This window comes from Brassica napus, chromosome A1, assembly GCF_020379485.1.
Source record: "Brassica napus cultivar Da-Ae chromosome A1, Da-Ae, whole genome shotgun sequence".
Classification (NCBI taxonomy): Eukaryota; Viridiplantae; Streptophyta; class Magnoliopsida; order Brassicales; family Brassicaceae; genus Brassica; species Brassica napus.
Window position 1 is genome coordinate 21,939,188 of NC_063434.1, and position 142,921 is coordinate 22,082,108.

At 33.0% G+C, this 142,921-nt stretch overlaps 10 protein-coding genes, 1 long non-coding RNA gene and 4 pseudogenes across 12 annotated transcripts; 6 read left to right on the top strand and 9 right to left on the bottom strand.

Annotated features, from left to right (window-relative positions):
• Positions 1-3,748: 3,748 nt before the first annotated feature.
• On the top strand, positions 3,749-6,221 carry LOC125576873. The gene is made up of 3 exons (XM_048737374.1): positions 3,749-4,723; positions 4,813-5,685; positions 5,757-6,221. Exons 1-3 carry the CDS (start codon positions 3,749-3,751, stop codon positions 6,219-6,221), a joined length of 2,313 nt encoding a protein of 770 aa, XP_048593331.1.
• A 460-nt stretch (positions 6,222-6,681) lies between these two features.
• On the bottom strand, positions 6,682-11,017 carry LOC125576888. Its single transcript, XM_048737420.1, has 7 exons — positions 10,762-11,017; positions 8,839-9,701; positions 8,506-8,769; positions 8,109-8,408; positions 7,557-8,035; positions 7,379-7,487; positions 6,682-7,311 (listed from the first exon to the last, which is right to left on the bottom strand). The coding sequence occupies exons 1-7, from the start codon at positions 11,015-11,017 to the stop codon at positions 6,682-6,684; spliced, it is 2,901 nt and encodes a 966-aa protein (XP_048593377.1).
• A 2,990-nt stretch (positions 11,018-14,007) lies between these two features.
• LOC106453438 (putative E3 ubiquitin-protein ligase XBAT35) lies at positions 14,008-16,701 on the bottom strand. The gene is made up of 10 exons (XM_048736886.1): positions 16,447-16,701; positions 16,251-16,365; positions 16,082-16,162; positions 15,828-15,916; positions 15,646-15,737; positions 15,419-15,500; positions 15,227-15,329; positions 15,087-15,137; positions 14,861-14,946; positions 14,008-14,769 (listed from the first exon to the last, which is right to left on the bottom strand). The coding sequence occupies exons 1-10, from the start codon at positions 16,546-16,548 to the stop codon at positions 14,239-14,241; spliced, it is 1,332 nt and encodes a 443-aa protein (XP_048592843.1). The 5' UTR covers positions 16,549-16,701; the 3' UTR covers positions 14,008-14,238.
• Positions 16,702-17,070: 369 nt separating this feature from the next.
• On the top strand, positions 17,071-18,648 carry LOC106378583 (annotated as a pseudogene).
• Positions 18,648-21,595, top strand: LOC106378591 (annotated as a pseudogene).
• A 676-nt stretch (positions 21,596-22,271) lies between these two features.
• On the bottom strand, positions 22,272-27,338 carry LOC106364588 (PH, RCC1 and FYVE domains-containing protein 1). Its single transcript, XM_022703675.2, has 9 exons — positions 26,539-27,338; positions 26,238-26,324; positions 26,071-26,160; positions 25,918-26,004; positions 25,732-25,830; positions 23,528-25,552; positions 23,312-23,458; positions 22,823-23,235; positions 22,272-22,751 (listed from the first exon to the last, which is right to left on the bottom strand). The coding sequence occupies exons 1-9, from the start codon at positions 26,584-26,586 to the stop codon at positions 22,508-22,510; spliced, it is 3,240 nt and encodes a 1,079-aa protein (XP_022559396.2). The 5' UTR covers positions 26,587-27,338; the 3' UTR covers positions 22,272-22,507.
• A 10,073-nt stretch (positions 27,339-37,411) lies between these two features.
• On the bottom strand, positions 37,412-40,257 carry LOC106453449 (pre-mRNA-splicing factor SLU7-like). Of its 2 annotated transcripts, XM_048736902.1 has the most exons (10): positions 40,097-40,257; positions 39,698-39,861; positions 39,488-39,600; positions 39,000-39,416; positions 38,795-38,930; positions 38,411-38,716; positions 38,094-38,313; positions 37,898-38,001; positions 37,750-37,818; positions 37,412-37,641 (listed from the first exon to the last, which is right to left on the bottom strand). In XM_048736902.1, exons 1-10 carry the CDS (start codon positions 40,110-40,112, stop codon positions 37,564-37,566), a joined length of 1,623 nt encoding a protein of 540 aa, XP_048592859.1. In that variant the 5' UTR covers positions 40,113-40,257; the 3' UTR covers positions 37,412-37,563. The 2 variants fall into 2 exon arrangements, with proteins under 2 accessions (XP_048592859.1, XP_048592854.1); XM_048736897.1 differs by lacking the exon at positions 40,097-40,257 and having other exon boundaries at positions 39,698-39,904.
• A 6,303-nt stretch (positions 40,258-46,560) lies between these two features.
• On the bottom strand, positions 46,561-48,184 carry LOC125576559 (transcription factor MYB15-like). The gene is made up of 3 exons (XM_048736909.1): positions 47,777-48,184; positions 47,466-47,595; positions 46,561-47,276 (listed from the first exon to the last, which is right to left on the bottom strand). Exons 1-3 carry the CDS (start codon positions 47,907-47,909, stop codon positions 46,694-46,696), a joined length of 846 nt encoding a protein of 281 aa, XP_048592866.1. The 5' UTR covers positions 47,910-48,184; the 3' UTR covers positions 46,561-46,693.
• Positions 48,185-69,593: 21,409 nt separating this feature from the next.
• Positions 69,594-71,641, bottom strand: LOC125576941. Its single transcript, XM_048737504.1, has 8 exons — positions 71,425-71,641; positions 71,131-71,245; positions 70,937-71,061; positions 70,628-70,709; positions 70,444-70,555; positions 70,211-70,368; positions 70,023-70,143; positions 69,594-69,929 (listed from the first exon to the last, which is right to left on the bottom strand). The coding sequence occupies exons 1-8, from the start codon at positions 71,639-71,641 to the stop codon at positions 69,594-69,596; spliced, it is 1,266 nt and encodes a 421-aa protein (XP_048593461.1).
• A 3,634-nt stretch (positions 71,642-75,275) lies between these two features.
• LOC111199361 lies at positions 75,276-76,596 on the bottom strand. Its single transcript, XM_048737544.1, has 2 exons — positions 75,438-76,596; positions 75,276-75,355 (listed from the first exon to the last, which is right to left on the bottom strand). The coding sequence occupies exons 1-2, from the start codon at positions 76,594-76,596 to the stop codon at positions 75,276-75,278; spliced, it is 1,239 nt and encodes a 412-aa protein (XP_048593501.1).
• A 15,062-nt stretch (positions 76,597-91,658) lies between these two features.
• On the bottom strand, positions 91,659-92,523 carry LOC106378600 (ethylene-responsive transcription factor 1B). Its single transcript, XM_013818708.3, has one exon. It carries the CDS (start codon positions 92,417-92,419, stop codon positions 91,787-91,789), a length of 633 nt encoding a protein of 210 aa, XP_013674162.2. The 5' UTR covers positions 92,420-92,523; the 3' UTR covers positions 91,659-91,786.
• Positions 92,524-92,993: 470 nt separating this feature from the next.
• On the top strand, positions 92,994-93,102 carry LOC125579432 (annotated as a pseudogene).
• Positions 93,103-113,358: 20,256 nt separating this feature from the next.
• On the top strand, positions 113,359-115,473 carry LOC125576561. Its single transcript, XR_007314996.1, has 4 exons — positions 113,359-113,851; positions 114,053-114,109; positions 114,343-114,582; positions 114,974-115,473. It is a non-coding gene; the product is annotated as an uncharacterized LOC125576561 (long non-coding RNA).
• A 9,160-nt stretch (positions 115,474-124,633) lies between these two features.
• Positions 124,634-126,715, top strand: LOC106378606 (ethylene-responsive transcription factor ERF098). The gene has a single exon (XM_048736923.1). It carries the CDS (start codon positions 125,372-125,374, stop codon positions 125,786-125,788), a length of 417 nt encoding a protein of 138 aa, XP_048592880.1. The 5' UTR covers positions 124,634-125,371; the 3' UTR covers positions 125,789-126,715.
• Positions 126,716-131,291: 4,576 nt separating this feature from the next.
• LOC106364596 lies at positions 131,292-131,998 on the bottom strand (annotated as a pseudogene).
• Between the last annotated feature and the right edge of the window lie 10,923 nt (positions 131,999-142,921).

The window sequence follows — 142,921 nt, forward strand, 5'->3', positions numbered from 1 at the left end:
TCATGGGGAAACAAATCTTAAATTTTATTTTCGAGGACATATGGAATGAGATCACTCTTCGAGAGATATCTAATGCAATATGATAGTTTTTGTGAAAAAATAGATCGTCGACCTAACAAACTTAAAAACTATCAATTAAACTATTAGTAAGTTGTTATAATAATTAAAACAACATTTATCGTTTGAGATTATAAAATATACACATGCACAAATCACAAATGTTAAACATAAATAATCGAACTTCAACAATTAATTATTTATTCTAGTTGATGTAAATTTTGAATCAAACTTCACACAACCACACTAATCTCTAGAAAATCCATATGATCTTTCTGATTAAAATGCTTTCATCGAGAAAACAAGAGGGGAGTAATAGAGATCTATATTGAGTTGGATTCAGATTGACCTAAATTCACATGGAAATCATCACAACTATAGCATTGACTCATTGGAAATTTAGCGACCATCACTCTCGTGGTTGTATGCTGAATGTACTAGAAAGTTACCAAATTATTATGTAAGTTAATTCATAAATCTAAATGCATATTAGACATGATGTTATTAATTGATCATCAATGTAGCTTTGAAAACCTAAATCAGAATGTGGTTTAGACTATATGATTTTTAAACTGAACATTATATGAAAATAGGGATAAATGCAAGACTTTTGTGTTGTGCTATGTTTTAAAAAAACGTGTGCATTGAGCCATTGGCTCTCCAAGTTTTGTTCTTTTAAAATGGATTTTCTCTTTTCAACTGGCGAATATATAATTTGTTTCGTTTATCACCCAACGAATAAGAGTTTACAAAGAATGATACAACGCCACTTCCTTGTACTTTCGACTGGATAAGAAAGAACCGACCTATGTTACTACGTAAATGAGCGGGAACGTAGGAGGCATGCCCTACTCTTCTCTTAGTCATTCTAAGGATCATTTTTGACACGTTAGTTAGTTTACAAGCATATTATGCTCTTATCTTTGGTAGCTAAATACTACAACTATAGACAAATACAGTAGTTTACAGTTAAAGTGAGAAGATGGAATCAAATCTACAGATCTAGTGATCAACACTATAGATTATTGATTTAGAGGAGACTAGGGTAGGCAGAGAGAATATAGTGACGATAATATATTTGGTTCTTGGCGTGAGTGGACAACACCTGGAATGAAAAGTCGAGATGACCCCTTAAAGAAGTTAGCAGCAAGGGGTAACTTGTGGCAGAGGTACGAATCTGGATGGGGACAGAGAGGCATAAAGAGGAGCAGTGAAGTGTGTTTGAATTGTTACTTAATAAAGAAGGATAAAGGTAGAGTCAATCAATCGATCTCACTGTTCATTTCATGTCATAGTGGACCATGTGAAATTTTTCAGTTGGTTTTTCATTTTTGGCTCTTTTCTCTCTTATTGAAAATTTAAGCCTATATGAACAAAGCTATTGTCAGTGGAAAAGAAAGGTGAAATAAGAAGTTATAAACAACGAAAAATGATGGTTACCTACATATAAACCATTTTTTTTGGGGAAATATATATAAACCATATATAAATATATATAGCATATATAAACCATATATATATACTGTATATTGGTTTTAGTGGTGCAAATTAATTTATATAATCTTTTGTTTATAATAACGGAGAGATTTCAAACCAAAATCCCTTTTCAAGATATGTAAAAGTTATGTATGCTGATAGTTGGTCATTGTTAATCAATGATTATAATGAACATCTATCACTAAAATCAAAATGGCCAATTATCATGTTGGAATGATCACAGTGCGGTAAAAGTATATCATTTTGACTGTTATGAGTTACAAAATATAGTAATAAGAACATGGTTTTTCACAAAATTTCTCAAAAATATAATACTATATTAACAAAATAATATTTTGAGATATCTTTAATAAAATATAAATATTTTGTATATATATATTTGAAAGATTTAATTCGAGGAACCATATTTCTAACTAAAGATGTTCTAATGATATTGGAAGTCGGAAAGTGGAGTTCTCAATTTTTTTTGTATTGTCATATTTTACTGCTTTTAAAATATTTTGGGGACTGTTGAAGTGTTGATCACTTTTTTGTTAATGTTTTACCAGACAAACACATCAAATAATTTTTCAATTCGGCTTTAGACTTTTAGTAGATTTTTCTAGGAATAATTTTTAATTTTTTTTCTCAAAAATTAGAGCAACTAAAATGTATTAAATGCAGATGTTAATATCCTTTGTGCCTCAGCTACACCAATATTCAACCAAACAATTTCACTATTGTTAGTTTGACTTTTACCAACCTTTTAAAATGAAGTGTATTTGTAATTAGCCTTGTAGTTGAAGCTATTACTGGCAAATGGCAATGACATGATGCTTCTCATTATGCTACATTTGGTGGGGGGATAATTATCTCATAGCCTTACAACTTTTATTCTAATCTCCCTACCTAAAAGCAGTAAAAATATTCCAGTAGATTTGTATGTAAAACTATTTTTATTGAGTAAATATACGTACGTACTTGCGATGGAGCAAGAAGGCACATAGATTGCGAGTAATTAACGGAAACGTTCTCTGCACACAAACAGTTTCCATGACCATCATGTTTCCGTACAATAATTAATTTTTCCTGTTCTTACTTTTTGGAACCAATCCCCGATTCATTACCAATTAAGGGTGGGCAATTCGATTTAAATTCAGATTCGGTTTAGTTTATTTGGGTCTAAGAAAATTTTAATTAAAGTCAACCGAAATTAATTTAATTTGTCTTGTGTTTGGTTTATGTTTGATTCGGTTTAGTTGGTTAAGTTCGTGTTTGTTTAGTTCTCAAGTTGATTTTTTTAGTTTTGTTTTAATTGGGTAAAAATTTATAAAAGCATATAGCAAATCTCATTTAACACTAAATCATTATTTTCTTCATATTTAAGCGTAAATCGAAACATTATAACAAAAATATAGAAGATGTAATCCAATAATTTTATATTATTATTTTTTGGGAAGTTTACTAAAATGACACAAATTAGTTATGTTATTACTAGAATGACTCATATTTTTTGAAATTTATTAAAATATTTTTTTGGTCGAAATTGCCCATACACATAGTTATAACAAAAAAAAAAATATTACCCGAATGCCCTTATTATTTAATCGACGGCCGATTTGTTTTCAAAAAAATAAATCTATCGACCAATAAGTCTATTTATAAAATCTGTGTAGAAAAAAAAAACTACTATTAAAGTGGTGGCAGATTTTTTAGAAAACGTCAGATTTGTTCACACGGCAGATTTAATTGTCAGATTTGATTAAAAAACAGATTTTTAAGAATATGTCTATCGAATATGGTAGTAGATTATTTCTAAATGGTAGATTTATAAAATCAACTTATTTTTTTCTGGGTAGATTTACTTTTTGTGATCGACTTATTTTCTTAAGGCAGATTTATATAGCCGATTTAAGATTGTTGACAGACTTTTTTTTTATGAAGTGGCAGACTTTTTCTTTACGTGATAGCAGACTTTTTGTTTATGTTGTGGCAGATTTATTAATGAAAATCTGGGTTTATGTACAACAATTTTAATTTCGACCCGGTTTACTAATAATTCCGAATCTGGTTTAGTTTTTAGGTTAATTAAACTTAGAATTAGGGAAATTTTGTACTTGTCGTCATCTCTTTCATCCCTCTTCTCTTCCTTTTCAAGTTGTTTCTTTTCATTCTATTTTAAACACTTGTTGCAATCCTTATTGGTTGGAGAAACATGGATCACATCATTCTGGTCTGTGGAAAGTGGAAATTTGAAAGAAAAAAATGGTTATTTGAAGTGGATAATGATCAAGGTAGTAAATTACTTGCAGCTAACGAGGAAACTAGATATGAAGATTTTGTGAAAACCATATATGAGGATTATGAAGTTGATTTCGCAGAACACGAGTTGGAGCTAACGTACGTTTTGCCAAAACCTAAACTGGTCAAGGAAAACCTCGATACCCCTCCTGTGAAAGTAAGAAACGATAGGCAATTTCATGGATTTTTGTGTCTTCACAAAGTCGAAAACGTTAGACTCTGTGTAGAGTTTAAACTGAAGAAAAAAGAGGTTGAAGAAGCTAGCAAAGAACCAGAAGAATTCCTGCAAAAAAATGACCCATTGTTGGCAGAGGATGAAGATTCAGATGAAGACAATGATCGATTTGATTACTGCGACGATTCTGATGGAGCAACGTCTGATGACGAAAACTTTACCTCATATGGGTTTCCGCCAGACCAAGTACAAGAGAGTCAGGGATCTCCTACAAAGATGAGTTCAGCGACAGTCCTAAAGACACCAAAAGGAGATTGTACGCATAATAGGTTCGACTTGAGCTCTTTCAAACTGGAAGTGGGGCAGAGTTTGGATTCAAAAGATGCATTGGCTACACGTCTGAAGATCTGTTCAGTCGTCCACAAATTCGATTTTGATGTGGATAAATCTACCCCTACGCTGTGGTTTGTAAAATGTTGGGTAAAAGGATGTACGTGGAAGCTTAGAGCTACACCAGTAGGTGAATCTTCAAGGTTCACAATCCGAGTATATGTAGATGAACATTCCTGCTCAGTAACAGAGCGTTCGTCTCGTTCTCGACAAGCTACTCCTGAAATTCTTGGCCTCTTGTACAAAGACTATATTGGTGGGGTTGATCGAACTATTTTGCCACGTCATGTTGAGAGTGCTATGAACATGAGCTTCGGAATCAAGGTTTGTTGACTACGCTTTTTACATTGAATCTAATGTCTTATCTGACCTTACTTGTTTTTGACCTTGGTGCTGTTTATTGTATATCGCAGATGGATTACTGGAAATCTCATCGTACACTTATAGTTGCTAGAGATCTCGTAATGGGTTCATCGGAGAATGGATATAAGGAGTTACCTTCTTACCTGCACAAGATTAGAATGGCAAATCCTGGGACCTTAGCTCGACTGGAAGTTGATGCAAACAATAGATTTAAGTACTTATTCCTTGCATTCAGCGCTAGCATTACTGGCTTCCCATTTATGAGAAAGGTTGTGGTGGTTGATGGTACTTTCTTGCAAGGAAAATACAAAGGAACGCTTCTCATTGCAACATCACAGGATGGTAATTTTCAGATATTTCCGATAGCATTTGCTGTGGTTGACACAGAGAATGATGAATCATGGACATGGTTCTTCCGTCAACTCAGCCGTGTGATACCCGATGATGAAGGATTGGCATTAATTTCTGACAGGCACAAGTCAATAAGGAAGGCAATTTCAGTGGTCTATCCGTTGGCTAGCACGGGAATTTGCACGTACCACTTATATAAGAACATCTTATTACGGTACAGAGGACGTGATCTGTTTGGTTTGGTCAAAAAAGCTGCGTACTCTTTTAGGTTAGCTGACTTTGAAGCAAGCTTCGAGACGATTAAAGGGTTAAATCCAGATTTACATGCATATTTGGAACGTGCTGATGTGTGTAAGTGGGCTCGAGCGCATTTTAGAGGTGATAGATATAACATCCTTACAAGTAACATAGCTGAATCCATAAACAGAGCTTTGTCAGATGTGAGAAGCTTGCCAATTGTTCGCCTTTTAGAGTCTATCCGATTAATGATGACACGTTGGTTTGCAACAAGAAAACATGATGCTGACTTGATGAAAACTTCTCTGACTCGTGGTGTGGAGAAGTTGTTGGAGGTAATATATGTATAATCAATTTTTTTATTTCGGTAGACTGGTTTCTAATAACAATACTTTACCATTTTCAGGGCCGTATACCTATTGCTAATCTATTAAAGGTTCAAGCTATCGACATTCATCAGTCACAAGTGATGGGAGTCTCATCTTTACATGTTGTAAACCTTACAGAAAAAACATGTTCTTGCCGTAGATTTGATTTGGAGAAGCTACCATGTGCTCATGCTATAGCTGCTGCGGAAGCTAGAAAGATATCACGTATATCACTTTGTCACAAGTACTATCGGACGCAGTACCTTTACAATGCATATTTCACTCCTGTTATGCCCAATGCAGCTGATGTTCCAATTCCAGAAGAAGTTGCAAAGAGGATCTGTTTGCCGCCTGATGTCCGCCAACCACCGGGAAGACCCAAAAAATCAAGACATAAATCTATTTTGCAGAAAGTTGCAGACAAGAAGCGGCCAAGGAAGGAACACACATGTAGAATTTGTAACCATGTGGGACACAATTCTACAACATGTCCTCTTAAGTGATGAGTATTCTATTTAGTTTCTTGGTATACTCTTTTGGTGTTTCATTACTATTTAGTTCATTTCCTATTAAGATTTTTTTTTAAATATATCAGAACTATTTAACCATGGTCTAGATCTTTAAGAATCCTGCGTGCGAAAGTTGAACTGAAGAAGCATAGTAAGAGGACGAATCCAAAGCATTTGCCTTGGTGTCCCTTTGCCATTTTATTTTCTAGAAAATAAGTTGATTATGCTTTACATTCCCGAGTAAAGAACCACCTCATGGTTTTATAGTATATTAGATTTTACTTTAAACAAAACACATCCTCATAAACGCAAAGCCAAAAACCAAACAAGTTATAAATCCGCTAAAGCCAAAAACCATCAAGTTATACATCCGCTAAAGCCAAAAACCATCAAGTTATACATCCGTCTAAAACCAAAAAAACATCAAGTTACATCTCTAAAGCTAGAAACCAAACTATTCGGCTGTCTTAGTCACCTCCTCATAAATATCTCCTGCCAACTTCAAGCGCAATTGTGTTATAATCTGATCATTCAAGCCATCAAAGTTACGTCCAAGAGCTAGACATTCAATGTACATCAAAGAGTACACACCGCAATCTCCCGGGTTCTCATTTTGGGGGATCTTCTTGTGCCTAATATAACCGAACTGCTTTCCACTTTTCGTTCTCGTTTTAGCAGGCACCATCTTGTTAAGCAATGCTGGTATCATTCTCATGAAAGGCCGGCATGCCTCTTTCATCTCCTTATCACTCACATGTGTGCAAACACTATCATAGACATGAATTTTCCCCTTAAGCAGCTCGATGCGTAGAGCAACCCAGTGATCTCCATTAACATGGTGGCAGAGGAAAAGATCGTCGACGTCTGCAATCCACTTATTACCTGTGACAAAATCAGCCGGGTGTTCTCCATTAAAAGCCTTGGTGTACATTTCTGACAACTCAGTGTTCTGGTCCCAGCTCTTGTAGTCGTTCACCCATGAGTTCACAAACCAGTGAGACAGAAATGCAATTCGAGAAGAGGAATATGGAGACTGTTCTTGCCTGGACCGTCTGTGAAACATAAGCATTGCTGCTGCAATGTGCTAAGACAAGACACAATTTACAGTCAGCAACCAGCCGTAGAGATTAAAAATCAGAAATTAAACTTACGGAGTCATTCAACCAGCCGTAGTCTTTTGTTGGCCAATCATCCCTAGGTATCAATAACTTCAAGAAAAATCCAGCACTTTCATCTCCAACACCAGGCTCCTTTGCTTCCCTACAAACAAGAAAAATAAATTATTAGACTATCGAAATAAGAAGCAAGGATGTACAAGAGGAAACTTACAAATCAGAGTTGATGAAGTCCAAAACTTTCTGCAGTTTCTCTGCCTCCACCTTAGCTAATGGGTCATAAGGTTCCTTGGAGACTTTCTCACCACTTATAATACGCTTCACTGTTGAATTTCCAACAAACGGCCAAACTTGAGTCTTTGTCAACTGAGGCTTGCGTCTGCGTGTATGCTCCTTCAAATTTGAAGCAAGTGCTTCCAACACCGCCCTACATTTTACACTCTTCTCCCACAGTAGATGATTTTCCAAATCTTTTGAAGATATGGATTCATCATTTAGCTGTGGGATCTCGAAGGCCTTCTCTTGCTTAACTCTTCTTGGTGGAATTCCAGCTTTCTTCCCAGTCTTTATCACCACTTCAGTCGTAAGATTCTGTGTGCTATCCATCGTCTTCTTATCTTTTTTCTCCTTCTTCACAACACAATCAACTGGCAGTCCATCTTGTGAATTGATCTTCTTCTGAACAATCCATGACTGAGAAATAGACGGTGAGAATTAGTATACAATTTTAAAAAAAATTACAAGAACAAATGATAAAGAATTGTACCAAGTCATTGCTACAAGCACCATCTTCCTCATCCTCATACGCTTTGGAGGTGGCGACATCAGGAGCAATGTTCACATCAGCGTTGTTTTTACTATCATTTATTTGTGCCTCCAATTTTGCAATCTGATTCCGTAAGTCAGACTCATATACTCGCACTCTTGCTTCCACCTTAGAGTCAATAGTAGCATCTAATGCTTTAGTAACCTTGTCAGCTACACTATCATCGATGCCTTCCATTTTCGCAGTGAGGATTTTAACCAACTCAGCTAACCCACTTATGGCAACGTTGTGAGCTGCAGCCTTCATATGCATAGGCAAAACAAAACCATGTCATTAACAAAATAAATTAAAAAAAGACATTTTTCTATTACTAACTACAAGAACATTTTGTACATACCATATCAGATGCTTCACTTCCATCAGCAGGTTCTTTGTCTTTTCTTCGCATAGTAGAAGGCCTCTGGTTTGGAACAACAGATGCGGCAACACCATTTTTTCTCTTCTGGCATTTGGTAGTGGGCACTGCATCCCAAAACTTCTCATTTAGCTGACCATTAAGGATGTCTTTTATCATGTTGTCCAGATCAGTATAAATTTTATCATTGTCCCACTTCGGATATATATCCTCCACTGGCTTCATAATCATATGCCTCACACGAACCTGCAAAGTAATATACAAGATTAATAAGACACAAAATTTAAATGGAAGAAATACTACTTGTGTTTATACCTTTGGATATTTTCTCTTTTCTTGGGCACAAAAATCTGAGAAATTTATACGCGTACGAGATCCCTTCCATGACAGAAGAGGAACATCAGCTCCATCAATCCGATTCCCATATATTTCTCCTAAACCAGGGACAGACTCATAAACCCATATTAACAGCACATGAACACAGCCGTGAAGTGTGTAACTCTTCTCTGCTTCATATGTGAGTACTTTAATGGAATCGACAAGGCTGCTAAATCCAATACGGCCCCATGGATATCGCTGGAAAGCTGCAGTGTCCATCACCCTTTTAGCACAATGCAAAGGAATTCTGCTGTTGCTTGAAATGCCAAATATGCCAATGGATAGCAGACACAGCAAACCAATCATCACTCGCTTCTCTCGAGGCCAGTTTCTGCAAATCGGCAATATGGCTTGCAACTCTAGCAATGTAGGTCCATCTGATGTCGGAACGTTCATCTCCAGCCAAAACTCTTGATGGTCAACATCCCAAACGTCATGCTTGTCGAAAGGATCACAATTCAGACCTGTAATCTCTCCAAACTCATACAAAGAGAAACGCAATGGCATAGAATCATCTATCAAAGACCAAATCTCATGACTGCTCTCAATTGCCAATTGATTGGCAAGAAAATGGTGAACAACTTTCGCAGACCAAATATAAGGCAGCTCTTTCAGCTTCACAATAACTCCAATAGCTGATTCCCTCAACTCAGACCAAACATCTTCCCCAAGTTCTTCTCTCACGGTTTGAATGTTGGAGAGATAACAACTATGGTTCATGCTCCTACTCTGAACTGGGGTTTTCCCAACCTCATACAAACGACGAGGATACTTTCTTATATCCGAAGAAGAAACCGTACCTGAAAAATAAAGTACTTAACAAGTTAGTTTCTTGTCTAGAAACATTCTCCGATCAACAGACTGTCATAACCAAACTTTAATAACAGAAAAAAAAAGTCTTGAAATTTCAAAGTGAAAGAATGTTGAAATTGGGATTTAGGGTTTTCGAAATCAAACATCTGAATCAAAAAATATGTTAAAAAAGTGTAATAACTAGTGGTAATTGAATTGATTTAGCACTTACAGTTGAAATTGGGATTCATCTCCTACCCAAATCAAAGCCGATTGCGACTTGAGGAGGAGGTGTCGACCACGGCTGTGAAGGAGGAGTTGTCGACGGCAGTTGTGACAGAGGAGTTGTCGACGGCGGCTGTGGCAGAGGTCTTGACGACGATGGCTGTGACAGAGAACTCAGACGACGGAGAAGTAGATGTCGTCGTGAGAGGAAGAAAGAAAAGGTTTGTTTCTATTTTTCTCTTTTTTTTTTGTCGATATGTTTTACTTTTTTTTTTAGTGGCAATTTTGTAGTTAATCAAATTAGTAATGGGCTTTTAGTACTTTTGCTTATCCCTCATTTTAGTCTAGTAATTTAATTTTAATATGAGTTATTGTAGTAATTTTAAGATGAATGTGAGTTAGTCTAGGTAATTACTCTTTTTAATCTAATATTTTTTTTTATCATCAACTATATAGACTCATATCGACTCTGTAAACCAAACCGGGTGATCTGCATCTATGGGAACGACAAAAGACAATTGGTTTCTAGCACTGCGTGCTAGACTATCCGCCTTTGAGTTTCGCGTCCGTGGTACATAGATTAGCTCTGATCGGGTAAAGCACCTTTCAAGATCTTGATATCTTCCAAATAATTTGCAAAAGCTGGCCACTCCTCTGGTTCCGAAACCATCTTCACCAATTGAGAACAATCTGTTGCAAACGTAACCTGAAATTGACGTAAATTCTGCATACATTCCATTGCCCATAGTAACGCTTCCATCTCCGCATGAAGAGGCGAGACACTAGCCCTAACATTCCTTGCCCCCAACAATCCATCAAAACCTTCCAAAGTACTGAGCCAACCTTGTCCTGAAAAATTATAACCCTCTTTCCACGAGCCATCTGTAAAACACCATCTTCCTGGAATTGACGGTAAGAGCGTGTTTATTTGTGGAGCCATTCTCTGATCCTGTAATACTTGTGCTTCAGCCCACAATGTCGATTCCGTTTCTGCCAATTTAAGCGTATCCATAGGATCCATGTCCAAATTACTAAACACTTTATTATTCCTAGCTTTCCAGATGTACCAAAGTATCCAAGCAAACTGGTGATCCTCCATCTGCGGAAGGACTCTCCAAAATAGATGATCAATATTTGTGAAGAGGGCACTTGTTGGAAAAAAAACTGGATTTGATGGTATCTTCGAGAGAGCCCAAACCTGGAGAGCTGGAGGACATTCAAAAAACACATGATTTATCGATTCCTCATGAGCTCCACATCTTACACAACAAGTATCCCCTTGAATCCCCCTTGCGTGTAAATTCTTTCGCACTGCTATACACCATGTCACTAATTGCCATAGGAAATGTTTCAACTTTGGTGGACACCGTATTTTCCAACAGTAAGCCTTCAAAACATCAACTGTGGGGCCAATCAGTAAAGGTGGTCTTTCTCTATCTGGATAGATCCGTTCTACCTGATATCCTGACTTGACAGAATATTTCCCAGTTTTTGTAAAGTGCCATCCATCTCTATCTATCTGCTGAGTCCTGCTCAAAGGGATGCTTTCTATAAGTTTTGCGTCTTGGGGATCCACCAAAATCTGAATTGCCTCAAAGTTCCAAGTACGCGAGGTAGAGTCAATGAGAGACTCCACGTTAAGGTTCGGATAAAAGTTGTGTTGATTTTTATTAGCTGGTCTCGGGCGAGTGGTTGGGAGCCAAGGATCACTCCATACAGAAATAGAAGGTCCTGATCCCACCCTTTTGATTAGTCCTTTGCTTACCAGAGATCTAGTAGAAATAATACTCCGCCAGCCATAAGACGGAGAATATGAACGAATCGGTTCCAAGGGTGAAGTATTCCCCTATAATACCGACCTTTGAAAACTCGAGAAAATAAAGTGTTAGGCTTTTCAATCAATCGCCATAACTGTTTACCAAGCATCGCCGTATTGAAATCTGTGATGTTCTTAAATCCCAAACCTCCTTCATCCTTTTATACACATACTTTATCCCATGATTTCCAATGCATGCCTCTAATGCTTCCCCCTGGACTCCACCAGAATTGTGAAACTGCACTCATCAGCTTCTTTACAGTTGCCTTTGGTAACCGATAGCAGGACATCGTATGAAGTGGTGAAGCCAACAGGAAGCGTTTGATATTTTCAATAAAATATCAGTTATGGAAGCTGTTTGGGATCTTTGGTCACGTTTTCTCTCCTGGTGTTATGGTTTCTTTGGTTCTTGTTGCATTTTTAATGTTGCTTATTTATATTTGTGAGTTTAAGTATTGGAATAAAAAAGACTTATTTGATTCATACACGTGTCTCTCTTTTTCTCAAGATACTGGAGTTTTTATGGTATTTCATGGAATGGTCACAAAGGATAGAATATACTTGGTTTGGAGACACATGGTATCATCACACCCGTTGTTTCTGGCTCTCCGGAGAAAATAAAATATTAATTTTTAAATGAGAATTTTAAGTTGGAATTGCCGAGGAATGGACAGCAAATGGACTATAAGCTATTTGAGTGAGATACTGCATAAACACAAACCAGATTTTTTTATTTCTAGCAGAAACTAAACAAGAACCAGATTTTGTTCAGAAATTTCAAGCTCACTTTGGATATGATAATCTGGTCACAGTGGATCCATTGGGGAGAAGTGGGGGTTTAGCAATTTTTTATAATAATGAGTTTCAGGTAAAAGTTTTATATTCTAGCAATCGAATGATTGATGTGGAAGCGGAGGTTCTTGGTAAACATGTTTATCTTACTTTTGTATATGGAGATCCAGTTCAAAAGATGCGAGAGCAAGTGTGGGAACGGTTAACTAGGTATGGGCTAGCGCGATCTGAACCATGGTTTATTATTGGTGACCTCAACGAGATTACAGGAAATCATGAAAAATATGGGGGATCTATAAGGAGTGCAGATTCGTTTATTCCTTTTAATAACATGATAAGAAATAGCGGTTTACTCGAATTCCCGGCCCGGGGGAATAAAATGTCGTGGCAATGGAGAAGAGGAAAAGGAAAAGGGGCAGTGACGGTTAGATGCCGTCTAGATCGTGCTTTAGCGAATGAAGAATGACACACTTTATTCCCATGTTCTTTTACAGAGTATCTTGGAATGGTGGCATCTGATCATCGGCCTGTGGTGGCTTATCTTGAGGATAAAGTTACCAAGAGGAAAGGACAATTTCGGTTTGATAAGAGATGGATTGGACAGGCGGGCCTAATGGAATCAATTACATCAGGTTGGATAGACTATAACGAAGGAAGAGTTGAAGGGAGAACACGGAATATAGTGGAGAAAATTAGTAATTGTCGTCATGAAATTGCTAGATGGCGGAAAGATAATTCTCCTTATGGAAAGGAAAAAAATAAACGAACTACAACAAGCTCTTGAGGAGGTACAAACAGATAATACTAGGTCTCATGAGGATATTCTGGAGGTCTCTAGAAAATTACAAAAGGCATATAAGGATGAGGAAGAGTACTGGCACTAGAAAAGCCGGAACATGTGGTATGCATCTGGGGATCTTAATACAAAATTTTATCATGCTTTAAGAAGACAAAGACGGGTTCGCAATAGAATTGTTGGATTACATGATGTGGATGGGAATTGGATTACAGGGGACAATGGTGTGGAAAAAGTGGCAGTAAATTATTTTGAGGATTTATTTAGTACCACTTCTCCATCGAAATTTGATAGTTTTCTTACAGAGGTTACACCGGCCATTAAATCTAATATAAATAATTTTTTCTGGTTTTGATGTTAATATATAAGATTCATATTCCTTTGTTCTATTTTTATTTGTGTTTTTTTTTTCTGTCACTTATAAGTAAAATTTATAAATTATGTTTACTAGTTTAGATTAAATGGTTAAATACTTTAAATACTCATACTATTAATATATTTAGTTAATTTAATTAAAGAAATATTTCGATTTTTGGGGTTTGATTTAAAACCAAACCATTTGGATTAATTATTTTTTTTAACTAAATGGTTTAGACGTATACTGTTGTAGTTTGGTTTGGGTCAATTTGGATTCTGGTCAGTTTAGTTTGGGGTTTTTGCCAATCTACCAATTATTCTAAGAATATTACAATCAACTATAAACTAAAATAGAATATGGCATGAATACTTTTACATTTTTTCATCCAAAACCGTTTATACGACACATAGGTATTGTTTAACAACAACAGAGAAACAGGGTTCTTGATCATAGTTGAGTAATAGAGAAAGAGAGTGTCAACTGTTGGAAAGCTTTAATCTCACAACACAATGAATGAGAGAGATTATCCCATGTGAGTTCATGTAGTACCTGTCTATTTCAGACACGGTACAGTTTAATGATCTGATCGATCTTGGCGCGACAGACCGGACATCCATAGTTCTTGGATTTGATCTCGGTCAAGCAAGACATGCATCCTGCGACATGTCCACACGGGGTGCAAACCGTGTCAGATGGAGCGTCGAGACATATAGAACACTGTCCAGAGATCCCGTCTTCTTTCTTTTCACCCTCTGCTGAAGCTGGTAGAAGATAAGAAGATGGGACATCAACAGGTGTTGAATCGATTGTTGGGTAATGAAATGGACCTTCCTCTGGGGTTTGTACATCATCATCATCTGTCAATGGAGAAACTGATGGTGAAGGTTCATGTACAATAACACTTTCATGGCTATTGAGACCCGAGGTGCTTGCTTTCCCTGAGGAAGGAGGTGGAGGTGGAGGTGGTGGTGTTGTGGAGGAACTTGCTTCATCAATGTAATGGTGATTGGCATTTGGTGTCTCACTCATAGCATGATGAAGTGGCGGCGCAGACGGTGCTGTCTGGAGAAAGTTTGAAGGATGTGTTGTCTGTATATTTAACTCCATTAATGTTTCATTATATAATACAAAGAACGATGAAATGAAACATTAAATTGGCTAGTGTTGTTTTGACAATCACCTGAGGAATTCCTTTACATGCATCACAAAACCACTTAAGTTGTTGTTCGTCACCTTCAATGGATGGAGCGAGTCTAAGACGTGTTTCTGTAATAAAAGAGAAGAAAAGCTTACAAAATATTTTAACGCAAGATCAGATAAAACAGAGTTCTATTTAGTTCATGAAGGTAAAAAGTTTCTGATATGAACTAAGGATGGTTGCTAGCAACTAAACAGTGTAGACTTACGCCTAACTACTTGATGCCTACGTTTTCTTCTCTGCCTCCTGCGTCTTGGAACTATCCACCAGAATAAGTTCAATCATAATCCACCACAAAGCAAGAGGTTCCATGTCAACAACATATAAAAAGCATAGCAAGAAATTTACTTATGGAGTTCTCGACAATAATCACTGAAGTATCAGACTGCTTTGGTTTTGGTTCCTCCAAGTTTGCTTTCCACAACGGCATCACTGCGCGTGGCTGTGCTTCCTGAGATTACATCATTACCACTCAAACACATAGAGAGTAAAATGTCCCGAACTTGTTCTCTTAATTGTTAACAGTAATGATCATTGTACCTGCAAACTAGCATATATAACCAGCTCCAACTTGAAAGGCTTTGAAGGATTTCTTGAACCAGTTGGTACAATGACTACCCATCTGGAAATCATAATCTTTAGATGATTCATAAGTAGCCATGTGCATAATGGAAAACGTTTTCCTCAGAATTCATTTTCTGTGCACACAAGCAGAGTATGACACAGAAAGAAAAGATAGACAAGGGTGAAGTATAGTGGATACTCACACTTTTCTTGAAAGAAGCTGAGGATTAAATAAATCAAGAATGGCAGGGCCGTAAAACTCACGCATCCAACCAGAGAATAAGCAGATGTGACTCTACAGAGAATAAACAAATCCAAAATAGTTAACAATCCACAAAACAATCATATCCATCACTTACAAGTCAGCAACAACAAATGATCATACCTCAATGACACGTACAACATTGCTGAACCCTTTGACTCTAGCGACCTCAAGTGGTGTCTGGCAATCATCATTGAGAACAAGTGGATTTGCTACCAAAGACGGGATTATACCATATGAGATACTCCTTCCGTTTTAGTTCAATTATTGTTTTAGATTTGCGTGCACATATTAAGATAACATTTAATTTGTATATTTTCTAAAAAGAGGGAGTATCAAACTGAAAGTATAAGCTGTAAGAGATAATAAACACATACCACCATGGGAAAGAAGTAACTTAACAATATTCTCAAAACCTCTTTTAGCAGCATGGTGCAGAGGAGTCCCTGCATGGCGAGCTTATAACCAACAAGAGAGAGAGAGAGAGAAACCACATTAGCTATAGGTACTCAACGTTCTTTATGATCCTAACCAGCTCTTAAGTACCTGGACAATAAGCATTGACATTAGCGCCTAACTCGATCAAAGTCTCGGCGACATCATAAAACTCAGAGTTCATGCAAGCCATGATCAAAGGCGTTTTCCCTTCTCTATCCATCCACTACAATCCCAAAATCACACAGATTATGTAAAACCCCTAAATTACGAGCATTTCAATAACAATCAATCAATGGAATTGAACCTCGAGGTCTGCTCCTTCACGATGAAGAGATTGAATCCCTTCAGAGTTACCATAGCTCACTTGCTCAAACAGCAATTCCCCTTTCGATTGCTGTTGCCCCATTTTTCCTTCGCTGAAAGAAAGGAGGAATAATTGATTATATATACAGAGTCCAGAAGAAAAAATATCGTCTTTGGTAGTTGAATCGATCCTGGAATTTTCTCAGGAAACAATAAGAGAAGAAGAAATATATTTAATGAGACCGTTGGGAGAAAGTTAGGTCAGTTCAGAGTTAAGACTTTGTGTAAACGTTTCCACATAGTTTGCTAGATTTTGTTAAATAGTCCCTATCTTATAGATGATTTCAAATTTTTACCCACTAATTATTTTTTGAGAACTTGTTAATCCATTTGTTTTTTGATGCGTGTGTATTTTTGTGTCAAGAAACAAAAGGAATTAGGTCTCTGAGAGGATATAATTAGGGTTGGGTCTTTCTCAGCTCGTACGTTGCTTGGCCTAGCTTGCTAAATTTATTTAATGACAGCCTCTCTGGAGTGGGAAAACTTTCCAGGGGATTTGACAGAGGAGATTCTCTATAGGGTTCCTGCTAAATCTCTGTCATGGTTTTGATCAGCTTGAAAACAATCGCACGCTCTATTAAAATCTTGGAGATTTGCTAGGAAACACTCAGCTTGTACACAAAAGGAGGAGCCTCTGAGTATCATGTTGATTGATTATAAGGTATTCTTAGTAAGGATCAATCTCCATGGACTGCAGCACAACGATGTTTCTCCATCTGTTAAGGTAGCATATCATTTCAACCTTAATGCTTCACCATTCGCTATATATAACGTTGTTCACTGTGAAGGCTTATTGCTATGCACCATAAAGGATAACAAAACTCGTGGTTCGGAATCCATGGTCAGGGGAAACCAAGTGGGCTTGACCTAGAGACATCTACAAATGGGACGACTACTATGCTCTCGGTTACGATAACAAGTTCTCCCGCAAGCAGTACAAAATATTGAGAATGGATCTTCAAGTGATATTACCAATCAAAAATGAGTACGAGATCATATGACTTAACCACTAATTCTTGGAGAGTACTTGGTGTAGTGATTGGTTTTTATCACAATATAGTCGTGGCATCTCTGTGAAGGGAAAATGCTTATTGGTTTGCTACTCAAGCACAGAGTCCACACAGTAATTTCTTACTCAGTTTTGATTTTTCAGCCAAGAGATTTCATAATCTATCTCTGCCTCAGCCTTTTCCATTTAATATATCAGCTTTATCTGTATTTAAAGATGAGCAGCTTTGTCTGTTAGGCAGTTTTTACAATGAAGATACTTTACATGTATGGGTGAAACACTAGTCCTCGATCGGTCATGTCATGGAGCAAGGTCCTAACAGTGAAGGCCAAAAGTGGGATAAATAAGAATAGGTTTAGTTTATTGGCTGACGAGGAGAACAAAGCTGTAATGTACCACAACAAAATATTACACGTTGTAGGAGGAAATAAAGACATGCAAGTGGATCCTCTTGATCGAAGTTCTACAATCAGACCATCTTCTTACCCACATCTTCTGAATTATGTTCCAAGTTTGGCTCAAATAAGAAAAATGTACACTTCTTGGGAGACGCAAAAGGGAAGAGCAAAGCATGTGATTTGTAATGGTCTTTTTTCTTGTTTTAATTATTTAAATATGATCAATATATCTTCCTTGCGTATGTGTTATTGCTAGAGTGATTCTATGATTTGCATGGGCAGAGTTTACAAAGTTACAGTCAATGGATAATGAAAACCTTAGGCCAAGACAACATAACTTGATAGTGAGCATAAGGCTCTATATAACTCGGGATCATCTATTCACTAAGGTCTTTGTATGGAGTTTGGTGTCACAAAATCTATTTTCTTTGTGTTGATTTTGAATCTTATTATAGAGTTCTCCCAAATATTTTACTTTTATCTTTGAGTTTGAGGATGTTGAATGAAAGAATATCATAAAACTGAACGGTCTCTCTTTAAATATTGGTTTGCATTACACAGGATACTATAATCACTTCATGTCATGTCCCATTGTGATATTGCATACTCATTAATCCAAAAACCTGTGTTTTACGTGGCGCCTTTTGCACCAAGGCGCAAGGCACACTAAGGCCACAGTCCTATCCCCGCCATGCACCTCCTAGGCTAGGGTATGGTGGTCCGTAAGGCGCGCCCCATGGACTAAACCAGGTATGAAACCCTACTACCTTAATTAATAACCAATCTTAGACGTCTAAAATACTTAGGAGATTCGGAATCGTAAACGTCTAAATACCTATGAAAACCCTAGCTTCCTCTTTATAAAAGACAAGTTACATAACTTAACAAAAACATAAATTTCAAGGTTTTTTGCTTAAGGTTAGAGTACTCTCTACTCTTTCTAATCCCGTATATGCTTCTTCTTATTATAAATTATTGTGTTGCTTTGTCACAGATTAGAACGCACTGTGGTTGCTTGGTCGGAGTTAACAACACGTGGTTAGTCTATGACTGTCTGTACTTTCTTTTTATATCATTTTTTCTCTTTTTTCTCTTAATTATGTCTTTGCTTTGATCACAGTCGAGCTTTGAATAATTGACGTCTTACTAATATACTTACGGGCTTTTGAATTGAGTGTACTCGTGTATCATCAGTCTTGTTTTTGTCTCATGCTCTTTACGTGTATATTATAGTTTTTGTCTCATGCTCTTTACGTTTATATTATAAGTTTATAACCAACGGTCAATACTATTAACAGTACTCAAATAGTAATTACTTTGTTATGTTTTTCCTTTGATCAGAGTTTCAATGTCTGAGGCTACACGTCCTGGAAGTGATCCAGGAAGAAAATATGGAACCATGTTGAATAACAATTCTAACTCTTGGAAGTGTATCTTCTGTATGAAGGACTTTCATGGTGGGATTTCACGTCTCAAGCAACACTTAAGAGGGTACCATAAGAATGCCAAAGTTTATAAAGTATGTCCACCACATGTGAGAGAGGAGTTAAACAGACACAAGAAGAGGAAGGATGACAAGATAGCGGCTCGTAACATGGTTCTCCAAGTAGAAGAAGAAGGTCTTGACGAGTATGATGAAGACGGCGAGAAGGAAAGTCAGCCGCGATGGTTTGTCCATACTAAGAAGAGGAGAGTTAGAGGTCCATTGGACATGTATGTGACTACTCCTCCGCCTGATATTTTTGCAAGCAAGGAAAGATAGAAAGAGTGTTCTTGGAGCTTGTGACAAAGATTTAAAGGAAACGGTATGTGGAAGTATCACTAGGTGGGTTTTGGATGCTGGTCTTGTGTTCAATGCAGTCAACTGTCCTAGTTTTGGCGAGATGATTAAGTTAGTTAGGGAATATGGAGTATGATTAAAATCACCAACCATGTATGAATTAAGAGTTCCACTGTTTACTAAAGAAGTGCAGAACACTTTGTCCATATTGAGGAGAACAAGAACAAGTGGGCTAGTAAAGGTTGTTCACTTATGTCTGATGGTTGGCATGATTCAGTGGCTAAGAAAGACATTGTCAACTTCCTTGTTAATTCCCCTAAAGGTTCTGTTTTCATGAAGTTGAAAGATGTCTCAGAAGTGGTGAAAGATGCGACATTGTTGTTTAAGATGCTATATGAGATGGTTGAGGAGATTGGAGAAGCTTATGTAGTTCAAGTTATCACAGACAATGCAAAGAGCTACATAAAATCTGATATGTATGATCCGAACCAATATTTTATATTCAATGTTTTTATTTCTTTGTTTTAACACTTTACATTTAAAATTTAGGAAAATTGCTTCAATTTAGCAAAAAGACCTCAATTCTACTGGACTCCATATGCTGCACATTACATTTATCTAATGTTGGAGGACATTGAAGAAATCCCAATATTGAAGAATGCCATGAAAAATGCATGTTCATGAATGGATATATCTACAGCCATGTCTCTCTTGTGAACATGATGAGGAAATTTACCAAGCAAAGGAATCTGCACATACCAAATATAACAAGGTTTGCTACTTCTTGCATAACCATGAATCAGTTTCTCAAACAACAGAAGCCTTTAAGGGATATAGTCAATTCTGCTGAATGGAGTGAGTCTAAATGGCCCAAAGAAGCTGGAGCAAAAAAAGTTAGACAATATCGTATGCAAGCGAGCTTTTGGAGGAATATTCGACATGCTCTAAAGCTCATGACTCCTCTTGTCAAAGTACTTAGGATGGTTGATGGAGAGAAAAAAACCAGCTATGGGATACATTTATGCAGCCATAGACATGGCAAAAGAGACAATCACAAAGGATTTTAAGTGGAATAAAGAGAAATACGAAAAAGCCTTTGAGATCACTGACAAAAGGTGGGAGTGTCAGCTTCACCATCCTTTGCATGCTGCTGGGTATTTCCTAAACCCTTCAATTCATTACAAATATCACGATGATGTACGTTGCGAAGAAGTGGAAGGGGGCTTGTAAAATTGCATTACTAGGTCGGTCTTTTAAATTGTGTTATTGTTTTTCATTAATAGTTTGGTACACAATTTTCAGACGATAATTTTTTATGTGTTGCATTAATAGGTTGGTTCCAGATACATAGACTCAAGACAAGATAATGGCAGAATTACATGCATTCAAGAACTCTACTGGTATCTTCGGCCATGGCATGGCCAGTAGGCAATGAGATATCAAAGCACCAGGTAAAACAAACTTGAATTACTTTTAGATAATTGATCATTTAAATAAATACTAACAATATTTTTATTTTAATATCTGAATGGTGATCTTGTTATGGATCTTCTGCTCCAAATCTCAGAAACTTCGCTGTTAAGATTCTTAGTCTGACTTGTAGTGCTACTGGGTGTGAAAGAAATTGGAGTGTTTTCCAAATTTTAAGTCTTTTTAATCACCTTTATTTTATATAATTTTAGGTGATTTCGTTTTACTTATAAGTTCTGAACTTGATTTGTAACAGCTTGAGAAATCGAATAGCACAACATCGGCTGAACAACATGGTTTTTGTGAAGTACAACTGAGCTCTAAAACGCCAAAGCACCAGAAGTGACAGTGTCACCACAGATCCTATTATTTTGGATGAAATTGATGAAAGCAATGAGTGGTTGATTGGAAGAATGGATGGAGATTCATCTGATAATGACGATCTGGTGTGGGAAGATGATGATTTGCCACGAAATGTTGTGAGTGCTGAAGAACCCAACTATTCTACTAGAGGAGCAACTGGTACAAGTACATCTAAAACAGATAAAGGAAAAGGTGTTGCTAGCTCAAATCAGAAAAAAAAACGTTACGGACCATCTCAAACCGTTATGACATTGGTTGATGAGTAGGATGCGTTGGAAGAGGATTTAGATGAAGATGACCTTGGGTATGAGGATGTTGACTTTGATGATGAAGTTAAGAATGATAGTGCTTACAAAGATGATTTTTAGGTATTGTTTTGAAGTTATTTATTTTGGTTTTCTATATTTGAAACTTTGTTTTGGGTTTTGGCTTTGAATAATTTTGTTTCTGAGTTTTTAATCACGCCTCTGAGTTCTATTGCAACTTTAACTATCTTCAAATAATAAGGCTTGCATTTAAGATTCGTGTCTTGTATGTGAATCAATCATTCCTTACCTAAAGTGTTTTCTTCTCAAATACAAGACATAACAAGACATAACTAATAGCATCTCCAAGTGGTCTACAAGCTTTGTTGTTGTTGTTTGAATGAATTTGAAACAGGAGAAGCTGTTAGAAGAGAAGGGAACAAGGTTGGATAAACGGCTTCCCACTTTGATCATCAAGGCGAGCGCCTTTGTGCACCATGGCGCATGGCTCGAACCGTCTCGCCTTAGAACGCCTTGCGGCATTTAAAATACAACAAAAAACTAATGTAAAAAGAGATAAGGAAGTTTTACAAACTACATAATCTTAAGTATTACATCATATATTCCAAAACTATTCATATATTCGAATAACGCAGTACAATACGTATCAACAATGTTCAGACCTTTTAAGAAAACACGTCAGATTCTTAAGAATAACAATCATAACGTATACATGGCTAGATTTCAGAATCTGGTTCTTCATCATTGCTCTTCTCAGGGACTTCTGGTTCTTCGTCATTGCTCTTTTCAGGGACTGACGGATCCAACGGTGATTCCGATGGTGGTGGAGGAGCAATAGGTGAATCGGAGGCCGTTGGTTTTGGTGATGATGATGATGAATTTGGACTATACCACTTAAGCAACCTATCTTTGTTTTTAGTCCACCACTCTTCTGCTTGATGCTCATCAAATCTCTTTTTACTACAAAACAAATACTTATCAGGCATGGTTTATAACTCCATACATAAAACAATCGTGTTCATGTAAGTTACCTGAATCTAACTCGTCGAAAAATCTTGTTACCATTCATGTCTACCACAAAAGTCACATAAACGCCAGGTTCAAACTGTTCTTTACTTTCCTTTCCCCCTGTTCTTGATGATGATGATGAAGATTCTGTTGGTACTGGCTTTGATGAATTTGACGTTTCGGATATACTTGAGTTCGATGATACTTGTTCATCAACCTTTTGATCTTGTGTGTTTGATGATACTTGTTCATCAACCTTTTGATCTTGTGTATTTCCGGAAGGAGATGTTTCTTGTTGATCAAGTATCGAAGTTGTAAGTATAGATGTTTCAGACACTTCGTTTTTATTTAGATAAGCTTCAGCTTGAGAGTTAATGGACTCAAAAGCTTCACTCTCTGATACTTCAGGTGGTAGTTTATCCTTCAATCCTTTTAACTAATTATAGAAAAATATTATATGGTATGTTGCCAAAAAAAAAAAAAAATCTTTGCATTGAAAAATTGGAGCAAACCTGTTCTGCAACCGACTTTAGGGCTTCTGTAGCTGCTTTATGCTTAGAAGATTGCTTTGCAGCTAATTCGAAAGCTTCTTTAGCTGCTTCTTGAAATTTATGGACCTCTGTTATTTGATTATTGCATTTCTCTTTCAAGTTCTTAACCTAAAAGTTGAAGAAATGATGAGTTAGATTCATTATTATACTATTTGTCACTGACAAGAATAAAGATACCTGACTCTGCAGCTTCGTCATTTCTTGGTTCATAACTTCATTAGTCTTCTTCAAACTATCAATAACGCTCCTCGAAAATCCAGAAGTGCGTGGAGGGCTAGATCTTCTTGCGTATGGCGATGAAGATCTTCCAGGTAAAGGCGATGAGGATCTTGTAGGTGGAGGCGATGACATTGGTCCCACTAGTAGACGCTGTGGAACAGCAGCAGGAGCAATAGGTTTTAGTAGACTTGGGAATGCAATGTCTTTAAGTTGTTGGAGAGATGGAACTTGTGAGTCACGGACATTAGAAGAATTAGGTCTAAATCCAGGCCTTGATGTCTTGACTGATTTTGTATTTCCGGACAAGAGAATTTTAGATGACCTTGTTGTTTCTCTATCTATTCTTACCGAACCATCTATTGACGACCGTCCAGGAGTTGCAACATTGTTCCTGTTTGCATTAGTGATATAACCAGTCTCGGCTGCTTTAAGTTTGTTGTAACAAGCATCGCATACTCGATGTGGCTTCCCTGGAGTTGGAGCCAATGCTGCTTTCAAAGCTTTCTTTGAACTACAAGCATGACAATGGACTAAGCCACAGTTGTAGCAGTTGTGTCTCTTACGTGTGAATCCAAATGCTTGGCGACATCCGGAGCAGATTGACTGATCTGCTCCGGAGACCCATTTATGTATACATATACTAGATGTGAAGTTTGAGCCGCAAGATAAGCTCTTCACATGCCGGTCTTTCAAGGCTTCAACTAATGTTGGTGTTCTTCTATCTTCTGTATCACCGTGTCCTAATCTTCCATTAGCACCTTTCCCCCATGTAAAAACTTCACTTCTAGATGTCAAAACCGCAACATGGTGATCTCCACAAGCGATTTCTTCCACAAATTCTCCCACTAATCGGTCTTGCACCAAACAAGGTACTTTACCATCAGATATTGAGTTACCGAGTTGACCATGTGAACTCCCGCCCATAGTGAAAACATGTCCTGAGGTTGTGAGTGCCACGGTAAATGTATGCCCACAAGCAATTTGATGAAAGTTGTAATCAATAAGTGAAGAGACACACGTGGGTAGCAAGTAAGTCTCTTTGTTCCCATGCCCTAATCTGTTTTTATCCCCATCACCCCAAGTAAACAACTTCCTAGATGACATACTGGTACCGGTCTGGCCCATAACCTCAACAATCGCCGCGGTATGCCAAACGCTACAAGCAACTTTCACAGTTTTCAAACCATTTAACGATTGTACTTCCTTAGGGTTGGAAACGCTTTCTCTGTCTCCATGTCCCAAAACACCAAACGCACCATCACCAAAAGTGAATAGCTTCCCATTTGCAGTTGCTAAAGCAGAATGCCATGTGCCACAAGCAACAGAGAGTACCTGAAGACCTTCTAATGGACCAGAGACTCTTTTTGGTATCCAATGGCTAATATCACTACCATGCCCTAAAAGACCCACATTGTGGATTCCATCTCCCCACGAAAACAAGTCCCCAGAGGTGGATACAACACAAGTGTGATACTCTCCACAAGCAACAAAGTCTATGTTGGTTAAAGCAAGAAACTCAACGAGTTTGGGACGACAAATGTCGACTTGAATACCATGTCCAAGCCTACCTCCAGCTTCTTCTCCCCAAGTAAAGACTTCTCCTTGTCTTGTCACAAGCGCAACGTGCCTTACACCGCAAACAATCTGGTGAACATCAAGAACAACGTTGGATTCCAAGGGTCTTGGAGTTAACACATCTGTTTTCACCGTTTCTTTGCTAACAGTCCCATCTGGTAGTATCCCTTCGCTCCAAACTTCACCCCAAACGTAAACGTCACCTAATGATTCTATATCATCCGGACCAGAACCTCCACTTGAACAACTTGGTGTGCTTGAGACACTAATCCGAAAACCATCAGTACTTGGTCTTAACATGTTTCCACGTTCATATCCTAGATCGATTGATGTTCTACCTCGTGGAATATTGTTTGAGACAATGTCTATTGATTGACGACCAGTGGAGAAGTTGTCACTATCATGTATCTGAAGAAACAAAAGAATTAATTCATATTAAACTTCAATTGTAAGTATAAACCATGTGCAGAACATAGACAAAGGAAGTAATGGCTTAGGACTTCAAATAGGTTTGGTCAGAACTTGAGGGAAAACGTTAGTCTACGACTATATATAAAAAAAGGAGAAAATTAAAAGAACATGCATACCTCAGGGATCTCACTTCTTGCACGTCTATTACGACTTCTTTCAATTATATACTTAAGGGCAGCAAACCAAACCTCTGTCTCAGCTTTGTCTTTACAAATCTGCCCAAAATAAAAATGGTTTTGCTTATTTGAGTTTCAGTGTTATAACCTAAGTTGAAGAGAGCTAAAGTGATATCTTTTACTAACCAAATCAAGTGACCTTTCTTTGTTATTATATAGAAGTGAAAATGATAAGTGATCTTTCTCTGGGCGTAAAAATCTCTTGAAAACAGCCTGTTCATAAGAAGTTGTTAATCCACACATGACATTGCTTTATACGATAATTAGGTTTAAACGCACAGTTCTTTGCCCTGGGACGATTCGAGAAACTTCTGATAACTTTAAGCCTTTTTCTTCTCCATGCGAAAACCAAATCAACGTTTTTTCATCCTATCATCAACATTGTTATAGTTAGCGTAGTCCTGTTTAAAACATTGCATGTATTTTATTTATTTGAAGTAGAGTACCGGAGAAAGCCTGAATGCACGAAACTTAGGTTTCCCTTTTCGACTGTACTTGACTAACTGTGTTCCCTTTTTCAAAATGATAAGTGCCTACAAAAATATTGCATACTTCATGTTAGGTTTACGCACAATCTTGTTATTCCAAATTTTATTCAAGAAAGTCAAGAAAATGATAATTGCATGATTCCAAAAGATAATTCAACTATGTCTTTTTTTTTTTTTTTAATAATTCAACAATGTCTTCGATATAACAGTATCTTTCTGAGGATTATAAGAGAAAAAAATAAAAAGAAGAGAAACAAACTTGGTCAATGTCACGTTCGTGATAGACATAACTAGCAGGATCTGCCATTCCATCTGAGAAACCCGAAAGAAGAACGCCGGATAAACTCAAGAAGTATCAAGTGGTGTAATTCACCTGTCTTCATAGATGCATCTGCCGTTGCTTCCTTTCTCAGCTTGATCCGTTTCAACTCTCATCCAATTCTCTTTAGACCTATTAAAACGTATCCACGCATGAAAATATATTTGAGCAATTTGAGTCTCAAATAATGATATCAGAAACGTCATATGGATTTTGAGGCATTATCGGCATTTTAGGAATGTTTGAAGCTACCATAAAATTAGCCTCAGACTTTGGCGCTCTTCCCTTCTCTCTTACCACGTTTCTTTGTTCTTTTAAATTTAAATGATTTAACAGCCTTAAAATAGGCATTTTAATCAAGGGTTGTTAATGTTACGTGATGTTGTCTGTGAGAAAGAATTTTCTCTTTTAACTGTAAGAGATTAGACCAAGTCAATTAATAAGTACTTTTGCAATATCAAATAAACATAATGACATTGCAAATTGTATGTTATATTGAAATATAAATAGAAAATCATACTCACAATTTGATTTAAGTAAAAAAATTATGCTCCAAGCGAAAAGAATTAACATCATAGAATGTAGTAGTTTGTAATTTGTCGATGCATCATATACTTAAAACGGTAAGTATAATTTGGATTGTCTAGTGACAGATGTAAATTGATCCTTGCTAAGTAAACCCTAAAATCAGTCAACATGATAATCAGAAATTCCATTGATGCACTACTTAGAGTTTACAAAATATTTTATTTATTGTACATATCAATATCCATTCATTGAGAAGCATTACAACATTTTTTGTAGCCACGTGTCATCACTAAAATGATTTTTAGAATTTTTAGAAAAATAGGTCAATCAATCTAAATATATAATAAATTTTTTATTAAACTAGCCATAAATTCATTATTCTTGTACTTTATTATTTCTTTAAATAAAAGTTACGGAATTTCCAAATGTGGTTAAAGTATATATGACAATTAATGATTTTGAATAATAAAGATTTGTTAAAAAATTAGTATATCTTCAATCATATTTTTTTTAATTTTAATCTATTAAAATAAATTAAAAAACAACATTAACCATATAATAAAAATTAGATTTTTATGTATATGTTATCAGCTTTTTTTGATAAAAGCTTTGAACAATCATTGATAACTTAATTTTTTAAAGAATAAAATTAATAAAACTGTTAATCCCATAATGAATCCGTAATTTAAATTTTTTTGATATAAAAGATAAAATGGATCAAAAACATATGAATAGAAAACATCATTTAATAGACATTAATATTAAAAATTATATATTTTAATATCATTTTAATTTAATTATATATCCTATCAAGGAGAAAAAATTACTTTTTGGAGTGATAAAATTTATTTATATGTGTGCACCAATTTATTTTATGTAATGTTACTGACTTTTTAATTATTGAATATATATTTATTATTTCAAAATATGTAAAAAAATATAATATATAAAATAATTTATATATATAATGTTCATTCCGTGCAAGGCGAGGGTCTTAACCTAGTCTAAGATAAAAACTGAACTAATGCGTTAAACAAAACCAGTCTAATTTGGCTTAATAAAAATAAAAATAACTGATGTTATAAAAAAAAGAATAAAATAACTACACTTCAATTTGAAAGAATAGGTCATTCAATATACCCACAAAATATGTAAATGTACTAATCGAGTTTTATACCTAAAATCAAAAGTCTAACTAAAATAAAACATATTATTTTATAGTAATAATATAACTATTTTTATACATATATATTACAGGATACTTTAAAATATATTAATAACTAAAAAAATATTAATTAATTGTTACATTTTATTTATTTTATAAAAAATATATATGCATGAGATTTTAAAAATATTATCGTTGTATTAATTTTTGTAATTTTGAAATCGATCAAACTTTAATTTAATTTTTCTATTTGATTTTCAAAACAATATATATACATATATATATATATATAATGTTATCTATACTATTATTTAAGAAGTGGTTTTGTTGATTTGTCATCTTCTCCACAATTTTAGGTTATTAGGTTTTAGTTGAGTTAATAATTTACTATTAGTTTTTAACAGAGTCATTAATTTATTAATTTAAATAATATAAGTATATCAAACTTTTTAATTTGATATATAATTATTTTTATTTATTTATTTGTCATGTAACCTATGATTTTAGTTAGTTTATTAGTTTTTATCTGAGTCAATAATTTATTAATTTAAATAATATAACTATTCAAACTTTTTTAATTAGATACATATTTATTTTTTTAATTTTGTAACATTGACGAGTTAGGACTAATTCTTATTATTATTTTTTAAAATCATATATTTTACTGGATATTATTAAATCATATTTTTTTTTACTAAATGTGGAACATAACCTATCTTTTTATAGTTTATAGTTTAATAATAGTATAGATAATGTGTAAGTGATATTTATCTTAGTCTATATCGTATTATAATTATAATACTATGTAAATGCTAATGCATAGAACTGTAATACCGATTTATCCATCTTAATATTGTATTATAATAATTTGCCGCCTCTATACTATGATCGTATATATTATCATCATATGTTTGATGGACAAAAAACACAAAACTTCATCTTTAAATAATACAAACACGTTCAAATAATGTTTGTTTGAAAAGGAAGCCCGCTTCACTTGTTCATATTAGAGATATTGAGTCGGCTAAAGATTGCTACAAAATTAAAGTAAAGGTGTTGAAACTTTAGAATCATAAAAAAATTCAAATACTGTTTCAATCGAATAGGTGTTGGTTGATAGCGTGTAAACATAGTCAGTTTCTTTCATTATTGATTCACGCTAATTATATGATTTTGTGTTACTCACTTATTTTGCAATTTAATTACATGGAACTAGGATTCATGCTTGTGTTGATAAATGTTATTTTGATAATTCCCGATATAAGTTATCTCAAGGGGGCTCTTTTATTCTGAGTAATTTCACCTTGTGGTGATGATACCACAAAATATTGAACGAATCCTCTGCCTTTTAAAATAAATTTCTATAGAACAACCAAAATTATATCTATGGTTTTCAAAAAGAGTTGACAAATAATTATTTAAAGGAATTTATGGAATTATTGGGATGTCAATATGAAAAGAGAGTTTTAGTCGGTGAATTTTCTGTATCATTTTGTGTTTTTATTGATTTGTCATATTTATGATCTATTGATTCACCAGTTCATTCTAATGTTTTGTGCTTTAAATATTCTGGTGAAATTGTGAATGTTGGACCTTTAAAAAATATCATTGCAAAAGGAAGATTATCAACTAAATTAGAATTAGTTATTCTTGACGCAATGTAAATTTTATTCAACGTCTATTTAACATAATACTATTTTATTTTTTGATATGACGCTAATCTTATATATTAAAACAGAAGTCACAACCTTGATTCATGTGTGATTTTTTTAAAAATGGACCTAATGGACCTATTCATAGAAATTCATACTATATTTTAATTCAGACTAATAATAAATATAATTTTTAAAATATTTCAATCATAGTATCTTTTGATATCTTTTTATTTTAAATATAAATATATTTATTTTAAAATTCTAACAAATCTGTTTAAGAAGATTTTTACAAGATCTTCATTTTTAAAATTATATTTAAATATTTTTACTAATTTCGAAATTAGTTTAAAATATTATTATGCATTAATATATTCAGTTATATAAAATGAAAAATAAAAAAATCTATAATATTTTAGTTATTATATAATCATAATCAATCATATTAAATTAAAATTATTATATTGAGCTAAATATAATAAAATTGTAAGAAATTTATATATTTATATATTTTATTTTCGTAATTATAAAATATTTATGTTCAAAAATAAAATCTAATATGTTGGTAAGATGGCTTAACATTATCAAACTATATAATACATGTATAAAAATTAACATGTATTTCTTTAAAGTTAATAATATAAAATCTTTGTAACTACTTTAATCATAATATATTTTCATTTTAAATATAATATATATTTATATATTATATTTTAAAAATTCTAATAAATCTGTGTAATATTTAAACAATAACTTAATGTATTTTAAGTTATCATTTAGAAATGAAAATAAATAAATTATATCCTATTTTATCTACTTTTATAGTCATGATCATGTTAAAATATAATTATTATACTAAAATAAATATGATAAAATTATATTCAATTGATAAATTTATAAATTTTATTTTCATAAATATAAACTATTTATTTAAAATATAATATGATGATAGAAAGACTTAAAATTAACAAACTATATAATACATGTCTAAAAATTAACATATCTTACACTTTTATATATACAATAATAAATTATCTAAAATGAATAAGCATAAAAATATTGGTAAAAAGAAATTCAGTTTTGAAATACGGGTCAGAATTTAGCATAAATTAAATACAAAATATTTTTTAAATATATTTTCTCATGAATTTATTAATTTGCTTAATAACTAAATGCAAATACAATAAGATAAATATATAATAAGAAGCGGCAAATACATAAGGTTTAAACAATTAATTAATTATAACATGTAAATTATAAAATTATTGTATTTGAAATAATTATATAAATATTTAAGTATATGATTAACATTAAAAATATATACCACTTATGTTCTAAAACAATAATTTATGTATAGAAAAGTGAAAACAAACATCCGTGCGGTTGCACGGATCAAAATCTAGTTTGTTTTTAATGTTTAATGATACATTCAGCATGCACACTGGGTCAGTGTATGCAAAGAAAGTATCAGATTTATTTAAATTGGTCCTACCGGTGATATGTATTTTTGAATTTTATCAAAGTTCTCTACATATTTCTACGTGGCCAATAACATGTACCACTAAATTAAAGACTTTTCCTTCTTATTATTTACATCGAGAGTGTAGTTTCGATTAAGCAAGACACAGAACACACTTTAATAAGAATTTGCTCTCTTATTAATCAATCTCAAAGCCTTAGAAAATCACTCAAAACTAAAGCACACCAAAACTCACGTTGTATCACAAGTTGATACCTCCATATATATAAGAGATTAAAGTCCTAAACTCACAACTCATATGATATTTAGATAACTCCTAAATATCAGGACTTTCCTATTTTCCCTAATCCATATCTCGGTAGGAATTATCTCTAAGTATTTCAAGCTGATCCAACATTCTCCCCCTTAAGCTTGAAATCATCTTTCAACACATCTTCTACTCCTATGAGCTCCCTCATTTCTTTGAACTTCAATTTTCCCAAGGCTTTAGTTAGTATATCAGCCCTTTGCTTGGTCCCGGCTATATGATGCACTTCAATCAACTCATTGTCCACACACTCACGGATAAAATGGTAACGTCGGTGAATATGTTTGCTGCGGCCGTGAAACACAGGGTTCCTTGACAATGCTATAGCTGACTTGTTGTCTATCATGATCGAGACCCTTTCACACTCTGTTCCTTGTATCTCCCCCAATAGCTCTTGAAGCCAGATAGCCTGTTTAGCTGCATCTGTCGCTGCCATGAACTCAGCTTCACAAGACGATAAGGCCACTGTCTCCTGCTTATGAGAGCTCCAAGTAATGGGACATTCTGCATAATAGAATACATGTCCTGATGTACTCCGGCCATCATCTTCATCCACATTATGGCTACTGTCGCTATATCCTTCAACTCTTCCATCTTTAGATCGCTTGAAGCTCAAACCAAAAGAACGCGTTCCTTGCAAGTAACGTAGGATCACCTTCAAAGCCGCCTCGTGTGATACCTTAGGAGACTGCATATACCGACTAAGAACACCAACAGCATAAGAAAGATCTGGTCGAGTGTGCAGCAAGTATCTCAAGCACCCTATATTTCTCCTGTACTCTTTCTCATCAACACTTCTCTCTTCCTCTGCTTTAGATAGCTTCAAGTTAGAATCCATCGGTATGTGCACTGCATTACAGTCCTTCATGCCTGTCTCTGCAAGTATCTTCATCGCATATCTTTCTTGTCGCAAGGTGATCCCATCTGAATTCTGTGCCACTTCAATTCCGAGGTAATATGTGAGCTTGCCCAAGTCGCTCATCTCAAAGTTCTTTGCCATCCCCATCTTAAACTCTAGTATTTGATCAAGGCTCGATCCTGTAATCAAGAGATCATCCACATACACCGCTACTAAGAGAGTATTGTCATTACCTTGCTTTCGATACAAGGCCGGTTCCTTTGAGCACCGCGAGAAGCCTAAGCCTCCAAGAACATTGTTTAGTTTTTCATTCCAAGCACGCGGAGCTTGTCGAAGACCATAGAGCGCCTTGTTTAGCTTATATACTTTGTTTTCCTGTCCTTTAACCACATACCCTTGCGGTTGACACACAAACACTTCTTCCTTTAGATCACCGTGTAGGAATGCTGTCTTGACATCTAAATGATGAATCTGCCAACCCTTTGATGCTGCCAAAGCAATGATAAACCGCACTGTCTCAATTCTTGCCACTGGTGCGAAGACTTCGTCGAAGTCAATGCCGTGTCTCTGTATATAGCCCTTCGCGACTAACCTTGCTTTGAACTTATTTATACTCCCATCTGCATTCCGTTTGACCTTGAACACCCATTTAAGGCCTATGGCTTTTGCTCCGTATGGTAAGTTAACCAGTTCCCAAGTTTTGTTTTTGATTATAGAGGCGATCTCATCATCACAAGCATCACACCACACTTTCTTTTCTTTGGCTTCTTCATAGTCCCAAGGCTCATCGTTAATACTCAAAAGAAGTCGCTCACCATCAAGTTCAGCTAGGAGAATATAATCATCAAGATAAGCTGGTGCTCTCTTCAAACGTTCAGATCGTCTCAGTATACTAACGTCATCATCATCCTCCATGTTATCTATCTCAGCTTCGACGTTTGGAGCATCTGTAGCCTGATCTGCCATATTGATGGTATTGGTATTTCTATCTCCTGTGCTTTCATTATCATCATCTCTATCGATTCCTCTGTTTCCAAAGGTTCCAAGCGTCACATTGAAGGATCCTCTGTTTTCTGATGCAATGTTCTTCCAGTTCCACATTTTGTTTTCATCAAAAATAACATCTCTGCTGACGATTATCCTGCGAGTAGTGGGATCATACATTCTATATGCTTTTGATCCCGGTTCAGTGCCTAGGTGAACAAGCATACGTGATCGATTCTCCAGTTTCTTTAGATGTGGTGTGTCTACTTTAGCATAGCCTATACATCCAAATATGCGTACGTGTGAGACATTAGGTTTCTTCTTTTTCAAAGCCTCATATGGAGTCTTGAACTCCAGTACACGAGTGGCCACTCTGTTGATGATATACGTAGAATGTCTCACTGCTTCTCCCCATAGGTAATTAGGACACTCCATCCCTTTCAATATACTCCTTGTCATTCCCATCAGAGTTCTGTTACGTCTCTCCACGACTCCGTTCTGCTGCGGCGAGTAAGGAGCCGTAAAGTGCCTGGTAATGCCAGTAGCTTCGCAGAAGGCTGTGAACTCCGATGAAGTGAACTCTCCACCACGATCAGTTCTGAGCGTTTTGATGCTTGCTCCTGTCTCCTTTTCAACAATGGCTTTAAAGTCTTTGAACTTCTTGAATGCTTCTCCCTTCTCACTAATCAAAATAGACCACATGTATCGGGAGCAATCATCTATAAGCACAAATATATACCTTCTTCTGGATGGAGTTTGAGGAGAGATAGGTCCACACAAATCACCATGTACTAGATCCAGTACTCTTTCTGCTCGGTATGTAGTTGCCTGCGGGAATGAGTGCCTTGCTTGCTTACCAAGCAAGCATGAAGAGCAGGTCTCTCTTTCAACTTCGATCTTAGGTATACCAGTCACCAACTCATTTTTGATCATCTTAGCCATCGAATCTCTCCCTATGTGACCTAGGCGCGCATGCCAACGAGTTGAATCACTCAAAGTAGTAGCTTGGAGGCATATTGGATCAACAATGTTAATAAGGACCTTATATAGCCGATTCCTTGATCTGTTTGCCTTTGTTATAAGTCTTCCATCCTTGTCTCGCAAGATAAGATAATCATCTTTCATCACAACTTCGCAACCAGATTCAGTAGCTTGTCCGAGGCTAATAATATTACTCTTCAACTTTGGTATATAGTAAACGTCAGCTATGATTCTCTTTGCTCCATCTTTGCTACAGAAGAGAATAGACCCTTTTCCTTTGATGTCAATGCGTGAGTCGTCTCCAAAGCGTACCTTTCCTGTTATTGACTCATTGATCATCTTAAAGTAGCTCCTGTTCCCAGTCATACGGTTACTGGCCCCATTATCCAAATACCAAACATTCTCAGCGTTTGTCTCAAAATCTTGTGGATTGACGTTTTTCTCATTCAAATACACAACCTCATTCATCATTAGTTCTTCAGCTTCAGTCGTATCATCCTCCTTTTCTTTACTTTCTGTGGCCTCTTGGAGCTTCAATAAGCGATCAGGGCATGTAGATGCATAGTGTCCATTCTTATCGCACCTAAAACATGTAATTTTGGACAAGTCAACCTCACCGTAATATCGATCATTGTATCTGTCATTGTACCGTCCACCATATCGTCCTCTTCCTCTGCCTCTGTTATAGTATCTTCCTCCACGCCCCCTACCTCGATAAGATCCGTTGGAGTCGTGGTTTGAGACAGAGCGAGAGTCAGAGTTTGCATACATGAGCTTTTGATTATCTTGTGGCTCATCATCCTCCAGAGCAACACGTTCCTCGAACGCTTTGATGCGTCCTACTATCTCTTCAAAGCTTGTAGACTTTAGGTCAAGGACCTGTTCAAGCGAGGCCACAATATGAATGTACTTGCTGCGAGGAAGGCTGGAGAGAAACTTCTTCACCAACTTAGTTTCTTCAATGCTCTCTCCTAGAGCAGTTGATTTAGACGAGATTTCTGATATCCTTCCCGCTAGATCATCAACCTTTTCTTCATCTTTCATTCGTAGCCTATCAAACTCAGCCATAAGAGTTTGCAGACGAGCCTCACGTACTCTGTCTGCCCCAACATGCCTTGACTTTATCGCTTCCCAAACCTTCTTAGCCGTGTCCAATTCTCCTACCTGTAGTATGAGTGTCTCAGGTATGGATTGGAAGAGCAATGCAATCGCCATGTTGTTTTTTTCAGCATCAGTAGATTCTTCTTCTTCTATAATCTCCCATACGTTATGCAGTTTGAGCAGGACTTTGATCCTTATTGCCCATACTGTATAGTTAGCAGAGTTTAACATCGGACAACTAAACGTAGACGGCTTGCCGTCTTTCGGTTTCACCACGATCGTAGACAAGTCTCCCATAGTTTATATCTTTGCCTGGATCGAATTCTGGTTCGCTCTGATACCAAATGTAGTTTCGATTAAGCAAGACACAGAACACACTTTAATAAGAATTTGCTCTCTTATTAATCAATCTCAAAGCCTTAGAAAATCACTCAAAACTAAAGCACACCAAAACTCACGTTGTATCACAAGTTGATACCTCCATATATATAAGAGATTAAAGTCCTAAACTCACAACTCATATGATATTTAGATAACTCCTAAATATCAGGACTTTCCTATTTTCCCTAATCCATATCTCGGTAGGAATTATCTCTAAGTATTTCAAGCTGATCCAACAGAGAGATGAGTATGCTTGCACTTGAACCACTGGAAATAAATCCTGGATTTTTTGAAAAAAATCTAGCATTTACCTCATATTCAAAACACTATATAAACAAAAAAAACTCTAAAACTGCTACATTCGAGCCAAAAATGTTAAAATTAGATCTTTACTATCAAAAAGAAATTCTCTAAAATTGGGATTCAATTTTTAGATAGTAGAATCATGTATAAACAAGAAGAAAAAGATTTCTACACAATAAATAACTGAGATTTGGTAAAAAGACCGAAAGTACAAAAAAAATGATATTTATATCTAATTAAATAAATTAGCATAAATAGTAAAATTAATTTTAGAAAAAAATATTAAGTGTATATATATTAGCTCACACAAGGTGCGAGCCTACCCTAGTACATTATATTACTAAAATATATTTACATATCTGAGAAAACAACCAATCTAAATGCAAATCACAAGATTAATCAAAATTTTAATTTTTTAGAAAAAAAATATTATAGTTTATTTGGATAAATTAATACAATCTAATATACCAAAATGATACTCAGTTATATAAATCATAAAAGAATTTAAAACTGAAATTAAACTATTAATTAGTTATTATGATATTTTTAATTATAAATATTTATATCCATACATGAGCATGAGAAAATCACATAAGTAGTATGATCTAATTTCGCATAACAGATGTACCAAACCTAAAACATATTGACGTCCCAAACATGTCCTCTTACCATTCGACCACGAGATTTCAGACTAGTGTAATATTTTGTTATTATATTTTTGTGCTATCTACAGAATTTGCCTTTAAATCATCTGTCAAATATTTTAATAATTGCTATCTAAAAATAGCTAAAAGTATTAATCTATTTCAACATGAACAATTGACCCTTATAGAATATAATCAAGATTTTAAATAATAAGTGGTATGTACGAAAAAATTACGTTCTATTGAATTTTAATATATTTGTGAAAATAATTCATAACCATTGTAATTTGGTCTTTGGAAATACCATACATGAGACCAAAGTTGAAAATGAAAGATTTACAAATAGAAAAACTTAAATCTGATACAAAAGTTCATAAAAAGAACAACCAAAATAGAGTTCATTGTTGGATTTGAGCCAAACTTGGAAATAGTGAAGAAGTGGGTGAAATCCGGTTGTTGAAACTGCACCATGATGAACAACATGTTGTATGTGTTTATTTTCTCCCACAATGGGAAACAGTATCTAATTAATATTGCAAACAAAAATATGAAACAAAGTTCTGTTAACAAAGCCACTACTCTAGTGCAGAAGATTCTTCATGGGATCATCCTCGTGTATTCTTTTCATTCGGTAAGCTTCCATCTCCTCAGGTGTAACCTGAAATTTATAAACACGCGTTTCATTAAACAAAAGAACTCGATCAAAAGATATATATAGTCTATCTCTATAAACTATAATCATCTATACTGCTACATATGCGCGTACCTGGTCATTCCATTGGACATTGTATTTACGTTTCCTTTCATCTTTCTCCTCTTTCTTCCTCTCATCCTCCTGTGCAAAACCAATGACATTAGCAACATGAATGACAGAATATTCCTAGCTAGACTTAGAACGGACCAAGTTTTTATACCTTCTTTAAAGCTTCCGCAAGTTTTTCACGGTCAAGGACAAGATCTTCTGGTGTATCACTTCCCCAAGTCACAAATCTTTTCTCCTCTACTGGACCTGACCTATCTGCAAGTCACAATCATAAATAAGATATATATATATATATACATAGGAAAAAAAAACTTTAGAAAGTAATAATAGAAGATGCTGTTCTAAACCATTAGAAGCTGCAGCATGTCTTTCGACATTGGTTCTAATTAGATCTGCAGCTTCCTCAGCCGCCTCTATCCCCGCAACACCAGTGCAATAGCTGTTTTTGATTGTTTGCTGACAACATTTGTAACCCCACTGTTGATCTTTCCACCACGACCCCCACACACTTGTGTGGTTGTTTATGTAAACATCTTCTTCATATTTGCTCTTGGGTACCGACAATTCCTGTAACACAGACAATCAAAAACAAAAAAAGGTGCATTAAACAGAAACATATATAAACCAAAAACTAAAGATCAAAAATCTTGGTTCATAATATTACCATTCCTTTAATAACTCTTCCACATCGGTCATATTCAACTTCTCTCTCGCTTTGTCCAAATAAAAGCTCCTTAGGGATCTCTTCCACAGATGCAGCAGCATTTCCATACTTCTCCATGATTGTTTCTTGGATCTTTTTCTTCAGTTTCTCTTTCGCCTCTTTGTATTTCTTGAAAAGCAGCTCGGCTTGAGAAGGAGCAGCTTGCATGATGACCTCTTCCTGGCCTTTCTCAGATAATTGCAACGCGTGAATATTAAGCTTCTTGAATTCTAGAGCTTCTCCACTCATTCTGTATTGATTGTCTCCCTGAAGCATTTCAAGATCCATTAATAAGGATCATCAATGTAAGTAACTTCAAAGTTAATACTCTACAAAGGTACTTACCGCATAGAACTTCTCGTTTGGATCAGCGTTTGGAAGGGGATCTTCACGCATAGACCGTGTCTTGGGATCATAATAAGCAGAGTTGACATCAAGATTCAAAAGATATTTTGCAGTGTCTTCACGTATGCGCAAGTTCCTGAGGAAAGAACATATCAATCAAAACATTGCCAAGATCACAACCAAGAATCAATGGATATCAACCAACCTAACAGTTCCTGTGCTCCCGCCACCAGTAGTACGAACACGTTTCTCCACCTTAGAAAAATCCATTTGCTTGCTCTCATCAGCTTTGGCTTCATCATGTTTCAGAGCATCTTCTTCTTCTTCATCAGCGTCACTAGACTCTTCTTCATCAATCTTCTTGTTACGTTTCTTTTCCAGCTTCTTTAACTGCTGCTCTTTTAAGAAGTTTCTTCTTGCTTCATCTCTAGCCTCATACCTCTTGATCACCTCCGCATATTTAGCGGTATCATAACCGTTCCATCTATCCCTTTTCCCGTCGTAATCAAGGTCGAATGTCTCAATCTTTTCATCAGGAGCTATGTTCTTATTTGTCCACTTTGCTCCTATCTTTCTTGGCCTCTCTGTGCACAACTTTGTCTTATGCGTCATAGCCCCACAGCTGTAACAAACCCATGAGTGACAGAACTCAAAACAGAGAAAAAGGAAGAGTATTCTTGTAGGCTTACTTACTTCTCACAAGCTCCTTTCCTGTACTTATCTGCCTGGAACGTTTTGGCTCCTCTATCGTACCACGACTTTGTATAGTTTGGATCAACTTTCCATTTCCTTTGATGTTTCAAGCTCTGAGGGAACCAAAAAAAAAGTAATGTTAGCATTCAAGCCAACAGACAATTCAAGAAATGGTGTAAGAAGACAGTTATTAGGAACATAAGACTTTACAGGCTTGTCTGCATTGAGGTACCAAGGAGCAGAAGACATGTATTGAGGAATGTGAGGGTTAATCTCTTTTCCTTCCTCATCCATCTCTGCTGGAGCTAGCCCTGCTTTACGCGCTTCTTCCAATTCTTGCTGCTTACGGTGCTCTTCTCTAGACTTAAACCCAACTGCAATCACATACATTCCAACAAACATCCATTTCCTTTACTCAAATATCTACTGGTTCACATATGTACCAAAAAGCATTTCAATCTATATACAAGACAGTCTCAAATACTTCGAAACAAAACCAAGAAGAGACATCACATATTCCCATCATGACAAGAGCCGAAACTGATGGAAGCTATGAAACCTTAACACGAAACTACGAAAGTGAAAGTTAGTATCCATGTTGATACTAACCTGATGCAGTAGCCATGTTGAGGTGTCTAATAGTATGAGTTTACTAGTTCCCAAGAAAACACAAGAAACTGATCAAGAGACTGCTTAATTGCTCGAACTTCGAAATGGTGGATGATGATGAAGCGGAATGTTTTTGTTTGGTTTTTATTTGTCAGCGAAGTACATGTTTCTAGATACTTCTTGTAGTTTCGGAAAGGAGAAAAAAAGTAACGGTGAATACAGACACGTTAACAGTTCCGTTTGTTCGGTTTACTTAAATGCTTAAAGCAGCATGGACGATTCTGGAGACGCGTGGAATGTAATGAAATACAGACGGCGTTAACAATTCCGTTAATTCGTACCAAACATCCCGTTGAATTGGATACTCCACTCTAGGTGTGGGCATATTAACCGTTAAAAAGAACTCGAACGGGTTTAAGATTCAACCAGTTCGGATATCCGTACCCGATTGGTTATATCTGATACCCAAATCAATTATTCAAAGTATCCGAATAATATATATATATATATATATATCTTTTATTTTCATTCATCTTTCTGTCTTCTCTTTCAGGGTAATTACTCGAAGTATCCGATTACATGTATGAATCACTATACCTTGTGATCTTGATTTATGTTTGATTACAAGTAGGATTTGCGATTTGTTTTCTCTTTGCTTTTTACAGGCATGAGCTCAAACATTTATGATTATCCCGGTTTGATTTCTGTTTGATTTTGGTGTTTCTTTAATTTTGATTTATGAATAGATGGATTCTTTACCATTTTCTATTCAAAATAATACAAATAAAAATTACACGAAGGAAAAGAATACATGCTCATGTTCCTCAACGTAATAATAAATCAGAAAGATCATAAATCTTATATTAAGTTGTTCAATCTTTTAACTTCAACAATATTGTTTCTGGTCTCACAGGGGTCAAATCAAGGATACATAGATTTTTTTTTTGTTTATTTGTTACACAGTTCGGTTATACCCGAAATAACCCGAACCTTAAGAACCCGAACCCGAACCTTAAAAATCCGAACTCGATCCAAAGTATAAAATAACCCGAACGGGTTATGTACCTCTCTATCCGAAAACCTAAAAATCCGAAGTACCCGTTCCGAACGCCCATGCCTAGTCCACTCCAACAGTCACTAATTTGATTAAACTTATAATTTAAGATTTGATAGTTTCGATAAAAATATGTTACTTCTGTTTAAGCCTAAGCATTTCGGATTTCGGTTCAGTTCGATTTGGGTATTTCGTGTATTGGATTGGTCAGATAGGGGGTTATATGATTTATTTACTACTTGACATATTTTCGGTTTGGTTCGGTTCACATAGTTTCGTGTTTGGTTCGGTTAGGATAGTAAAACTAGGAACCAGAAAATACCTGAAAAAAATTCGGTTATCATTTGGTTCCGGTTCGGGTAGTTCGGGTAGTTTGGATAGTTCGGGTAAAATATTGGTTATTTAAAGTAAAATATTAAAATAATTAGGATGATTTTGATAGAAAATTTGGATATTTCAGATTACTTTGTATATTTCTGATAATACTATCCGGATAGTTTTGGATATTTTTGGGTAGTTCGAATACTTTATAATAATTTAGTTATTTTAAAATATTTTTGGTACTATTAATAGATTTTTAAATTATAAATATATATTTAGCTATGTTATATGTATATATAATTAATATTCTTATATATTCGGATACCAGTTCGGTTCTCGGTTCGGTTCGGTTATTTCGGATATAGAAATATATGAACCGTTCGGATATTTGAAGGTCTTGGTCTGGTTTCAGTTTCGGGTATTTCAGTTCCGGTTCGTTCTTCAGTTCCGGTTTTTCTTTTGCCAGGCCTATTTCTGTTTTATCTTTTCTCTTCTTTATTTTTCCTTTTGAATAACACTTTTTCAGTTCTCTAGTAAAATCCTTTACACAATTAAAGAACTAAATTATAACCCAATTTAAACCAATTAATCCTGTTAATTTAGAAACTTTTAGTTTTGGGTTCCAAAAACTATTTTGTATGTAGAACTAAATAATAACCCAATGGTTATAATGGGCTTCATATGCGATATCTCATTCGGTCCGTGAGCCTATTCCGTGTAATAGGCGGGCGTTAGTTTTTCAGATGTTCAAAAGTCTTGTTTATTGACCATGTAATCACTACATTTTTTTTTTTATGTTTTGGACTCATTTACATAATATCGCAAATTATTTTTTGATTGGTCATTTATCTTTCCAGTACTCTAGTTCAACCACAATTACCTTTATTTTTTTAGATGTGTGACAGAAGACAGAAGAGATAAATGCACTCTAATGACACAACTAACTAACTCAATTTTTTAAACTTTCAATCTCTTATATATTAATTAAGAATCATTACAACATTTTTTTGTAGCCACGTGTCAATACTAAAATGATTCTTAGGATCCTTAGAAGAGTGTACAAAAGAATATTCAACATTATTTTCTTAAATAAAAGATATAGAATTACCTGATATAATTAACATATATATGACAATTATTGATTATGAATAATAAATATTTGATAACAATTTTTGTATCATCTCTCTTTATTGTTTAATTTTATAATGTTAAAAGAAATTATATAACCACATTAACCATATAATAAAAATTTACATTTTTATTATATGTTATATTTTAATTTTTGAAAATGACTAGATTATTAAAAATGTTAAAATTTCCACTTTGAAATTTTCATGATCAATGATTTATTTATTTTGTTATAACAAGATACAAATGATCATAAAATCATATGAATATGAAGTCAGATTTAATAGATATTCATATTTTATATATATATATATATATATATATATCGCTTAAATTAAACTATATACCATATAAAAATACATAAATATGTTAATTTTGAAATTTTCACTGAAAAGGTATTGAGACTTTAATATTTGAATTTTTAAATTTTCATTGAAGAAATCTCACATTGAAAATTTTAAGATTAATGGTTTAAATTTTTTGTTAGAGAAAATATACAAATGTTAATAAAATCATATGAGTATGAAGTTTCAATAATAATTTTTATCAAAATATACTATATATGTGTCAATATCATTAAAATCTAATTATATGCCATATAAAATAAATAAAATGATTGTTTTGATTTATTTACCATAGAAATTATTATAGATAAACAAGAGGTATTGTTTTGATTAATGTGATTACTCTAATTTAATTATATACATACATGATACGTAAATGAATACAAAATAAATAATAATAAGTAAAAAATATTTGTATACATAATATTCATTATGTGCAAGGCGCAAATCTTAACCTAGTATACTCTAACATAGAATGCTACAAATACTTCTTCTAACCAACTAATAAAATCCAAATAAGGGATCTCACTAAAAATATTTATGATCCAATTTAAAAGAAGAGAACTCTAGTCCCATTTGTCCTAAAGAAGTTTTTTTCTTCTATTCTAACACTACTCGAATAATAGATTCAGACGTTTATCATTAGACAAGGATTTACATCAACTATCACATTTTTTAATATGTTTTTGGTTGTTGTCTACATGGATGTGGAAGAGATTTTGGAAAGGAAATCCTTTTTCGCTAGAAGGCTCTTTTCAAAACCAAAAAAAAAAAAATTATTTTCGCCTTTTCAAAAATCACTCTAACAATGTTACATGAGCTTGGTTCCCTGTATCCTCTGCTTTTTCTTTTTAATATCAACTATAATCGAATCTTTTTTTTTAAACACTGAATACTTCATTGATAAGTTCCAAAAGAGAAACCAGTTGAAGGCAAAACCCAATACATCAACAAAAGGACAAAGTAGAGATAAAAGCAAAGATACCAGTAGGTACCATAAATTAAAAAGTAGGCAACACAGTCACCAAACATCGAGGAAACCTTCAATATGAAGGCACCTGGACTCAAGACGTACCCGATAAGCACCAGGAGAGATTGCTAGGGTAATCCAGCATCATGATCAAGCACCGGCTGAAGCCAAAGAGGCCCATTCCTGGCTGTGTAGGACTGATACCGGTTACCTTCCGTAACACTTCTTGCAATATGAGTAGCTGGTAGGTTACGTGCAGGGGAAGTATAGTCTAAACTCCATAGACTGAAGGAAGCTAGTCTTTGCAAAATCGTTTGCACCAGCGATTGAAACTCGGGAAACCTCCCCGGATGTACAAAGGCTTCTCTTACTTCCATCGAAGATGATTCAAAGATGACAGCATCATACTTCATACGAACAATTGAGTCAATAGCCCACCAGAGACCCAATAATTCATTCTCCAGTGAAGAAAATACTGCCGAATACGATCGTCTGCTGTAAGCCAGACAGAGGCCTTGATGATTACGTAGAATCCAAGACACACCAGAGTTTTGACTTTCGTTAATCCAAGAGGTATCAATGTTACACTTCAGGAAGTTTGATGGAGGGTTCCGCCATTCCTCCCGACCTGGGGGTCTGTCTGGGATACTCAGGTGTTGCGTCACCACCACTCCATTGAGGGAGAGCCAAATACTTGCTTCTTCATAATCGAATCTGGAGAGAAAACTTTTATAGAAACTTCAAATGTAACCCGGATATTAACAATATTAGATCATCTCCAATAGTTTATTCTATTTTTTACTCTAAATACAGTAACTCTATAATAGAGTTTGAATTTGCTCCAATGGTACTCTATTTCAGAGTAGAAAATAGAGTGATGAATAAAAGAAAAAAATAAGTTACTCTATATTTGGAAAATAAGTTACTCTATATTATATTTGGAGTAAACCTATAGAGTAAAAAAAATAGAGTACCATTGGAACATTTTTACTCTAAACTCTATTTTAAATTGAAAAATGAAATGGGGTTGGAGATGCCGTTGGGCAGACCAAAAAAGATACTCTCTCCGTTTCATAATACTAGATATTTTGTAGTATTGCATAAAAATTGAGAAATTACATTTCTCTAAAAAGGTATTTTAAAGATATAATTTTAAAATCAGTTAACCAATTATAAAAAAACAGTAAAATCTAATTGGTTGAACAGATTTCAATAAAGTTAAAATTAACCTTATTTCATGTAAATTGAAACAAAATTATTTTTCTAAAACATCATCTATATTGAAACAGATAGAGTATTAGACAGAATGTATAAAAAAAATGTCTTATTGTACCACCATTTTAATATGTGTTATCTGTTATGTAAAGAGTAACCATCTGAAACCTACAAATATTATTAAATTATACAATTCTAAATTTTATATATATCCTATATATATACTGGTATTAAGAAACATAAATGTATCTAAAAGTAATTCATCAGTTCTTTATGTTTTCATTAGAGCATCTCCAATGTATTACTCCAAATTTTAATCCAAAATTGTGTAACTTCAAAATAGAATTGGGTTTTACTCAAAAATAATATTCATTTTTTATTTAGTTAATAATTGTTAGTAGTACTTTCAACTTATAAAAATATAACAATTAACTCAACTATTTTATATTTACAAAATTTCCATAATAATATATTTTATATAAATTAAATATTTATCGTCAAAAATACAACTAGAGATTATCTTCCAATTTCAATTCGTGCAGTTTTTATCATATGCAATTTTTCTAATTCATAAATATTTATATGCATTAAAAGAACATAAAGAAAAAACAAAGTTTTATTTTGTAATTTGAATTATGTATTGGGTCCCATTGTTTGTGCGTATATCAAGTTCAACAAGTACAAATGTTATAAATCAAAATTTTGACCCATAAGATTAAAAAACTCATCTATTTTGTTTGAATAATACTTCACTGATTTTGGTAGTTTCGAAAACAATTTACCAAATTATTAGATTGCTTATTTATATTATATTTATTCTATATTATTTATTCTTAGTTTTGACTTCTATGAGTTTATACATATTTTATGTAAACTATTAAATAATCTTTTGCGGAGTATTATATCTTTTCATGTTATTATATTATTTTAAGTATGAAATAAAAACATTTATGATTAAAAAGACAATTTCATAAACAGAGTTCAATTCTAAAATGGAGTAATGGGTAAGATTACTCCATAAATGGATAAACCTAGTCATTACTCTATTTTGAAGTTGAATATAGAATGGAGTTGGAGAAGATTTTACTCTAAAATTGAGTTTGTGAGTCAAAAATAGAGTAGCGTTGGAAATGCTCTTTGATGCTAACGTTTATCAAGTTACTTTTCTCTAGTAATTTAATTATTAGAGTTTGATGCTAACGTTTATCAAGCTACTTTTCTCTAGCAATTTAATTACTAGTTATCAACTTTTCCTTTTCCGCCATAGTTGAACTTGAAAACCAAATTAGAAAGCCGAGTATTATTTTACTATATTAATGATACACATTAATCGTTGTTGTTGGCATGTCATCCAATGTTTTTTTTTTTTGACTGAGGCATGTTATCCAGTGTTTCGGTTAATTATTTCATTAACATGAAAATATACGTTGTTGTTGATAACTCGTCTTAGATTATTAGTTTATTACTGAACTAACTAACTACTCGTTCTTGGAGAAACAAATGAATAACATATTTTCAAACAAGCAACCGCTAATTATTAAACTAACTAGACAAAATTTGCACCACTAGAGCCCAGCTAGTATATCTTGTTCCCCTCCACTTCTGGGCAATACATCGAACCAAAAGTCCATCTCACTATCGAAAATCATCTCATTACCGACGGAGCCTAAGTGCTGAAACTCTTGCTTCATCTCATCAAGATTCGACGTGTGGTTTTCTTCATCTTGGCTATAAAGCGTCTCGTTCCAGAAGCTCTGGTCGATGTCTTCTCCGAAGTTTATGAAAGAGAAAGAATCTTGATCTGTAGTAGTGATCATTTCTCTCAATTTATTATCCATCTGAGCCTCTTTGCTATGACCTTCGTGGCTCGTGAGTGTCTCTGAAGAAACTTCATCACTCGCCGAAGGTGATGCTGAGAACAAACTTTCAAAAGAAGGGTTCGATGAGCTTGCGAGCTCCGATTCGGTTTTAGTACTCTTTGATTTTGCTGGTACAGACTGAGATTTGGGTTTAGTACTCTTTTTCTTGTTGCTGGTCTTAGGTTTAGCGGGTTGATAATCTTCCAGTCTTTTCTTCAAGTGAGTGTGCCATACGTTCTTGATCTCATTATCCGTTCTTCCAGGCAATTTTGCTGCGATTGCTGACCATCTAGAGACGATACCAAAAGAAAACGTTAATATAAAATTTTCAAAGACTCGATCACTGTATATTTAACTTTTATGTTATACTGGACCAAGACATGTTTCTTGTGATGATTATTGTATGAACGTATGATGTATATACATACATAAGTGTATTAATTTATATATGTAAAAGTCGAGAAGTGTAGAGTAATACCTATTACCAAGGATTTGGTGCAAACTAATGATAGCATCCTCCTCTGCTTGGGTGAAATTGCCTCTTTTAATGTCAGGTTTTAAATAGTTCATCCACCTAAGTCTACAGCTTTTTCCACATCTCAAAAGACCTGCAATTAATAGTCACCATCACTGTTAAGAAAATTTAATTATAATTTGTTCATATAAGCTTGCTTACGAAACTGGACTATATTATATATATATATATATATATATATATGTTTGTTGCCAGGGCAACAAAATCAAGCTGGTAAAGATTTAAGTATCATGTAAATTTATATATGTTCATACCAGCTTGCTTAGGGAGGGCTCGCCAGTTACTATGGCCATGTTGGTGGATAAAAGAGACCAAAATTTGATCTTCTTCAGGCGTCCATGGGCCTCTGTTCAATCCCATCTTCTCGCAGCATGGAGCTCTTCCCATCTTTCTATGATATGTTTTGATTACTGATGAAAAATTTGTATTGTGGTACGATCGAGATAGATTGTGCTGATCAAATGCTTATGAGCTATATGATCAAATGTTGTTGATGAGCATGAGAAGAACTGGCTGGTTTTGAGTATTTATACTGAATTTGTTGAAAGGCATGTGGGAGAATTCAAAAGCATTTCGTCAGCTTCCAGGAAGGAGATGAGAGAGAGAGCGAGAAAGAGGGAGAGATGTGTTTTGGTTATTGGCACCGTAGTCAAAAAGTATGTTGTACATGCATATATTATATTGCATGTGGGAACGAATGGTATGTTTTTGTAAAGACTACAAAAATAAATTTAAAATGTATGGGCATGTTATAAAAAATGTGTGTAGAATTGTGATGGCGAGATAGTGTGTAAGTGTTAGTTCCGAGTAAAAAAAGTCGTCGGGTAGACGCACAAGTGGCGATATGGTGAAGCCCACACGTACATTTTTTTATAGAAAATCAACGTTTACGAGTTATATGCGACAAAACAAAAATTAACGTTGGGTGGAATATATGTTGACCCAGAAACACTGTTTTATTTATATTTGCTCGTAAAAAGTCTTTCGTAATTTCTTATTTTTTCTTTGGTAATTTTTTTTCTCTTATACTAAACTTAAACTTTCTTAATCTGAGTAGTAATCTTGTTTAGGGCTAAAAGACGTTCATTTCTTGTAATTACATTATGATGATGCCATGTCCTTATTATAATGCTATGCTTTCATTTACTTTTTCCTCGATTCTTTTAATTAACTGAAACATCTAGGCATGTTTTTCAATATTTTACCATGATACATCATCTACCTAAATGTGTTAATCGGACGTAAGTTATAGAAAACTGGTTTTAATTAGTTAAGATTTGAGGTTTCAATTTTGTTTAGTTATTCATTTTTAATAAAATATATAAATAGAGCCTAAAATTTTTCAATTAGTGTATATATATATATGTATATGTAATTATGTATACACATATATAACATCCAAATGTTGACAAAAATATATAACATCCAAATTTTGAAAATAGAAAGTAATTTGTCGTACGCGTTTGCTTCTTTTCGTAATTTGGTTATAAATGTGTACTGAAACTTTCTATAAAATGTCATATTAGAATGATTTATAAACCATTGATATGTTTCGTTTAAAATAATTTAGTATATTGATCTGCTAATGATATTATATATTCTAAATTTCACTTAGCACAATTTTTATTTTCAAATCTAGTTTCTAATTTACTAATATCTGATGGGCGTTGTAAAACAGTCATCTTGTAAAAGCGCAAGTTTTGTTTTTCTCCAGTTAATAACTCCTTGAATGTAAAACTACCAAAATAATAATAACATCTGACCGGGCCAAATAGGTCATGTAATGCAAGTTGGCTAACGCGTTCACACACACTTAAGTTGAATGAAAGTTTTTGTTCAAAGCATATGGGTCAACGAAATAGGCCTACGACAGGTCCCAGCATATCTATTAATTGACACTAAGGAATTAAACTCTCTTTTGTTGCCAAACAAAATAAGGTTTAGAGAAATTATGATGGATTAATCTGTGACAACCCGTCCCAAGGAACTACCCGTCCTGTGGATCCCAGGTTCACAGCGCTGCAGCGCACCGACCACAACTCCTCCATTATGAGTTTTCTCTAACTCCATAATTAGATTGTTGGTGAGTTTCGAACCCAGAACCTCACCATTTAACAACACTCCTCCATGATGAGTTGTCACCAATTGATCTGCAGGTCAATTGGTGACAACTCATCTTGGAGGAGTGTTGTTAAAGGGTGAGGTCCTGGGTTCGAGATTCACCAACAACCTAATTATGGAGTTAGAGAGAACTCATAATGGAGAGGTTGGGGTCGGTGCGCTGCAGCGCTGTGAGCCTGGGGCCCACGGGACGGGTTGTCACAAAAAAAAGTCGACTTTTTTTGTGACAACCCATCCCGCTCACTCGGAATCCGGCTCACAGTGCTGCAGCGCACCGACCCCAACCCCTCCATTATGAGTTCTCTCTAACTCCGTAATTAGGTTGTTAGAGAGAACTCATCCTGGAGGAGTGTTGTTAAAGGGTAAAGTCCTGGGTTCGAGATTCACCAATTTCTCCACTATGAGTTCACCCTCGAAAACATGAAGAGCTATTAAAAAAAATCCACTTCAGGGAATAAATATCAAGGGCGGATCTAAGAGAGCTTTTAGCTTTTGACCAAAAAAAAAAAAAAGAGAGCTTTTAGCTGAAGGCATTAACATAAAATTGAATTAGTCGAGAGCACCTTTACATAAATTTTGAGCTAATTTTAAGATGATTACTTGAAAAAAAAAAAACTTAGTCAGGGCACGTGACCTGTTGGACACCCCTGATGAATACTACTATATATCTATGTATACAGGATATATATATATATATGTATGTATAAATTTATGTAATTTAAAAGCAAGCAGAGAGATGAAGAGAGAAAACGGTTGCCAAGCTCTCGCCTAATCAATAAATTAATAGTGTAATATATAAACTAATGCAAAATAGAGGAATAGTGATAATGTGAAAGCATGCCATCCTTGACTGTTTAATCTGGAAAAGAATGAATCACATAAGTAAAGATCATTGAATGCAGTTTTGAAGATTTATACTTTTAAACATTTGAACAGATTCTCTTTAATATTTTTAAAACCGGACATAAAACCGAACAGAAACATTTTCGAGTCATGGATCCAAATGTATTGATCAAAATTAGTCTTGTTCGGTACTTCAGTTGAATTTAATAACATACTAAAAATCTTAATGTATGTTTTCTTATTTATCTTTTTCAAATTTTACGAATATATTTGAATTTAATTATTATAATTTAATATGCACAATAATGAAATAAAATTTAAATATAAATCAATGGAAGCAAATATAAGTGCTCATATATTGACTTTAAAGATCTACAAGCATAAATTGTAAATATTGTATAATAATATATAATAAAAATGTTAAGGTTTTATTTGTAGCAGCGTTCTTTACTATATTAGTTTCAAACAAAAGCAATAAATAACAAAATTAATTTAAAACAGTGTATTATAAATAAATCTTGGTTTTTTTCGGTTTATTGGTTTCCAGATTTTTGTCATTGTTTTTATAAAGAATTTAGGGAAATTAGGTAGCATATACATAACAAACTATAAATTAACTATATAACCATAGCAATTTTTAGGCTATGATATTTATGTATTATTTTCTATATTGCCCTTTTTCACTTTCATCTCTTTTTTTTATATAACTTTATAAGTTTAAAAAGTACTTATTTGGATTTTTTAAATACCTATAAAAAACATAGATTTTTTTTTGTATATGAAATGTTTTGGATTTTGTAAAACTAACATATATTTATAAATTGAATATGTACAGTTATAATAAGATTTTTTCTATTCTATTTACGAAACATAGAATAGAATTGCACTTATACAATCTCTCTTTGTGCAATTTCTCCCTCTATCTATCTTCTCTATCACCATCTTTGTCTCTCTCCATTTTTTCATCTATGTATGTATCTTTTTTTCTGTTTCTCTTTCTTTCATTTTCTCTTTTATTTCTTTCTCCAATATGTAATGTTCAAATAATGTAGTGTTATATTCTATAATATTTACAAAATATAGAATAGAATACCCTCCCTTCCTCCCTCCCTCTCTCCCTCCCTCTCTCTCTCTCTCTCTCTCTCTCCCTCCCTCTCTCTCTCCCTCTCCCTCTCTCTCTCTCTCCCTCCCTCTCTCTCCCTCTTCCTCTCTCTCTCCCTCCCTCCCTCCTATAGATGTACGTTTGTTTGAAATGATCTATTCTATATCGACATTTGAAATAGAATGGTACATGGCTGTTCAGTATGGTATACAAACGCTCATATACGAAGGACTTCAATGTCCATTAATGTGGCAAAAAGACACATTTCCCAAGCCATGGCTATATTCTTAATTTTTTCCTATTATGGTTATACAACAAATTCTCCCAAGAATTTATCCGCTAAACTATTTCTCGTTTTGTATTTATTCAATTGAGTTACGTTAACAGTTTAACCAAATTTGATCCCTGGACTAATTTGGATTTAAAAACACTGATTATCTTTTCATTTTAAAATTGGAAAAAATTATCCACGTTTAAGTTGGTGTTTTCATTTTTTCAGTTTATATATTATTTATTATGTTCACACAAATTATAAATATAAATAAATTTGCAATTATTTCGTTATTTACTTTTTACTTAAAGATAAAAATATAAATTTATAAAGAAACACTAAGCATAAATAAAAGCCCTTTATCATAAAAAAAAACACTAAGCATAAACAGTTTCTTAAACAACATTTAATTTAAACGAAAAGAGTATATATAGTACACATTAATTTTCGGACAGAACTTAGGTTCACCCTAGGGGGTGAACTTTTAAATTCACCTCACCTTTTACGACCAATCAAATTTTCACATAGTTTATTAACTAAAAACATTAAATTAAATAAAAAATAGTAACAAAAATAAAAATACTAATTTTAGCGACGCTAATGCTTCCAGCGCAACCCTAAACCCTATAATGTAAATTCTAAACCCTATACCATAAATTCTAAATCCAAATCCAAACTCATAAACCCAAACCCTATACCCTAAACCCTAATCCTAGACTCTAAATCCAAACCTATACGCTAAACCCTAATCCTAGACCCTAAACCCAAATTATATACCTTAAACCCAAAACATAGACTATAAACCTAAACCCTATACCCTAAACCCAAATCTTAGACTCTAAACCTAAACCGTAAACCTTAACCCAAACCCTATAGCATCTAAGTTTGGGGTTTGGGTATAGGGTTTACCGTTTGGGTTTTAGGTCTAGGATTTGGGTTTAGGATATAGATTTTGGGTTTAGGATTTACGGTTTGGGTTTAGGACTTACCGTTTGGACTTATGGTTAAAGTTTTGGGTTTAGGGTATCTAATTTAAGTTTAAGGTTTACGGTTTGGGTTTAGGGTCTGGGACTTGGGTTTAGGGTATAGAGTTTAGCTTTATAGTCTAGTTTTTGGGTTTAGGGTATATAATTTGGGTTTAAGGTCTATGATTAGGGTTTAGGGTATAGAGTTTGGGTTTAGGGGTTTGGATTTGGGTTTAGAATTTAGGGTATAGGGTTTAGAATTTAAGATTTAGGGTTTAGGTGGAAGCATTAGCGTCGTTAAAATTAGAGTTTTTATTTTTTGTAGCTATTTTTTATTTAATTTAATATTTTTTAATTAATAATCTATGTGGAAATTTGATTGGTCATAAATGAGGGGATGAATTTAAAGGTTCACCTTAGGAGATGAACCTAATAAGTTATGTCCTTAATTTTCCATGTGCCAACCATGCACATAATTAGTTAAATGTACTTATAAATAGACCGTATCCTTTTTTACGTAAAAGTAGTATATAATCCTAGAATTTGTTTTATAAAAGTAAGAGCTGACTTTGAAAAATGATAAGAAGTCTACTTCATAGATTTTCAGAAAGAAACATTATTGCCTGGTGCTAAATTCTAAGAAGTAGAATGATATAATATGAGCGTAGAGTATGAATTTTGTGTTTGATCAAATAATTATATGAAATGTCAACATAAATATGTTTTTGGGTTCGATAACGCGTTGTAGAACATAACCGTATCGAACACTAAAGTCGCAATAGTACGTAGGGAGTGATAGATCATTGATTCGTAGAACAAGATTGGGTTTGGTGATATTGTCCTGTCACGAAATAGTCACGGATATTATATAGAACAGGACCATTATTCCACAAGTTCCATCATTTTATACTAATTCTTTCAATAATATATTTGATTACGGGTCTTCTTTATCTCACGGGTCAATTATAGATTTAGTGCGTAATATAGAAACTTGTTAATAAGTTTAGCATATACACTAACTATTTGTGTTCACACTCGATAGGATAAGATATTCTTTTTAGTCTCATAATGAGTTTTTCTTTTGTTGGTTGTTAAATGATTTTGTTTTTAATTATACGAATTTGAATCTTAGTGGTATTGCTATTTATATTATACTATCGACGTCCAATGTTTGGTAATCAGCAGACGATTGATCAACTTATAATATGCTCTCAGAATTTATCTCCAAACTATGTGACCCTATTTTTGAAGACGTTGCATTACCAAAATTAGACAATTAATACCTCGCCCATGGGAGACTAGACAAAGACTAAAATTATATCTCGTTGAACGTATGTGTGTGTACAAAATGTCCAAGATTCTTTTCATCGTAATCACAATGAATTATGATTTTAAAATTTTCACGTTATTGTTTACCATAAGTTTTGTCAATACTTTGACTTCACACACGTTATGTATCATTGCAATACATACATAAGGCTCTTGGTATTGAATTGACCATATTTAGTTTCAACGTGCACCGCCAGGGTTTTAACTGCGGAGAAATTTTATGACAATTTGACTGTATTCATAGTATAGATGGATTATGGATACATATTAGGTATCCAGGAAATTGAGTTATTTTTGATACGTATTCAAGCGTAATTAGATATTATTATTTGTAAAGGGTGCAAAATTTTTTTTGCATATCAATATTTAATTTCTGATATATAAGCAGAAAATTTGAGGTCGTGAAACGATTTTTATAAAATATAAATAGATAGTATTAAATTTTATTTTATGCATGATTTGTCATTCGAACATGAAAACAAATAGTCGTCTACAAACTCATATACGGACGGATATTCACACATCCGTATCCATAGTTACTTTTCTTTTAAACAATCGTATCCATAATCACATATATATGTATTAATTTGTTTTGTTTAACGTTGGATATTACAAACTCTGACAAATATTACAGACGATTCTACAGACGATAATTTTACATGTTTTATGATGATTCACGTCTAACTGCACACTTAAACCGGTATTAATTTGTTATTACTCGTCTTAGAGTTTTCTACCTGCTGTTTATTTTTGCAAGGACCCAGTGAAAACCAACGTCACAAAAATAGTGACACTTTCGATATCCAAACTTTTATTTCCACATATAAGTACTAAGCTTTTACCACTTGTCGACAACAACCATATTGGTCTTATTGAATTTAATCTTTATCACTGAAATAATATTAAGAAAGAAAAAACGGGTATACCCTTTAAGCTATCCAATGCTTTTTTCAATATTTTTCTGTACGGAAACCATGTTCATTTCGTTTACCACTCAAGAGATTAAAAAACTAACACGCGATGAGTATGCCGTTGCATTTTAAATATGATTAGTCTGAACTCTAATCTATAAAGAATTAAGAGACGATGACCGTTTCTCTCAACTAATCCAATATATGTTTCATATCATTTCTACACTATCTAAAACAGCTACAGAAACATTAAAATACGTTTTGGTAACACTGATCAGATACAAATGGTGACTCTTAGCAACCGTTAATGGCAGTGACTACAAAGAAGTAAATACAACCAAGTATATATAATTTCATGGTCAGATTGTGTTAAGTATGTAAGATTTCGGGCAAAACATGAAAGTTCAATATGTTTATTCTTTATATTGATTGAGCATTTTCTTCCGCGTCTGTCGTATTGTCTTAAAGAGGCTTAGCTTGGGCCTTGGCCAGGCAAAGAGGTGGCTTGATGGAGAACTTGCTGACAGATACTACCTACATGCACTGATGCACACACTTCTTCTAGCAGTCTCGCATGTCCTCACAAAAATTGACAATAACATTTGACTGTTGGAATTATTTAAACTACCTCCAGACAAAATCTAATTTATCTTATACTATTTAATTTGATCTGATCCATCAGTGAATATCGTCATGTCAAATTGATAATGTCTATGTGTATGACTCTGCATCTTAATTAATATTTTCGGTTACATATAAAATATCTCATTTTAATTATATACCAATTTATAATCAGTCGCTTTTGCAACACAAGATCGTAGAATTTGCCTATATAGAGATAGTGCATATTTTGCTGTTTATGTGATTTAGCTCATTATCGTTTAACACGACCAATATTTCCACAATGAATCAGAAGATTCAGAACGAGTGCCAGATGGTAGCACATGTTACATTTACTCTTAGGAGCGATAATCGTAACGACATGCTGAACAGCTTCGACCATCGCTGTTAGACTTCTGATCCTAATTTTTTTATATACATGAATATTGATAATATTGGCTGGCTCATTCAAGTTTTCAATTTAGAATCCTTTATCTGAGAAAAACGTTGATAAGGTAACAACACTTACTTCATGGTTAGATAAGCGTTTTACAATATTAGTCCACTAAATTATCATTTACAATTTAAAAATATATATTTGATATAGACATGATGATTGAGTTAGTAGTATCCCCCAAAGAGGTTTACTTTTCAAACCAATCCTTTTGCTGAAACAGCTAATGATTCTCAGAGTTCGGTACGAATTTTCCACTAGGCTTTGAATAACAGACTTCTAATATAATAAGCATTTCATCGTGATTTATGTTATCTAAATGGTTAACATGTACGGTGGCGGCTAACCCAACTCTAGTGACAGATTACTCGTAAACTAACATAAAAATAATTACAATTTTCTTCTCTTAAAACAAAGCAGTTTTTGTTTGTTTTAAATATCGTTCAATAATTTAAGTAAAAATGTATTCATTAGTACTTCCTCTGTTAAGAAAATGTATGTTTTACAATAACTAGGGGTTGTCCGCGCTTCGCGCGGATTTATTAGTTAGTTATTGTGTGTATGTTTGATCTGGTTGTTCCAACTACGTGTATATTGATGTATAAGGTTGTGTTAATTGTGGGGGTGGTATGGATAATGTATAGTTGGGACTTCCGAACCGAAATAACCGGAACCGAAGAACCGAACCGGAACCGAACCGAAATACCCGAAACCAGAACCGGATCAATATCTTCAAATACTCGAACGGTTTCTATATTTTTATATCCGAAATAACCAAACCGAACCGGAACCGAACCGAGAACCGAACGGGTACCCGAATATATAAAAATATTCATTATATATACATATAACATCATTAAATATATATTTTTAATTTAAAATTCTATTAAAGTATCTGAAAATAGTTGAGTATAACTAAATTATTATAAAGTATCCAAACTACCCGAAAGTATCCGGATAGTTTTATCCGAAATATCCAAAGTAATCCAAGATATCCAAAATTTTTTATCTAAATCATCCTAATTATTTGATATTTTACCTTAAATAACCGATATTTTATCCAAATTATCCGAACTACCCAAACTATCCGAACCCGAACCGGATCCAAATGAGAACCGAACTTTTTCCGGATATTTTCCGGTTCCTGCATTTACTATCCGAACCGAACCGAACCCGAAACTACCCGAACCGAACCGAATCAAAAATAGGTCAAGTACTAAATGGATCATCTAGCCCCTATCCAAACTATCCGAAACCCAAAATACCTGAACCGAACCGAACCGATGCCCGAAATGCCCAGGCCTAGTTGGGAGTTTGAAATCTTGTTAGGGCATGACTGGTTCAAACGCAGCGGTTGCGGTTGCGATTGCGGGAGTTTGTGGATGCGGGCGGTTGCGGTTTCTAGCGGTTTTAAGAGATTTGTACGACTGGTACTGCGGTTAAAAATTGGTGCGTTTGCGGGTGACTTATGACTGGTTAACTACCAAATGCAGTAACAATCAAATAATAAATTAACAATATTTACATTTAATATAATTATAAAAATATCAAAAATCATAAAATTATAATAAATATAAAATTTATATTTAGAAAGTTATAATTTTAATTTTTGAAAATTTATTGAAATTGTTTTTATTATAAAATTTTATAATATTAATTAAAATATAATAGATATTTTTTAATATTTTCATAATTTCAATTTTAAATTTTTTATTAAATATTTTTACTTTTGTATATATATAATTTTTTTTAAAAGAAAAAAAAATTTACCCTCCCGCAACCGTCCGCAACCGCAAACGCTAGCTGGAGCCAGCTTTTGAATTTATGAGATTCGGAGCGGTTTGAAGCGGTTTAGAGCGATTTGAGTGATTGTTGCAAACCGCCAACAACCGCTACCAACCGCAAAAGCTGCGTTTGCGGGTGGTAGCGGGAAAACCAGTCGCCCTCTTAGTGGTATAGCTTTTGCGTTTTGTTCTTTTCTTCTTTTTGTGATTTGAAATGGGCCTTGTGTTATAAAAAAATAATTTATTATTGCTATAATAATATTTGGTTGAAGACATTTTTTTACTATATTCTGTTAGACTCTAGTATAAGTTTCATTATTAGATTTAGTTGTATTTTTAGTCGGACCTGTTGTTTGTATTTTTATATTCTGTTGCCTCCGTTCATTTGATTGGCATAGGTGGTTTAAGCTAAGTATTAAAAAGTCTGATTAGGATTATGAAAGTAAATAACCTTTTTTAGAGTTTGGAATTAAAATAAAAGAGGAATTTGAGTCACATCACATTTGTTCAGCCTATTATAAATGAAACATGTTCTTCAATCCACATTACGTGCATGTGGATCGCAAGTATTGAGCATGAAGCTGTCAATTATTATATCCCAGGTTGTGATGCGAGATGTGAAAAAATAGTTTGGGCTGCAATATGTTATAAGTAGTTAGAGAAAATCTTATTGGACGAGTAATGTCCAGTGTATGTCGATCGAAACAAACATCAAGTCTAAAGTAAAATGAAGCATATAATACTGAGCAACCAAAACACGTGCTGTATGCTTAAATTTTAATATGTGCAGAGACTTTTATAATTATTATTCGTTAATCTTAATTTTTCATACTTCCTCAGGGCTTGAGTTTACTTTCTGGCCATATGAGTTTCTGGAAGACCAATCCACAAAATTAATTGGGCTCAGATATATGTTGCAATAGTTTACTTTTGGGCTGGAAAATATGTTAAATGACATGTCATATTGATTGGTCCTGAATATTTTAGGTGAAGTGGTCACTCTTAGAAGCCACAAAATTAGTTCCTTTTATATAGTAGGATAATGTATCTTACTATTCTCCATAACTTTTAACCAGTAGAATTTTTTAATAAATACAATTATGTTTTCTGAAATTTATAATTTACCATGAAATAATAAGTTGAAAATGTTAAAATTTTATTTTTCTAAAACCATCTTTTTTGAATATAGATATTTTCGGAACGATGGAGCATTAAATCTCTCTTAATGATAAATATCATTTTATATATTTCTTAAAGAGTGTCACTTTATTTTTTTCTCACACAAAGAGTACCGTTTTAGAATTTCAATACAATTATACTTATTTTTAACTAAATATTAAATGTAAAATGCATTAATCTAATAAATAAATTTATTTATCTCATATACTATTGATCAAATAGAATTAAATAATGAAACCATAAAATAAATTTCAATCATTTTTAATATTTGAAAAAGATCTAAGTGACACTCTTTACAAAATAGAGAGAGAGTAAATTTTAATGTGTAATATCATTGTCTAATTTATCCCTTATATATTAATTGAGAAATATTAAAACATTGTTTTGTAACCACGTGTCACCATGAGAATGAAATTCAAAACTCTTAGAAAAATTGGTTGGTCTATCTTAATTTATATTATAATTTTTATTAAACTAACTATTAAATTGATAAATAGCGTACAAAAGAATAATCTTGCACTTTCCTTAAATAAAATCTACAAAATTGTCTAATATGATTAACATATATATGACAACTAATGTTTATGAATAATAAATATTTTATAATAATTTTTGTATCATAGCTTTTTTTGTTTAATTTTATACTATTAAAAGATATTAAACAACCACATTAACTATATAATAAAAAAAATAATTTTTTTCTTATATGTTATATTTTAAATTTTTAAAACGACTATAAATTACTAAAAACGTTAAATGTCTCACGATAAAATTTTGTAATCAATGGTTTAATTTATTTGGTAATAACAAGATACAAATGATCATATATCGTATGAACATGAAGTCTCATTTACTAGACATTCATATTATATATTAATATAGTTTAAAATTAAACTATATAACATAGAAACATATTTAAATATGATAATTTCTAAATTTGTACAGAAAAAGTATTGAAACCTTAATATTTTAATTTTGAAATTTGCATTCAAAAATTGCACATTAAAAATTTTGTGTTTATCATATGAGTATGAATTCTCAATAATAAATATTTATATTAAAATATACTATATATTTATGTCAATGTCATTGAAATTTAGTTATATATCATATAAAATTAATAAAATAATTTTTTGATTTATTTACCAAAAAATATCGTAAATAAATAAGATTTATTATTTTGATTTATGTGCTTACTCTGATTTAATTATATACATAATACGTAAATGAATATAAATAAATAATAATAGATAATATATATATATATATATATATATAATTCATCCCGCGCAATTGCGTGGATCTTAAAGCTAGTAAGCATTAAAATGTAAATAGTTGTCATGAGTCTTTTTTTCCTATGCGATGAATCCAAGTTGTTGTTTTTATAATTTAACCCAAGTTGTTACCACCCAATTCATAGCTAGGAATTTTTGATATGGTATCAGAACCTATTCTTGACTCTTGAAATCATTTTTTTCACTTAATTTTTCTCTATTCTTGCTTGATTTCGATAAGGAATCATGAGCGGTGAACAATCTATCGTTGCAGCCACAAACAAATTGGTGTAGACGCCGATCCTCCTCAATGGTGCAAACTATGAAAGATGGGCGAAGTTAATGACCAACTCACTTCGTACCAAATGAAAATTAGGGTTCATTGATGGAACTCTAAAATGACCATCTAGCGATTCCCAAGATGCAGAAAACTGGGACATGGTCAACTCAATGATCATCGAATGGATATACAGTAGTGTGGAGCCAAAGCTACAACCTTCCATCTCTCTTGTTGATAGCGCCAAAGCTATGTGGGCGAGTCTTCAACGACGCATCTCAGTCAATGACGATACTCGTATTCATCAACTTCTTGCGGACATAACAGCCTGCAAACAAGATGGTGACACGGTTTAAATTTTCTACGGCCGACTCAAATTCATGTAGGATGACCTAGCCAATTTAGAAAAAGTTTTACTTGTTTCTGTGGAAACTCCGAATGCAACTCAATGGTAAAATATGAGAATCGTCATGAGAAAGTAAGAGTTCATCAATTCCTTATGGGATTAGATAACTCACGATTAAGGACAGCTTGATCAAATCTTCTCAGCATAAAAACCGACATGACTCTAGACATAATGTATTCACAAATAATCCAAGAGGAACGACACTTGAATTCTATGCGATTACACGAGGAACGAGCTCCAACACTTGGGCTTTCTACAACAACTTACTCACAACAAACGCTCTCCCGTCCTACTGAGCAGGAATCAGCAACAAAGTTCACACGGCCTGCAACGGCATGTACACATTGTGGCAGAACAGGACACAACACATCTACTTGCTTTCAACTTGTTGATTTCTCTGAATGGTGGACTGACAAGAGAAAATCTAATGGAGGCAGAGGATCGGATAGACTTGTACAAGGAAGAGGACGTGGTGGTCGTGGCTCAGGTTTTCGAGCAAATAACAACAGCTCGTGAATCTGAATCACAAACACAAGGCATTCCCAACTTCACTGCAGATCAATGGATGTCGCAGGCAAATTTCTTGAATAGCCAGAAACAAAGCACAATTGAAAAACTTTCAGGGTAAGAGAAAAAAGTTATACTTGTACGGTAAAAATAACAAATATGATATTATTATAGATTCTAGTACATCTCATCATATGATCGGAGACATCAATTTTCTCACCAACATCTCAACCATACAAGCTTGTCTGATATCTTTATCAAATGGCAACATCATCACTTGGGCAACCAAACACGGCAACTTATACTTTGGACAACATCTTGTACTCACAAACGTTTTCTATGCCCCCCCCCCACCTATCCATTACTTCATCTCTGTTGCTCAGTTATTACGTGACATAGCTTGTTTTGTGTTCTTTATCAAAACTTTTTGTGTGATACAGGACCTAGCTTCGGGACTTTAATTGGTGCGGATGAAGAGCGTGATGGGATCTACCACTACACTGGCATAATAGCGGGTTTTGCTGGACGGCTCCAAACATGAGAATTATGGCATTCCCGTTAGGACATCCATCAGCTGTGATTTCTAGTTTATCAGATATTGGAGGATTTTCTCATAATGTAAGAGCTTTCGTAAAGTCTTGTGACATTTGTGTTCGGGCTTAACAAACCCGTGGTGTTTTTTCTCAAAGTTATAATAAAGCTGATGAATTTTTTTCTCTCATCCACTGCGACCTATGGGGACCTTACAAAACCCCTTCTCTAAACAGCTCACGTTACTTCTTGACAATCGTATTCTCGAGCGGTTTGTACTATTCTCTTACTAGAAAAGAAGGAAGTACCAATAGCAGTTAAAATTTTCTTTGCTTACGTCCGTCCAGCCATATTTTAACAAGAAGATCAAAATCGTTAGAAGCGATAATGGACCAGAGTTCATTTATCTTCGTCAATTCTTCGCTGAACAAAACGTCATTCATCAGTCATCCTGTGTCAAAACACTGCAGCAGAACAGACAAGTAGAGCGCAAGCGCCTGCACATCCTTAATATGGCTCGTGCCTTGATGTTTCAATCCAATCTTCCAATATGTTTTTACGGAAGCGTTCTTGCATCTTCGTACCTAATAAACAGAACACCCAACAAAATTCTGGATTACAAGACTCCTTACGAACTGTTCTATGATAAAGCTCCTTCCTACGAAAACGTAAGGACCTTCGGGACTCTCTGTTTTGCTTGAAAGATAACAAGAAACAGAGATGAATTTGATGAACGCAGCACCATATGTATTTTCCTTGATTATCCTATTGAAAAGAAAGGCTGGCTTGTGTTTGATTTTCAGACAGAAAAAACGTTCATATCAAGAAACGTAATTTTTCATGAAGAAAAGTTCACAAACATTGAATCCTCTCCAGACATTAAACGGGAAGATCAAGTTGTTTTGACCTTACCTCATCCTGTGATTTTTTATGCTGAAATAGAACAAACACAAACTACTTAATTCGAATCTTCCTCAGGGGGAATTATTACTCCGACTGATCCTCCAACAGACGCTATACCATCCTCATAATCTGTCGTTTCAAACACTAAAACAGAAATCGGTAGAGGAAGACGACAGAAATAGACATATGTACTACTCAAGCCTTATGTTACATACGATGCCCAAGTTCAAGACTCCCATCACATTCTTCTTCCCACCGACTCAGCATCATTCTCCTCAAGTAAGAATCCTTATCCCTTAGCTAACTACGTCTCTTTCCATAGTTTGTCTCCTGTGTATCAGGCTTGTGTCGGAAAAGTAGCTGTTGAACATGAAACAATCAGCTATAATGAAGCCATGCGTGATCCTAGATGGAATAATGTTGTATTGTTAAAGCTGACGCACTCGGCAAGAACCACACCTGGGATGTTATAGACTTGCCTCCAGAAAAAAATAGCAATCGGATGTAAATGGATCTTTCGAATCAAGTATCAAGCCGATGGAAGTGTTGAGCGCTTCAAAGCTCGACTTGTTGTATTGGGGAATCGACAACAGGAGGTCGTCGATTACAAAGAAACTTTCGCACATGTAGTCAAGATGACTCAGTTCGAATTCTTTTGGAGATCTCTCCATCTAAAGGGTAGGAACTATTTCAAATGGACGTGCATCACACACGTTCCTTCACGCGGAGCTCGATGATGAAGTTTATATGAAACTCCCACCTGGATTTCCACCATCATCTCCTAACAAGATCTACAAACTAAGAAAATCTTTTAATGGTCTACGCCAGGCACCATGATGTTGGTTCGCGAAGTTGTCTACAGCACTGAAAGACTTCAAGTTTTAACAGAATTACTCCGACTATTCTTTGTTCGCGCTCAAGAAAAGATCATCCATCATTTATGCCCTCGTTTACGTTAATGACCTCATTATCGGTGACAATGACTCTTCTCTTATTACTCACTTCAAAGAGTATCTCAGTTGCAAGTTTCACATGAAGAATTTGGGAGTCATAAAATTCTTTCTTGGCATTGAAGTTTCAAGGAATAACGATGGTATTTATCTTTCACAAAAAAATTATGCACTCGATATCATCACTGAATGTGGTCTTCTCGGGTCCAAACCGGTAGATACACCGATGAAACAAAATCAAAACTTGGCTCATGACAAAGGAGTTTTACTCTGAACCTGCTAAGTACAGACGACTTATTGGATGCCTAGTCTACCTAACGGTAACAAAACTAGACCTTAGCTACGCCGTTTAAACACTGGCTCAGTTTCTTCAAAAACTGCGCCTCAGACATTGGGAAGCAGCTCTCAGAGTAGTGAGATTTCTCAAAAATGATCTAGGTCAAGGTTTCCTCTTAAGCGCGAAGAACGACCTCACTCTCTCTGCCTATTGTGACTCAGATTGGGGCACCTGTCCACTGACCAGAAGATCACTCACCCGTTATGTCATCATGCTCGAGGGTCACTTTTTTCTTGGAAGACAAGAAGCAACAGGTTGTGTCACGATTGTCAGCCGAAGCTGAGTATAGGTCCGTGGCTATGACTCTTTGCGAACTTTAGTAGATCACCGAGCTAATGAAAAGTCCTGTCATTCGACAACTGTCACCTACTTCCTTATATTGTGATATCAAGATGCTCTACATATTGTAGCAAACCCGGTATTTCATAAAAAAACAAACATATAAAAGTGGATTTTAACAAAAATCCAAATATATTTAAGTCCTGAACATCCAAAAAAAATACAAAACATAAAAATTTGAATAATGTAAGACTACATATTTAAGTTTACATAAAAATTAGTTCAATTTAATTATTTTGATGGAGAACAAATAGATATTTTTTTAGTATTTTGAATATCTAATAGATATAAACCGAAAAATAATTAATATATTTAAGTATATAAATTCGATTTAGATATTTTTGCTATCCAAAATATTTCAGCTTGGATTGGATTTAGGTCTTATTATCCATATATTAAAATTTTAGATTCATTTGATTATTTAATGAGTTTTGGTTTGTGTTTAGTATTACTTTCAAATAGAATTCGGTTCTTTGGATCCAAATATTTTACCTAGATTTACTTTCTTCTATTAATATAAAGAAAAATAAAATAAATGTAAAACAAATATTTTGGGCTTATTTTACATACATTATCATTAGACCATACCTTAAGGATACCAATAAAAACGGTTAAGCGTCATGTCAATATTGTTAGGCATGTTGTAAAATTGACGTATTTTATAACTAATAAAGTGTACCTTCTTATAAAAAATTCTTGAAAATATAATAAAAACATAATACAATCGAGTGAAAGAGGGTTAGGATTGCGTCGAACATAATGTGGTCTCTTCACTTGGCACCTTAATTTTTTTTTCAATCGATTTCACGAATTATTTTTTCTTTTAAAGCTTTCTTAATTTCTGATTTTTTTAACAATTTGATTATATTTCTAATTCTTGGTCTAATATGAAAAATTTGTAAAGAAAAGTAACATTTGGCTAAACTAAAGTTTTGATTTTGTGTGTGGTGTTTTTTACCTTAGTTTCCTTAATTCATAACCAATCAACATTATTTGTTGCATTCGTGTACGTAAGGTTGAACAATGGTCAAGTTTGGCAAGGTACGGAACTTTCAATTTTCGAAAAGCATTTTCATTCTAGCATTTTAGTTGACGTGAATTATAATGATTTTGTAAAAAAAAATCAATAATGATATTATTCATTAGTTGCACATAGAGAACTTCAATTCATTAATACAAAGATTAAAAATGCAGAAATTAAAAAATGAGCTTATTAAAACAAATAGTCTGTGAACAAATTATATTATCTGTGTTGGAGTTTAAAAAAATTATGTGCAAAGACATTAATTTTTAAATGATTGTGAAACTGTCACGTCAACATTCTAATTTTTAAATGACTATAATGTTGTCACGTGTCAATTAGTGTGTGAACATTCTATTTTAATATACATGAGATATATCATATAAATCATCTACAATAAAGTGGTAAAAACACATCTTAAAGGATAGTATATTATAGGGGTTTTGTTCTACGTTAGATGGCAAATAAATCGATGGGTGATTGTGATTGTTGTCTACGATTTGACAAACATAACGTTTGCCTAACTTTGAATAAACTTCAATTTACTTAGGCGTTCGGGTCATTGGCTTATAGAGATGGTATAGTATATTCTACAATTTGAAACCAGAATTGAATGCGAATATTTGTGATAAAAATGAATTTTAATTCCTTTGCCTAGTGCCTACATATATTGTGTAGCCCCATGTTGTAAGAAAGTAGAGGTATGAAGAAAATTATACAAATTTTTGGCTTTTAATGAATAAACTAGGATAAGACCCGCGCCTTGCGCGGGATTAAGTTATTATTTTTATTATATTTTGGAGAATGAAACAATAGTTTGGCTTCATATAGATTACGGTGTTCAATCCGGATATCGGGTTGGTTTCGGTTCGGTTCGGTTTTTTTCGGTATTTGGTTAGTAAAATATAACTACTATTCTAAATCCATATTTACTTTGACTTTAGTCTTTCACATACTTTTGAAAGATTTCAACTGGACGACTAAATTGATCAGCCAATCTTATTGCTTTAAATCATTAGTGTATATATATATATATTATTTAGTTTGAATATTTATTAAATAAAAATTCATATGCGTTATATTTTATGATCATTTGTAACTTATTATAACAAAAAAATAATCTATTGATCACAAAATTTTCACGTGGGAATATTCAAATTTCTAATAATATATAGACTTTTTGAAAATTTCAAATATAACATATAAGAAAAAATATAAATGTTTTTATTATATATTTAATGTGATTTTTTAATATCTTTCAATAATATAAAATAAAAAAAAAGAACTAAGATACCAAAATTGTTATCAAATATTTATTATTCATAATAATTAATTTTCATATATACGTTAATCATATTAGGTAATTTCGTAGCTTCTAATTAAGGAAAGTGCAAAAAAAAGTTTGGTAGATTATTTATCAATTCGATAGTTAGTTTAATAAAAAATATAATGTAAGTCAAGATGGACCAACCTATTTTTCTAAGAATAGTATATTTTATATAGTCATTTATTAAATGAGAATTTATAATCATACAGTTCTATGATCATTCATATCATTTTATAACTGAATATTTAAATCATCGATAACAAAATTTTCAATGTGAAATCTTTAATAAGTTTATAATTTATAAATGCTTTTGAAAATTCATTAAAAGTTTTAATATTAAAATATTTATGTAATCTTATGGTATATAGTATAATCTATATATATATATATAAATATATATGTTTTATTATTAAATGATATTTTTTACTCATATGGTTTTAAAATAATGTGTATCTTCTTATAATATTAAATAAAAGTTCATATTAATACAATTTTATGATCAATTGTAACTTATTATGACAAAAAAAAATAATCTATTGATCACAAAATTTTCAGAGTGGGGATCTTCAAATTTCTAATAATTTATAGACGTTTTGAAAAATTCAAAATATAACATATAAGAAAAATTATAAATGTTTTTATTATATATTTAATGTGATTTTTAAATATACTTTAATAATATAAAATTAAAAAAAGAACTAAGATACAAAAATTGTTATCAAATATTTATTATTCATTATAATTAATTTTCACATATACGTTAATCATATTAGGTAATTTCGTAGCTTTTATTTAAGGAAAGTGCAAAACATTTTTTGGTACGTTATTTATCAATTCGATAGTTAGTTTAATAAAAAGTGTAATATAAGTTAAGATGGACCAACCTATTTTTCTAGAAATAGTATATTTTGTATAGTTATTTATTAAATAAGAATTTATAATCATACGGTTCTATGATCGTTCATATCGTTTTATAACAAAATATTTAAATCATCGATAACAAAATTTTCAATCTGAAATCTTTAATAAGTTTATAATTTATAAATGTTCTTGAAAATTCATTGAAAGTTTTAATATTAAAATATTTATGTAATCTTATGGTATATAGTGTTTAATATATATATATATATTTATACATATATATATATATATATTTATTATTAAATGATATTTTTTACTCATATGGTTTTAAAATCATGTGTATCTTCTTATAATAAAAATGTTAAACCATTGATCATTAATTTTTAACATAATAATTTTAATAGTTTTAGTCATTTATTGTCGTTTTAAAAAATTCAAAATATAACATATACGAAAAAATCTAAATTTTATTTTTATAGCTAATTTGATTGTTTAATTTATTTTAATAATATAAAATTAAACAAAAAATGATGGAGGAGATATACATTGTTATCAAATCTTTATTATTAAACTCATTAATTGTCATATATATATTAGTCATTTATGGTAATTCCGTAGGTTTTATTTAAGGAAAGAAAATATCAAATCATATCATTATATCATATAGTTTGACCAACTTATGTATCTAACAACATATAAAAATCGAATGTGGACCTACTTATTTTTCAATTGAATGTAATTGACTACCTAATTGAGTGCCACCTATGCATTGGGGCCTCTTTTAATTAATATAAAATTGAGGTTACATCTTTTCAAATGTTCCTCAATTAATATATAAGGGATGTGTATTCGTGACAAAAAAAAAGTGAATAAATCCGTACAAATTTGTAGATAATACATGTTAAACCAACCTAGTTCACTATTAAAATAAACTAGGGTTTAACCGCGCTACACGCGGTTTATTTGCCTATAAATTTAAAGATTTTAAATTTTAAATATAAATTTTAAAAACAAAAAATTAAAATTAATTAATTCGAATAGAAAAAGGTTATCATGTTAATGATGTTAATGAGTCTTGGAACAGCCGGAGTATATAGTCCATTTTAAACAAACAGTCTTAACCTATTTGTTAAAATAATCAAGTTGTCACTATAAATCCCTTAGATTGCAAGAAACCCGACTTTCTATTTTTAAGTCCAATTTTCTGCAAAGTGGAAAAATACTAATGTACCACATATAGATGTTTATAGGTTCACTCTATATTTTCCTTTTAAGTTGCAAAAAAAAATGAACTTACATCCTTTAAAAAGAAGTAACTACTATAATTTAAATAAGAAGAAAAATACATCATTAATCTTGTAAGTGTAACTAATGATATGTTAGTTGTGTCCATTATTAGTCTTATCATTTGCCCAGATCATAATTTTAAAGCAAATGTAATGTGTGGATCGCAATGCATTGCATTAAGTCAATACTCGGCCCATATCATAGACACGTAAAATAGCTAAAAATGATACAAAATCAGATTTATTTCATAACATACGGCAAAGCCTATATACAATATACAACACACTAAAAAGCCAAAAGCTTCAATTAAATTCAAAACGCATCACAGCCAGCAAACTAAATCATCAAACATAAGAAAGAAATTACTAAACATAAGTTTAACCAACAAAGTTTATAAGAGAGATAGTTCAATATTGCAAAGATAAAGTCTTAAATTGGAAAGAAACAAAGCATAAACTCTTAGTCACCATAAACCCATCACTTACACACATCCTAGCCACATTTGGCTCGCTTTGAATCTTCTGCCTCAACATTATCAGCAGCCCTTTTCACACTCTCACCACCAGATTCTTCAAAGCGTGTGGAAGGACCATCCTCAGAAACTTCATTCTGCAAAGTTTTCTGGGCATCTGTTACAGTCACATTTTCTACATTGCCTTCAATTTCTGGATCTTCTGGAATGAGAACCTTTGTCACAGTCAAACTTTGGGTCTTGCCAGTCAAATTGTGAGTTGATACCTTCACAATGAACTTGCGAGTCTGGCCTATGGTATTGATCAGAGCTTGAGGCACCGGAACCAAGTGATCATCTCCCATATTTTCATTCGCCTAACATATATTTAAACGATTGTCACTATATATATCAAACTATTTTGAGAAAATACAGTTTCAGATAACAAAGATATACATGTTTGTAATTACCTCGAAATAACTATCAACCAACTCAGAAGCTCTCTTGCCAGTCAAGTCCTGACCAGAATCACCAAGGAGCACAAAACACGCCTGATCATCATTGTCATACACAGATATCTTGGCTAGGTACCTGTGTCATGAGCAGTTTTATAATTAATGCACTGAAGTATGAGTATAAGTAAATCTGAACCACTTACTGTGCAACACCAACAATATCACTCTTCCCACATTCTTTACGCATTAGGGTGGTAGGTCCTTTGGTTGCTTTAGTGTGACCCCCACCACAACCTATGTAATACCATCCTGATCCGTGCACAACATCACCAACAGTTGCTATGCACTCAAACCAAGCAACCTGCAAAACGTTTTAATAATTATATTAGAATCTGAGTATATAATAATGAGTGTGTTACTCATTGGTATGTACTACCTTGACAGCTTCCTGCTTCATATAGGAGAAGAGCTTGCCTATGGTCACTGTCTCATGCTTAGTGACAACTTCCGCATCAACTTTGTTAGCAACAGCCATGTTTAAGTTCAACCTGAAGACAACGTCTAAACATCAGACAACGATGGGATAACGAAGAACAATATTTAAACACACGAATGCTTACCAAGTGAGATAATCTCGGGTTGCTTGAACATCACTATCCAGAAATACCCGTGATGACGTCATAGATGAGAGAGTTAGGACACCTATAACATATCCAATCTTATAATACAAATGCTAAATTATAATGTAAAATGAGATGTAGAATTATGTATATCTCTTAATTCCTCACAAATGTTTTCAAATGTCTTATAGCTAATAAGCCAAATTCATTCAAATGCAGCTCTATTACTCAAAGCTAACTAACCAGATAAGATCCATTGACCATCATATGTAACTTCTTAAAACATAGGAAAAAGCTGATGATACGAACCTCCAAAACGTTTCGGGTTTAAGGTGGTGACCAAAATAACACTTGCAGCTCCACCAGATGCTTTAAATTTTCCATTAAAATCAGAGGCAACCTTGTCCCAGAGGTACAACTTCATCACTGGACCACTATAACATCAAAAAATGTTTGTTAAGAGTGTCAATATATGATTATGAAAAAGATACAGATTAGCTTACTCGTGTGTTTGAACATGAAGCAAAACTCGGCGGGATGAAGCTATATCGGCATCATCTAGCACGAGACTGTCATTGAGAACCTGCCCATTCACGAGCTTGATGTGACCAACATAATCTGCAAAATAAACAATCAAACTTAGTGCTTTATATCTTATAAACCCACCATGAAACCTTAATATCTAAGAATGTACCAGAACATTATCCTACCCAAACAATGCTGAATATATTAGTTTGAGTTAAACACATCATCTAAAGTTAGATTAAACATTATAATATACAACAGTGAGAGCTTACCATAGAGATCCCCTCTCAAGTCGCATGCAGCATCGAACTCCTCATATCCATGGAACCGGAAACGGTCCTCAGGGAAACAAACCGAACTGTCCTCTAGATCAGAGAGGACAGAAGACGATGAGAAGGTGATGGTGACACTTGGTTCAGCCACCCGATACATAGTCTTGTTATTAGACCCGTAAAAACTGTTAAGCTTGTAAATTCCACCAACTTTCATGTGTGGCAGATAAGTATCTATCCTCCCAGCTGGAATGAAGCCCTGTATAACAGTTTCCTGTTATCAACAATAGAGAAATTAAATTAGGAAGCTAGACAGGAAATCTTAGAAAAATAAACACAAACATTAAAGATATTCAAACCGCAATGCATCAACAACAGAAATAAAGTTATGGTTCTATTACCAATAGCAAAAACTTGGTACAAATTCATTAAAAGAACCAAAGAATAGAACGCTAAGTTTAAATATAAAACGATTTAATAGCATCTCGACTAAACAATTTTTTAAAACTAAACCGCAAAAGAGAATTCGGTTTATATCTCTTGGTCGATGAGAAGCATCTCGAGACCAATAAGCATCTTCGTCACAACATTTCGAGCTTCCCAAAAATGGATCAACCGAAATCTCAACTCGCATCCATGAGGTCCGAATTTCACATCCTTGAAAGACATCACTTCCACAGCTTTGGCGGAGACAATGGCTTTTCCCTTGGCGCCAGAGGAGACAGCGGCTTTGCCTCTAACGCCCAAAGAGACACTGGTCTTCGTACCTGCAGAGGAATATGAGCGTTAAATTCATCAATGCGTTTATTTTTCTGTAGACTAAACTATCAATATAATAAAAAAAAATTGTTCATATCAGTGTCTTAAATCACGAAGCTTTAGACTCAATAACTGTTCTGGTGATCAAACGGATTCTATGATTTGATAACAAAACGAACAACAATAAAAAATATATAGTTTGTTCATCTCATTGTTTTAGATCACAAAGCTTCATACTCTATATTTTTTGGTAATCAAAGCGAGTATATAATTTTGATAACCAAAAGATCAGGTTCTTACAGTCGGGGTTCTTCGAATTAGACACGCCGATCGAGAGCCCGGAAGAAACACCGGCCTTGCCGCTGGGTTTGGTCAGACCGGATGAGACAGACGCTTCGCTTTTGGCTTTCTTCGAGTGGGGATCGCCGTTAGAGAGGCCGGAGGAGACATAGGTTGTACCGGTGGGCTTAATCGGTCCGGGAAAGGAGTCAGGATCAACGCCTTTTGGTTTCTCCGAACGGGTTTCTCCGTTGGAACTCATTGCAATTGCGATGTAGTAATGAAACTGTAGAACAAAATCTGATCAGAATAAAACTCAGATCGAGAGTTTTATAAACAAAATCTGAAGGAGGAAAAGAAAGTGAATCCATTAATGAGATTAAAGAGAGACGAAGTGGAGGAGGTATTAATGTTCGAGGATGAAATCATCAAACGGAACAAAGAAGAGGAAGAGCAAAGGTTCCCGTATCGATCAGAGAATCAGGGTTTGAAGATCTGAAGAAGGTGAGCTCGAGTCGGATTAATCTCGTGTATCCGTCTCTCAATTATGATGGGTTTTGTGGCCCAACATCATTTCACGATCGTTTTTTTTTTAAAAGGGAAGCCCAGCTGACGTGTCAAATAAACAACTTCTTATTGGACGATTTTAATGTCCTACGTGGACATGCTCTCTGATCAGTATATGCCCATTTTATTACTTGTGTGATTAAGTGGCTCTCTCTCTAAACCTTTTTTCCTCCTTACACTCTGTTTTGTGCGTTCGACTCTCCTCCGACAATCGGTTAATTGTTCACAGCACTACTGCCGGTGTTTCTTCTTTCCTTATCTTGGTTTCCCTTTTGCTACTCGTATTTGTTTTTCTCATCTCCGATATGTTAAAACCTTAGGATGGCGGCAGATCTAGTTTTAAGATCGAGCCCCGATTGGTTTTTCTTGTTGAAGCCGGATCTTTCTAGTGTGGCAACGAGGTACTTGAGCAAGGAAAGCAGGTGTACACAGTTTTAGGGTGCGAGTAACGTTCCGTTTTTGTTTAGACTTTTCAAAAAGTTGCTTAAATTATTAAATGTTAATACTTTGATTTCATTTGGACGAAAAAAATTTCATATGAATATGTAAACGCATAACCAAACTTAAAGCAAACCAAGCCATTTAAATTTAAATTACAAATCGGGTGGGCCTATCAGTAATAACTGGACTTAGATTTTTGACAAATTATGGGCTGATAAGAAAGCGATAACGTTGTTAAATTTATGAAAGCGTTAGATGTATTCGAAGATTATTAAAATGTCAAACTCCAAAGTAGAAAATTAGCTACAAAATTGCAACGCTGATCCTTACATATTTCCATAGCTAAACTATTAGCTTTATTTATATGTCCCGCATCGGACACATATGTGATCTTTGGGCAATATATATGTGTATGAGTTAGGCTCGTCACCAATATGATATCAGAGCTTATGAGCTTGAGTTATTTCCGTTGGACCGTTTTCTACCCACATCTCGAAAAGGGATATTAATATGTCCCAACATATCGGACACATATGTGATCTTTGGGTAATATATATATGCATGAGAAATTCTTCACTTTTTAGTTAGCTTTTGGGTGTGAGTTAGACTTATCACTAATAAGTTTAGGTGGAATTTTATTTCTTCAAGTGGTTAATGAAATATTGTTAATATCTCAAACTTTGAAGTTTAGGGTTCTATTTGTCTTAAGAAAATACAATTAATTATTATTTACATAGATTAATAAAAATAAGTTTGTATGAAAGATTCAATTGGTGTAGCTAAAACCATTCAAAAGATCGTCTAGTGGTATCTAACCATAAATTCTCATTATCGTAATAAATTAATGTTAAAACCTATTAATATACGTCAGGCGCATATTAATGATAATTTTATAATTTATATAAAAAAATAATGTTAAAACCTAGTATTTAATTATTAGTTTCCCTTAGAAAAATCCATACTCTAGACTTTCTAACAAATTTTGTAGTCTCAGTTTTTGTAAGCTCTTGTTTTGGCACTCAGATGTTTTCAAATTTATGTATTCTCATTCATTGGAATATATGAAAGTTCAGAGACTACCAGATTTAGGAACTAAGACACAAGATACCAAGAACGCTTTCTTGTATATTAGAAATTTGTTAAACAATCTTTCTAGATCTGTTTAATCCGAATTACTCTCAGTCACACACGACTAGAGACGGACCAATTCCTAATCTATCAAAACAGAAAGTACGAGCTACACCTTCGAGTACTCGTCTTTTCTTAAGCTCTCAAGAACAAACCTCTTGCTCTAGCTTTTCAATCAATAAAACGGCTAACCTCGATACTCACAAAGTAATCAGGTTAAATACCCTTAACACAATACCCTAGTTGCCTAAATATTGTGATAAGCCCAAATCTTCCAAATCTTCTTTGCTTCTCGCCAAAGTAACATCTTGGAACCAATGAGACATTGACACGTCATCGTCTCATAACCGACTTATAACAACAAGTTACACTTCCTATATTGTGCATAGCACATCCTCCGTTTCTCAATCCGACAAGCTCCTTTTCTTGAGCTTACATTCTCCCCCTTTTTATCTGAATGTGACAACCTATGCAACCTGCAATGTAAACATCCACGCAGCACACATATCCAATACACAGAAACTACTCAATCAGTGATCATCAACTGAAAACACATTTTTTAAATAAGTTGCACAAGGAATAGCTAAAAGCACAGTCGAAACACATAGTCTGAGTCTTAAATAGTACAAGCTGGATTAAAACTTAAAAATGACATTAAGCAACAAGACATGATCATCCTACGCGTCTTCCTCATCTTCATCCTGCTCGTCGTTTTCTTCAAACCCTGGATGAGCAACATGTTGCTCATATTCTCCCCCTGCATAGGTGCACATTTAGAGAAAAATCATTCGTTAGACATAGAGTAGACAGTAAGACAAAACACTGTGCATCTCCCTTACTCCTCAGGTGAACTCGAATGGCTTTGAGTCCCACAATGGCGCGATCGATGTCGTCCTCAAGGCTGGCAGCACTTGAGTCTGCTCCAGACCCACGACCAGCCTTAACATCCTTGACAACAAGCTTCGGTGTCCCAGTGAACTCATCATGAAGCAAGTCAGGAGTTATCATTCGCTGAAAGTGGATGACCTGCTGAATCAAGTTAGGGAACATGATGCACCGAGTCTTCTCTGTCTGAGTGTTCGCTGACATTGCTATGATCTGATCATAGACGATTTTCCCGAAGTCAAATCCATCATGATGATGAAGCATGTAGACGAACCTGAGTCTCCTTTGGTTCATTGAGGTGTAGTTCCTGGTGGGAATCCAATTCGAGCAGACGAGCTTATACAGAACCTGATTCGTAGCTGTGAGATACTTCGAACTCATGTTCTCACCTCGTTTTATTCGTCCATCAGTGAGAAAACCACAAACTTCATCAAGACGTTCATCCATCCAGTTAGGATCTTCTTCAAACCCCGGAATGCAATACATTGAATTAATCAGACTCGGAGAGAAATCAACAAGAGATCCTCTAACATACACCGCTACACCATCATCTCGTTCCTCAGCTTCCGGAAGATTAGCGAGGAATTCGCGGATTACATTGGGCTGATAAGGGTCGAGATCAGTGAGGGTATGAATCAGGCCTGCCCCGATCACAATTCTTCTGACATCAGAGAGATTCTCGTCCGTGAGTGAGATAGACTGCTGAGGAATGAAGTTCCGCCCTCGGAGCTCTCTGAAACGCTCAGTCGCCTCGATTGAGAAGAACCGTTCAGTCATCGGCATCCTTGTAGGGCGCATAAGCTCTGGATAGAACTGAGCTTTAGTTTGATACACATTCCGACTCTCCTCAAATCTCTGTTCTTTGGAGCGGTTTGGAGGAGTGTCTGCTGCCATCGGAGCTTCGTCGGAGTGGTCATCTGAGGATTCCCCATCCGAGAGAGACTCAACTTCAAGCTCAGAGTTCTTGGGTAGAGTTGCAGTGTCACCAGCTGAGACACGACGGCGACTCCTCTTGCGCGAGGATGACCCAGAAGAGAGATCAAACGGGTTCATCGGAGTAGCCTCGACATTCTTCAGTTTCATGAGCCGCGAGCTTCTCCTTGTTGGTTGCATGTTGCTAGTGAGAGAGATCGATTGCGCCGGTGAGAGAGAGAGAGAGAGATGTAACACTTGAAGACAGCTGCATCATACACTTCTCAAAAAATAACCCTAATCATACTCACCAAGCCCGTTAGACACAATAGCAATGGGCCCAAGTCATGAGACCCAAAATGTTGAAAACGTACAATAAACACAGCCATTTTTGTTTAAACAAAATATCGACAGCACCTCAGTTTGTGAGAGAGAGAGTTTGTGAGATTGATAATCATGTCCTTGCAAGCGATGCAGCACACAAACAGGAACAGCAACAAAAGCACCTAGCCAGAAGACATACTCAAGAATGTCTTTTAGCGTCCAGAGGAGAGAGACGGAGATTGCTTCCCACTTGTACTCAGCCACCAAGAAGTTTTTGATAAAGAATCAGTGAGACCAACCCACATCTGTAGCTGTTTCTCAGCCGAGTAGCTGTCACAGACATGATCCTATCATACAACTCACTCACACCTGAACTTCTGCAGCACAGTCATTTGTATGGTCTGGAAACACAGTGTAAACATCTTGTGTGTCTGTCTCTCCAACTCGACAGTTATTGTAACCTTGATCTGTAGCTATTTCTCAGCCGAGTAGCTGTCACAGAAAACAATTTTTTTTATTATTTTTTTTATTTTATTTTACCAATCAGAGTTGACATCAACCCTGCCCCATCCAGACAGTGATCGAACTTAGAGTCTGAAAGTTGTGTCTTCCAGCTCCATTACGAGTGTCCATCATTCAGGGCCTTTTGTTTTTCTTTTCTGTTGAGTAATCCAGGACACTCTTCTTACCCAAACTCCACTCAGTCTCTGCTGTGTTTCCTCATTCAATCCAGACAGTGATCAATGCTCAGATCGAAAATGTTGCAGCATCTTGATCCAAGATGAGTGTCTTTCACCAGTGAATCAAATGACTTTACTGTTAAGGAGGCAGGTGAAATAAGCTGCACAATCGAACTTGTTGACTCAGAGTTTTGTGATTGTGGTGGCATATTGACAAGCAGTAACACATATATACAACAGCCATGCTCTCCTCTTCTGACATGACTTATTCAGAGATTCACAATTCCCAAGGCCTTTCGAAGACCTAGGAACGTGTTGTAGTCTAGAGGTTTGGTGAATAGATCAGCCAGTTGCCTTTCAGTAGATACATGCTCCAAAATCACGATTTTCATCTCAACGAACTCTCTCACAAAGTGATGTCGAATGTCAACATGTTTGGTGCGTGAATGTTGAACCGGATTTTTAGACAAGTTTATGGCACTCATATTATCACAGTGAACAAGCATAGGGTCAGAGATGATACCATAATCAACGAGCATTTGGCGCATCCAAAGTAACTGAGTGCAACAGCTTCCGAGAGCAATATACTCAGCCTCAGCAGTTGAGAGAGAGACGCAATTTTGTTTCTTGCTGTGCCATGCCACCAAGTTGTTCCCAAGAAAGAAACATCCGCCAGAAGTACTATGACGATCATCCAGACACCCTGCCCAATCAGCATCACAAAATCCTGCAAGATTCTCGTTAGTTTCAAAGGTGTAATGAAGACCAAAATCCAATGTACCTTTCACATATTTGATAACCCGTTTTACTGCATTCATATGTGACTCTTTTGGATTAGCCTGGTATCGAGCACAAATGCCGACGCTTAGACACAAGTCAGGTCGACTCGCGGTAAGATACAGCAAGCTCCCTATCATAGCTCTATACAGTTTGTCATCAACTGGTTTCCCATCCTCATCTCGCGACAGCTTTGTTGTTGTGCTCATCGGAGTGTTGGCTGTCTTGCTCGTCTGCATCCCGAATCTTTTGATGAGATTCTTTGCATATGTGCTTTGTGAGACTGTGATTCCATCGTCTAACTGCTTGACTTGTAGTCCAAGAAAGTAACTCAATTCTCCCACCATGCTCATTTCAAATTCAGAAGTCATCGTCTTTACGAACTCATCAACCATTGACTGAGATGTTCCTCCAAATATTATATCATCGACATATACTTGAATGATGAGGATATCTCTTCCATTCTCTCCAATGAACAGGGTTTTATCAACTCCTCCTCTTTGAAATCCAGCCTGAGTAAGGAACACCGTCAGACGATCATACCATGCTCGAGGAGCCTGTTTAAGTCCATACAATGCCTTCTTGAGTTTGTAAACATGATCTGGAAAGTGAGGATTCTCAAAACCTTTAGGCTGTGTGACGTAGACTTCTTCTTGTAGTAAACCATTCAGAAATGCACTTTTCACATCCATCTGATAAAGTTTGATCTTCAGATTACAAGCCATTCCAAACAACAGTCTGATTGACTCTAGTCGAGCAACTGGCGCGAAAGTCTCGTCAAAATCCACACCTTCGATTTGAGTGTAACCCTGTCCCACTAGTCTGGATTTGTTCCTGATCACGTTTCCTTTCTCATCGGTCTTATTCTTGTGAATCCACTTAGTGCCAATGATATTCACACCATCAGGTCGTGGTACCAGTTCCCAAACTTGTAAGCGATCAAACTGTTCAAGCTCCAAGTGCATAGACTCTGTCCAAAACTCATCGTTCAGTGCTTCTTGAAGCGTCTTTGGTTCAATCAACGAGACAAAACACTCTAGCTCGTTCATCTCAGCAGTGAAGCACGCAAGCTTGACCATTTTCTGAAAATCAATCTGTTTCTTTCGTGTGACTCTTTCACCAAACACTTCACCAATCACATCAGCTGAGGAATGATTCTTATGCACTTTGGTTTGGTTCAGATCCACTTGTTGATCCTCAGACTGTTTGTCATCTTCTTCTGACTCTTCTTTGACCCTTACATCAGGGGATGCTTCAGCTGGTGGTGTAACACACTCAATCTTCTGAGTGACTCGAGCTTGATAGAAACCAATACTGTCGTCAAACACGACATTTACTTTGTCTCCAATGAATTTGGTACGTTGATTGAACACTCTATATGCCGAGCTGTTAGTTGAGTATCCGAGGAACATACCTACATCACTTTTTGCATCAAACTTACCAAGATGATCTTTGTCATTGAGTATGTAGACTAGGCACCCGAAGACATGCATATGACTGAGGTTCGGAGTCTTCCCTCTGAAAACTTCATACGGAGTAGTCTTTGTGTTAGGTTTGACATACACTCGATTTATGACATAGCATGCAGTGGCTATAGCTTCTGCCCAAAACCCGGATGGCACACTGTTCCCACATAGCATCGCTCTTGCCATTTCCTGTAGAGTTATGTTCTTCCTTTCAACTACTCCATTTTGTTGAGGGGTTCTAGGAGCTGCATATAGATGCTTGATTCCTTGACTGTGACAGAATTTATCAAACTCCTCATTCTGAAATTCACCTCCGTGATCACTCTTGATCTGCACAATTCCACCCTTTTCTTGTTTAAGTTGCAAGGCCAAAATACGGAAGCTCTCCAACGCGTCCGACTTATTTCTCAGGAAGTCCACCCACGTATATCTAGAAAAGTCATCTACTAGGACAAAGATGTACTTTTTCCCTGCAATGTTGTCTGGAGTAATTGGTCCCATGAGATCCATGTGTACTAACTCGAGTATTCCCTTGGATCTAATCTCTGAAATCTGTTTGTGCTGGACCTTCACTTGTTTACCTTGACAGCACCCTCCACACACTGTATCAGTCTGTTTCTCAAGTTCTGGAATTCCCCTAACAACCTCAGCGTTGATTAGTCGGGTCAGACCATTAGTATTCATATGTCCCAGCTTCCTGTGCCACAGATCCAATTTAGACTCCTTAGCTGAGTAGCATAGATGTGACGGCTTCCACATGTAACAGTTGTTTCCTGACCTTACTCCACATAGAACAATGTTCCCTTTAGCATCAACAGCTCGACATTCTTTGCTGTTGAAGATAACTTCTAACCCCTCATCACACAATTGACTGACACTGATGAGATTTGCTTTAAGACCATCCACATAGAAGACATTAACAAGCTTAGGTAAGACAGACCTGTCCAGTTCTCCAACTCCTCGTATCTTTCCTTGTCCTCCATCACCAAAGGTCACTTTGCCTCCTTTGATAAACTCAAGTTTCTCAAAGAAATCCTGATTTCCAGTCATATGTTTTGAGCAGCCACTGTCGAAGTACCAGGGGGTATCAAACTGTGAGTTAGAATAAGAGCTTGTGTACGCAACGTTGCTTACCAGCTCAGTTCCAGTGGATAGGTTCGCGAAGTTGCAGATGATAGGTTGCTTTACATCAGTGCGTGTTTCAGACTTCTCACTGTGTGCAACAGTCAAGGCTTTCTGCTTATAGTTTGGGTACAGATCTTTCTTAGCTATCCACACATGACCATACAGCGATGGTTCCATAAAACAAAGATTCATCCTCCATGCACGTTGATACTGATTTTTTCGAAAGAAACAATATCTGACATTATGACCACGCTTTCCACAGAAATGGCACCCGTTTCCTCGTCGTGTAGCAGCAGTCATCTTTAGGTTCTCTCCTTTCTGATTATTAATCTGTACCTTCGTCGTGGGTTGAATATCTTTTTCATTCGAACTCCCTTTCACGAACACTGTTTCTTCCGCAGATTTGGAAGTAGCTCCTTGAAAACCTAATCTCCAGTTACTGCTAGGACACTGACCAATGGTGAGAAGATGATTTAGAGTTGTTGTACCAGTCGTGAGCATTCTTACTTTCTTGAGATTGTCAGCTAGTTGATTCTCAAGTAATTTGCTCTTGTCCATCTCCTTGGTTAGTAGCTCATTCAGACAATTCATCTTCAGCTCAACCTGCTTTTGAACCCTCTCTTGTTCAGTCATCGCTCGTTTCAATGATAGCAGTTCTTGGTCTGAGTTCTTGAGTATAGACAACTCAGTAGCTTGTTCAGAGGGTTTCTCCAATTCCAGAATATTCACCTGAGCTTTCAGCATTGCCTTATCTTTTAGTAGTTGTAGATTCTCATGACTGAGTTCAGCAAACTTGTCGAAAAGAGACTTGTATTCTGATTCAAGATCGTTGTTGAGATCATCTTCATCCTCTTCCATGCCTGAATCTAGTTTTGGTTCTTCTTCCTTGCTGACAAGTGCCATAAAGTTTAAATGAAGCTCATCTCTGTCGCTGTCACTCTCCGACTCTGTATCACTGAAAAACATAAGTGACTTGTCCTTTTTCAGATTGTTAGGACATTCACTTCGAGTGTGTCCAAATCCCTTGCAGTCAATACACTTGAGCTCTTTGCGTTTAGCTAGTGGACACTCATTGCGAAAGTGTCCATACCCCTCACACTCATGACATTGTAATTCCTTCTTCTTAGAGTTCTTCGAGTCTTGCCTGGTGTTTTGAGAGCTGCTTCGATCTGAGTCGTTCTTCTGAAATCGTGAGTTTGATCTGTTTCCTCCTTTATCCATTCGCTTAATGAATTTGTTGAAGTTCCTCCTTTCAAATTTATGTATTCTCATTCATTGGAATATATGAAAGTTCAGAGACTACCAGATTTAGGAACTAAGACACAAGATACCAAGAACGCTTTCTTGTATATTAGAAATTTGTTAAACAATCTTCCTAGATCTGTTTAACCCGAATTACTCTCAGTCACACACGACTAGAGACGGACCAATTCCTAATCTATCAAAACAGAAAGTACGAGCTACACCTTCGAGTACTCGTCTTTTCTTAAGCTCTCAAGAACAAACCTCTTGCTCTAGCTTTTCAATCAATAAAACGGTTAACCTCGATACTCACAAAGTAATCAGGTTAAATACCCTTAACACAATACCCTAGTTGCCTAAATATTGTGATAAGCCCAAATCTTCCAAATCTTCTTTGCTTCTCGCCAAAGTAACATCTTGGAACCAATGAGACATTGACACGTCATCGTCTCATAACCGACTTATAACAGCAAGTTACACTTCCTATATTGTGCATAGCACATCCTCCGTTTCTCAATCCGACAAGCTCCTTTTCTTGAGCTTACAATATATATATATATATATACATATATATATGTACACAGTTGATTATGTTCACAAACTTCCTTATAAATATGCTAACGAATCTCCCAAAGTCTCAAACAAAAAATAGTCTCTCAAAGTCTCAGTTTACCAAAAAAAGCTTCTCTTTCGACTTGGATACAATAATCTCAAGTTTGTGCTGTCAAATGTGATAATGCATGACAAGTTATTAAACGTCTGAAAGTTGGTCAAAGCCAAGAATACTGGATAACATCTAATCTATTAAAATAGAGTCCTACTTTTTATCTACTTAAAAATGTTGTCATTTAAATTTGGACCTATTCAATTCTCGCTATAAAATATATGACATTCATTAGTATTAGATTAACATTACAAAATATCTTTCCCCTAACTAAAAAGATTCTATCGACTAGCCATAATACACTAACATCAAAATACACTAACGTAGTTATATTTGAACCTTCACCTTTATAAGTTCAAGCATGAATAAATTATATTTGAATCTTTCAAAGTTCATTAATACAACTGTGTCTAATCCTTTACGGTATATTATAATTAATACAAACATTTACACAATATGTATACACATATTTCATTTGTTTTTTCCTCTCCTCATTGTCTCATGTTTGAATCTATGAAAGTTGGGTAGGTCCTCATTAGAAATAATCTGATATATAGACATTTGCTTCTTCTTCTCCATGACTTCTCTTCGTCATGAATAAAAAAGAAATATTTTGGTTCCATGCAAAGAGAAATGAAAACAGATGCATAAATATTTATCATTCATGCATATTAGAAAAACCCAGTGTTCTAAAATACGGTTGGTACACCCGTATATACGCTGTTCAGTAGTACACTGTAATGTTTTTTGGTAACAGCAGAATAATATGGTTATGGTTTATAAGGTATTTATACGGTATTTATACAGCGTTGAAATGATGAATCATTTATTTTTTTTCAAACTTAGATTCTAACAATCTTGACTAGAACAAAAAATAAAATTTCTAACATTACGCTAACAAAATTAAAAAAAAAGTGATTTTTATTTCATCTTCTTATAGTTTTTAAAGCTCTAACATTATTATCTAAAATAACCAAATTGTTTCCTAAAATATGCTAACAAAAAAAAAACAGAAACAATTACTTTAGAACCACTATGAACTTTAGATAACTAACTTAATATTGTTAGAATTACTATCAAGTATCAACCAAAGAATCTTTTGTTAATCTAACCTAGACAAACGATAATAACAAGAGGTCAAGATTTATTAAACATCTACCATATCTCATAATAGGTTATATAACAAATTTTAACTTTGTTACGTTTAATATTTATAATTTTGAACTTATTTTCTAACAATAAGATGAAGATTTAATTATTTTCATTTGCAAATCAGTTACTTTTTCTGTCAACAAAATGATACAAGCGTGAAGATTTTATCATTTTGTTGACAAAAGAGTAACTGATTTGCAAACCACCCAATGTAAATATATAAATTTATGTTTTTGAAAATATAGTAAGTTCATAGGTATCCAACTAAACATTTTCAGACTAAACTGTAATAATAACTTTTTGCAAAGTAATTTTTTTAATATTGTTTAATAAATATGATGTCCAACTACATACATAATGATAATTTTACATGATAAACTATGGTTCAAAATCCATTTAAATAATATAATTTATTTATTTAGGGTCCTACTTATATTTAGTGATAAAATGTTGTCATTTAAATTTTGGATCTATGCACTTTTTCGTTGATGATAGATTAGATTGGATATTAAATAAATAAATCTGAAAATTCTGTTACACTAATTTATTTTGCTTACCAATTATTTGGAAATCAACAAACATGACCGATATTTTTACCAAGTGACATTTAGTTTCGACATACAAAAATATCTATCTCTAAATATGACATACACACTACAATATAGTATACCTGAAATCATTTCATTATGTCTCTTTATATTTCTCACTGCTACGTAGACTAATTCAAACATTTTATTTATCAAGATTTTAATGTATGCGATGGTAATTAATAACTGGTGCTATAGGGAATTGGTTTAACTAAGCCATTGTCTATTTTTATACGTATAAATCAATCTATTGGTAGCATATAAGGTTAGATGCAGGTAACCAATATTAAATATTTCAAGCACGGAATGTTTAAATTATGTTTTTGACATAGATTTAGTGTAACAAATTCATCCTAATATTCTAATAAAAACAAAATAATTACATTAAAAAGATTTATTAACAAAACAAATAAGTAAATGAACTACAAACTACATATTCTAGATTAAAATTTAATGAAACTGTAAAAAATTTCTAACACCATTTTATAAAAAATAATCCCGCGTTTTAACGCGGGTTAGAATCTAGTATTTAATTATTGTAGGACCTATGTAATGATTTGTCGATCTAGAAATTCAAGCGAACTTTAGTATAAAATAATGTAAGAAATCATACAATAAAGTTGTCACTGTTAATTGTAAAATAGAAAGGATCGGACCAAGTTCGTGTTCTGTAGAGTACTTAAGCATAGTATGATCTATTGTTATTGCTGGTTTCTTTTAGACCAAATTCAGTTAACCATTGTGTGGATAATGGATAAGCTATGAAACCACGTCAACATTTTAGTCGATGTACAGTAATAGTTCAGAGTATTTACATGTTGCTATGCTTTTTCGCTTATTTTATTTGTCATTAATTTATTTTTAATATATGCTTTTGTTATTTCGTCCAACAATCTGTATTGACCGTTTGGCCCACCATCTTTAAAACAAATAATCGTCTTCAGTTTTGTTCTGCGTTCGCCGACGGTCAAAAACACGTGCGGAAATAGATTTTGCATTCGCTTTATAATGCTTATATGATGTTAATTGCTTTTGAGAAAATGATAATTTATTTATCTTCTCCTGTAAATTTTAGTAACATTTTTTATTTTAACATTAGTAATCAAATTTAACTTATGCTCGTTTAGAGTTGTGCATTAAGATTTTAATTTAGTGATTAAAAATAGTAAAAAAATTAGTTGGTCCAAGGTTTGCATTAAGATTTTACCTAGTGAAATAAAATATTATAAATAAATAAACATTAGTAATCAAAATTAACTTATGCTCGTTTAGAGTTGTGCATTAAGATTTTAATTTAGTGATTAAAAATAGTAAAAAAAATTAGTTGGTCCAAGGTTTGCATTAAGATTTTACCTAGTGAAATAAAATATTATAAATAAATAAATAGTCCGATTATTAAATACTTTTAGAAAGAAAATATCACCGCCGCCTCCGTTACCCAGTCAATGCCCATACGCAAGCAAACCCAAAAGTTATGACAGACCGTTCTGGTGGCCTCAGCTACCAAAACAATTGTGTGGCTTACTTATTTTCTAAAACCATTGCAAAATATTATTCTCAAACTCTACGTAGACTATTAAATTATATTAGAACGAAATAAGAAAATATATTTTAATTCAAAGAAGCATGCGATTTTTTCACTAAAAGAACAAAATTATTTAATTTAAATATTTCCATAATTTTAGCCACAGATAATACCTAGAATCCATAAATAAATTAAATAAAATAGTCCTTAACTTCCTCCAATCAGAAATTAAATAATCGCAACGATACCACAAGTTTCTAGAAGTTGCCAGCCAATCGCAGAGAAAGTAAAGTCACGATTTTCATTAGAACACCTGACCATCTTTTTCAGTTGGTGTCTATTTAAATCAAATACTTTAAAATATCATTTATTAGTAGATTTAGGTCTCTCATGGTTACAAAACATAGTACTTTATTATACATGCATGTAGTTCGCTCCTAAATGCTCATAACAATAGTCTAATAGGCTCGTAATTCGTATAACTTCTCCAAATCTAAAATCAAAATTTATGTATACACTACAAGAAAACAGCGGTATTCTGACGGACGTTCCGACGGAAAATGAATTCCTCGGAATATACCGAGGAATTTCCGAGGCAATTCCGAGGAAACACAAAATTTGGCTTCCTCGGAATTTCCTCGGAATATTCCGACGGAATTCCGAGGAAAATTCATCTCGTCGGAATATTCCGACGGAATACCGAGGAAACTAGTATTCCTCGGAAAAAACCGATGAATTCCGAGGAAATATTATAGACGTTAGAGAGCCGTTGGAGAGCCGTTGGGGGATTTTAAAAATTCCGAGGAAATTCCGACGAACTAGCCGTTTGCATCGGAATTCCGTCGGAATTTCCTCGGACCGTCGACAGGATTTCAACTATAAATACAAGCACCCCTCTTCCTCTTCATTCACTCCATATCTTCATCCTCCCTCTCACTTTCTTTACACACGAATTTGATTCATAAAAAACATGTCTTCTTCAAATTATTTTCGTTCTTGGATCGATCGACCTCATTTGGATCCGAACACGAGATTGCTTACGGAAGAATACCAACAAGGTATAACCGAATTCATGGGGTTAGTTCACCGACAACCGGAAGCAAAAACAGGTATGTTAAGATGTCCTTGCTCTAATTGTAAAAATAAAAAAAATTATTAAACAATGGGATGTTTGGACTCATCTATATTTGAGTGGGTTTACACGAAGTTTCAAAATTTGGTATCATCATGGAGAAACTGATTATGAACATGGTAGTACTAGCGAACCTCAGCCAGCGGTTAGATTAGAAGATCCAATTAGAACGGATGTAGATTACGGTGTAGGTACTGAGCAGATGGTAAATGATCATTTTAGAGGGGAAGATTTACCCAATGCCGAAGCTAGGAGATTTTATGATATGTTGGATGCTGGAAAGCAACCATTGTACGAAGGTTGCAGAGATGGTCATTCAGCTTTATCATCTGCTACAAGATTGATGGGCATTAAGACGGATTATAATTTGGCTGAAGACTGTGTGGATGCGATTGCTGATTATGTAAAAGGTATTCTACCCGAAGATAATGTAGCTCCTGGCTCATACTACGAGGTTCAGAAACTCGTAGCTGGTCTTGGTTTATCGTATCAGGTAATAGATGTATGCAGAGACAACTGCATGATTTATTGGAGGGCGGATGAACAGCGGGTTTCATGCAAATTTTGTGGGAAGCCTCGTTATAAAGATACGAGTGGAAGAGTTCCAGTACCATATAAAAGGATGTGGTATTTGCCTTTGACGGAAAGGTTGCAGAGGCTGTATCTGTCTGAACGCACAGCGCAACCAATGAGATGGCATGCGGAGCACTCAACAGATGGTGAGATCAGACATCCTTCAGATGCAAAAGCGTGGAAGCATTTCCAATCAAAGTATCCCGACTTTGCGTATGAGAGAAGAAATGTCTACCTTGGATTATGTACTGATGGTTTCAGCCCGTTTGGCAAGAGTGGAAGACAGTATTCTCTATGGCCAGTCATTCTTACACCATACAACCTACCCCCAAACTTGTGCTTGCGACGAGAGTTTTTGTTTCTCTCGATTCTCGTTCCCGGACCAGAGCATCCTAAGAGATCACTTGATGTGTTTCTTCAGCCACTAATATATGAGTTGCAACAACTATGGGCTCAAGGTGCAGAAACATACGATGTTTCGTATAAAGAAAACTTTCAAATGCGGGCAGTACTAATGTGGACAATAAGTGATTTTCCAGCATATGGTATGTTATCTGGATGGACAACGCATGGAAGGCTATCATGTCCATATTGTCAAGATAACACTGATGCTTTCCAACTAAAACACGGAAGGAAAACGTGTTGGTTTGACTGTCACAGGAGATTTCTACCACCAGATCATCCATATCGTAGAAGTAGGAATTTGTTTACGAAGAACAAGAGGGTGTTTGACAGTCCACCTCCGGAAATTCGTGGGAAAGATTTGAAGACACAACTTAGAGATTTTGGTGCAGAAAGGACGCCAGACGTCGGTGGACATGAGCATTTTCCGGTAGATGGTGTTGGAAACCTACATAACTGGCGCAAAAAAGTATTTTTTGGGATCTGCCATACTGGGAGGATCATCTACTAAGGCATAATTTAGATGTCATGCATATTGAGAAGAACTTTTTTGACAATCTCATTAACACGATCCTTAATGTTCAAGGTAAAACAAAGGATAATTTGAAGTCAAGACTGGATTTAGTTGATATATGTGATCGTTCAGAACTTCATGTTGATGAGAGTGGTAGGGCTCATTTTCCCATATACCGACTTGATGCAGCGGGAAAGGATGCGTTCTTTGATTGGATTTCAAACGATGTGGAATTTCCAGACGGTTACGCATCTAATTATTAACTGTTTTTGGGATTTATTTAAACTATTTTTTAAATTTTTAAACTATTTTTTATTTATTAAAACTTTTTTTTATTAATTATTAAACTATTTATATTTTTGTGATTAAAAACTATTTTTTTAACTATTTTTTATTTAAACTGTTATTTTTAATTAAAATTATTAGAACTAATTTTTAAATATGTTTTTTTTAATTTACAGGTCTAATGATGATCAGATCCGGCCTCGCCAGCGTCGTAGCCGGGGTGGTATGGGGAGCCAGTCTCGGGGTTCTTCCAGCCATGTTCAGGATTCCGTTTCGCCCCACAGCTCATACCATACATCTCCCTCTCCATTACTCGCTCCTGCTGCTCCCGCTCCCGCTGCTGCACCCGCTCCTGCTCCTCCGGGTCCTCCGGGAGTGATGAGTGTTGCGGAGTTGGTTCGACAGCCTGGTCGTGACCATCTTCCCTATCTCACTGAGTATCCACATGGACATGGTCAAACATGGTAATTTAACTTTTATTTTTTTAACTATTTTTTATTTAAACTATTTTTTTATTAATAATTTGTTTTTTTTATTAGGTTCAACCGATCCGGGAACGGGATCAGCGCATGGATCAACCGTATGATGTACTCGGCCCTCGACAGGGGACATCCGACTTTCACTCACTTCCCTCTCGAGAAGCAGCATCTGTGGTTTCGTCAGTTTGCGGTAAGTATTCAAATTTTTAACTTATATTTTTTATTTATTAAAACTATTTTTTGTAATTATTAAACTATTTTCTATATTTATTAGACATTTTAAATATTATTAAAACTATTTTTTTAATTATTAAACTATTTTTTTAATTATTAAACTATTTTTTATTTATTAAAACTTATTTTTGTAATTATTAAACTATTTTCTATATTTATTAAACTATTTTTTATTTATTAAAACTTTTTTTTGTAATTATTAAACTATTTATATTTTTGTGCTTAAAAACTATTTTTAAACTATTTCAGCAAGAATTCAACTGGAATTCCGATGATACGCTCTCTATCTATCACCATTTTGTCCATAAAGTTATGGACAACTATGGGAAGCAGATGTACGACTGGAAGAAGAAGTGGGAAGTAAACAAGGTAGTTTTTAATTTATTAACAATTTTTAATTTATTAAACTATTTTTTAAATTATTAAACTTTTTTTTTTAAATTAAAAGGTCCCAAAGTCGATGAACGACACGGTCTGGAAAGAGTTGTGTGCGCATTGGGATAAAGAAGAGACGAAAGAAACTTCTTCCACCAACTCCAACAACTGCAGGAGCGACCGTAAAGGAAAGGGCATCTACAAGCATAACTTGGGTGCTCAATCTATTGCCACTCTGGCGGATCGCATGGTAAGTTCAACCGCTTTTTCTTCAATTATTTAAGTTTCAGAATTTTATTTTTTGTACATTTTTTCTTTCTAATGTTTGTTTAATTTATTTTTTTCAAGGCGGAAGAAAATGAGGGCGACCCGGTTGATGATCTCGCCCTTATGAAAAGGGCGTATACCAACAAGAAGACCGGCCAGATTGATGATGGTCTTGTGAGGGACGTGGTCGACCTGGTCCAAACTCAGGTGTATGACGAAGTGTCTCAGCTTCAAACCGATGATGACGATTCGACGGCCTCGACCAACTTGTCCCGGGTTCGAATCAACGAAATCGTTGAATCGGTAAGTTTTTTTTTTCAAAAAGTTCAATTTAATTATTTCTTGATTTTTATTTTATCATCAATTTATGATCTAAATTTGGTTATTTATATTTCAGTCGGTTCCAAAGAAAAAGGGACGTTTGGTCGGTTTGGGTCGTCGCTCCCGGTCGGCTGCTCCTTCTTCTGCACCACCGGCATATGTTGATCCAGAAGTTCTTACGGCTCAGCTGAAGGACAAGGATGATCGGATATCTGCGTTGGAGACCCAGATGGCAGCTCAACAGGCGGGCTATGAGACCCAGAAGAGGCTGAACGAGCAGATGATGGAGATGATGAAGAGGATGTACCCGAACGAGGTGTTCCCGAACATTCCAGACCAGTAGTTTTTTTTTTTACCAAAAACTCTGAATGTTTTATTTAACTTTGAATATTATCTACTATGTTTTAATGTTTTATGTTTTATTCAATTTTAATTTTAATTTTAAATTTTCGAATTTAAATTTTAAAATTTTTAATTTTTAAAAATAAAAATAATTTTTTAAAAAAATTAGTTTTTTCGAAATTCCGAGGGAAAGCAGATCCTCGGAATTTTCCGAGGAACTGAAATTCTTCGGAATATTCCGAGGGACTTAAGTTCCTCGGAATTTTCCGAGGGACAAAAGTTCCTCGGAATTTTCCGATATACATTCCGAGGAATATTTCGTCGAAACTTCCGAGGATTGGTCCATCGGAATTCCATCGAAATATTCCGAGGAAGACGTCCCTCGGTATATTCCGAGGAACCTTCCGACGAACTCTGTGTCCTCGGAGTTTCCTCGGAATTTTGTTTCCTCGGAATTCCGTCGGAAATATCCGACGGAATTCCGACGAAATATGATTTTCCGAAGAGATATTTCCGACGACTTGTTTCGTCGGTATGTCCTCGGAATAGCGTTATTCCGACGACATACCGACGATTTTTTTCCTCAGTATACCGCTGTTTTCTTGTAGTGATATATTCTAAATAACTAATGTGTATTAGTATTCATTATAAACAATACTACAAGTTAAGAGTTTGACTCACTACTTGAGGATAAATACTTTGCAGTAACGAGAAAATTTAGAGAGGTCAAGTATCACAAAAATAAGTACGAGTTGGTTTCGATGTTTTCTCAATATATCAAATATTAGACTGTCACAAATAAAAATATTGTCGGATTGCCAAAAAAAAAAACAATAAAAATGAAAAACAAATATTGGGGGCTAAATTTAGAAACATCGAAAAGCTTAAGGACCCTATAAACACAAATTATACAGAAAAAAAATCTTCACCAGGCCCCACTGTTTTCAGAAGAACCCAAAAGCTCCTCAAGATACTGTTCTCCCAAATCCTCAAACACAACTACATTATCTAACTTCACGGAGCTGTGATCAAAGTCAGTGTCTTTCGTCTTCCTATTGGTCATTCTCCTTCTCATCGAGTGTTTCCTCTTCAACGCCACCACCGGTGAACACCCATCCTCGTAGCTGTACATAATCTCCGAAAGCGACTCTTTAACTCTCTCCGCCGGAAAATTTAATATCGCCGACGAGCCTCTCATGGAAAAAGCCGCTTGGTCATAAGCAAGAGCCGCTTCTTCGGCGCTTTCAAACGTTCCGAGCCAAACCCTAATACCGTTTCGGGTTGAGTCTCTTATCTCCGCCGCGAACTTCCCCCATGGCCGTCGTCTTACGCCTCTGTACGACTTCTCTGGCTTTCTTGATGTTCCGGTCTCTTCCTCTGTTTTGACCGGAACGTTTTGCTGTGTGGACTGCTCGATTAGTCCGTAGAGAAGCATTTCTTCCGAGTCGTTCTCGTTGAACGGGAGAGAGTAGTTGTTGGACGATGAGGAGGAGAAAGATTCGGGAGAATATTCCGGCGAGAAGGCGGAGAACGGTGACTGAACAAAATATGGATCCATATAGAAAACGAGAGTGGGATATTCAAGGGGATACTCTGTTTTCTTTCTTTCCACACTACTCTGTTTTCAGTTAGGATCGTTAGTGGCTTGACGATGTCTATATATAGGGAGAGAAAAGTTTGCAAGTGTATTAAATGTCCAAAAGAGACATGATTTATTACTGTCTTAGAGCATCCCCATTAGTGAACCCCATGAAAGGGGTTCACAAAACATTTTTTTATTATTTTTTTTAATTGATTTTTGTTTTTAAAAAAAAAAAAAAAAAAATATTTTTTCGGACCAGTCGCGGGCCGCCACGTGCCGTGGGGCCCGCACTACAGTGATGAACCAGGTTCACTGGGAAAGGGTGGAGAGAGACAGGTTCATCACTATTCCTTATTTTAATTTTTTTTTTTTTGGGAATGTGTGTGAACCCCCCATAAGTTCACTAATGGGGGTGCTCTTAGTAAAGTGTGATGTCATGTAATAAAGGGTAAAGAGTATTTTGATTACATTCAGATGAAAAACTATGTTGCTTCGTCGAAGGTTCGAACAAAGACATTTTGCACGTATCTTCTCCTTGGTAAGTTAATGCGTCTTATTTCAAAGAAATTTGGTAAAATTAAGACGAAACTGAGAAGATTATTATGACCTTTGCGCAATGATGCAACATACAAATAAAGAATTAGCTATATAAAATATTTACCAGATCTGAAATAAATGTGGATTAAAGACTAAATAATTTATACAAATTTTTTAATTAATTTTAGTTTCGCCCAGTCCTTTATAATTAAACGAGTAAAATATGTAAAATAGTGTTTCCTCTTTAACCCATTATACTACAAGTTTTTCATGCTTTATATATTTTTATATAATTTTGATGCATGAAGCACTAGTTTTAACCATGACCAACCCTAAATTTGAGGGTTAAAACTTTTATACAGGTTAACTACAGAAAATTGTGTGTGATAAGCAAATATTCGCCAAACCATGCTAAAGATCAGTTTTGATGAATGGAATTATATTCTTAAAGCTAAGTTCAAAAAAAAAATTATATTCTTAAAGCTAATATATATGCGGTTTCTCCTTTTCATTTTAGACTATCTAAAAATCGTAGACCATAAATAAAACGGATAAACTACCATTCTTCATTTAAGTGTCCCTCCCTAAAACTAAAATCAATGTTCGAACTTGGGTTGAGCTGTGCCCTATGCGGCTGAGCTACATGATTGCTTGATATATTTGGTTCTTGTTGTCTTAGTTATATAAGATTTTTATGTATATTAGATTGTTTAATATAACTTATATGTATATATAGATATACTATTCATTTTAGGCAAAAGTCTTTGGTATATGTAAATGAATGAGCATTTTAGGATAGGTGTATCATTTCGTCAAATACATCATCACATGATTCATGGATTTTTTTTGCACTTTTGCATCCATATTTAGCAAACGTAATGAGTAACACGATGAAGTAGAGTCCACATATCTTATCTAAATTACTAACGTGGAATTTCACATCCCCTCATATAAAATAACAAGATCGATGTGAAAATGGTTAAGCCAAAATCCAAGAAAACTGCTGGATCAATACTCAACTAAACAATTTTATTGGGTTGGCGTTGCAATTATGATTACAGAAATCAAATCATTATCCATTAATCTTAAGAGGCTATATTTTATTCATTCTTTTCGCTTTCGCACTTATGGCCAAAAGCAAGGTAAAAGAAAAGAAAATGGTTGCTTGGAAGGAGTCAAGATACATGCCCCCTAGAACCCCAAACAACAATAACTTCGAGCCATCTCATGTTTAAAAGATTATTTGGCTTTTTTTTGCATTCAACGTCTTTCTCAGACGTAAAAAAGATACTTGCATGTATCACCTTATTTTTTTTTTCATTTTTCCTAGTTTTTGTGTCTAATCATTATTAATTATTAGTGGAAATCAATACTGAATTACTAATTTGCAGTATATGTTACTGTATATTAAAAGAGTTGAAGAATTTATTTTACTATTTATATTATTAAAATACATTTATTTTTAAATCATACATCCAAAAGAAATTTGAGTTAGCCGTATTTAAACTGAAATAGTAGAAAGATGTTTGACTTATGTCATTTATCGGAAGTGATTCAAGATACCGGATGAGTGAAGATAAAACATAGAAAAATCATGTAGTGATTGTTAGGTCAGTAAATAAGTTTTTCGAACCTAAAAAGATAATGAAATCCATAAACCGAGTAAATGGATGTTGAAGCCTATTAGTAGAGATGGCCGAGGTATTACAAGTGGTACTAGAACCGAATCCACACGAATACGGAGTCATGTGTTTACTCATACTAACATGGTTGACAATCTTCGTGCGCAACATAAATATTGTAACATCTCAGTTATGATATATAATAGCATATTTTGAATGGTTTATATAATTTATTTGGTTATTTATATCAATAAAATAACTTATTTTTTGACCATGTATCCAAAAAGAAATTCAGAACTAAGTGTATTTGAACTAGAGTAGTGAAGTAATAAATGTTCAATCAAAAAGTGATTCGTGCTACTACAAGAGTGAAAATAAAGCATGAGAAAAATCATATAGTGATAGCATATTAACAAATCTTTAACTTAAAATCGTTTGCAAAAAAAGTTACAAATCTTTCTAACTTGAAAAAAATAACTGGCCGATAATCAGTCAAATCGTGAGATCCATGTGCCGATTGAGAATACGACTCCGAATGGTAATATCCGTCCCGCACTGCACTACAGTTAACAGTAACAAAATTTTTTGCATATACTATATATCCATACATTTTTATAACTGTCAGAACTGCACTGCAGTCAAACCGCTTGTCCCGCACCGCTAAATCCTGTTACCATTCGGAGCCTACGTAAAAGTCCACTAGAAGAGCGGTCGTGACGTTACAATATGACCTTAAGAAAGATCTTTGTATAACTTTTATGCATTTTAATTTGAACCTTTGAAGGAAAAAAGCAAGCCACGAACTGATTTATTTGATAACCCGCACGTGTTCAAATGTGACTCTTTTGGCTTTATCATTAGACTTCGTAAATATACTTACTTCTTTTCTTTTTTTTGCATACTTCGTATATGCACATAAACGTTGAAAACAACTTTTTGATACTGACCTACGGAAAACGATACCAAAAATTATTTATGATTCATATCCTCTGCTAAACACTTTATTAGAGATAAAACATACCACGGGAATTCAAAGAACTTAAACAATATACAGAAGGTTAAGACCAATCCAATTATCACTTAGATATCAATAATAAACCTATCAGAGGAAACTTGTCAGAGGAAACCATGTATGTGATTATATCAGAATTTCATTACTTCAAAGGAAACTTGCCAAAAAGTTGTTTTCGCTCAACTTTTTACATTTTGTTTACATTGGAAGCTCTAAATTTTACAATTCATTATGGTTTTTTGTGTAACTGACACATTCATAATGATTGAAACACTTTTATGTACATATGTATAATTATTAGTATATATAGTCATAAATCTAATTGGAAGTGGTTGGAGTGCCGATAACTCGGGAAAATGGCCTATTCCCCTATCGACTAATCGTTCCCGGCTTTTTCACACACGAACTTTTAAGCTATGTCAAAAACCACATGAACAAAGAGAAAGTGGTTTATTTCTCTATACATTAGTTTTTCTTGGTTTTTTCGCACACAAATTTTTAAACCATGTCAAAAAACACACAAATAACTCTATTTTTTTAATTACATGCACAAAATATGAATTTTAAACTAATTCCTCTAAAACCATAAACAATGTTATTTAAATGTTAACTAGGTTTATGATAGGTGGAGAACCGGTTTAATTTGGATTGATAAAAAAATACTACGTCATTTTATTCTTTTTCTTTTTTTTTTGTCAACTGCTATTCTTTTTCGAAATACTTTATATTCTCTGAAAATGCCCGTTAATAAAGCAAGTTGAGGAACAAAATCTTACTTGTTAGTTACTCATTTCTTCGGTCGAGCATTCTCCGGACGTCATGGATAAAATTTATTATCCTGCAGAAGGATAAAATTTATTATCCTGCAGAAGGATAAAACGTTTTACATGATGCATAAAGAAAGAAAAGCAACAACTTCGGTCGAGCGTTCTCTAGACGTCGAGAAATCCATGGATAAAATTTATTATCCTGCAGAAGGATAAAACATTTTACATGATGCATAAAGAAAGAAAAGCAACAATTACTAACTTACCAATCTCCATGTATTGCCACAAGAAACTATAAAATCATGCAGTATCCCCAACATGAAGAAGAGTAAAACAATCTCTGAAGAAAAAGAGCAATTGACAAAAAAGGAAAGAAGAACAAAACGACATAGTATTTTTTATCAACCTAAATTAAACCGGCTCTCTACATGTCATAAACCAAGTTAACGTTTAAATAACACCGTTTATGGTTTTAGGGAAATTAGTTTAAAATAGATAGTTTGTGTATGTAATTCTAAAAATAGAGTTGTTCATGTGCTTTTTGGCATGATGTAAAAGTTCATATATGTAAAAGTCAGAAAAAACTAGTTCATAGGGGAATAAGCTATTTTCGCGTTGTTCATGTGGTTTTTGGCATATCTTCAAAGTCCGTGTGTGAAAAAACCGGAAACAATTAGTCCATAGGGGAATAGACCATTTTCCCCCGATAACTCACCACTAAATATGTTCTTATGTATTAGACTATTTAGAATATAAATTTCCAGTCTTCTTAAATTAAAGTAATTAAGAACGTCTTAGCGAAAGGCAAAAGGGATTATGTAACCTTATAAAGCTGAGAAATAGGCAAATATAAAAAAGTCTATTAGTCAAATCAAAAACGAAAGAAAACGGAGTCCAGTAAACATTCATTTTGACTAAGGTGTTAGGCGTAAGGCGATAGCTACACGTTCATGGTACGTGGTCATATTATGTATATCTTATATAGCCGTATTTTATATATTTTAAGTCATATCACGTATTTTCAGATTATCTTTTTGATAAAAATAAGAAATTACTTAAAATAAAATAAATTAGATACTATTTTAAAAAAAATACATCGAATTAAAAATACCCTAACATCTGAGTTTAGAATTTAGTAATTATTGTTTAAGTTTAGTATTTAGGAAGTGAAATTTGATATATAAAATTCTATAAATAATTATAAATATTTATTAATAATTTATGAAGGTTAATCTAATTTCTTTCACCAATAGCTTAAAATATTTATAAAAATGGGTACCATATAAAGATGAATTTGAAAAATGATCAAGTTTGTAATCCCTCAATAAATATTTTCTTTGTTTTAGAATTTTATTTTGATTTTTTTTCTGAGTAATTTATATAAACATAATAATGATGGAGAAGAAGAACACATGCATGGAAGTGAGAACATTTGGAACATGAAAATATTTTGTTTGTGTGCAGTACATATTTTTTTTGGTACTATAAACAGTTTTGGGTAAACTTTTTATAGTAAGTAGATCACATCGCAAAAATACTCTAAATCGAAGAAAACCTCTTAATTTTATTTTTTGAAAGTCATAATATCAACCACACTGGTAGAGAATCAGACATGCGACCTTTGTGTCGTCTATGAGAAGGAGGACCACCGGGATACAAAACCTTCTGATATTATTACATATATTGTCTTTATAATTTACAGTTTAGAGGTTAAAAAAAAGGGTGAATTAGCCAAATGACCAAATTTGAGAAGGAAATTAAGTGCATAGCATTGATTTTGACATAATAAAGCCCATAACAATTATGTCAACTTCTATCCGGTAATGCCCTTTTTTTGTTCAAGTTGCCAGTAATAGAAAGAGAAACTGATGACATCAACAATTTGACAATCCACAATTAATTATCACACGTAATTCAATCAACACCACACTTTTGTTTAACACATAAATATACATCTAATTTTTCTATACCATATTACTAAAAATAATAGGATTCAAAATCCACTCACACCTAGTAAATACTAAACTTTAATCCAAACCTCAACTCCAAAATAATAAACCCTAAACTTTAAACATCACCCTTCCATCTAAATACTAAACCCTAAACCCTAATTACTGAACCCTAAACCCAAATATAAACCTTAAACCCAATTATCAAAATCTGAAAATAGTGTATAATATTATATAATATTAAACTAAATCCAAACAAAACTCCTCAATGCTAAACTCAAACCTAACTTTTGAATACTAAACCCAAAAATGCTATCACTAAACCCAAATCTAAACTCCCACCTTCCAAATACTAAACCCTAAATCCTAATCACTAAACCCTAAACCCAAGTATAGACTATAAACCCAAATAGAATGGAACAAAATACATAGTATAGTATAAATTGGTAAGCAAAAAAAACACTTTTTTTAATCGTCAAATAGAACATACATAATACGGTCACTAAACCCAAACATCAACCCCCACCTTCCAAATACTAAACCCTAAATCTTAATCATTAAACCTAAACCCAAGTATAAACTCTAAACTCAAATAGTATAGAACAAAATAAATAGTATAGCACATATAGTTGTAAACAAGAAATTGATAAATAATGAATTTATCAAACAATCGATGGTACAATAATACAACAACCGTAGCATACTATTTAGTTTGGTACTTGCGAATTGTACAAAAATATAAGAATCGTACTATACTATAATTTTCTTTCACTACATATAGTATAGTCGACGAGTTCATCTTCTTCACATCTTCCTCTTTTTACAGACTTGGTGATACACACATTCACTAGTCCAGAGTAATTATTCTTCATCATACCATATCAATACATCATACTATAACAATTTAAATAACAATAAAAAAAATCAAGATGAGCAACATTGAAAAAAACTAAAAAAAAAAGAAATTGTGATGTCACCTCGTTGTTGTCTACGGTGCCATCTTCTCCTCCAAACTCAATTCCACAAGCCCAAAATCCATATTATTTCTTAATCTAGTGGTTTGTGTTCGTATGTATAAAAAAACAGAGATTGGAGGAGAAGAGGAAGAAGAAGAGAAAGAGATGTGGAAGAATGATAACCACAATTTATTAAATTATTTATTTAATATTTCTTTTGATAAATAACTCTCAGCAGGTCACACAGGTTGAATTGAAGGGTAATATAGTGTTATTACATAAAATACATGTACTGTAGATGAAAGTTAGGGGTTTTAGTTATGTAATGAATTATAATTTGTTTGAAGGTTATACAGCCAAATTTCCCTTAAAAAAAAGCCAATCAGAAAAAAAACAATAATCACTGAAATTTTTCACTCAAAATAAAAACTACTAGTTTGGGAGAATTTTAATTTTACCTCAAATTTGATATTATTTTCAAATTTACAATCATTATCAATTTCATAAATACTTTAAGTTTATTGTAAAAAAAACAAAACTAATGTTCCTAAATCATTTATAAATGTTTAGAAATTATTTATAAAAGTTTATAAACCCAAACCTACTCCCTGAATACACCCTAAACTCAAATGTCAGAATATTCTTAGTTTAGTGTATTTTTGAAAAATAGTATCCAACTTAATGTATTTTAATCAAATTCTTTAGTTTCTTTTTAATCCCAAATGAAACACACGACTATTTCTCCTCAATAAACTTCTCCCTTCTCTCAACCTATTCTTCTTCCTCTCCGGTGGGTGTCTGTTTTTCCGGCGGTTCTGTGCCCTTGGCATCACCATCAGAGATGACTCTTTGTGCTTTTTAAAGTTTAGTTAGGGCTTGGTTTTGATCCACTCAGACCCTGTATTTTGCTCCATTTTGCATCATAAGATCTCAGTGGATTTGTCTAACCTTCTGGTTCTTCTTGTGTTATAGTGGATGTCAGATTCTTTTTTCGTATAGAGATTTTGAGTTCTTCTCCAGTGTAAATCTAGGTTTGGGATTTCGCAGGTTGTGGTCTCCGCCATATATGTTCTTCCTTTCTTTAGATCTCCTCGGTAGGAGTGGTTCTGGAGGTGGTGAGTGCCTCGTCTTATCCAGCTCTGTGTGTGGTCGACGTCGTTCTTGGAAGTTTGCTCGGTTGCTTTTCCAGTCGATCCTCCTTCATCGTTTTCTGCCTTGTCTGAGCTTGTGCTGCTGTTCGTGTTCTATCTGCTTTCGGTTCCTTGTCTCGTTTCTGGTGGAGTAATCGTTTCTCAGTGACATGCCTCTGTTGTTCTTATATTTTTTTAGACAACGTCTGTTTGAGGATAGTTCTTTAATCCTTTTGTTTCAGTAATATTGTCTCCCTGCAGTTAGGGCTTTGTCTCCCAGATCCTTGGGACTTTGTCTTTATAGGTTTATAACTTGATAGCTTTGATTTCTACCAATGTATCTCAAACTTTTATCTTTGTTATGTTACAGTGTGAAAAAAATCACAACTAATTTCTCTAGTTTTTAGCAATGTTTGTTTGTTTGTTTTTATCTCGATTTGCATATTTGGATTCTGCAGTTTAACGTTATTTTAATAAATTTATTCTACCAAAACAGACACTATATAAAATTAGCATTTAGTTAGTACGTGATTTATGAGAAATATCACTGAAATTGAAATTACTTCCAGAAATTTCAAGAGAAATAACTTAAAATACACTAAGTTGGATAGAACTCTTTAAAAATACCCTAACATTTCGGTTTAGGGTTTAGTGATTATTGTTTAAGATTTAGTATATAAGGTAGAACTGGGCAAAAAGTCCAAAACCGAAGAACCAAATACGATCCGAAAAAATAGTACCAAATCCAAACCGACATTGATAAAATATCCGAATGGGTTCAAAATTTTGGTATTTAGATAACCGAAACTGAACCTGATCTGAACCGAAGTATTATGGGTATCCGAATGTATCTGAAATAGACTTATATACCTAAATATATTAATTATTTTTAGATTTATTATATATTTAAAAACATCCAAATATATAAAAGATACTTTTAAGTTATCCAAAATATTTAAAAATATACAAATAGTCAAAAGTAAATGTCTAAATAACTGAAATATAATCAAGACACCAAAAATACTTAATATATATATAGATTCTCTATTCAAATATTTAAACCAAACCAATTTATATGTTAAGTTTAAGTATTTTGACATATGTTATTTAAATTTATATGTAATATGTTATTTTTTTAATAGATTTTGAGAAATTTAAAGTATATAATAAATTTTAAAATTTTAAAAATAATTTAAATGGGTTATCCAAACTCAAACCGAACCCGCAAAGATTTGAACCAAACCCGAACCAAATTTTAGAAATATCCGAATGAGACTGAAATCTTTGATCCGGAAAACCCAAAACCCGAATAGACTCGAACTGAACCCGAATGGATACCCGAACGCTCACCCCTAATATAAGGGGTGGATTTGAGTTATAAACTTTTATTAATAACTCTTACACATTTATAAATAATTCAAGAGGGTTGTTTTTTTTTTTGAAAATTGTGTAGCTAAATTTGAAAGTTTATCAAATTTCAATAAGGATATTTGGGTTATTACTTACATATTAAAATATTTTAATAAAATGCGTTATTACATATGAGATTATTCTACCATTTAAATATTTTTTCATATTTTAGTCTAACAAAATCTTAAAAAAATATTTTGATTCTTCTTATTTAAATAGTCTTAATTATTATCAAAAATATAATAAACAAATATTATTTTCATTTTGATACATAATAATTACATCATCAAATAGGTAAAAAATTTTATTTCAACAAGCATTTTATCAGTTTGTAATAAAGAAATAACACAATAAATTATTAAAAAATAATGTATTATATTTATAAAATTCGACAATTTGTACTACTATTTGCAAAGTGATTATTCATTCTATTCTAGCTTTTAAAAGTTAGAGTGACTAAAGTCATTTTACCATTAATAAATCATTATATGTAATTTTTTCTATCTATTCATAAACTAATTTAATAAAAATTAGCCAAAAAGAAAATAAAAAGTGTTTTAGAAAGAAAATTTGTACATAGGTCTAAAATATTTTATTCCTCCTTTGCAAAACTAAATGTTGCGAAAAGATTTGGGAAAAATTTCATGTTTACCACTTTCATGGTATCACTTTTGATCTTTACCACCAATGAATAGACATTTTCAAAAATATTTTTTTTCATTTACCGGCATTTGTGGAAATTTCCCAAAGATTAGTGTTTTTATATTATACTTGTATTTATGGTTTTAATCTCTTTATTTAAGAATATTGATTTCAGTTTTTGATTTATTGGGTGATTTTATTTCATATTATGATGACGCTTTGCAATGTTCAATTCTGAAAAAAACAATAACAAAAGACTGAGTGACTGGATAATGCCAGCGATGATGCTAGTGTTAATTAACAAGAGGAGGTACAAAGATAGTTTTTTTTTTTTTGTATTCATTTTAGACATCACAATTGTTTTTTTTTACTTTATATTTATCTTTTGAAGCACTGATATATCGTTTTATTTACATATTTTGTTAGATTTAAGTACTAGAAAATAATGGATTTATCAAATAAAAAAAGAGAAACAGAGTTCTATATAAAAATATATTTATGTTTCGATAATTATACTATTTTAAATTATCATTAACTAAAATAATCTGTTTGGTGTTATTATCCAAAATAATATTTGTAATAAAATTAAATAAATCAAAAATAAAATAATATTTAAATATTGTTTGTATTTACTGATATTTTTCTTGAAAATATAAATAGTTTTATGTGTGTGTTTAGAATTAGTATAGGAAATTATTTTTATTCCACTGGAGGGAAGTGACTATTTGCACAGTTTTTGACATGGATTTTAATGAATGTTTTGGTAACTATCAGAATTACTATATCACCGGTTTCATAGGTTTGGTTAAAATTGACAAGAGTTTGACATGAGTTTCGATTGCAGTTTACAACCTTATATAGTCTATACATTCATTTAGTCTTGGAGGGTGTTTGAAATGGTGACATGGATTCATATCTTAGTTCAGTTAGTATAAACACTTAAACAATAACTTATTTTTCTGGTTCTAAATAAATAATGCACATATTGATAATTATTAATAAAATTATCATGCCCATATTGTAGGAAACCTAGTTTTCTGTTAAATAATTATAAACCGTCATTTTTACAAAAACAAAATTCAAACTTGAAAATAAATTTAAAATATTAATTTTGTTAAATAAATTTTGTAGATAATAATTTGTGCTTAAAAATCGCGGATGAGGATATAGTTTAAAAGTAATATCTCAAATAACCAAAATATATGTTTTTAATTTAATTTTTTTGAACTATAATAAAATAAATACAAAATATCTAAGAAATAGTAAAAACAAGAACTTCAAATTATTTTAAATTAGCTATTTATCAAATTTATATTTATGATTTTGGTAAAAAAATATGGTTGTTATATTTTTAGGATAAGTGTAATTTTACTGTTTTAACAAGAGACGTAGATTTGATGGAAACTAAATTTAAGGTTTTGATATTTTTGAACAATACGGATTTTGCAGATTTATAGGAAACCGCAAGTTTATCTAGAGGATGACCAATATATGTTACTAAAAGATGGAATAAATTCAGTGGACATAATTAGGGACGGTTGATCCTTTCTAGTTTTTATTTGCAACTGTATCCTAATTATTCACCGAAACATGTGAACGAAAATATTTAAAGCTAGTTATGTTACTTTTCTCCCATTTACAAGTTTTTTTCCTTCTGAATTCAAAAACTTCTAGTTAGCAAAAGAAAAAAAAATTCTAAAATTTCCTCAAATCTTCCTAGAGCTTTAGTTTCAACGATATATTTGATTTTTGTAACCTCTTGAAGTTGGATGTGTTAGAGATAAACTTGAAAGTAGCTTGAAACTCAAGTCATACTAATCCTACTTGTATTAGGATTAGGATAAAAGGTTTTATTATTAAGTTTAGGAGTTTTAAGATCTCTATATAAGAAGATGTTGAGTTGTGACATGAACTTATAAGTGAAAGAGATTATTGTGAGAGCTTAAGTTTTGAGAGATTTTCTTAAGCTAATAAAGAAGTTATTTTATAATCTTGTGAGTTTAGCCAATAATTGGTATCAGAGCAAAATCAGAAATCAGATTCAACAAAGATGGGAGACATCACGACCATACCGACGAGATCAAAAGAAGGACCATCATCCATAAAGTGTCCAATGTTAACATCAACTAATTATACAGTTTGGGCAATGCGCATGAAGGTTCTTCTCAAAGTTCACAAAGTATGGGAAACCGTTGAAAGTGAGACGATCGAGCCTGAAAAAAACGATATGGCCACAGCTCTTCTTTTCCAATCCATTCCAGAAGCGCTTATCCTGCAGGTCGGAGAGTTAGATACCGCGAAGCAGGTTTGGGACGCCATTAAAGCCCGACATCTAGGAGCAGACAGAGTCAGAGAAGCTCGTTTACAAACCCTAATGGCAGAATTCGATCGCTTGAAGATGAAGGAAACCGATACAATCGATGACTTCGTTGGCAAGCTATCGGAGATTTCTTCAAAATCTGCATCTTTAGGAGAAAACATTGAGGAAACAAAGCTCGTCAAGAAATTTCTCAAGAGTCTACCTAGAAAGAAATACATACACATTGTGGCGTCCCTCGAACAAGTACTTGATCTTAAGGTAACAAGCTTTGAAGATATCATTGGTAGATTAAAAGCTTATGAGGAGCGGGTTGGAGAGGATGATGAAGATGGTCATGAAGAACAGAGTAAGCTTATGTATGCAAACTCAGAGAATCGAGACTACAATGGAGAGTTTCGAAACAGAGGAAGAGGAGGACGTTCGTATGGAAGAGGACGAGGACGAGGAAGATCCTATCAGGAGTTTGACATATCAAGAATTACATGTTTTAGGTGCGACAAGAAGGGACACTTTGCGTCAAGCTGTCCTGATAGAATTCTAAAGCTTCAAGAGACATACGAAAATAGAATCAAGGAGATAACAGATGATACACAAGAGGCTGATAGGTTATTGATGCACGAAGTAGTCTACCTAAATGAAAAAAACGTAAACCCCAAGGAGTTTGATGATAGTTCAGACAGTGACAGAGTTTGGTATCTCGACAATGGGGCAAGTAATCATATGACAGGGAGGTATGAGTACTTCAAGAACATTGATTATTCAGTGACAGGAAAGGTGAGATTTGGGGATGATTCAAGAATCGACATCAAAGGCAAAGGTTCCATACTATTTGTAAGTCAAAACGGGGATAAGAAGATCTTGGCTGATGTTTACTACATACCAGACTTAAAGAGCAGTATTATTAGTCTTGGACAGGCTACAGAGGCAGGTTGTGAAGTGAGAATGAAAGAAGAATATCTGTTCCTCCATGATAAGCAAGGAAAACTTATAGTACAAGCTAAGAGGTCGAGAAACAGATTGTATAAAGTCTTGATGAACATCGTGGAAGCTAAGTGTCTTAAGATGGAGGCTCAATCGGAAAGTAGTACGTGGCATGCGCGGTTAGGTCATATTGGAGCAAGCTCTATGCGAGTGATGATGAAAGAAAAATTAGTAATAGGCTTGCCGAGTCTAAACGTTGACAAAGAAACGTGTTCTTCGTGTTTACTTGGCAAGCGCGCCAGAGCTCCATTCCCTAGCTCCACCGTGTATCGAGCAACTCAGCCGTTGGAACTCATTCATGGTGACTTGTGTGGACCCATCACACCTCCTACCGCAGGAAAGAACCGATATATATTTGTTCTTATCGACGACTACTCAAGGTATATGTGGTCAATTCTGTTAAAAAAAAGAGTGAGGCTCTAGAAAAGTTCAAAGTATTCAAAACCGTGGTTGAAGGAGAAACAAAAGAGTCTATAAAGACACTTAGAACCGATAGGGGAGGTGAGTTCACATCAAATGAGTTCAAGAGTTTCTGCGAGACAACAGGAATAAACAGACACCTAACTGCTCCATATTCACCACAACAAAACGGAGTGGTAGAACGTCGAAACCAAACACTGATGGAGATGACAAGGAGCATTCTCAAGCACATGAGTGTACCTAACTATCTGTGGGGAGAGGGAGTCAGACACGCCACCTATATCATCAATCGAGTAGGAACAAAAGTTCTCAAGAACCAGACACCGTATGAAGCTCTAAAGGGTCGTAAGCCTAATATCGAGCATCTCAAAGTATTTGGATGTATCGGTTATGCCAAGGTGGATACTCCACATCAAAGAAAGCTAGACGACAGATTAAGGATACTCGTGCATTTAGGAATAGAACCAGGAAGCAAAGCATATAGATTGTTTGATCCAATGACTCAGAAGGTAGTGGTAAGTAGAAACGTTGTGTTCGATGAGCAAAAGAGCTGGAACTGGAATGTCTCTACAAGCGATGAGACTCTTGCTCCCGGATCATTCAAGCTCTCTTTCGGAGACTTTGGGAACAATGGCATACGAGAAGATGGAGGGAATGTAGATGAGAGTGTAAAAGAAACTAAAGAAGAAGATCAAACTCAAGCAGAGACATCAATAGACGATCACAATAACGAAACAGAGTCCGAAACAGAGCAAGAAGCAGAGCCGGTACTGCGAAGATCAACTAGGGTCAGTAAAGCTCCTGCTTACCTAGAAGACTATGTATATTTATCTGAAGTCGAGGGAGAACGATTGTTACTTATGTTGAACGAGGAACCATTCAACTATGATGAGGCGTGTGAAGAAGAGATATGGAGGAATGCTTGCGACGATGAGATACTGTCTATAGTAAAAAATAAGACATGGGAACTGGTAGACCTGCCTCACGGAGCTAAAGCCATAGGTATAAAGTGGATCTTCAAGGTAAAAAGAAACTCAGATGGAACCATAAACAAACATAAGTCGAGGTTAGTAGCTAAGGGATACATTCAAAGACACGGTGTAGATTATGAAGAAGTCTTCTCTCCTGTGGCGCGAATAGAGACTCTACGTCTCATCATAGCAGTAGCAGCTTCAAGAGGATGGCAAGTGCATCACCTGGATGTTAAGATAGCCTTTCTCAACGGTGAGCTAAAAGAAAACGTTTACGTATGTCAACCTGAGGGTTATGTAGTCAAAGGAAGTGAAGAGAAGGTTTACAAGCTTAAAAAGGCGTTGTATGGCTTGAAACAAGCCCCGAGGGCATGGAATGAGAAGCTCAATAAAACCTTAGAGGATCTGAGGTTTGTCAAGTGCACAAAGGAAGCATCCCTGTACCGGTTGATGTGTGACGGAGACGTTTTACTTGTGGCAGTATATGTTGATGATCTGTTGATCACAGGGTCTAAGACAGAGATGATAGATGAGTTCAAAAGCAATATGTCAAACAAATTCGAGATGAGTGATCTTGGTCTCCTAACCTATTACCTCGGTATTGAAGTGGTTCAAAGCAATGAAGGAATATCGATCAAACAAGAGAGTTATGCAAAGAAAGTTCTTGAGGCAACAAGCATGATCGACTGCAATGCAACACAGTTTCCTATGGATGCTGGTCTAAAACTTTCAAAGGCGGAGCAGGAGGCAAGTGTGGATGAGAAGGATTACCGCAGGGTCATTGGGTGCTTGCGTTACTTGCTACATACTCGACCGGACCTATCTTATTCGGTTGGAGTATTAAGTAGGTATATGCATGATCCTAAAACCTCGCATTGGACGGCTTTGAAACAAGTCCTAAGGTATGTAAAGGGCACGGTCGCGTATGGTCTCAACTTCTTACGGTCAAGCAAAGAAGGATGGATGTTAACAGGGTATAGTGACAGTAGTCACAATGTTGACATTGATGATGGACGAAGTACCACAGGCCATATGTTCTACCTGAATGAGTGTCCTATCACTTGGTGCTCTCAGAAGCAGGAAACTGTTGCTCTCTCTTCATGTGAAGCCGAATTCATGGCAGCTACTGAGGCGGCAAAACAAGCAATTTGGCTACAGGAATTACTTGCTGAAGTAACTGAAGAACCGTGTGAGAAAGTGGTGGTTAAGATAGATAACAAATCTGCAATAGCGCTTACAAAGAATCCGGTGTTCCATGGACGGAGTAAGCATATTCATAAACGTTATCATTTCATCAGAGAGTGCATAGACAATGGTCTAGTGGACGTAGAGCATATTGCACGAAGCCTTCAAAAGGCTGACATTCTTACTAAAGCCTTAGGAAGATTGAAATTCAAGGAGATGCGAGAGCTGGTGGGAGTTCAAGATTTGAAAGATGGTGATTTCAAGTTTAAGGGGGAGAATGTTAGAGATAAAATTGAAAGTAGCTTGAAACTCAAGTCATACTAATCCTACTTGTATTAGGATTAGCATAAAAGGTTTTATTATTAAGTTTAGGAGTTTTAAGATCTCTATATAAGAAGATGTTGAGTTGTGACATGAACTTATAAGTGAGAGAGATTATTGTGAGAACTTAAGTTTTGAGAGATTTTCTTAAGCTAATAAAGAAGTTATTCTATAATCTTGTGAGTTTAGCCAATAGGATGTAAGTCTGTTAGCTCATTCCATAGTGTTACCCTTTTTAAGAATGATCATGTTTCCATAGACAAAGTTTGAGTGTATGAGATCATTTCACTACAAGAAAACACGGAACATTCTAAAAGACCTTCCGACGGAAGAGAAATACGTCAGAAATTTATGAAGAATTTCTGACCGAATACCGATGAAATGCCTATTTTTTATTCGTCGGTATTACGTCAGAAATTTCCGATGAAACTGCAAGAAACAAATGTTGTCATGAAATTTCGACGCAATTTCGACCACAATCCGAGGAAAATATATATCTGTTACGTGACTTTTTTAAATATTTTGAGATTTTTATATTCGTCGGAATTTCTTCGGTATAACCGACGAAATTCTGACGACAATATTTGACCATTCCGATTCCGATGGAATTCCGACAAAGGTTTTGACCGTTAAATATTTCCGACGGAATTTCGACGGTTTGCTACTTTTCCATCGGAATTCCGTCGGTTCTGTCAGCCACTTTTTTTTATAAATACTTGCTCTCCCTCATTTTCCTCATCCATACTTCATTCTCTTTTCACTCTTTGCTGCAAATCCAAAAAAAATCATGTCTTCTGGAAATTATTATCGTTTGTAGATGGATAAACCTCATTTGGATCCAAACACCAAATTGCTTACGAAATAATACGCGGAAGGTGTTGGAGAATTCATGAGGCTTGTTCAACACCAACCGGAAGCAAATACCTGTATGTTAAGATGTCCCTGCTCTTCCAGCAATAATAGTCGAATTTTAAAGGAATGAGATGTTTAGACTCATTTGTACATGAGAGAGTTTACACGAAATTATAAGGTTTGGTATCTTCATGGAGAAAATGGTTATGAGTATGGTACTACTAGCAAACCTCAGCCTGTTGATTGGTTAGAAGAACCAAGAACAGATGTAGATTATGGTGTAGGTACTAAGTATATGGTAAATGATCATTATAGAGGGGAAGTACCCAATGCAGAATCGAAAAGATTTTTTGACATGTTTGATGCACGAAAACTGTCTTTGTAAAAAGGTTGTAGAGATGGTCATTCACCCTTATCATCTGCAACTAGATTGATGGGTATTAAGACAGGCTATAATTTGGTTGAAGAATGCGTGGATGTGATTGCTAATTTTGTTAAAGGTGTTCTACAGAGGATCATCTTGCACCGGGTTCATACTACGAAGTTCAAAAACTTGTAGTGGGTCTTTGTTTACCGTATCAGGTGATAGATGTTTGTATCAACAACTGCATGATCTACTAGAAAGCAGATGAGAACATAAATAGATGCAAATTTTGTGGGAAACCTCGTTATCATGATACGAGGGGAAGAGTTCTGGTGCCATTAAAAAATTTGTGGTATTTGCCTTTGATGGAAAGATTGAAGAAGTTGTATCAGTCCGAATGCACAGACCAACCAATAAGATGGCATGCACACTCCACAAATGGCCAGATTAGACATTCTTCAAATGCGAAAGCTTGGAAAAAGGTTGTTTGGTTGGTTTGGCTCGGCATGCCTCTTCTTGTCCTTCCTCTTCACAAGCTCCGTTTGCTCCTCCTGATCCTGTGATTATAGAGAAGCTGCAGAACAAGGATGATCGGATTGTGGCGCTGGAGACGCAGAACGCCACAATTCTTGCTGAATTAGCGGGTAAAAAAGACAACGAGGAGATAATGGAAAAAATGAAGCGTTTGTTTCCTAATGAATTTTAGTTTTTTTATATTAAAAATTTTTAAATGTTGTTTTTAATCATGTAAAACTTTTTTCTATAATATTTATTATAAATTCAGTTCTTTAGATCTTTATTTTACAAAATAAATATTTTATAAAATACAATTTATATAAAAATAATTATAAATAAAAATAACCGAAGGAAGATATTTTGTGGGAAAGTTGTCGGACAATTCTGAAAGAATTGTGGTCGGACATTTCTGACGAAATATATGCGTCATAATATTCCAACGAACATCTTTCGGAAATTTCTGACATATATATTTCATCGGAATTCTTTTTCTGATGATCACTGCGGTCGGGAATGTGTCCGACAAATTTCCGATGAAATATATCCCGACGAAACGAATCGTCGGTTGTTCGTCGGAAATATATCCGTCGGTTTCTCTCGGATTTTTGTCGGAACCTGTCACGAATTTTCGACGAACTTTTTTTCCCGACGAAATCATTCCGCCGATGTTTTTCGTCGGACTTCGACAATACCGACGAATTTAGCCATCTTAATTCGTCTGTTTTCTTGTAGTGTTTTAGATTTGATGGTAGTGTCAACATAGTTTTGTGTAGATGACAATACATCTAGGTCAATTTCCTTCTTCCAATATAGAAAAAGGTCTCCACTTCTTGGATTGGACTGTGTGGTGAAACGATGTAATAATTCTCTTCTTGAAACCAATGTAATTCTATTAATACCATTGCATCAGGGTTTTTAGTCTATGAAGAAAACAGTATCTAGAGAATTATTTTATGAATCCTTTTTAGACGCCTGACTGTTATGAAATTTTTCAATCTACAGCAGTTCCAGCTTACAATGACTAAGGAGCTAGGGTAGAAGAACTTGAAAATATATTTTTTTTCTCCTTAGATTGTCGGGTTCATCTGTATTTGGAGCTGTGAACCTTTAAAAGAGGGACCTGTATTTTTTGACCAGTACGCTGAGTCATTCTTTGTTGATCTTGGCTATGATGTAAAATGAGTGTATCCGAATATTGCATATGTATACCGCAACCAGATACAGCAGGGCCGCCTTAGATAAGGGGGGGGGGGGGGGGGGGGCGGTGCAACCGCCCTGGATCCAATCCGTTGTCCCCCTATTTCTTAATACATAAGGTCCGATTTTTTTTTAAAAAATACAAGTATTTTTATATTAAAAATAAAAAAAGGGGCCAATTTTTTTATATGAAAGTATTTTTTTTAATTTCCATAGATTTATTTTTTAAAATACTTCTGGTATTTTGAAAAAAATATATATATCTATCAGATTTAAAAAAAAAAATAGTTTGGAAGTTTTTTTTTTTGTTCCAGAGCCCATGACACCATATCTCATAAATATTTTAAGTTTTGTTTACAAAATCTAAATTTTACACATGAAATTAAATAAAACTTTAAAATAAGATTTAAAATATTTAAAACTAGATTTAAACAACAAAATATACAAAAGAAACTTAACAAAAAAGCTTTAAAAACATTATTATATGAAGACATAGCTATTACACAAATTTAAATATTACAATATCACTAATAGTCAAGTAAGTTTGATTCGGAACCTTTAAAATTTCCAAATATTGTCCAATTATTTTTTGTGTAACTGAAGATGATTGTTGTTGATGATGTATTTGCGTACAATTCTTTTTTGTTCATGTTGAATCTATTCACGAGTATTAATATCATCGATAAAAGTTAGTCTTTTAGCAATATTTTATGTTTCTTTTTTGTATGATCTAATGTATTTACAAGTATTAATATCATCCAATTTTATTATTTTTTTAATCACTAATCTACAAATTAAAAATGAGGAGAGCCATTTTTACTTCGAAATGCATTAGTATATCATATATGCATTACGAAAATCATTTTATTGAATAATATGGTATTTTGCTTGAAGTTTAATATTAATTATGTTACTTTTTCAAAACTTTTATATTTTAATATAATATTTTATTCGTTAATATTGTTGTAATATGTTTATATATGTGTAGATATTTACAAAAGTTTTATGAATTCAAAATAGTTATGATAAATATAAGGACCATATAATAAAATACAAATAGTTTTGAAATTGAATTTGAAGTTTTGTTTTTGAAAGAAAAAATAATTTTAAACTTCAAATACAGAGTTTTAGAAACTTCAAAATAGAGTTTTTTTTAGAGATGCTCTAAACAAACTAACAAACAACATGATTGAGCTGCATGTCGGACCAACTGCAGAGCAACAATATCTATTTATTACTATCGTCAACAACAATGTCATTTGCTTTATATTCAACGGTTTGCATTTTGTTAATTCACTAGTTTCTTTTGACTTAATGACTTTCATCGACTTTCAAGCATCTTTTGTATTATTGCAATATATATCCCAAAGAGAATCGATCTATCCTCATATCCCTTATAGTCGGTTATATGATTAATGAAAACGAATGAGATTCCCATATTACTAAACCGTCCCTGAGCTAAATTTCAACAAATAAAAGCTTTAAACACCAAAAAACTAATAAAAATTTTAAACATCTAATTGCTTTATGAAACATCTAATTTCGTAAAGCAAAAGTTTTAAAAATTTTAAACATCTAATTATATAAAAAGATGTTGCTTCTCTCATGTGATGCCACCTAGGATCCAGCTAGAAAAATCTGTTCTTATAAGCGTGACACGTGTCACATCTTCTTATAAGCGGATCGTTTCATTAAGTCAGGTATATTGGACTTCTCTTGATTATCTGCTAGACTTATACGATTATATTATGTGTGGGCTTTGTTTAATGTGTTATGGGCTTAGTAAAAAACAAAAGCGTGGCCAGTTTTCGCCGTCACCTTCTTCCAGAATTTAGGGATCATCAACTCCTCCAAAATCTGATTACGGTTCTAACAATGGAGGTACTGAGAGGTCGTGTGAGAGGAGACTTCGTGAGTACTCTATGTGTCGATGTCTGATCGTGTCGTTACGTTATCGATTCTTCACCACAGAACCGTTACAAGTTGCTTTGATTCAACGTCATTAATTATTTCCTACCCACTACAGCCAGGATCTCTATTCAATGAATCCTAATCTTCTTCCATACGGTGATTCTCCACCTATATAAGGGTAAGGCTTCATCCTTTGAGTATCATCCTCCCAATTTCTAATATCAAAAGAATTTTTTTTTTCCGGGTATAATGGCTACCTCATCTATCCTACTCTCTAATTTGAAGGATGTATGTTGTTCTTCAATGGTATCGGTGCAGGTCAGGTTTTGGGAAGCAAGAAACGTGGTGAGGAGTACAGTCTCCGCCTAGACGCTAATGTTGTCCATTCTTTAAACTCATGAGTCATGCTCATCGTAGTTGTAAAATATAATCCTGCACATGATCTCAAAATTTCCAGCTTTTTCAATCCAAACATTTATTTCATTCTTTGCGAGATAGTTTCAATACTTTTTGTTGATGAGGTTTTATTCTCTACACGTGTTTCAGGCGATTATACGACGGCAAGCTGGGAAGCTGTGTGTTCTTTTGTAGACGCCGTCAATGGTAGGGATTCAGAGAGACTGTCGTGAAATATAGTTCTATTGAAAACATGAGAAATATCAAATTAAGGAGTTCAGACAACAGTGTAGACACAATGGAACGTCAATTTCTTTATTTTTTTTCTGTGATTATGAATTGATGGCTATTGCTTGAATGTAATTAGAGTTTAATATATGTCACATTCAGTCTTTGATTTGTATTTGGGTTCTTGTTGGTTCTGTTTCTTCCTTGGCCAGAACAAAGTGATGTAGGTTGCTCTTGGTCGTTCCTCTTCTGATGAAATCCATCATGCCAACTTCAAATCTTCCAAGGTTGTGTTACTCTGCTTCTTACATTTTTTTTGTGGTCTAAAGCTTCTTACAATATTTATTTTATATTACTTGGTATTTTACATATTTTTTTGGAATATTATTTCATCTGCGACATGGTGATGATGGACTGCTTATTATTGATATGCCAAAGGAAGAGGTTGAAAGGTATCATCTGTCTCTCGAAGCCTTCTGTTTTTTTCCATTCTTGCTTTACTAAAAACAACTGTGTGCTTATTCTACTAATACTGTATCTATCTATCTCCTGGCTAAAAGACATGTCCCAGATACATTTTTTGAACATTTGATTTGAAGTAATTTCAGGTGTTGAAATTTGTAATACTCTAATTATTGTTGGAGATTCAGAGAGAGTAAAAAGATTGAAACATGTTTCGATGCTTTTGTATAAAGGGTTTGACTATTTTCATATTTTGTCTCAAGCTTTCAAGTGTTGTAGACAATGCTCATCAAGTCTACTGAAAATTCATTCATATGATCTAAAATAAGAGTTGTCATTACTTTCCATGTTTGATGATACATGGCATCTCTGTTTGATCAGATGGAACAACAACTAAGATAATAAGAAGAAGAGAGTAAAGGGATGATGAGGAAACACAAGTCTTTTGCAGAGCTATAATGAGATTTGTCAGATGGAGAGACCAAAAAGAATAAAGTTCATGTACATGGCTAACTATCAGACTTGAGAACTCTGTGTTCTTTACTTCTTCTATACAAAAATCCATCATTTCCTGTGGCATGTTACAATATAAACCCAGTATGAGTTTCACCACGAGTGTTGTGAAGTGCTTGAACAGGAGAACAAAAGATTAGCGTGAAGTAGGAATCTATCATGCATCTGACCCAACTCTCCTCCTTAATTTACCCTAGGTCTCTGTACTTCTCCAACCTATCTTAATTTACCCTAGGTCTCTGTACTTCTCCAACCTACATAACCCACCCACGATCTCACCTCTGGTAATCACACCTTTCATTCTATTCGTTTCCATTATATCGTGTTAGCCATTAATAAATTTCAAATTTTGAACACTGCAAATCATAAATACTTACCATTAAAAAATCAGAAAGCCATTGGTCATACTTTTTTTTGTCATCTATGAATTGCATTTAACGAAAGTTGAGGTACAACAAGGATGATCCTAGACATGTATGCACTTTACCAAAATCAGATTAACCAACATCATAAGCTGATTTGTCCAGCTATGACAAGGGTCCAAATCTTAAGAAACTATAAAGGATCCTGATCACTCCAACTATGAAGGCAAGCAAAATATATTTTATCATATATAATCTATGTTCACCTAGAATTTTCGAAAAGATAAAAATCATTATCATATACATTTTTTTTTGGAAGAAATCAAAGACACAAACCAACAAATCATACAACAAAATAATAACTTAGAATACAGGTAAAGTATATCCCGCCCGTAGGGCGGGCCGACCCTAGTCTATTTATAAAAATGAGTTCAAGTTTTTTCTCCTAGAGAGAGTGCGAATCCTTCTTCGTCCAAAATGTTCTATTTTAAATTTTTGCTTTAGGCTCCACATAAGAGTAGGCCGGGCTGCTTACATTATTCGTTTTTGAAAAATACATATTAGGATATATGTGTATGTCTTGGACTTTGGTATGTATTTCTGAAAATGGCTATCTAGCCTATCTTACTATTTCTTACAATTATTAAACGGTTTTCTGTATATTGATTTTTTTATGAACTATATGATACACATCTGGATTCGGATGATGATCTAAGACCATCTTCATTGGTTAACTCTATTTCTCAAAATATATAATTCTATAAAAGAATTGAATTCTACTCCTGGAAAAGCTAGATTATAGAGTGCGAGTGCACATGCACCCATAACTATTTACATTAAGAATTTTTTTAATAGAAGATATAAGGTAAAAGTGCACCCACAATTTCAGAAGAACCTGAGTTCAATGATCCTATTTTTAAACTTATACACCATTATATTCAATAATTATATGATTCATGTTAGTCATGTGCATCCAGTAAAAAAATATTTATACTCCAATAATATTCTATTTTAGAGTGAAAAATAAAATATAAATAAAAAATAAACATTTTACTCCATTTAAGACATTTTCAATAAAACTCTATTTTCTCTTTTATATTTTCCTCTAAAATAGAGTTATTTCTATTTTAGAAGAAAATATAAAGGAGAAAATAAAGTTTCATTGGAGATGTTTTCTAAAGTAAACCTATTTTTTACATTATTATAGAATAAAATATAGAGTTGGATTGATTTTTTTTATTCTAAACTTTATATTAAAGTAAGAAACAAGGGTTTGATCTGCACTTTCAAAGCTTGAAATGGATATATTTCCTTGATTAGTTTTCTTTTTTTTGTTTTTTGATATAGTATATGTTAATAATTTGTGTTTTTAACTGTTCAAACGAGTGGAAGTTCCCTTAGTCCAATGGTTTGGCTAAGGTTCATTAATGCTTTTTTTTTTTAATATAAATATTTATTAATCTATCGGAGAATCGGGAATTTCAGATCCAGTTACAAACCCGTTTCATTAATGCTTTTACACCTTCAATTCTCGAAGAAAATGATTTATTAAACAATTATGTAGGCTACGGAGGAAAGACTTACAAGAGATTTTCAACATGGTGCAAGTAAACTCGGTCAGGCGTGATCTTCGTAGTACGGCTCAGGTGATGCAGTTAAGTGTAGATTCTTATAAGGCATGTTGTATTATCGGTGGTCTTATCGTCTATATAATATTTCTCATAATTGTAATATTATAATAAATCAGCATTAAAAAAACTGTTCAAACTAATCTTATTATTTTCTAATCCGTGTTTTCCAAATTTTATTTTTTCAGAAGTTTAATTCTATTAAAAATTAATTTGTTTGTATATATAATAACTTGCTGATTTATTTATCATATAGGCAATTCAATACCTAACATATTTTTCGTAATGGGTCTCAATAAAAACAAACATCCTTCTATTGTGTGACCTTTATTGTTTCCAAAAAGTTCACTCGGTTTATAGGTTGTTAGACGTGTAGAGCGTCAAAATAAATTACCTTAGATCTTATAATTAGTGTGTTTTACATTTGTCACAAAATGTTCAATTTGTCCAAATTTAGAACATGTCCAACTAAGTTTCAAATAGGACATATGGGATTGGAGCTGCTTTAATGGCTCTATTGACACAAGCAGCTATATTACATCTCCTAGTATGCTAACCAACTATATTTCTCTTTTACAATAAAAAGATACAGTTAAAGCACATTACACTAAATGATTATAATATAATAACAATGTAGTACAACGTAAACATATGGTATATATTTATTAAAAAAAATTGGATTTGTTATCTAAGTTGTGCTTATATATATCTAATTAAACTAGAGTCCATTAATTGCAATAATCTTTTTTGTCCGATTCTTTTTTGTCTGCAATTAAACGCAATATCTTGGATTTAGGATGGCCGAAGACATTTCTACGAATTAAGGTGGCGCTTTTTCTTAATACTATTGGACGAAAACATATAATTTGTTACGTGTCAAAAGAATTGTGTCTCACGGAATAATTTATTGAAAACGTGCACAGTTTGACCAATATTAAGTGCATACTCTAATATAAGGGTATAATTTAATTTCTAAAAGACACTTTTATGACATCCATATCGACCAACTTGCAATATCCGAGTCATGTTTAGACTTCAGGAAAGCCTGTAATTCCTTCAGTGCGGATTAGTTGCAAGTAATCTCCTATATATTATTTGAGAAGCATTGCAACATTTTTTTATAGCCACGTGTCATCACTAAAATGATTCTTAGAATCTTTAGAGAAATAGGTTGGTCCATCTAAATATATAATAATCTTTCTATTAAACCACAATAAATACATTATTAATATACTTTATTATTTCTTTAAATAAAATTACAGAATTGCCTAATATGGCTAAAGTATATATATGACAATTAATGACTTTGAATAATAAAGATTTGATAAAAATAAGTATGTTTTAAAATTATATTTTTTTTTAATTTTAAGCTATTAAAAGAAATTAAACAATCATAGTAACCATATAATAAAAATTAAATAAAAATATTTATATATTATATTTTGAATTTTTAAAAACGAATAAAAATTACGAAAATTTTTAAAGTTTTACATTCAAATTTTGTGATCTATGATTTAAAACTTTTGTTATGACATGATATAAATAGTTTGGACCTACGGTCGATGGATTGAAATCATTCTGCTGGAAAGTCAGGTGTCCACCAAAGCTTAAATATTTTCTCTAGCAGTTGGTCACAGGGTGTATAGCAGTTAAGAAAAATTTACAAGCGAGAGGGATAACTGGCGACATATGTTGTACAAGATGCGGAGCTGAGGAAGAATCAATACATCATGTGTTTTTCGAATGTCCTCCAGCACTTCAGGTTTGGGCTCTCTCAAAGATACCATCAAATCCAACTATGTTCCCAACACAATCCTTTTTTGCAAATATGGATCATCTTTTCTGGAGAGTTCCGCAGTTGAATGATCACCAGTTTGCATGGATACTATGGTATATCTGGAAAGGAAGAAATAGTAAGATCTTTAGTAATCTGGATATTGATCCTAGGGATACGCTCAAATTGGCGGAAACAGAGTCAACCCTTCGGGCTGAAGCCCAGATAGTGAATGAACAGAGAATGGTCCTACAGGCAGAGATTAGGTCTTCACTGTTAACTCCAGGTCGATGGTGTTTCACAGATGGTTCCTGGAAAGAGAAAGATATTTTCTCCGGACATGGCTGGTACAGGACTTTAGAAGGCTTTGCTGGGCTGCTGGGGGCGAGGAATGTTCGGATTAGTCTTTCTCCTCTCCATGCGGAGATGGAAGCACTACTCTGGGCTATAGAATATATAAGGAACTTACGTCAATTTCAGGTTACGTTTGCAACAGATTGTTCTCAATTGGTGAAGATGGTTTCGGAACCAGAAGAATGACCAGCTTTTGCAAGTTATTTGGAAGATATTAAAAGTCTGAGAGCAAGTTTCCTCCAATCAGAGATCGTCCATGTACAAAGAGCGCATAATACAAAGGCGGATAGCCTAGCACGCAGTGTTAGGATTCAGCCGTCTTTAGTCGTTCATATGGATCAATATCTCCTGGTTCGATTTACAGAGTCTGTATGAGTCTGTAAAGTTGATGACAAAAAAAAAAGAAGACATGATACAAATAGTTAAAAAATAATATAAGTTGAAAGTCTCATTTAATAAGTATCAAAAATAAAATATATATAAATATATGTATCATTTTAAATTAAACTATATGCCATATAAAAATACATAAATATCTTAATTTTGAAATTTACTTTGAACATTTTTTTGATAAAAAAATTGAAAAAATACTGACAACTTAATTTTTTTAAATATTATAAATTACTTAAACCATTAATCCCATAGTGAAAATTTTGTTATCACTAATTTAGACTTTTTGCTATAACAGATACAAATGATAAAAAAAATATGAGCAAAAAACATCATCTAATAAATATTAATATTAAAATATATCATATATATATGTTACTATCATTAAAATTTAATTATATATCATATCAAATAGAAAAAATATTTTTTCGATTTATAAAATTTATTTATATGTTCGCACCAATTTAATTATATAAGTAGTAGATAATGATTTTTTAGTTATTCAATATATATTTATTATTTTATAATATGTTATAAACATATAATATATAAAATAATTTTTATATATAATGTTCATTCCGCGCAAGGTGCAGATCTTAACCTAGCTTGATACTAATCATCATACTTTGTAAAAAAATGTTTTTTTTTTTGAATAACAGCGATTGTTAAAAAACATGGCAAATGATATTTGACTATTTACTCAACACCAAACCCTCGAATCTACAATCACTCTTTACTCAACACCCAAATCATACTTTGTAGAAAATGTTTTTTTTTTAATAACAGCGATTGTTAAAAAAAGATACCAAATGATAATATTTGGGAAATTGCACCCTATACACATGAAAAAAACTTAATTATACTAACTAACCAAAATTCCTCCCTCTTTCCTACTTTCTCTTCCTATCTCTCTCTACTCTCTCTCCCAAAATCTAATTTTCATTTTTTTTTGGTTATTTGGCAAATAAGCCCATGATATTTTGACTATATTTTACGCAACGCCAAACACTCGAATCTATTACTTTTTATAGTTTTCCAAATAAACAACTACTGTTTTCCTATCAACAAAACAAACAGCGAAGCATTGATATAAAATTATCATCAATAATTTATCTGAAACTTTAAAGATGCACAGTAATTTTGTTGTTGTCAATTATAAGATCAAAGTCCCTAAGTTGGCGAGTCGAACGTGGAAAAAGGAGCTTATTACTAGGTATAAAAAAATATTTAACATTGTGTAGCAAATAATTTTTTTTTTTTGAAAAAATGTAAATATATTTCCAAATTCAAAGTTGGTTACATTTGCTACTCTAGCCGAATGCTTCTATAGTTCTATGGCCAAAAAAAAACCCCAAAAAGAAGCCAAGTTTTGATACAACCAGAGAGGTTAGCTATTAGCAAACCACATTAGCAAAAGATGATGGCACTTATTTAAGCCCAAATTTCAAAATAGAACAAATCTCACTTCCTCAACAATAACAATAATTGCTAAAATCTAATTTGGTCAACCAGTACGGTTTACTAGACTGTTTTCTGTGTGCTACCGACGTTGTGATTGAATCGTAGGTGTTACATTTTTGAAGAATGATTTATGTTCATAGATTCAGCTGAAATACAATCAAAGTAATGATTTATGTTCATAGACTCACAACAAATAGTATCAAAGGTTGGTCTCAACCTACATATAGTATAAATTAATAAAAATCGGGACTTTCTGATTATTAATCAAGAATCACGGTCAACAGTTGACACTGATTAAATATGACTTTGTTGTATATGTTGTACTATGATAGGGAAAAGACGATGATAGGTTCGGAATCAGAACTCATGTAACATCAACTTTAAAGTTCGAACAAAATATAATATTCCAGTTTTAGCAAATCAGAATCTCATCCTCAATTAAAAGGATTAAAGAAAAGAAGAAAATTCATATATTAATTTGATTGTTTATCTTCTCTATTAAAAGAAAAGTACTATTTTATCTACCATAAAAAAAGTCATACTAGCCTTATTAGGTCCATTCTTTTTTTTTATTAATTACATTTATTTAATATTAATCAATTCAACATATAAAGATATTAATAATAAATCAATTTTAACTGTAAATTTAAATTTTATTTTTAGTTATAACAAAATGTTGAGAAAAAATCTAACAAAATCTTCCTAAAAATTCAAAATATTTTATTTAAATTAATACCATTGATTAATTTCGTAACTAATAATATATACTATTATACATTAATTTAAATAAAATAAAATTTTATTATAAAAAATAAATAAAAGTGTATGTTATTTTTCAAATTTTATAATTATATTCTATATCTTCTTTATTAAAAGAAATACCATAAAATTTCATACTAGGTCTATTTCATCAATTACATCTATTTGACTATTTAAGCTAATCTATTTGATATATAACATTGCTAAAAAATCTTATAAATTATATAGATATTAATAAATAAATGTTAACTGTAAATTAAAATTTTTTTTTACTTATAACAAAATATGTTGAAAACACTTACAAAATCTTAATAAAATTTTAAAATATTTTTAAATTAATGCAGAGATTGATTTCATAATTAATAATATAGTATTATTATAATGTATTTTACTTATAAAATCTCATAATATAATAAAATAAATAACATAGAAATATAAATTATGCTAAGAAAATATCAGTTTTATAGTATAACTAAATAAAATTTTAAAATGTATTGTATTCAGTTTGTAAAAATTAGAAAAAAATGAAGGAGATTCTAAAATTTTTATTTCATACTATGAATTTATTTTTCCAAACTCGAAAATATATTAATATATAATTACAATTAATAATAAAGTAAAATATATAAAACAAATCATTATACATTAATAATATCAAATAAGAAACATAACCAATAACATTATAGATTTACACAATATATAACACTAAAATGTAAATATATTTTAAAGTTTTGCGATGGTATCTGATATATATTTATAAAATAAAAATCTACCCATACGAATGTGCGGATGAAAAATCTAGTTATATGTTTAGTTTGATTGTTTATTTTTTTTAATAATATAAGATTAAGAAAATAGAAAGGATACAAAAATTGCTACCAAATATGTATTATTCATTATCATTAATTGTCATATATATATGTTAATCATATTAGGTAATTACGTAGTTTTTATGTAAGAAAAGAATCGATAATATTTTTTGTATTACTAATCAATTTGATAGCTAGTTTAAGAAAAAAATATAATATATATGAACCAACTTATTTTTCTAAAGATTCTAAAAATCATCCTATTAATGACACGTGACTATCAAAATATGTTGTAAGGTTTCAGGATTTATATAGGGGATTATCCAGCATTAAAAAAAAACTGTTGAGACCGGTTTAGTCCAGTTTTGATTTTTTTCCGGTTGGTTAATGTAACCATTAAACCAATGTTTACTTTGTGTAGTTTCATATCTTATATATTAAAACACAAGTCATAACATTGATTCATGTGTGATTTTTTTAAAAAAATTGACCTAATAGACCTATTTTTAGAAATTTATGTTACATTTAATCTCTAATCTTATCATTTAAATTTTGGACCAACCAGAAATTTTTATTGGGCTATCAATAATTAGATTTAAACAATAGATGACCCATTGTATTTATAGATAGTATAAATTAAAAAGATATAATTTAATGTTGTAATACTATACCTCCATATGTTAAATATTTAAATATTTATCAATGTTAACTTTTAAATTATAAATATTTTTATAAAAATAAAAAAAATTATATTATCTAACAATGATTAATCTTTACTATCTTTACAAAAATATAATATTCCAGTTTTAGCAAATCAGAATCTCATCCTCAATTAAAAGGATTAAAGAAAAGAAGAAAAGTCATATATTAATTTGATTGTTTATTATATGTTTAATGTGATTGTTTTTTTTTAATAATATAAGATTAAAAAAAGATAGAAAGGATACAAAAATTGCTATCAAATATGTATTATTCATTATCATTAATATTCATATATATATATATATGTTAATCATATTAGGTAATTACTTAGTTTTTATTTAAGAAAAGAATCGATAATGTTTTTTGTATTACTAATCAATTTGATAGCTAGTTTAAGAAAAAAATATAATATATATGGATCAACTTATTTTTCTAATGATTCTAAGAATCATCTTAGTAATGACACGTGGCTACCAAAATATGTTGTAAGGTTTCAGGATTTATATAGGGGTTATCCAGCGTTAAAAAAAAATCTGTTGAGACCGGTTTAGTCCAGTTTTGATTTTATTCCGGTTGGTTAATGTAACCATTTAAACAATGTTTACTTTGTGTAGTTTCATATCTTATATATTAAAACAGAAGTCACAACATTGATTTATATGTGATTTGTTTTTAAAAAATGACCTAATGGATCTATTTTTAGAAAGTCATGTTACATTTAATCTCTAATCTTATCATTTAAATTTTGGACCAACCAGAAATTTTTATTTGGCTATCAATAATTGGATTTAAACAATATATGGCCCATTGGATTTATAGATAGTATAAATTAAATAGATATAATTTAATGTTGTAATACTATACCTCCATATGTTAAATATTTATATATTTGTCGATGTTAACTTTTAAAATTATAAATATATTTTTTAAATAACAAAAATTATATAGTTTACTATCTTAAACCAATGAAAATAAATTTTAAACTATATAGTTTATTTTAAAAATTAAACAAAAACTAAATGTTTAATTATTTACTCGATAATATAAATCTATGAAGCGAAAAGTTTAATTTTTTTGAAACTTTCTAAATTTATGAAATGTTACAATATCTTTGAATATGACAATAAAATTATATTTTACTAATTTTTATATATATAGTTACGATTTTAATAATGAAATAATAATCCAAAAAAAAAATATAGATATATATATATATAAAAGATACAAATACATGTGAAAGTTTGAAACAATCTATTCAATGAAAAATATACCGTAAACTTATTATGTTTTAAAAATTGATACACATATATATTATAATATATAGTAATTTCGAATTAAAAACAAAATATTTATATAAAAATAAATGAAAACAAAAATCCGCGCTGGTCGAGATGTAGTTAATATTAAAATTTTAAAAAGAATCTTGCCTGTCGTCATTGGATGCGTAGGACTTACGGGATTTATGGTACCATACTGTGTTTAAATTATGCTTTGTGTATTATCTTCTTCTTTTTTGTAACTGTGATTTGTGTATTATCGGCTCGTAGAATCTCAATATTTGCGAACCTATTAACTATTTTGAAGATTTTTATAATCCTGGAGTATAGAATATAGACAAAGGATACTAAGAGCATCATTAATGGGAGTTCTACCCGAGTATATTTGAAACAGTTTACGCCACTCTAGAGTCAATACTAATTAAAAATAGTCCAAATGTGTCAGGAGAACCAAATATGAATTCTTACGGCAGATGGAACTTTCCTGGAAAACGACAGTTTATCATTAATCCATAAAATATAAGAAAAATAAATAATTAATATAAAGGATATGCAGAAAAGAACAGTCAACCCCCAGAATCGTCAAGTCACATGAAAACGAACGTCGATTCTGACTCGGTGAAAATCCAGTCTTATATATATATATATAAGCACCACAATATGCACCATCCACAAATCTCTTACTAAATAACATTAACTCATTCAGAGCAAACCAATTTTGAACTACCAGAGACTAAGTAGACAAGTTCTATGGAGGGAACACACAGAAGGAGCCAAAATCAAATACAAGATGACAAGCAAGCTCGTTTCCGAGGCGTGCGGAGGAGGCCCTGGGGAAAATTTGCTGCAGAGATTCGAGACCCCTCAAGGAACGGTGCCCGTCTTTGGCTCGGAACATTTGAGACCGCTGAGGATGCGGCAAGGGCGTATGACCGAGCCGCCTATAACCTCAGAGGCCATCTCGCCATACTTAACTTCCCTAATGAGTATTATTCGCGTATGGACGACTATTCGCTTCGCCCTCCGTATTCTTCTTCTTCTTCATCTTCGGGTTCAACTTCGACGGGTGTGAGTCGACAAAATCAACGGGAAGTTTTTGAGTTTGAGTATTTGGACGATAAGGTTCTTGAAGAACTTCTCGATTCAGAAGAAAGAAATAAACGGTAGTCTTGTCTTATATACTATATGTGGCGTTCTGATGGCTAGCTAGATACGTGCATTATGTGCATGTTTGTTTATTTAGTACTTATTTTGGAATTTTGTTCGCATACCACGGCCATAAATTGTAAGATACGGTGTACTTTGCGTATCAATGAAATATGATTGTCAGATGATTTACGTACGTACCAGTTTACATTAGGTCTTCGAATATTTCTTTGACGAGATTTTCATGAAGTTATTATATGATGTCAATAGTATGCAGGCCTAATCGTATCACTTTAATTGATTTCACAGACAAAGTACACTCCCATATAAACCATCCGTTACTACCTCTCGGAGAAACATATCATCCTTCTGTTTTCATATTCAGCTTTGTGTATATGATGAACAATCCAGAATGGGAAACAATAAATCCATGTATTACCAACTTTTTACTTAATTTTTTTTTTCTTTTCAAACAAGATACCATTACATCAGAGCTATGTCAAGCTGAAGAAGCAGAGAAAAGAAGAGCTAAAAGAAATTACAGACAAAAGGAAAGCTGAACCTTTTTTCTTAATTATTAGCCTTAATATTCTTTTTTTTAAACTGAATTAGCCTTAATATTCCGTATGTTCCTTTTTGAATATCATAAATTGAATCTCTGAACTTACACCATTTAGAGTTAAAAAAGGGTGAAAATAGTGCATTAAAATTTATCAAATTTTAGGCGAAACATTTTGTGAAAAGCAATGATCTCTATTTATTTTAAACTTACTCTAGTTACGGGGAAAACAACGGTGCGTGAGATTTGTTAAAACATATTTTTTTAAGTTTCAGAGATTTGTTAAAACATTTTTTTTTTAAATTTCATCAATAATTTTTTTTACATAAAAACATAACTAAATAGATAAAGTTCTGAAAAATCCCAAGTGAGCATGATTTTCTAGGTCTCAGAAATCTATCACAAAACAAGATTATTCCCGGCGTCGAACTCCCTTCCGCCACGACGGAGCCGCCACACCGGCGAAAGGGAACGAGTAGACCAAAAACCATCTTTTTCGAAACTGCCACCGTTTGGATAGAGAAACACTTCACCAGAAAAGGACTATGCATGGGTATGGGAGTGATCGGAGAGAGAGAGATCCCAAGAACATTGATTAAAACGAACCATAACATTAGTTTGTATATATATAGTAGTCACCTTTTCTATAACGTATTATAAGAAATTATTTCTATGTTTAAATTTGCTTGAATTGGTTCAACATAAGCAAGACTGTTTACGACTTATTCTTGGGTTCACATCCTAAGAGTGAACCGTTACATTCACCAACCAATAGAATTGTGTTATTTCATATTTGATATCTTTAAAAAAAAACAAAATATTTTCAAGTTTTTTTTTTAAAAACTATTTTAACGTTGTCAGCAAAACACTAAATCCTAAACCCTAAATCTTAATCTCTAAACCCTAAATCCTAAACCCTAAACCCTTGGATAAATCCTAAACTGTAAATCAAAAACACTAAAAACTAAAACAATCAAGGGTTTAGAGTTTAGGATTTAGAGTTTAGTGTTTTAGTGTTCAAAATTTTTGATTTAGAATTTAGGATTTATCCAAGGGTTTAGGGTTTATCCAAAGGTTTAGGGTTTAAGTTTTAGTGTTTTGCTCACAACGTTAAAAATATTTTTTTATAATTCTTTTTTTGTAACTACTATTATTTTTACTTTTTTTTTATTTAAAAACATAATATAACTTGACAATATTTTGTTTCATTTTTTTAAATATATTGAATATAAAATAACGAAATCCTATTGATTTATGAATCTAGAGATTTATCCTATGGTGAATCCAAGAATAACTCGTATAACAATATATCATCGTCCATGTGCATGAGAATCTTGTTCACATACAAAATAAACTCATCTTCCCTGTGGCTTTCCGATTCAAACGTCACTAAGGAAGAAATTCGACCGAAAAGAAAGTTAAATATTAAAAGTTGCAACTTGATATGAAAATTTAATTTATGATTTTGAAGCCGTATTAGATCTCATATTATTTTGAAAATTTTAGAACATCCATTTTCGAAATTGTAAAACGATATAAGTTTTTAGTTTTTTACCAAAAAAATATGATAAGTTCCACTGTCATGACTCATGCTAGACGACAAAAAAGAAAAGCTCATCGAAATAATTGTTGTGAACAAGCCTGAAATCATGAATGGCTCTATAGTATTCTTGTTCTGCTGAAAACCAGTGTAGCTAATCGAGTTAGATCGATGATATCGTAGGATTAAATTCATGCAGGCCATGTCACTTGTCAACCCTCCATAATATAACTGATTCTGAAACCAACAATATATATATATATATATATATATATATATATATATATATATATGATTATGCGTTTTTACTTATTTTGTAATAAAATCATCGTGTTTTTTTTTTCCAGAATTTAAAAAGGTTAGACATGTTTAAGAGCATCTTCAACAACTCTTTATCACCTATTTTTCGAAGGATCACCATCAAATTTGAAGGTATATTAATCACCTTTTCAGAATACTTTTCACACCCTCAAAATAGTATTCACCTTTCAATTTAATCTTTATAATTATATATGTTTCACAATCGCACAAATAACTTTTTATATATCATATTTTAATACTTATCGAATAAAAAAATATGTTATTAACATTTTTTATACAACTTATAAGTTATATTTAACTACTTATTATTATATTTTGTCATAAATATTTTATTTTAAAATTTTCAAATAGTAAATTTTATTTTATATTTATTTTCAAATCATAAATATAAGTTATATCCTCTGATTTTAAAGGTGTTTTCCCTTCAAAATGAGGATGCATGTTCTAACAACAATCTAACAAGATTGTTGGGCAGTTTGTATTATAACATCTCCAAAAAAAAACTAAATAATTTCAAATGTAGAATTTTTTTCTCTTTAAAATTAACTTCAAAATTATTTTGAATTTTGAGAAGTGAACCTACTAAAAACTTCAAATTTCAAGTTTCATGGGTTTTTTTTTTGCATTTTGGTCCTTATAACTATTTATACATCATATTTATGATTGTTAAGTATTTTTTTCGTTTTTCGTTTTAATCTTTAAAAAAAAAATATTTCAAATTTGGTTTTCTAAATTCAAATTTTACACATAAAATTAAATAAAAAATTTAAAACGTAGAATATTTTAAAATTATAGAATACAACAAGAATATTACAATAGAAACTTAATAAAAAACTTTAAAAAAGATATATGAAGACGAAATTATTAAACAAATTTAAATATTACAACAACAATAATAGTCTAGTAAATTTGCTCTCGGACCTCCAAAATCTCTAAAATATTGTCTAAACAAATTGTAACCGAAGATGGAGCATTACATAAATATTTTTTTGGAATAATGTAGTATTGTGCTTATAGTTTAATATTTGATTATTTATTTTTATTTATAATAATTATTTTAGAGTAATATTTTATTAATTAATATTATTGTAATATTTTATATATCTGCTACATATTTATAATGGTTATATGGATTTATATTAATTATGAAAAATATAAAGACTATAGTGTAAAATATAAATAATTTTAAAATTTTGCTTTTGAAGAAAAACAACTTGAATCTTCAAATATATATTTTTGCAAACTTCAAAATATATAGAGTATTAGATTCTTAGTGTCGTGACGGCGACATTGTGCCTGAGTCTATTTAAGCCCGACAATAAAACAAAATTATATAATATTATAAAAGGAGAATTGGGCTGTATAACCTTCAAATAAATTATAATTCATTAGATAACTAAAACCCCTAACTTTCATCTACAATATATGTCTTTTATGTAATAATGCTATATTACCCTTCAATTCAACATGTGTAACCTACTGAGAATTATTTATTAAAATAAATATTAAATAAATAATTTAATAAAATTGTGGTTATCATTGGTGCACACTAACAATCTCTGTTTCTTTTTCATACATACGAACAAAAACTACTTCATCTCAAGACGAAGAAAGAGCATGGATTTTGAGCTTGTGGAATTGCGTTTGGAGGAGAAGATGACACAATAGAGAACGACGAGGTGACTTCACGATTTCTTTTTTTGAGTTTCTTTAACGTTGTTGATCTTGATTTTTTCGTTGTTATTTAAATTGTTATAGTATGCTGTATTGATATGGTATGGTGAAGAATAATTACTCTGGACTAGTGAATGCGTGTATCACCATGTCTGCAAAAAGAGGAAGATGTGAAAAGATGAACTCGCCGACTATACTATATGTAACGAAAGAAAATTATAGTCTAGTACGATTCTTATATTTTTGTACCATTCGCAAGTATCAAACTAAAATAGTATGCTACGGTTCTTGTATTATTGTACCATTCACAAGAAATGGAATAACACTTACATCTCTACGTTCACTTACATTGACTAACATATATATATTTCTTGTTACTCTATACATAACACCTACACATATACAATTAGTATTACTATCAATTTCTAGTTTACAATTATATGTACTATACTATGTATTTTGTTTTATACTATTTGGGTTTAGAGTTTATACTTGGATTTAGGGTTTAGTGATTAAGATTTAGGGTTTAGGATTTGGAAGGTGGAGGTTGAGGTTTGGGGTTAGTGACCGCATTATGTATGTTCCATTTGACGATTAATAAAGAGTGTTCTATTTTGCTCACCATTTTGTACTATACTATGTATATTGTTTCATTCTATTTGGGTTTATAGTCTATACTTGGATTTAAGGTTTAGTGATTAGGATTTAGGGTTTAGTATTTGGAAGGTGGGGGTTTAGGTTTGGATTTAGTGATAGCATTTTTGGGTTTAGTATTCATAAGTTAGGTCTGAATTTAGCATTGAGGAGTTGTGTGTTGGATTGGATTTAGTTTAATATTACGTAATATTATATACTAATTAAAGATTTTAATAATTGGGTTTAAAGTTTATATTTGGGTTTAGGGTTCAGTAATAAGGGTTTAGGATTTAGTATTTAGATGGAAGGGTGATGTTAAGAGTTTAGGGTTTAGTATTTAGGGGTTGAAGTTTGGAGTAAAGTTTAATATTTACTAGATGTGAGTGGATTTGGAATCCTATTATATTTCAGTGATATAATATAGAAAAATTGGATGCATATTTATGTGCTAAACAAACGTGTGGTGTTGGTTGTATTACATGTGATAATCAATGGTGGAATGTCAAATTGTTGATGCCATCAATTTTTTTTTCTCGAATACCGGCAACTTGAACAAAAAAGGATAGTACTGGATAAAACTTGACATAATTGTTATGAAATTAATAATGTCAAAATCAATGGTTTGCACTTAATTTTCTTTTCAAGCTTGGCCATTTCGCAAATTCTCGCTATTATACAAAGTAACATTTGAGAAAATAGTCATTTAAAATTCCCGCGAAAAGTGACATAACAGAAACCTTCCTTAATTAAGGACAAAATCATGATTAGTACTCGTTCCTCCGACATTAGAAAAACTATAATAAATGGTTTGTGTCATTCTGATCCTCCTGGTTATAATTTTCTCCACATTCTAGAAGCTCTTCCAATAAACTATCGTCTAAATAATCAAACTCAATGACTTCTTTCATGTTACCACCGTCTGTTCCACTAAACTGGGACGACGAAGAAGCCACCACATTCTCGCTGGCGCCACTTGGATCGTCTGTCATCATTGGGTATTCGTGAGGCCCGAGCCGCGTCTTCCGCAGTGTCAAACGTTCCAAGCCAGATCGCATCATGTCTGGCGAGTCCTGTATCTCCGCCGCATATTTTCCCCACGGACGCTTCCTTACACCTCTGTATTTCACCTCATTCGTGTTAGACACTTTATGTTCCATAAGTTAAGCTTTTAAGTTATATTTTATGCATGTACATGTGTTGATACTTGATAGTAGTGAGAGTTTATTTATACGTGGAGGTAATGCTGACTATTGAGAATGTAGTGGAACTTATTTTAAAGCACGTGCGGGTAGTCAAAAGCATCCTTATTTTATTGAATAAACCATTTGATCATGGAGTAGTTTGCATCCTAAAAGGCTAAAAATGTATGCGGAGTAGTTTGCATCCTAAAAATGTATGCGTACCATTGTCATAGTAAATAAATGATTGGGATTGGCAAATATATGGAAAGAATAGTGGCAGCCTGCGTTTAGTGCAATTTCTAATTATTCGAGGGGCTAAGACAAAAGTATTGAACTTGTGAGTGAAGTCCAATGAATCTGGATGGTCAAGGTGACGGGCCTGACGGCTAAGTTGAAAAAATGTATTTTGTGACAACGGACAAAATTTGATTTCAGCCTCACACTTTTCTCGGTCAAGAGATTCTTTTTGAAAAAAAATTAAAATAGTATTATCACGTGCAAACTCTGACAGCATGTGTGATCAGAGGCGGACCCATGTGTTAGGAAGGGGTGTCAGCTGCCGCATGTTAAATTTAAATGTTAAGGAGTTTTTTTTTTTTGTTAAGGAGTTTTTTCATTGTACAAGAAGAAAATATAGCTTAATTGGCGAAAGTTCTCTCTCTTGCAACCCCTTTCCAGAGTAAAAACCCAGCAGATGTAAACATTTTACTTATTTTTATAACAAAAAAATTATGCTGGTCTGAGCCCAACCTTTTGACACCCCAAAAAAAGAGGTCGGGTCCGCTACTACGTGCGATAGATTCTAGTTTTTGAAATTTCAACTTGACCCCAAGTAAAAAAGAAAACATATAATCTTTATGGCGAAATTCGGTCTTTCGGTGGACGGCATCAATCACCGGTAGTTTATTTGGGTTTCAACTAGAAAAGTGAAAAGGAATATGGTTCCCGCCATTATAATAATGGCGAGACAAGGTTTAGCACTGGTGTATCCTATATGTATACTAGTTAATTCGTTCCTAGAAGGTTGGAGAAGGGATAGTAGTATACAAAGTTCCTATAGCTTCATGCCGAAAGTATAGACTATTTTGTTTGATATGATTGACCGTTCGAATAGGGAGATAGATAAAAGAAACGTAAGAATTGGATAACTCCAGTGGGCAAGAACTCCTGACTCTGGGGAGACGCCCTCTTCCTAGCGAGTGAATGAATGAGCTCACTCCTTTCATTCCTGTCATTATAAGAGCCACTCTTGAACCTTAACGACGACGTCAACCCCGAGGAACGCCAATTACTTGACTAATAGGAGAGGAACGCCTGGCTTGCTCATGAACAACTAAGTTTGCATAGGCTCGTGCACTGATTTACGTTCAAGAATCCCCGCCTTTGCCTCAGACAGAAAAAGAACAAAAGTACTACCGGGAAGGGAAGCCCGTTCCCGTGTATCAGGTGCGAGTGTAACGAGAACCGACGCCAGAGCTCTCAGTGGTTTGTGGACTCGAACCACAATCAGGTCTGATGGTTGGCGTCCAGTGTAACGAACACCAATCTCTTTTTAAAATAAAAATAATTTATAACCCTTACACTTCAGTGGGAATAAGTCTTTCTCTTTTTTTTTCGGAAGGAGAAAAAGATGGTTCATTTGGTTCCCTTACGAAATGCATAAAAAGGTGTGTGAATCTTTTTAATAAAAAAATAACAGATTATATACATAATCATATGCTACCTAGTATTTAGGGTGTGACTGGTGGATTGCAGAGTAATAAGCATAATGAAAGTGGAGTACTTAAAAGGAAATAGTAGAGTAATAAAGGCTAGAAAAAATAAATATTCGGGTAATTGATTTTTCACTCCAAAGACAGTGAGAGTATAAAGTGAACTTTTTACTTATAATAATTAAACAGTACTTGGCGTATCTGCTTGGCAAATATAAGTGAAACTGAGAGAAAAAAAATTTGGCTAAAAGATTCTCAATATACATGCTATTAAGGTTGCGACTGGTGAATGAAAAGCGGTGCATATTTGTTTACATGGAATGAAAATTTAAAAAGTCACCAATCACAAAAACAGTAAAAAAAGGGGGATGGAATTCTTAAAACAACGCACTTAACAAACCAAAAAAAAAATTTTTTTTGTTTGTTCACATTTTTACAATACCACACCTACAGTAGTTAACGTGTGTTTTTCATGGTTACTTTCTTTTTTACATTTTTCCTTTATAACTATATAAAATATTTGGTTGTGAATTTTCATATCCAAATATTTCAATTAAACAGAAAATTGTGCAATTGAATTATCAGAATAAAATTTATTTATTTATTTAAAAATGTTAATTATGTTAAGGCAAACATATATAAGTGCATATGAGTGTGATATATATGTGTTTTCTTATAATCAACTATTAATAACTATTGTTAAATTTAGATACTTAAACTTTTGTTAAAATCATACATGATAATATTTCCGTTATATAGTTATTCAAAATAGTTAATTAAAATGAAAAAATAAAAATAATAATCATACCAAATTTATTAAATATAAGAATAGATAACCATGTGCACATTTATCCAGAACTGAAAATTTGAACCAAACCAAACCTCTTTTCTTGGTTCTGTTTGGATCCTATCAATTACCCAAACAAATCGTATATCTCTAGAACTCAAGAATCATAACCAAATTTTATATTCTATATTAATTTTGATATTATGTAGCAAAACCGTAAAATATTTTTCAGCAATCAAACATTATTTTGTATCGCTTATTTTATCAGAATTGCACTTATCAAATGCATTTCACTAAAAGACATTTTTATTTTAAAATATATTTATTATATGAATATATTACTATATTATTTTAATATATTCTATAATATATACCATTATTATTTTATTTTGTTAAATAATTATTAAATACTGCAAATATGCATTATCATCAATCAAACAATATTCCGCGTTGCTTTTTACTTAAAACCACAGTTGCACCATCCCACGCTTTAATTCTGCACCGTTTTTATTATCAAATCCGCTGTCACCATTCAGAGTCTAAGTCATACTTTAAATAGAACTTACAATATTTGGCATGATTACTGTTATTTGTGTTCTTCAACCAAAGTTCAAAAGTAACAAATATTGTAAACCATATACACTCTCTGTTTTCTATTGTAGGTTGTTTTAACAAAGAAAACTTGTTTCACAATATAAATAGTTTACATATTTTAATACACATTTTCATTTAGTGGATAATGTGTGACTATTTAAATAATATTAAATTTTTAATTGGTTGAATTTATTGATTAAATGATATTTTTTTTTAAAATAACAACTTTCTTACTATTAGTGTTTTTAGGTAAAATTATTTGTATTTTAAAATAGAGGAAGTATAATCTTGAACGCATTGTGATATATGACCGAGGGTGATTTTTTCTGTATTAAGAAGATAAATAAAACTTATACTAGATTATGATCCGCGTTAAAATGCAGGTTATGTTTTATTTTGTTTAATTTATAAAGTCAGAAAAATAAAATTATTGTGAATATTAAACTGTTAGATTAGATGTTTGGACTTGTGTTACCAATGTAGCGATCAGATATATATCTGATTTTATTACTTATGTAATGAACGTAAGACTATATGATACTGAGTAGAACTAGATTAATAACATATAAATGCACTTTATTGATTAGAAATATTATTTCTTAAACTTATATTTTCTGTAGTTGTTAAGATCCAATTTTTTAAGTGGCTTATCTTATTATTTTAATTAAGTCTGTATAGTAATGATAATTTTTGAAACTTTTTGATCATTTTCAATTGGAGAAAAATTATATGCTTTATATTTATTTTTTATATACGTAAAATATCTAAAATTTTGTTATGCTAAAATTTTCAAAAGCGTTAACTTTCCACTATCTATATAATTTGTAACTTCTTAAAACCTATATATATATATATATATGAATATATTTCTAGGATTCATTGTATTCAAAAATTATAGGAAAAATTCTTAACCAAAATTTAGATATATCCTTAATATTAATGTAAATGATAGTTTTGCATTTATTTATAGCTAATATTAATATTAATGTTTAACAAAACAATTAGACCATTGTAATATCATGTATATATATATATATATGATATTTTATCGAGAGTTGTTTTTATCTTCAAATAAAATAAAATAGAAAATGGTTTGATGATTATGCATAGTAATATGTATGATGAAATTGTGCATAATTGTACTGCATACATAAATATTGATTTATGTTATGCAAAAAGTGTGTTTTGCTCTTGTATATAAATTGTTTTACTTTTCTTAATCATTTAAACGATTGGTTGTATAGTAGTTTGTATAATAAGAAAATTGTAGATGAGTTATATTATTTGGTTAATAAACCAATCTATAATGTGTAAGTTAATTAATATTGGTTAATATGATATACGATACGACCAGGTACATGACTCAACTAAAATTTTGGTTTTTACAAAAGCCCTGTTCGGTAAAGAACCGCAGCCTCAGCATCAAGCGTTCACAATAATGCCTAATTATACGTTTTTTGAGGCTTAAGGATGTGGAGAATAAATGGCAGCGACATCCGCGTTTGACCACGAAGGCAATTCCAATGAACGCTGTTTTTTCAGCGTCACTAACATCACCGGCAACACTCCGTAAAATAATCGCAGCGTCACAAACTTAAAAAATGATGGCTTTAATTACAAAATTTCCTTCATGTTTGTTAGCCGCAAGCGTCAAGAAAAAGAACATGCCTAAAGTATAGAGTTATTATTTTCATAGTTTTACTTTTATATAACAATAATTATATGAATGTTTTTTAACAAAAACAAAATTGTGTATGAATTGATATATTAGGTGTGCTCAACATTTATTGTACACACAAATTATCTTCAATGGATTGTTTTTAGAAAATAAATAAAAGTCATAGGTAGTATAAAATGAAATGAAAATATCTAGGTTTTTTTTAATATTTGAGTATTGAAAATATAAGATGACTAAAGATAGTGTAAAATATTTAATACCTTTAGATTTTTGTTAAGATTTTGAGGAATAAATTATTTGATTATTGTTATTATCGTTTCTTTAGGTTTGCGTTTTTTGAAAAAAACTACGTGATTCCAAAGAATCGTTTATTTTTTTTTTGTTAGGATAATGTTAGGAAATGATTTAGTTGTTTTAGATAATATTGTTAGAATTTTTAAACTATAGGAAGATGACATACAAATCGTTTCTCTTTTTTTTTTTTTGTTAGCTTGACGTTAGGAAGTTTGTTCTAGTTAAGATTTTAGAATCTAAATTTTAAAAACATTAATTATGTAAATTTCATATGGAAATGTTTAATTTATAGAATGGATAGATTTAAATTAACTTAATGATTTAAAGTACTGGAATGGATTTAACTTTCTTATGGAAACGTTTGTCACATTCTATTTCATATGAAAAAATTGGTATACGAAGTAATATTTCCTATTCCAATACGCAAATCGTTTGTATATATATGAAGTAATATTATTCGTTCTAATGAGGATTTTCACAACTTCCAGAGATTTAAACATGGCGATAATGAGGATAGAGAAGAAACAAATGAAAAGTGTGTATACATATTGTGTAAATATTTGTATAATATAATACATTGGAAATAATCATTCGATACATTTGTATTAATGGACTGTCGAATAATGAAATATAATTTACTCATGCTTGAACATATGAAGGTGTAGATTTCATTATGAGTAGTAGTCAACGATTTTTTTTATTAGAGGGGGAAATTATTTTGTATTGTTAATGTAATAGCAATGAATGTTATATTTTTTTAATGAAATATGAATATATCCAATCTTAAATGACAATTAAGTAGATAAAAGTATGACTCTAAATTAATAGAGTAGATATTTTCAGTTTTCAAATCTATACTATACTAAAATCGGGATATCAAGCCCCCTGAACACGTCCACGTCGGATTGGAAATTCAGGCCAATCAGAAATTGACTTTATGCCACGTCACTTATATCATGGGTCTGAACCGGACCAATATTTATGTATTTGAGAGGGTCCCATTTTGAGATCCATCGTCAAAAGAGAGGTTATGTATCAACAAATGTAAAAGTTTCAAAGATGTGAGAAAACAAAACTATAGGTGAAACAAGCTTTACCTGCTCAAAAACTGTATCCATGGAAGAATTTCTTGGAAAAGATAAATCTGCCAAAATATTCATTAATGTCATGTAAGATTATTATGATCTGTAGACAGATGCATAGGCAAGTCAAGAAGCAAGTAGAGAAATCCTATCAAGAGAAACATGATTTAACAGGTTCTGAAAAATACTATTTAAAAGTCTCAAGTGAATAACACACCGTACATGTGTTCCCTCAAGCTAAAAAAATACTAAACAAGCTGAACTTATTTTACCTGAGGCCGGCTGCATCGTCTGTGTCCGAAAGCTGTCCAAAGGGGAACCTTGAGATGATAAAAAATCAGATTTGATGTCAGACACATCGTTCCGGCTAATCCCATCAGACAACCAACTGAGAGAGGCTTCTTCACCAGCTACACGGCCTCTATTATGATTATCCCAGCGAAAACTCCAAGTAGGAGAATGCCTCCTCTCAGCAGCTGATGATGAGTTAGGCAGGAGGACCATTTTGTCACGAGGAGCAACACACCACGCGTTCCCCATTACCTTGAAGTGTGACTGGAGCTGCAACAATAGCTGCAATATCGAGGACGAGAATAACGAGGGAGTGTAGCACAACTTTATCCAAACTATTTTTGAACTCTCTGTTCTTGCATTTTTTTATATATAATGAATAATAACTTGTGAAGTTAGGGTATTTCCTCCCACGCATGTGTTGTGTTTTCGTAATTATAAAGTTAGGTTTTAAAATTTTTAATACATAAAAAACTATATTACGTCTTATATTGTGATCTACACCTATTTACATTACACTCTATTTGTGTCATTTACTGTATTGCCGACGATGGGATGAATAAAAAAAGCATAGCGGATCATTAACTTGGATCACAGTACAACAATATTGATCTCGATATCTTTTTCTTCGAGTTATTAATTTACAAAAAAAATTCTTTTTTAGAATAATATATTTTCTGTTTAAAAGGTATTTGATTTTAAGATATATGAATGGTTGATTAATTGTTAATAGATAAAACTTTTTATGTTACTATTGTTCAACTATAAGGTGTATAGAAAATATTACCATAAATGTATATGCATTTTAAGTATAAAATGACAAAATAACATTTCAATATTTTTAAATACTTATAAAATTTAAAGGTAAACTTCAATATGAATAAAATACAGGCAAACTAGACAATATATTACTATATTTATATAAATTTATATGCACTGGTTATTAATTTATGTTTTTACTGGGACTATATATTTACATAAGAAAATTCAAAAAATTATTATTTTATTATTTTATCGAATTGTGTCATATTTTATACTGACCCAATTCAGAACTGGTGGAGTTTATTAATTTTTTTCATTTATTAATTTATCGAATATTAACTTATAGAGTTTCTACTGTATGGGTTCAAAAAACTTCTTGGATAAAGCTATTTTTATTTTTTTATTAATATATGAAGTAAAAGTATTATCAAACTTAAAAATTCCAAATTTTAAACCGGATAGCATACTACAGATATTAGAATATAAAAGTTTATCTTTTTATTTAATAATATTACATATAAAATAGATGAAATTTATATATTTTTAAAACAGTCTTCTATTGATTAGTTCAGAAATAACCATTTGCACTTTTAATCATGCTCGAACTGCAACAATGTGAATTCAGGATTGCTTAGAACAAATAAAACAAATAGAAGCATTGATTAGTGTTACAAAAATTTACATACTGTTTATGTTTAAAAAAAAAAGGCTTTACAAACCCCTTAAACTCTTATTGAAGAGGAAACAAATATGGTAACAAAATGGGAAAAGCTCCAGATTATACCTACAAACTTATTACTCTTTGCATGTATGTATTATACTACTTCTCAAAAACATAATTCTAAATAAATAAAATTTCCAGCAAAGATATAAGTTAAGTTTATTCAACTTTCAGTTTAATTAAAACAATATAATTTTCTCTTCTAAATCTATAAATTCTTAAAATATTCAATCAAATTTATTTAAATTTATAAATCATCTTCAAAAATTTTAAAGCAAAAATTTTAGTTAATACCAACACGAAAAACGATATTTAGTTTAAATGTGATTAAAGGAGACACATAAATACGAAAAATAATTTTTAAAAATAACCAAGATAACAAAGCATTACAAGATCAAAAAACATATGATCAAATTATAAATAAAATGAAACACAAAAATCTTATATTGTTCAATATACTTCAATAAAGATGTTTCAATTAGACAATAACAATACATTTATTACATTTGAGAAAATACACTTAACAAAAAACTAAAATATAGAAAATAAACTCAAAAGTTCAAAACTCTAGTGAATGGTAATAACATGATGCTAATGAATGAAATGTAGAGTAAAAAAATAAAACCGTTTTGTTTACAATTTGTTGAGTACCCCAAAACTCGCTGTTGAGTTCTTTCACCCAAAATATAGCAGTGAAGATATCTATTTCATACGATTCTAGGCTTATTTACAAGTTTGAATGCTATTCTAAGGAGCTAAAAGACACGAATTACAATCCTCCCCCATTCATGTTCCTTATCAATCTTCTCGCATCCCTCTGGATCATAGCTCGCATCTGTTGCTGATAACGCCACCTATGGATATCAAAGCAAGATTCACACATCAAACTGGTTTGAACAGAAACGTACTAGACTATGCGAGAGATAGAGAGAGAGAGAGAGAGAATAACATAATAACATGATGTTAATGAATGAATGAACTAAATAAATAAAAGATTAAAGTCTACTCACTATATCGCTAATTGTTTTTAGCTAGAGATCGATAAGGTCATAAGGCGTCGTGTTGTTAGAAATGAAGGAGGAGTGCTTTGTGTGTTTAGCATTTTCCTTTGATACTCTCGAGAATTACACCATGATAGAAGTAAATAATATGTTCAGGTTTATAATACAAAAAATAACCAAGTTCCTAATCTGTCTAGAGATAGCAGATTATTTTCTCAGTTTATGTAGGACATGAAGGACTTCTTATTATTATAATACTACACAGTTTGGTTTAGCTAGGAATAACTTAACACATGGCTTTCCTATCGTTTTATATTTTGTCAGGTACCTAAAATGGGAAAGTCTTGAAAATACAATAGCTTGCTCCCTTTGCTAGGCTCTGTGCATTTCTTGAGATGTAGGAGGAGAACCTCAAAGGCTACTTTACTTATAGTAATCAAAGAAGAAGCATCTGTTAAAAAACAAACCACATTTTTTTAAACTTTCTATATTTAATTGCCTCTCATGGTTTTGGCTCTTACTATATTGAGTAAAAACTGTCTGGTTTACAATGTGTTGAGTCCCCAAAACTCCCTATGAGTTATAGCTGTGAGATATTGATTCCATATGAATGTTATATGATAAGAAAACTCAACAAAAAAACTCAAAAAAGAATTATAAGAAAACTCAAAAGAAAACTCCCTATGAGATATTGATTCCAGAATTCCCTATTAAAAAGTTGGGGTTTTTGCCAAAACTAATCCACAACTTGATTTTAATCCCAAACCTATACCCAAACTTGAATCAAATGCAAAACTAACCTAAAAGCCTAGTGAAATTACAGCTCAGCCCCTTGTGACCAAACAAAAAAACAGAAGCCATTTTTACGAATATAGCCCCATTAAATCGTCTGAGTCGTCTGAGATGTTGGAAGTCGTCTGGACGACTGAAGTGTAAGTCGTCTGGTACCAGTTTATTTTAAAAATAATTTATAAATCTTGTAAAAAAATATTTTGATGCGTAAAAAATAAAAATCAAGTAATTATAAACAGTTTTAACTAATATAAATTAAGATATGATAAAATTGATTTGTTTTGAAGATAGATGAGTGAAAGTAGTGAATCATGAAATACTTTGGTTTAGGAGTTTGGCAAACATATGTTGTAGTATTGTATGTATTGTTAGGGTTAGATTTTGGAAAACTAAAATATTTTTTTCAAAAATTAGTTTTCACCTATATGTGTTTATTTTTGTGTATAGTAAACACTTTTCAAGTTTGATTTGGTTTTATGAAGTTTGTTTAATTAGATAATTAAGTTTAGGGGTTATGTTTAGAGTGTGGACGACTTATATTTCAGTCGTCTGTTGAATAATTTACCCGGACGACGTATATTTCAGTCGTCCAGACGACTTACTTGTAAGTCGTCTGGGAAGTCTTCTATTTTAGTTTCCCGCTAAAAATATTTAATTTCCCGCTAAAAATATTAAAATCTTCTGGACGACTTACATGTAAGTCGTCTGTTTTAATTTCTTCACCAGACGACTGAAATGTAAGTCGTCCAGGAAGTCGTCTGAGTCAAAAATATTTAATCTAATTGAATTTTTTGTCTCCCTATAAAAAGAAAAATTTACACATTCTCTCTCATCCTCTCAAATGGCTGCAACAAAAATGTAATGTTCATCATTCTAAAACTCTCCAACCTCTCTCTAATTTCTTTGACTTGAAAACACCAAACTTTATATGAATTTTTCAGTTTTGTCTCATGTATTTCTTACTAATCTATCTCTTTTGCAGGTTTTTAATCAAATGGTACTCATCTTCCACTAATTTAGAGGTAGATCTATTAATTTTAGATATGTATTTTTGTGTGTTCTATAAATGTAGATTTATCTAATCTTCCACTCATTTTCTCTATTTTTAAGTCATTTGAACGTTTTTGGATATGCAGGTTTTTCAGATCTGGATTTGATGTGCAGGTTTTTCAGATCTGGAAGACTTCTGGGACGACTTACCTGTTAGTCGTCTGGAAGTCGTCTGGAAGTCGTCTGGAAGTCGTCTGGAAGTCGTCTGGACTTCTTGGAAGTCTTCTGACAAAGTCGTCTGGACTTCCAGGAAGTCGTCTGGACTTCCAGGAAGTCGTCTGGACTTCCAGGAAGTCGTCTGGACTTCCAGGAAGTCGTCTGGATTTTTCTGAGCGTTTTGGTAAGTTCTTATGTCTGATTTTTCTTCATTTGGTAACTTCTTGTTGTATAAAGTTCTTACTTTTTTCCCAAACTAAAACTCTCCAAACCCACTCTAATCTCTTTGACTTGAAAACACCAAACTTTATATGAATTTTTCA

Excerpts from the sequence above, each read along its gene's own strand:
- LOC106378600 (XM_013818708.3), bottom strand. The coding sequence starts at position 92,419 with ATGGATCCATATTTTGTTCAGTCACCGTTCTCCGCCTTCTCGCCGGAA.
- LOC125576888 (XM_048737420.1), bottom strand. The coding sequence starts at position 11,017 with ATGGAGGATCACCAGTTTGCTTGGATACTTTGGTACATCTGGAAAGCT. Across the intron at positions 7,488-7,556 it reads GACTTCATCAACTCTGATTT|GGAAGCAAAGGAGCCTGGTG; the intron begins GTAAGTTTCCTC and ends TCTTGTTTGTAG. Across the intron at positions 7,312-7,378 it reads ACGGCTGGTTGAATGACTCC|CACATTGCAGCAGCAATGCT; the intron begins GTAAGTTTAATT and ends GTCTTGTCTTAG.
- LOC111199361 (XM_048737544.1), bottom strand. The coding sequence starts at position 76,596 with ATGCAACCAACAAGGAGAAGCTCGCGGCTCATGAAACTGAAGAATGTC. Across the intron at positions 75,356-75,437 it reads CATTCGAGTTCACCTGAGGA|GGGGAGAATATGAGCAACAT; the intron begins GTAAGGGAGATG and ends GCACCTATGCAG.
- LOC106364588 (XM_022703675.2), bottom strand. The coding sequence starts at position 26,586 with ATGGCAGATCCTGCTAGTTATGTCTATCACGAACGTGACATTGACCAA. Across the intron at positions 25,553-25,731 it reads CAAGAAGTGAGATCCCTGAG|ATACATGATAGTGACAACTT; the intron begins GTATGCATGTTC and ends TTGTTTCTTCAG. Across the intron at positions 22,752-22,822 it reads TTTCGACGAGTTAGATTCAG|TAAAAAGAGATTTGATGAGC; the intron begins GTAACTTACATG and ends TTTGTTTTGTAG.
- LOC125576941 (XM_048737504.1), bottom strand. The coding sequence starts at position 71,641 with ATGAAAGTTGGTGGAATTTACAAGCTTAACAGTTTTTACGGGTCTAAT. Across the intron at positions 70,710-70,936 it reads AAACCCGAAACGTTTTGGAG|GTGTCCTAACTCTCTCATCT; the intron begins GTTCGTATCATC and ends GATATGTTATAG. Across the intron at positions 70,144-70,210 it reads GATATTGTTGGTGTTGCACA|GTACCTAGCCAAGATATCTG; the intron begins GTAAGTGGTTCA and ends CTCATGACACAG.
- LOC125576559 (XM_048736909.1), bottom strand. The coding sequence starts at position 47,909 with ATGGGAAGAGCTCCATGCTGCGAGAAGATGGGATTGAACAGAGGCCCA. Across the intron at positions 47,596-47,776 it reads AGCCCTCCCTAAGCAAGCTG|GTCTTTTGAGATGTGGAAAA; the intron begins GTATGAACATAT and ends TATTAATTGCAG. Across the intron at positions 47,277-47,465 it reads CACCAAATCCTTGGTAATAG|ATGGTCAGCAATCGCAGCAA; the intron begins GTATTACTCTAC and ends TATCGTCTCTAG.
- LOC106453449 (XM_048736897.1), bottom strand. The coding sequence starts at position 39,889 with ATGTTTGTTGGAATGTATGTGATTGCAGTTGGGTTTAAGTCTAGAGAA. Across the intron at positions 39,601-39,697 it reads ACCTCAATGCAGACAAGCCT|AGCTTGAAACATCAAAGGAA; the intron begins GTAAAGTCTTAT and ends TGGTTCCCTCAG. Across the intron at positions 37,642-37,749 it reads ATGTCCAATGGAATGACCAG|GTTACACCTGAGGAGATGGA; the intron begins GTACGCGCATAT and ends TATAAATTTCAG.
- LOC106378606 (XM_048736923.1), top strand. The coding sequence starts at position 125,372 with ATGGAGGGAACACACAGAAGGAGCCAAAATCAAATACAAGATGACAAG.
- LOC106453438 (XM_048736886.1), bottom strand. The coding sequence starts at position 16,548 with ATGGGGCAACAGCAATCGAAAGGGGAATTGCTGTTTGAGCAAGTGAGC. Across the intron at positions 16,163-16,250 it reads TGTCAATGCTTATTGTCCAG|CTCGCCATGCAGGGACTCCT; the intron begins GTACTTAAGAGC and ends GTTGGTTATAAG. Across the intron at positions 15,501-15,645 it reads CAGCTTCTTTCAAGAAAAGT|ATGGGTAGTCATTGTACCAA; the intron begins GTGAGTATCCAC and ends TATGATTTCCAG.
- LOC125576873 (XM_048737374.1), top strand. The coding sequence starts at position 3,749 with ATGGATCACATCATTCTGGTCTGTGGAAAGTGGAAATTTGAAAGAAAA. Across the intron at positions 4,724-4,812 it reads ACATGAGCTTCGGAATCAAG|ATGGATTACTGGAAATCTCA; the intron begins GTTTGTTGACTA and ends TGTATATCGCAG. Across the intron at positions 5,686-5,756 it reads GTGTGGAGAAGTTGTTGGAG|GGCCGTATACCTATTGCTAA; the intron begins GTAATATATGTA and ends TACCATTTTCAG.